The sequence below is a fragment of the Callorhinchus milii genome, unplaced genomic scaffold, assembly GCF_018977255.1.
Source record: "Callorhinchus milii isolate IMCB2004 unplaced genomic scaffold, IMCB_Cmil_1.0 Scaffold3, whole genome shotgun sequence".
Lineage (NCBI taxonomy): Eukaryota > Metazoa > Chordata > Chondrichthyes > Chimaeriformes > Callorhinchidae > Callorhinchus > Callorhinchus milii.
Window position 1 is genome coordinate 52,616,609 of NW_024704744.1, and position 135,744 is coordinate 52,752,352.

The 135,744-nt window shown below is 40.1% G+C and overlaps 3 protein-coding genes across 4 annotated transcripts in view; 1 reads left to right on the forward strand and 2 right to left on the reverse strand.

Moving 5' to 3' along the window:
• Window positions 1-17,772: 17,772 nt before the first annotated feature.
• mfsd4b (major facilitator superfamily domain containing 4B) lies at window positions 17,773-31,584 on the forward strand. The gene is made up of 4 exons (XM_007893964.2): window positions 17,773-18,080; window positions 23,096-23,264; window positions 24,595-24,711; window positions 26,865-31,584. Exons 1-4 carry the CDS (start codon window positions 17,847-17,849, stop codon window positions 28,091-28,093), a joined length of 1,749 nt encoding a protein of 582 aa, XP_007892155.1. The 5' UTR covers window positions 17,773-17,846; the 3' UTR covers window positions 28,094-31,584.
• Window positions 31,585-33,001: 1,417 nt separating this feature from the next.
• On the reverse strand, window positions 33,002-102,570 carry rev3l (REV3 like, DNA directed polymerase zeta catalytic subunit). The gene is given in 33 exon segments (XM_042332846.1): window positions 33,002-33,946; window positions 35,109-35,318; window positions 36,384-36,630; window positions 39,807-39,997; window positions 41,579-41,716; window positions 42,099-42,213; window positions 43,505-43,614; window positions 44,070-44,276; window positions 45,060-45,168; window positions 45,869-46,113; window positions 46,695-46,836; window positions 47,924-48,039; window positions 52,629-52,747; window positions 53,042-53,157; window positions 54,276-54,387; window positions 55,066-55,270; window positions 55,584-55,709; window positions 57,688-57,770; window positions 60,563-61,512; window positions 64,020-66,660; window positions 66,663-68,642; window positions 69,096-69,238; window positions 69,693-69,939; window positions 70,969-71,094; window positions 72,159-72,301; window positions 72,414-72,498; window positions 74,250-74,354; window positions 74,660-74,754; window positions 75,603-75,765; window positions 77,651-77,811; window positions 79,865-79,939; window positions 81,772-81,961; window positions 102,432-102,570. Coding segments are annotated over 33 exon segments (9,975 nt in total). The 3' UTR covers window positions 33,002-33,805.
• Window positions 102,571-122,699: 20,129 nt separating this feature from the next.
• traf3ip2a (TRAF3 interacting protein 2a) overlaps window positions 122,700-135,744 on the reverse strand; it is a 21,452-nt gene continuing 8,407 nt past the window's right edge. For both annotated transcript variants that reach the window (XM_007893962.2, XM_007893961.2), the window contains exons 5-11: window positions 134,469-134,703; window positions 131,298-131,440; window positions 128,600-128,688; window positions 127,794-127,862; window positions 126,719-126,835; window positions 125,190-125,264; window positions 122,700-124,205 (exon numbers count right to left, since the gene is read on the reverse strand). In XM_007893962.2, coding sequence (XP_007892153.1) covers window positions 124,032-124,205; window positions 125,190-125,264; window positions 126,719-126,835; window positions 127,794-127,862; window positions 128,600-128,688; window positions 131,298-131,440; window positions 134,469-134,703 — 902 coding nt within the window. In that variant the 3' untranslated portion in view covers window positions 122,700-124,031. The remainder of the gene's footprint in view (window positions 124,206-125,189; window positions 125,265-126,718; window positions 126,836-127,793; window positions 127,863-128,599; window positions 128,689-131,297; window positions 131,441-134,468; window positions 134,704-135,744) is intronic.

Sequence of the window (135,744 nt, forward strand, 5' to 3'; positions counted from 1 at the left end):
CAAAAGAACCTCTGGTTTAACTGCTAATTTTTCTGAATCCAACAATCTTCAAAGAAGCCAAATCATCTGAAATTTCCCAGTTTACTCAGGTTTCCAGTTGTGGCCTGACCAGAGCATATGAAAAGTTGAGCAGGACCTCTGGAGCATGCAACCCAACATCCTTTTTGTTTTGTTACATTCGTCACGCTATTTGGGTATTGTGAACTAACCAGGTGTGTATACACTCCAAGTTAGCTGAGAAACCATTCAAGTTTGGTAACTAAATGGATTTGGGGCCTTTACACGTAAATTCCATTCTCCAGTTCAGTGTTTCCTTCTTTTTATAAAAAAAATTCTTCAGGTAGAAATTAAACAGGAGCCGAAAAGGTATCTTGGGGTGGGGCTTGGAAACATTACCCAGAGGTGCAATTCAGCGATGGGATGGTAAACTTCGACAGCGAAGGGAGGTGTCTATGTTTGTGCCATACTGTTATAAACTCTTTGAAACACAAACATGGGTTAAACAAGGCTGCATTCAGAACTAACATTTAATTCAGATGTAAATTCTGCAGCATGAAACATTTTTTTCTGAAGCCCACTCCATTTTTTTGACATTAAATGCAGCTTAAGACTTGGCCGATTCAATTCTATCATCGAGTATCTCTTTAATAAGTAGAAATCTGCAATCCTGCAATCTGAAACCATCCAATAAATGATGTAATAAGAATGTCACATAATGTGATGAAGCTACAGTATAAGATATTCTGCAAAGATCATCAATTAAACCCGCATGCTGTGAGGACATGTGAGCATGTGGGGTATGCATGCAGTAATGTACTTTCTACTCAGAGAGTTGCGTATAGGAGACACTGTGCTCCGAGGAGTAATTCAGTTGTTGTACCAGCAAGACTTTGAGCTGGAGAGGAGGGATTGGCAGTGACTGCTGACTTCCATCTTTTATTGTCCTTTATTGCTAAAGTCACTTCTACAGTGAATTTTTGGAAATGCGCAAAATAATTTTGCTCAATCTACGTTTTCTAAAGTTTTGTCTTTTGTAATCTCAAAACGGGAGCCACTTTATATGTTGATTTTGTTCCCGGTTGCTGCTATAATGAGGTGGTAGTCACAATGATGTAGAGCTTATCCAGTGAGTAGCTGAACCATACAGACCAGGAAGGTTCCACATTTGATCTTGGATCTGCACAGTGTTAGCTAATCTCAGCTGGAGAAAAGATGTAACAGTAGAAAATGTGCTACTACTGTCCTCAGTTCCCTGGGTTAGAATGAGATGACAGCATTTTAAATTCCTGATCCCTTAAAAGTATCTAGTAATTCCTCTTGAAGCTGTGCATATAGAAGTCACATTCATTGCAAACAAGTGTGGTTGGTAGTAGTTTTCTTCTACTTGCCTTAGACTGTTGAATTCAGTTGATCTGTATCCATTTTTGAAGGGGTTGAAAAGTGTATGGGGAAAAAGTAGTTTTATCACTTCCACAAAACCAGCATAAAATAATGGGGAACTGGCCGACTGCAAAGGCTAAAATAAGAGTTTGTTTTCTAATCTGGATATTGATAATCCTTACATTTGATATACCTCCTTGTTTTGGCATCAAAAGATTTCCCGAGTGCTTCACAGGATTTATTGTAAACATGTAGTAAATGTATTTATAACTGAACGTAGTTGCCAGTTTGCCCACAGCAATATTGAGGAAGCAATGCTATTAAGTGACTCAGTTTCCTAAATGGAAAAAACTGACCACAGTTTTATAGGAAGGTGGTTTGATTGTTTTGAGTTTGATGCTGTGAGGGTGTCAAGTGTTGTGCCAAAGCAACTTATGAAGCAGTTACATCGCAGTCTAACTGGCACAGTTCTAGGGGGACGAAAGCAGTGAGACTTCTCACTTGCCATCATTACCCCTGCTCGCGCTTACTCTCATGCAAACATGGAGCACAGCTCAGTGCTTAAACGCTTACTGCTCTTTTTAATCCTAATAAATAGGAGCATAGCAAACTATCAGTATAAAAATACTCACTTCAAAAAGTGGCCTTCAAAACTGGTACGTAGCAAAACATTGAACAGTTTTTAGAGATTATATCCCTTGCACAATACCATCCCACTGTAACCTTTTGGTACCACCGATGATGCCAAAATTGCAACATTGGAGGCAGTTGCCATAAAGTGACCTATTCTGTGATGTTGATGTTCTGGACTCTGATGTTTGATTCTAAAAGCACAAGTGCCTTTGTACTTTGAGTGCCCGGTTGTGGGTTTTATTTCTATTAGCAGTTGCCCTAAATTGAGACATTTTGCTAAGGAGAGGCTGTTTTATATTGCGCAGATCAATAGGAAGCACTGTGATTACAGTAAGCTAGAAATGGTATAGAACTATCTGTGTTTGCAATTAAGCTCGCTATATATTAGTGAAATAATATGATAGTCTTAACCTGCCAAAGAATATCAGATCCAATTCTAATTTCCAAAGCAATGCCAGACCCAGGAAGCTATGTACCACAAATCAATTAATTAATGTTTTACTGCAAAATATTCTCATTTACATCAGAATAATGTTCGATCTGATAATACGGGGTCTCCATTTTAATTCCGTCCTTCATTCACTAGCTTTGAGGCTAAGCAATTGCTGCGAAACCTTAATTAATGCAAGCAATCTGCATTCTCCCCATCTCCCTCCGATTGATTTAAATTGGCGTAAAATGAAGCTCGCACTTCATCTGCTACCAAAATGCTACCTGTGGACTTGTATTGAATGAATCCGAAATGCCATGGTTAAACAAAGGAGTTATTTACATTAAGAACTTGTCCATAAATAAACTGCACATGACAGTACCACCAATTTTGTGTGTGTGTGTGAGATTGGGGGGGGTGGGGGTGGGGCTGGGAAATGTAGTGGATCCTAAGTTGTGGAGGTGAGTGGTAGGCACATTGTAGAGTAGAAACACTGAGTTGGGGAGGGGAGTGGATGCTGAGTTGGGGAAGAGTAAGCTTTGAGAGGAGGAAGTGGGAACTGAGTGTTGGGTTGGGGAGTATAGTCACCAGTGAGAAATAGAAAATACTTATATTTGTGTATGATGTCCCGGTAAAATTTTAAGAAAGATAATTGGGGCATGGATAATTGAGGTTGTGCTCACTTTCGTATGAGCACTTCAGCAAACCATTACATTTAGTTGTTGGAAGAAGTGTAATTCACTTTATTTTTAAAAAAAAAGCTTTAATGTATAATTTTGACTTAAAAATACATTGCTATGCATTTGCTGCTATTATTTCATTGGTTCATTATCTTTTACGATACATAGGTTTACATAGGTTTACAATTTGTGGCATATATTAAGCCTGTTTTGAGGGCTTCCATATCAGGCATTTTAAATTTGCTTGCTATTGCATCACTTTCTATTTTGCTAAAGTAATAGTTGCTCTTATGGTAATATATCTACAAAGCTATCTATTGCTTTGTTTATACTACATTCCAGACATGATTAACCTTGTGCTGTTAGTTATCTACATACTTTGTTGGAATCCTTTGTAACTGTGAATGCCATTTTGTAAAAAAAAGTTGCTCTATACTTTGAAAATCAAATTATTGATGTGTTTTTTTTATTGACAGCATATTTATTTTTATTTGCTGTTGAAACACACCCGTCTTTGTGTTTAAAATGTGTATAGTTTTTGATCATCCATAAACCTAAAATGCCTAGATTGTGTCCCAAAGCCATGAGCACAGAGTTTGCTCGGCTGTATGAATGATTTTATTTGGAAATCAATGTTGGCTATAAGTTACCGAGAATGATGAACCAAAGTGTCAAAGATCTTTTGCGTGTTAATTATTTTGTCATTGTACAATGCTGCCTATTTTCTGCAAGTATATAAATCTACCATGCCAGTATGTATTGTGATATAGTAAAAGGAATTTTACACGTAAAAGTCTATGAATGGAATTTTCTGTATGTTGGCATAATTGTATTTCAGATTGATGTTTTGGGATATATTGGAGTTTGCAAATGTGTACAATAATCAATCATGTGTGTTTGTAACATGGCAAGTGCATTGTAGTTCACACTTCTTGTTTACATCTCTGTATCTGTATTGTTTAAGACTTCATTCATCCAAATTTGTGAGAAAATATCTTCTCTGAAGTGGAATTCTTCAAATTATTTACACAAAGAGAAACAAAATCTTTCCAGTGTGTTTTAAAATACTGGCTTTTATCCAAATTTCAGAAATGTAAAACTTATGCAATAAAAATATTATTCCAGGTTTAGAAGTTTGTTTGTGTGAAACTTCCTTGCCATGAACAGCGATGTGGTGGAACCTACCTACTCACACACCCACACACGCACTGATCCACTTGTTTTAAAAACATCTTTCCTTGAAGCAGACTTGTGTGGAGTATCAACACTGGCACAGACTAGGTGAGCTGCTTGTTTTTGTGCATTACAAATCTATGGCAGAATCAAGGCATATATTTTATCACGTTAAATGCATTCGTGGCTTATCAGAAACCAACTGTCTGTCAAAATATTAAGGAATATGAAGAAAAGCCAGGAAAATGGAACTGAAGCCTCACTATAAAATTGAAGGGTTGAATTGCCTATCCAATTTATTATATTCCCAGATGTGTGCAGGGCAATACTGTAACCAGGGGGCAGCCAATCTGGATGGCAGCAAATATGATCACAGGTTTCGTAGTCAGGACCAGTACTATAAATCTGTTCACCTTGTTTATATTTACATACAGAGTGACCAGACCAGGCCACCTTAGGGGCAGCACTCAGCACCATAAGGCACCAGCAGCATTGTGCCTACAGTGAGTACTGTTTGAGAGAGATCCAAGGCAGGAGATGTCACTACTATGCCCACGGGGACTGTGGAGTTATCTAGCAGGACGGTACTCCAGAGATGCCTGTCACCCTGCTGTTTCATAGGAGTTTTTTGATACACGAATCATCCTTTGGCGGTCATTAAATTGACCATTAGTTGTCTCCATAATGAGATTGTGCAAAATGCCACTACCATGCTACCACTCGCCCACTGGAACACAAGATAAAGTCCTCCCCCACCCCCTGAGGAACTTTGGCAATACTTGAAACCTCTCAGAAAAATAAAACACCTAAGCACTCATATTCCTGCGGTGCACCTTGCAGTTGGTTTAGTTTTGTAAATAATTCTCTCGCAGCTTGTATTTCTCGTTGGAAGATAGTTGACCAAATGCTGCATTTATGTATATAGGACACATGGCAATGGGAATTGCCTCTTATGGTTCAGGGATAGTTGCTGGAAATGGTTTTGAGTACTTTCTGCCATAATTATCTTGCAAACAAGGGGTTTATCTTTCTCCCCGAGGACTTCCCCACATCATTATTCCTCTCTTGTTATTGCTATCTAGAGAGAAAGCATTGAGATATGGTGGAGGATTTCCATTACTTTGGGTAGAGCCTGTACTTGAGTGATTGACCAGATAAATCTAGTCACCAGAGACGCTGATGTAGAAAACCAGGGAGAATTGCACATTAAATTCTGTAAAAGGAAATCTTTAATGATGCAGATTAATTTCCGTAACTTCCTGAGACAAAAAATCAAAAAATGTCTTTCAGATAAAACATTTTATTGTTATAGTATCAGCATTACATCCCATAAATGACATTAATTAAAGCGAGTGTAGTGGTTCTTTGAATAAAAATTAAGAAGTCCCAAACAAGAACAGTTTTAACAAAATGTCTCTCCCTGTGCAAGGAACATGTGGAATTGATTTATATTCATTCTGTGTTGATTATCTGGTGTACAGATTTCATCACAGTAACTGCACAAAAGGAATGGTATCTGTGCTAAATGTGCACTACAAAAGCCTTTTCTCTACTTTTAGCCTTGACACTCAGCTAAAAGTATCTGTAATTCCCTCCTACGTGGCTCACTTAGGTGCCCCAGTATCAATATATTGCTGCTCCACCCCCTGTCTGACCAATAACCAGTCACTTTATAGCTGCTATTTACAGCAATGCAAGTATAAGATTACCAAAGAGCATGTCTATTAGCTGTTATTGAAGAGGAAATGATAGACTGGCAGGTATATTGCCCAAACAAGGATCTGACTTGCCCTAGTTGTCCTGTAGATTGCCAGAGGGGAAGGGGTGTATATAAAAGTGAGGATTGCTGCCCCTGAAGATTCCATAATTAATTTAGGCTCCGAGCTGACGTGCTTGGCAATGGATTGTCAGAACCAAGTTACCACCTTAATGGCATCTCAGTAATAATAAAGCAATAATCCTTGCATTTGCTATCGTGCTTTATCATGTTGTCAAGGCAGCAATGTATTACAAACAGCCAATGACCAATTTCTATCTAGAAAATTAATTACCCTCTATCTAGAAAATTAATGGGCAAAACCCATTCTCTTGTCAAATAGTGATGTGGGTCTTTAACATCTGCCTGACTAGGTGGGTGTGACCTGGTTTAATGTCTCAAACAGTGTGGGGCAAAAAAGCAAACAAAATGTGGGGACATAAAATAAAAAGACAATATACTGCAGATGCTGGAAATCTGAAACAAAAAAACAGAAGTCAATGGGAACACTCAGCAGGTCAGGCAGCATCTATGGAGAGAGGAAAGTGTTTTAATGTTTCAGGTTCATGACCTATCATCAAACTGAAATGGTAACTCACTTTCATCTCTCCATAGATTCTGCCTGACTTGTTGGGTGTTCCCAGCATGTGGGAATATTCAGACTCCCAGAGTCATCCTCAAGTTATAAAGTGCTCAGATAACACCCAAGAATCCTCCACAGTTCTCCTTTCTCCCTCTTAACATGTGCTCAAGTTTCTCTCTGGAACAGAGCTAACCAATTTATGCCTGAATGGTCTTTCCTACATTGGATGTTCCTGTTAAACAGTGTTGCAGCCAACATTCCTGTGTTTCATTGTCTTAATAATATGTAGACATAAGCAAACAGAAACCAAATTTCAAACTTGTTAAGGCCTTGTTAAAAGCTATTTAGGAGGTGCTTTTCCAACATTCCTTGTTGATAAGACACTTTAAAAAGTGAGTATTTAACTCCAGATCAGCCCTGGAGTTGGTGGAGATAATCGAGATGATAGTGACTGTTATCCTGTTTTTGTGGTGGAGCTCAGGGTTGTTTTGATCCATCCTGGGTATGTTGAAAAGTGAACGGATTTTCTTGGTGTCCTGGCCCCCAATCTCCAAGTAAAACTGCTCGTTCACTTCATGGATTTTGTGGAACATTGCTGTGTGTAAATACTGCCGATCCCATGCACCTGAAAGCCACTCTATATAAGTTACATTTATATAGCACTTTTCACATGGGGAGGATGCCCCAAGGTGCTGGATGGTCAAGGATTTGCACCCGAGCTGGGGTTGGGAACAGGAAGGGTGGAGGGTAGGGAGGGTGAGGGTAAGTGGGTAACCAAAGGTACGGTCGAAGAGGAATGTCTTGAGATGGCAAGGGAAGGGGGAGGTGAAGGGACTGTAGGATGGAGTTCCAGATGTTTGGAGCAGAAAGGCTGAAGGCCCAACCATCACATTTGAGGTGGACAGGCAAGGGACGAGGGTATAAAAAGTAAGGATTGTTATTTTTTATTATTATCTGAGTAAAGGAACAGAGGGAGATCTGGGGTAAAGATGGTATCAAGGCTCAAAAAGCACATTAGGTACTAGTACATTAGGTACTATTTCCAGTACTGTAGGAGACAACTACAAATATTGTGTGAATGCAGTGAACAAAGGTACATTAGTTCTCTGTCAGTTATTTTGGTGATACAGCTCCAAGAAGCGGTATTCCCTGAAACACTATATGTTTAATCACTCCTTATATGAAAAAAAACAGTGGGTTGAGGAGCCGTAGATGCACCATGGAGGCTGTGACCTAATTAAACCCACATTCAATGATTCAATGGTCTCACAGCTGGATATCACATTGCTTGTGTCTGAGCATGAATATTACAGACCCACTCATGGTTGTCTACATTGGCCTGAGACTGGAGTGTGAAACTTGATAAAGGTTTGTTGTAACCAATCCGATTGTACAATTTAATCAGAGATGTGCATTGTACAGTGTGCTGCTGGATCACAGCAGGCAACAATTTGTTGTACCTTGTGCTGCTGAGGATCAGCGGAGTCCTGTAGCTCAGTGGTTAGAGCACTCGCCCTGCAAGCGAGACACCTGAGTTCAATTCCAGGCAGGGCGAAACCTTGGGCAAGTTTCCTTACTCCACACGCCTAATAATAATCCCTCCAAAACAAAACAATAATAAATTGGTCATTTTCAATCCACGACTGTTTGTGGGACACTGCTGTGCGCAATTGGCTGCTGCGTTTCTCCCACAAATGTACAGTCAATTCACTTTACAGCATATTCTATGAAGCGCTTTGAGACATCTAGAAGAAGTGAAAAGCGCTATATCAAATGCAACGATTATTATTATTATCAGAGAGAGAAGGAACTTAATGCATTATATCTAGAATACATGATTAGCCCAATGTGGCTGTCCTGTCCTCTCCACTATATCACCTAACTTATTCTACTTGTACTTTCTTCAAAACCCTCAGTATTTTCTAATTCCCTCATATCGCCTTAACTTTGATAGGCATTTGTGTTAAGGCATTAACAAAAAAAATTTTTTGTGCAAAAAACAATTCTAACTGATCCCTTTTTCCTTAGGGTGATAAGCCTTCCTCTCTATTTACTGACCCACCCACAGATCAGGGGAATTAGTCTCTCTTTACCCTATCAAAACCATTCAAACATTTTCAAAACCCTAAATTACAATCATACAATCATAGTCTTACAGCACAGATGGATGCCAAACAGCCTATCTTGCCTGTCCCAGCTTTTTGAGCTACTAACTAGTCCCACTCCCCTGCAATTTTTCCTTTTCAAATACATATCAAATTCTCTTTTGAAAGCTATTATATTAAAATTCCCTTCCTCTAACCTTCTCTGCTCCAACAAAACCAGTATCAACTTTTCAAATCTCTTCACATAATTATAATTCTTAATCTCTGGTATCATTCTAATAAATCTGTGCCATCTCTGTGACTGATGGCCTTTCTATAATGAGATGCCCACAACTGAAAGTTAACATTAGTGGAAAAGCTGCCTGATTTATTTCTGCTCCCTGCCCAGCTCAGAGGAGTGAGGTGATTGAATCTGTGCCCTGTTTGCAAATTATTGACAATATGATCCATTGATATGTGTTGTGTGGAGACAAAGCTTTGTCTGTTTGGTTCTGGATGTTTCAGACTAATCCCTTACTACTGCATTTAACCAAAACATCAATGTTTGGATCACAGCTATATCTGGGATACTTTCCTTTAGTCGCAGAAGGTGTCTGTCTACCAAGGCCTTATTTCTGAAAAACATTGTGTTACTTATAAATAGAAGCATTTAGATGTCCTTATCTAGCAGTCTGTTTTGATATCTGATACAAAGTGAAATCCTGGTTCAAGCATTATTAGTTTACAGTCGCCATTTAAACTCTTGAATAATATCTGATAAGATCTTGACAACATAATGGTCTGGATCAAAACTGACGGAGAGCTGGAAACGTTTAAAGATCAAGCTTGAGAGGTTTGGATGATGTCAGAAGTTGTGAGATCTGAACTTGAGGTGTTTACACAGCCATCGGCTCACAGCATTGGACGCACTCCCACACTTTCGTTTGCCAATTTTTCAACTTGATTGTCTGCCCCTCTCCACCCCTCCAGAATGCTTTTCGACTTGCTTTTCCTTTTGTAATAATACTAATATTTTAATTTGATATAGTGCCTTATTATGTCATCAAGACACCTCAAAGGGCTTCACAATATTTACAGTAAAATGTAGTGACTGTATTTATTGGCAGTTAATATCTGGCCTCAGCAATCGCCCACAAATGCCCATTAAATGAGTGACCAATTTTATTCGGAGGACTGTTGGCCAGGAGACATGGCGACACTCTTCTCTTGTTGAATAGTGCCATGGCATCTTTAACATCCACATGAATGTGCAGAAAGAACCTCAGCTTAATGTCTTACCCAAATGAGCCACCTTTGGCGGTACAGTGCTCTCTCAGCACTGCACTAAAGCATGAAATGAATACAAAGTGAGCAATTGGCTACCACGTTTCACTCACAAAATGTACAGTCAATTCACTTTGTATATTCTGTGAAGCGATTTGAGACATCAAGAAGACATGATAAGGTGCTATATCAAATGCAAGGATTATTATTAAATTATTATGTAGGACCAGGCAGACTATCATTTGCACAGTGTAGAACTGGACAACATAATAATAATAATAATTATAGTAGTCCTTGCATTTGTCTTCTAGACGTCTCAAAGCGCTTCACAGAATAGACTGTTAAGTGAATTGACTGTATATTTTCGGGGGCGAAACACGGCAGCCAATTGTGCACAGCAGTGTCCCACAAACAGTGGTGGATTGAAAATGACCAATTTATTATTATTTTTTGGGGGAAGGATTATTATTAGGTGTGTGGAGTAAGGAAACTTGCCCAAGGTTTTGCCCTGCCTGGAATTGAACCCAGGGTGTCTTGCTGTAACTTTTTCTTAAAAATTTGGTGACCTTTGTGGTGAATGAAAGCAACAAGTACATGTATTTATTCAATGTGCACTTTGATCTTAGCTACACTTAAGGAGGTCGTCAAAATAATTTACATGCTCAATAAAACAAACAACATTTCAGAACTAGTCTGTATTTACTGTATTTAAGTGCAATCCAATCTCTTATTTGGAAACGTTGCCAGAGGAACAACAGTCCAAAAAAACACAAAAATTTTCAGCACAGGAGGAGACATTTCAACCATTTTGTCTGTGCCAGCTTTCCAAAAGAGCTATCTATTTAATCCATTTTGCTTTCAGGATAAATTACAGTAAAATGAATTAAAATCAGGTGTATGGCTAATTATTTCAATTAGTCCATGTAGTTTGAAAAGGTGGTACATTAATGTAAAGTTCAGAACATAGCCAGTGGGGATCGTCTCGGTGATTTGTCCAAATAGGAACAGAGAACAACATCTAGGTCACTGCTCCTTTAGATTTCACGGATCTTTATTTCTTTGAAAGTTCACGTGTTATGACTTTGCAAGACTGTACTTTGTTGATGTCTCCCAGTACTTTAACTAACATTTGAAATGGACAGTAAATTAATTCTGAAAAATCCTTACACTGCCATCATTGCAATATAGAATCAGTCCTCTGTGGCAATCTTGGTAGTCTGGTTCCTGAGCCAAGCAGATCTGCAGTACCTCAGATCACTGCTAATGACAGACTAGCAAGGCTGGGAGGATTTGAGGACGCATAACAGTAAGGGAGGAAGCTGTCTCATTCGCTTCTTGTTAACCTTGAAAACAAAACCCTAATGGGAAAGGTGGTTCTAACCGGACAAGCATCAGGAAGCTTCACAGACAATGCTCTCAATGTTCCTAGCTTGACAAGCAGCAGGAAAGCTTGCTAGACAGACAGCACTCATAACCTCATTAATGACAAAGTACATGAGTCTATTAAATGCTTAATTTACATGTTTCCACGTACATTCTTTTCAGGATTTAAAGGACTTGGATCATGTTGCAATTCAATCTATTTTTCTTGTGTAAAACAGTTCACCTTTAAAGAGCTTCTCATAACCCAGAAGAAAAAAATCCTTGTGACATTTCTCTAAATATCACCCAAATTCTTTATAAGATGTACTTTTTAAGATGGTGTACCCAAAATTTCACGCAATATTTCAAATATGAAACACTAATGTCACACAAATTTGTTGGAACCCTGCTCCGAAAATAAATCATATCATAGGGAGTTCCCAAAAGTAGGCACCATGTTCTGTACTTCTGGGATCCTGAATGCCAGTTAACAGTCCCACATTTTAGATCCCGGTGTTTAGTCTTTAATATGAATATGTAACATTGCTAACATTGCTGCAAAATATCTTTAGCTTCTCTTGAAGCTAATTGCAAAATGCCTTACTCTTTCTTTCTCAAATCTCCTTTCAGTTATCCTCAGGTGACTCTCAGTCTGCATTTATTTTTATTTCCCAATCTCTCAAAATATTCCTGCTTGGTTTTAGGTTGGTTTTGACCTCAGACATTCATCTCTTGGTAACATTCCTAATATTGAACTTGTTATTTCTACTTCTTTATTCCAAGCGACATGAGCGAAACTCTGAGCAGCTTTCAAGGCTTGCCCACTGACCAAAAACTCAAGAGTTGATAGCTCTAGCTCGGAAACCACCAGCCCCAGAGACCTCCCCCCGCAACACCACAAACCTTCACCCTACCCTATATGATGCCCTAACACTAGTCCAGACTACCTACACAATAGAAAAATAGAAAAAGAGGAGGATGTGTGTAATTCACACATTGATCCTGCAACACGATGCCACCTTGTGGTAAAGTGAATTCCAGCATGGCTTTAAAAAGGACACAAAAGCAGCATTTTCTTGTGTGCAAATAGTTCCAGTGCATAATGCAGAATAGTGGTGGCAGACCTCTGCTGTTTGGGTTAGGTGCAGCAGTATTCTCTTGTGCAACCTTTTTTCATGTTCATTAAATAAAGTTAAAGTGGATTGAAATATTGTAGACTTGTCACTCTACGTAAGGTACACGTCCCTTGTGAGGTCTGCACTCTCTGGGGGGGCGAAGGGGGGATTGGGGGAGAGGAGTAGTAAATGGTGTCTCTTTGGAGGTGAGGAGGTAGCTCCAAGATGATGTACTTGGCAGTGAAATGTCAGAATCAAAATCAGTTGAGTTCAGATCCCCAGATGTCATACTAAAGCTACTCTGGTCAGGCTGCATCTACAGCATATAGTTCACTGCAACATAAGGGGGCTGCTAAGAAGCTGTGCAGAAGATTGCAAGCACTTTGGGATGTCCTCCAGATATGAAAGATGCTATATAAGTGTAAATTGTATTATGTGATCCTCAGTGTTAGATGAATGAGCTTTGAGCAACAATGAGACAAGCTAGGGCTCTTCAATCTTGAGAGACGACATCTCAGATACAGAGGATCTCATAGAGGTGTATAACATTTTAAATGTGTTTGAAAACCCAGAATATTCATTTAGGATGCATCAAGGCAGTAGAACACGAGGACACAGTTTAAAGTTACACGATCAACAACAAATTGTATTTACTTAGTGCTTTTCACATTAAAATGCTGTCCCAAATGTGCTGAAATGCACAATGCACAGATACCATGAAGTGTATATTTACATAGAGGCTAATTAACAACTGGATTAGGTTGCCAGGAAGAGTGGCTGAGGCCAGGACACTGGACTATTGTGATGGGGGGCTGGTAGAGTGAGTTAATGTGAAAGAATCAAACCAAACCAATTGGGTGCAGATTCTTCCCACTCAGCTCCTGTTGACCCTGCAAGCCAAAACCCTAACAAGTAAGTGGTCATAGCTGGACAAGCAACAAGTGCCAGACAGTGCTCTTTATATCAAACTATGCAATTTTAACTGGTTAAATTCCAAAAATGCTATGTATTTGAATTCCTCGAAGTCATTCGATAAGATGCTATTCCAGACACAGTGACATTTCTACGTGTAGGTGGCACATATACGTGGAATGCTTAGTCTGGTTTAAATACTTTTACACATGGTCCTGAGTTTCCGCATGTGTCAGACACCTGGCTGACGGGGAAAAAAATTGCAAAGTCTGTGTGCATCGTGGCTTTGGGATTCTCTGTCTCTCACATTCCAACATGTATTACTTGCCTATGGATCCATAACATGAGCAACAATTTGCATTGAATTCTTACATTTCTTAGGGCTGTCAGTCAATTAGCTGATGTATTTTCACCTTTTTGCCTTCTGTCTTCTTTTATTTTGGCATAAACGAGAGAGGCTCTGAGGCATCAACATTTCTGGCAAACACTTCTGAGAAAGATCCTGGAATTGCAGGCCAGATGGGATCTAAGCAGATTCAAGTCCTTCTGTTATGATTTATAGATCTAAAATTGGATGGATTTTACTTTAGAGTAGGTGGCTCTAAATGTAAGCCAAGAGGATGGAATAACAATGTTCTGGGTACTTTGAAACTATGGAGTGAAAAATGCAACATTTCGTAACAGATAATTGGCACATTTGTTTAATTTAATTGAGAACTTAATTTAATTTAATTGAGCAAGACTCATAGATAGATTTGTTGCCCCACTCTCTGGAACTCCAAACCATTCCTCCAACTCGGCCCATCCCTCACCTCATTCAAGATCCATCTCAAGACTTATCTCTTTGATCGCTCTTTCAGTCATCTTTCCCTTCCCCATTCCATTTGCTCCCACCCCCAGCTCGAGGGCCAAGCCAAGATTGTTAAACGCTTGGTACATCCTCCTGATGTAAAAGACTCTATATAAATCTAAATGTGCATTGTATATTAATGTACAAGTTGAAAAGGTTCCACTTAAGTTCCAGTAAAAGATTATAACGGATGCTCCAGCCATTTTAGATGGTGCTGGTTCTGATTTCTCTTTTATAATGAGGTTTCTTAGTTTATCCTCCTCTTCTGTTTAGTTGTAATTGACAAGACAAGAGTCTTAATTTCATCCTTTATTTGCACTGTTAATGAGTTAATTGTGGAAAACTGACTTGATAGGAAGCAGCAGCAGCTTTTGAATCAGGAAGCACACTGTGGTTACAGACTTGAAATTCCATCCAGATGTATCAGAATCAGGGAGCAAAGGAATAGTCTGTAACCCAGGGTAAAGTATATGCTTGGCCTAGAAAGTTACCCAAACTTAAGGGGTCTTTGTTAATAGACTCTACTCCCTTAAGATCACAGGGGTTAATAAGTACTCCAATCTCAAGATTTCTCTCTGTATCTTTCTTTATCTTCCTGCCCACTGTCTGTCTACCTCTTTGCTGCATTGTCTCTAACAATAGTCATAAATGCAGGTAAACTGTCAGTATCTCCCACAATCCGAAGAATGAATATAAAAAAAACGATGGGATGACTCACAAGCTTTGCCCATACTTGGCAGCTTTGGATTAAGAAATCCTGATCATAGCAGAGTTTGAGAGTTACACTTCAATATTATTGCTCTAAGACTTTTCCCCCCAGTTCTGCTAGCGTTTAGGTACTATCATTCAGGGGAAAAAAACATCTCAAGTCTCCAGCAGATGCACATTTGTCATCATTATCATCCCTGCTGAGCATTTAGCTGCCAGGAACAATGACAGTAGCATAAGACGGATCTGGCAGGGGAGAGGATTCAGTTGCAGGTGTCTCATGATGAATTCATACTTTTTCAATATTGTCACAATGGAAGGAGCTCAGTCACCAGTGAGCATCTTGTGTAAAGGTGGTTAGTACAAATCTCTGTTGTCCATGGATAGTGCTTTAGTATGAAGTACATTTTGTTTCACGTTTCTACTTTCAACATTGATTATTTTTCAATTGTTTTTTGTGTGAGGCTACAAATGACTCAATTTTCTCCCTTGACCTGCTCCCTGCTCTCTAGCCAATGAACATTCTGAGGTGGAGAAGCTGCTCTTCTATTGTCTGTGACTGAGTTTCATGTCCTTGGTACACAATGACATTCCCAAAGCAGAATTAAAGCCTTTGGCAGAAGAGCACCTCCTCTCTCCTCAAAACAGTACCCATTGCCTTTGTTCCTCCGGGTCTGGCCTCCTCCTTGTCCCCCGAGTCCTTCACTACACGCTCAGCGGCCGTGCCTTCAGCCACTATGCCCCGAGGCTTTGGAATTCCCTCCCTCCTCGCCTCACACCCTTTCTTCCTATTTTCAGGTCCCTGCTGAAGACCTTTCTTTTCGACCGCGCCTTTGGTCACCTTCCTCCCCCTGGCTCGGCCCCGGGATCCGTTACTGTGAAGCGCTCTGAGATGCTGTCTGTGTGGAGGGCGCTATATAAATCCAACTTGTTGTTGTATTGAGATACTATAAAACAGAGAATGCTGAGTACAGAAATTCTTGAATAATTTCTCTTTAGAACAAGACATCAATCCTTCTGAGTGTTTGCTGTTACTCATCATTCACCCACAGCTTCAATAACATTGAAAGAATTTATATGCAAAGGGAACTCAAATACCTAACTCCTCTTCAACCTGTACATGCTCCCTCTTGGTGACATTTGCAGAATCCACTTGTACATCGGAGAGGTAGGAGAGGGCAAGGACGAGGATTTTGAACTCAATCCTCTGAGGGATGGGGAGCTAGTGGAGCTGGGCAAGGGTGGGTGTGATGGTTCATGGAGCCTGGTGCAGAAGAGGATATGAGCGAATGACACCCAACTCTATCTCTCCGCCTCCACCCTCGACTCCAGGACCACTGCTGTCCTGACAGACTGTCTGTCAGACATCAAGTCCTGGATGAGAGACAATTTTTAACAGTTGAATGCCAGCAAGACCGAGTATCTCCTGATTGGCTTGTGCCAGCGCCTCCGCACCTCAGGCACTGGCGAGATCAACATCCATAGATGCACACTCCACCTCACTAATTCAGTCCAGAACCTAGGTGTCTTTTTTGACCCTCAACTGTCCTTTCTCCCCAGATCCATGCCTTGACCTGCTCTGCTTTTGCCCGCCTCCGCAACATTGCCCGATTCCACCACTGCCTCACCCCTCAGGCAACCAAAACCCTCATACATGCCTTCATTATATCCAGGCTCGTCTACGCCAATATCATGCTTGTTGGTCTTCCCAACTCTTCCCTCCACAAGCTGCAGATCATTCCGAACTCTTTGATGTTTATGTTCACTATTTATGATTTGCTCTGAATCTTGAGATTAGGACGTCCTCCCGACGTGAAAGGCGCTCTATAAATGGAATCTTGTTGTTGTTGTTGTTGTAGATTCTTGCCTTGCTTTGGCATGTGCTGCATTGAGGATTGCAGTGTGTGATGCACTGTTGGTTGCTGGTTGTGTGGTAAATTGGTGGTGGTGTAGATATTGGCAATCCAGCACATGGAACTGAAGAACAGTAAAAAAAGGGGCAGATGACTCTGTCAATCCACTGTAATATGGAATAATAATTATTATTATTATCATCGATTGGTTGGTTGGCTGAGGTCCCAGGCGTTGATTAGTTTAGATCTCAGGCTGTGTGAGCCTATCACCCCTACCCTCACTTGGCCCTATTGCCCCCCATCCCCAGGCAATCGAATTCAAGATCCTCAATTCCCACCTTTAATTTCTTCTGGGGTCTCGCCCTGTGGGTTGGGGAGCTGGCCGTTGATTGGCGGGTTGGGGAGCTGGCCGTTGATTGGCGGGTTGGGGAGCTGGCTGTTGATTGGCGGGTTGGGGAGCGAGCTGGCCGTTGATTGGCGGGTTGGGGAGCGAGCTGGCCGTTGATTGGCGGGTCGGGGAGCTGGCCGTTGATTGGCGGGTTGGGGAACTGGCCGTTGATTGGCGGGTTGGGGAGCTGGCCGTTGATTGGCGGGTTGGGGAGCTGGCCGTTGATTGGCGGGTTGGGGAGCTGGCCGTTGATTGGCGGGTTGGGGAGCGAGCTGGCTGTTGATTGGCGGGTTGTGGAGCTGGCCGTTGATTGGCGGGTTGGGGAGCTGGCCGTTGATTGGCGGGTTGGGGAGCGAGCAGGCCGTTGATTGGCGGGTTGGGGAGCTGGCTGTTGATTGGCGGGTTGGGGGGCTGGCTGTTGATTGGCGGGTTGGGGAGCGAGCTGGCCGTTGATTGGCGGGTTGGGGAGCTGGCCGTTGATTGGCGGGTTGGGGAGCGAGCTGGCCGTTGATTGGTCGCCGGGCTGCTTGTGACAACGTGGGGCCCCTTTCGTCACTTCCGGGCAGGGCAGCGGCCGGGATGCGGGCGGCGGAGGTGCTGCGGTGTGTCCGGGGGTCAGGGCGCTGAGCAGCCGCGGCGCCGCGGGTTGGCCGCCATGCCGGGCCGCCCGTCCTCACAGAGGAAGCAGGTGCGGTTCGCGCGGGCCCCGCAGGAGGAGGACGAGGAGACGCTGTTTGAGAAGCGCGGCCTCAGCAACGGCGCGAGCGCCGAGAGGGGAGACCGGCCCCGGGGCGAGGAGCTGCCCCACAGCGAGGTGCGGGGGCTCGGCGGCAGGAGGCGAGGCCGCGGGTCCAGCACTCTCCTCGTGTGCTCCTCCTTCCTCGGATTGGTGAGTGTGGCCCCGATTGTGATCACTCACTCACACTCACACACTCACTCACTCACACTGACACACTCACTCACTCACACTCACACACTCACTCACTCACACTGACACACTCACTCACTCACACTGACACACTCACTCACTCACACTCACACACTCACTCACACTGACACACTCACTCACTCACACTGACACACTCACTCACTCACACTGACACACTCACTCACACACTCACTCACTCACACTGACACACACACTCACACTGACACACACTCACACTGACACACTCACTCTGACACTCACACTCACACACTCACTCTGACACTCACACACTCACTCTCACACACACTCACTCACACTGACACACACTCACACTGACATACTCTGACACTCAGACTCACTCACACTGACACACACACTCACACTGACACTCACTCACACACTCACACTGACACTCACACTCACTCTCACACACTCACACTGACACTCACACTGACACACTCACACTGACACACTCACTCTGACACTCACTCACACACTCACTCTCACACACACTCACTCACACTGACACACACTCACACTGACATACTCACTCTGACCCTCACTCTGACACTCAGACTCACACACACACACTCACACTGACACACACTCACACTCACACTGACACTCACACACACTCACACTGACACTCACACTCACACACACACTCACACTGACACACACACACACTGACACACACTCACACTGACACACACACACACTCACACTGACACACACTCACACACACTCACACTGACACTCACACACACTCACACTGACACTCACACTCACACTCACACACACACTCACACTGACACACACACACACTGACACACACTCACACTGACACTCACACTGACACACACCCACTCACACACACACACACTGACACACACACACTGACACTCACACACACACTCACACTGACACTCACACTGACACACACACACTGACACTGACACACACACTGACGCACACACACTCACACTGACACTGACACACTCACACTGACACACTCACACTGACACACACATACTCACACTGACACTCACATTCACACTGACACACACATACTCACACTGACACTCACACTGACACTCACATTCACACTGACACACACATACTCACACTGACACTCACATTCACACTGACACACACATACTCACACTCACACTGACACACTCACACTGACACATTCACACACTCACACTGACTGACAAACTCACGCTGACTGCCTGACACACTCACACTGACTGCCTGACACACTCACACTGACTGATTGACACACTCACACTGACTGACACACTCACACTGACTGACACACTCACACTGACTGACTGACATACTCACACTGACTGACTGCCACGATCACACCGACTGACCGACCACCTGCTCCGACGACCCCATCCTTACCTCCAGCCCCAGCTCCTTGCTCCTCTACTCACAGACATCACAAACCTCTCCCTGTCCACTGGTACTGTTCCCACCCCATTAAAAATGGCCGTCATCACTCCTATCCTTAAAAAACCCTCCCACGACCCATTTCTACTCTCTTTACTACTTCCCCATCTCCACCCTCCCTCTCCAAGGCCCTGGAACGAGTTGTTGCTTCCCAACTTCGCTCCTTCCTCTCCCGTCACTCCCTTCTCGGACTCCTCCAGTCGGGTTTCGGTGCCGCCCACAGCACAGAAACAGCCCCGGTCAAAGTGACAAATGACATTCTGTCATTCTACAACCAGGGCTCCCTCTGCCTCCTCGTCCTCCTTGACCTCTGCTGCCTTCGACAGCATTGATCACTCTGTCCTCATCCACCGCCTATCCTCTCACCTCAACCTCCATGACTCTGTCCTTGACTGGTTCAGATCGTACCTCTCACCTATGAGAGTGTGAGTCAATGCTCCATCTCCTCCAGCTCCCGCACCGTCTCGTGCGACGTTCCTTGGGGCTCTGTTCTTGGTCTCCTTCTACTCAGTATCTATATGCTCCCTCTTAATGACATAATCCGTAGAGCTGTCAGGACATCGGTGGTCGTGGAGTTGAGGGTTGAGGGTTCCCATAGTCCAGCCTTGAGGTGATCAAGGCGTGGATCAGTATTTCATCAGCGTGAGGGGTGAGGTAGTGCCGTAGTCTGGCGATGTTTCACGACCACCGATGTCCTGACAGCCTGCCTGTCTGACATCGAGTCCTGGACGAGAGACAAAACCTACTTTCAACTATTAAGTTTACTTTGCAACAAAATTAGTTTGCAGGTCGGGGGAAGGGGGACAAAATAGCACATTAGTGGAGATTTTTCTTTTGTTTTGATGCCAAGTTATGAACATCTTCTCCCAAACCTAGAACTAATTCAGTTAAGGATCTGTATGGTAGGCGATGGGGTTTGTGCTGCATTAGACTTGCGTCAACTTTATTTTATTCTCGTCACGATGCCAGCTTTTATTTTGGCAAAGTACTATTTAGTTAGATAAGCCATAGCTATATTGCAATGTGGAGAGCAGCACATATTGCTGACAAACATTTGGGTTGTTTTAAATGCATAATGGGCCTGACTTTTCCATCAATCTGCCACGTGCTGTTTCCTGACAAATCTGCGGGAATGATATTGAAGTACCTCGCTGAAGTACGACGATCACACCAACGTGCAGAAGTTGTATGGATTCTGCGAGGAGACTAAATAACTAGAATCTGGGCAGAAACAAAAAAAAACAACCCATTAAGATAGCAGGCACCCTTTACTGTTTAGATATTGTCACCTGACCTCTACTTTCAGTTGACACTTGATCAGTGATCAGATTAGTGCTTTGTGATCACTTCCAGACAACAACATTAGTGATTTAGTTATATATAAGCCCCTTTTCACATTGGGATGATTGGGAGGTGAGGGAGGGTGGTCACAAAGCTGACTGGGAGCCTGAGCTCAGAGTGGGGAGGGAGTTGAGGACGGGTGGGAAGCTGCTGAGTGGAGAGAAAAGCTGCATTTACGTGGTGATCATTTTTAAGAATATCTTGAAGCGCTTTATACCAAGCATTATCTCGCAAAAAACCTTTTCTGGCTTTGAGATGTGCACAAATCAATATTCAAAAATTGTCCTTTTAATTTCCAACCCTTCTGATTGTTGCTTACAATTAAGATTGGCCATAAAATGCTGAGTAAACCAATTGTAAACAGTGTCGGTGTGATGGGAACAGCCCCTTTCGTGGATTGCCTTGTGGGATGGTGCAATCGGTGATGGCGAATGATGCATTTTCTGGGCTGGCCGGATGAATTGATTATTCTGTGGTTTAGAAATAAGCTCAGAAATGAGTTTCTTTTAAAATCTCTTTGCTTTCTCTCCTGTCAACTTCAACCAGAGAGTTGAAATGAAAATATTACAAGGCAGCTGCAGCTTTTAAAATGGTTGATAAAATGTGCCTCTTTCAATGGCGCATATGATTCGTGTTTTTATTAATGTGCGAAGATGGGATTGTGGACGCTAACCGTTGTGATGTGTGTGTGATTAAGAATTCAGTATTCCTGGTTTGAGGCTCTGAGATTGCACCACTTCTGGTCTGTCACCTACAGCTTTCAGATCGACTTTTCTCCATTTTTAGTTTTTTTTGTAACAAGCTGGTTTGTTTTCTCCTTCACTCTCCAAGCAACAATGCACCATTCAGCTCAGCTACCGTGCTGTGTGGTGTATCAAACCCATAACAGTGCTTTGGAGAATAGCTGTGCTGCAGGTCTGATCATTTTCCATGTTAAATATTAATCTAAAATACTGTGTAGCTCCCATATAACACGCCTCTTTGTAGTGCGTGTTTGGTTATAATGCTGGCTGTTGTGTTAAACAGCCAAATTACGTTTCATTAGATTTTCCCACTAGCCTACTGCACACCTATGCAGTGAAACCAATTATCATCCATGCTTTGCTACAGCCTGGGTTTTGATTATACGGATTCCAAGCACCGTATAACATCTCCCTGTACTGAATAAAATAGTTTCTTCCAACTACAACACTCTGTGTTACCAGGTTCAGGCCTGTCGAGCTTTCTTTGGCAGTTCTTTTTTATTCCTTCTCTTTCCTCTCCCGAGGATACTGACTCACGCTGGGGTATGCTTTATTGTGTGGTATTGAAACATGACAGTAGGGAATGTTCTGTGAGTCTAACATTGTACTTTGGTTTTAATGGGCTTCACTGATAATTGCTCGTGCCCTTATTGAAAAATAACATTTAACAGAGAGATGGACTGCTCTCATCCAGAGCATGTGTGTTTAAGGGATTTAAACTCAGAGGGCACCTTAATTAGTTTCATGGGATTGAGAAAGTAAACCCAGAACAATACCTTTAAATGTACCAGATAATAGGAGATAAAAAAGCAGAGGTCAGGGTTAGAAAGAAAGCATTTCTTTACTCGAGCTAATGTGCTGCTAGTATGGGTTACCAGAAAGGGTGGACGCAGCCAGGACATAAATATTTCATACCACAGTTTTTTTTAACCTTGAGGGAACCTCCTGTTTGAATCTCCCTTGTGTCTCGACACAGTAAAAACTGAGGATAGCAGCTCAGAAATTAGTTGCAGAATATTGATCCCATTATGTCTCTCGGCACTAACTGACCTGACTATCTGCCCCTAGGGCTTCACTAGTTCAGAGCAAGTCAGACTGGCTTGTTTGCACTATGTTAAAAATGGAAATTACATTTTGTTGAAGCAGAAGATTCAGTATGGGTGAATTGATTCCTGGGAGGTTGTTGAGGCAGACACTAAGGTTTTTAATTTCTTTTTTGTTTCTTAGTTTCCTGCTTTGGTAACTTCTCTGCCTGAAATTAAGCTCAGTCGGATGATAATAGACCATTACTTCAAAGGACTTCACAGAGTATGAGCTGATGGCACCGAGCACAACTGATTCTGACCTGTGGGGTTTTTAAACCCCTCTGCTTGTGTCATTTCCAGAGATGAGGTGGAGAGTGACTCATTCTTATCTACTATTTTGTCTTCTCAGGGGATGAGCATTGCTATCTTGGGACCTACGTTTAACGAGCTGGCAGTTAACGTGAACAAGAACATCAGTGAGATTTCCTATATCTTCGTGGGCCGCTCTCTAGGCTATGTAGGTGGCTCACTGATTGGTGGGGTGCTTTTTGACTGCACAAATCACTATTTATTACTTGGTAAGTTAGTCCTTTACTGGTAGAAATGTCTGGATGAGTATTATTTTCTGAAGGGGGTGCAAGAAGGAAAAGGGGAGGGGATGTGACCAATTAGAAACTTTCTCTTATTGTTATGAGGATTTTCTACTTAAAAAAAAAACTAAATTCATTCAATAGGCCCCATGCCAGGTTCATCAGGATTCACTTATCAACACTTTGATGTCAGTGAACTTGAGGTATTTGAGACCGAAGAGCATTGTGCTCCTGCAGATAGTCAGTTGTATGGGGAGAATTGTTTTCTGTTGTAGTATAATATATCTCTGATATGGTCAGTGCCCCTGTCCTGTACACTGATTAGATTGACCATATACTTTATAATTAAAATAATTCTTGGAAATGTTTCAAGGGAATTGTGTGAATGTGTAATAGATTTCCCATTTACAGGTTGGGGTTGTGTTTGGGGTGGGGGGTGATTGCTGAGCAGTCACAACCTGGTGAATTGAAAGCTGACTACCCATATAAAACCACAGTGAGTGATGTAGAGTTATACTGGAGTACCCTCTGCCCTCTCTGGAGTTTAGAAGTCATTTCCCTCGTTATCAGTTGGACCTGCTGTGCTCAATTCTCATTCTATTCAATGAGATAATGGAGACTAATACAGATATTTATGAGATTTCTTAATAAGGAAACTGGATATATGTTTGTGTGAATTCAGTTACTAATACGGTTTATTATTTCAGTGCCTGTACACCCAGATGAAGTGTGACCCATGTCCGGCTATTCTTATCGGAAGGCTTCCCATTAGAAATCAAGGCATATTGGGCCCTAATATGTTCACATAATAACATGAGCATTCTACACCCTAACCCCACCCAGCAGTCATGCTAGTATTCATCCTTCTTTAACATTCCTTTAGCAGCAATGATTTATGGTGGCTTGGTGTAAAGTAAAAGTCTATTCTCGACTGAATTGTGTTATGAGGTCTCAATATTCTCTCAGAGTGGACTAATATTCTTAGATTTTTTTCAGATGGTGAGAGGATTGTGTGAGGTATTTAAGCTTGATAGAACAGCATCTCTCTCTCTTTCCTCCCCCCGATTAAAATGTATCTACATTTCTCCTACTGACCACTAAACTACACCTTTGCTCTGATATTTGACTGCAATGTTCTCTGATTTAAACTAAGAGGTCTCAGAGCATGAAATATGGATGGTATATGGTATTACATATGTGGTTGTGTGATGGTATCTAGTTTCTAACCCGTATTGTAGATTATTGTCGATGGTTATTCTCAGTTCTGCTGATGGGTTTTGTAAAATGTTTAACTTGTGCTGTATAAACTCTTGTTTAGGATCTTCCATGTTGATCACTTCACTTGGATTATTCGCGATTCCGTGGTGTACAAAAGCTTTGCTGTTGACTGGTTTGTTTTCCCTCATTGGAGTTTCCATGGGTTTCTTGGATACAGGTTAGTAACGATTTGAGAAACTGTATCTATAATTGTGGTTTCTAAATCTGGTTCAGTTAGTATCACACTCGTCTTGCAATCAGAAGGTTGTAGGTTTATTTCCACAATGGGACTTTAAGCTCCCAGTGTAGGCTGACCTACACCTCACTGCTTTGTTGCTGGATGTGGCACTTGGATGAGGTGCAACGGAATGTCGGAATTGAGCTCTCTGTGGTGGTCTCTGTGGACTGGTTCCTGAGCCAGGGAGGTCCGCGGTATTCCAGGGCACTGCCGATGTCAACACAGCCAGCCTGGCTCATCGGCAGAACCCGAAAGGGGAGACCAGTCACTGGGGCAGAGAGTCATCCCATTCAGCTCTTCTTAATCCTGCAAGCTAAAACCCTAACAGGTAGGGTGGTCCTGGCTGGACAAGCAGTGGGAAAGCTTGCCAGACAGCAATATCAATGGCAAACTGTGCGGTATTAGCTGGTAAGACTCCAGCAGTACCGCAAAGCAGACTCTGGGGTTCCCAAGCCTTGGCTCTTGCCATCCTGCGCCTAATACTTTCCAGAATTAGGTGAGCAGGATGTGTCCCTCCAGGGAGAGAGTGAGTATTCCATTCCAACAATCTATCTATGAGATTTCCATGAGTAGGTGGGATGCATGGAAATCTCACCTTGGTTTGGATACTTAATCTGATCCCCAAACATTTTTACACTGAGAATTAAATGTTACACTGAAATGTTAATCTGCCTGTTCAGGTAGACTGAAGATAACTTGATCATTCACTTCTGAGACCCTGACCCACACGTTCAACACATCCAGGCTTGACTGTGCAAACTACCTGCTTGTTGGCCTCCCCAACTCCTCCCTCCACAGGCTGCAGATCATCCAGAACTCGGCAGCCTGTGTCCTCTCCGGCACCAGGCTCCGTGACCCTATCATCCCCATCCTCGGCCGACTCCACTGACTTCCCATCACACATAGGATACAGTTCAAGATCCTGGTCCTCACCCTCAAAGCCCCTCCATGGCCTTGCTCCTCACCTCTGACCTCCTAACCCCCTACCAAAGTGTCCGCTCTCTCCGACCAGTGGGCTCCAGCCTGCTTCACGTCCCCGCCTTGCCTGCCCCACCATTGGCGGGTGGGGTTTTAGCCTTTCTGTTCCCACCCTCTGGAACTCCATCTCGCAGTCTCTCCGCCTCGCTCCCTCCCTTGCCTCCTTCATGACTCATATCAAGACCCTTCTCTTCGACCATGCGCTTCGATCACCCTCCTACTCTTATCCTCTCCATTTCCCCCCCTCCTGATCCCAACTGCCAGCTTAGGTGTGGATCCCTGACTATCCAGCGCCTTGGGATGTCCTCCTGATGTGAAAGTCGCTTTACAAATGCAATTTGTTGTTGTTGTTCATGGCCGTTGTCTTGGATCTGGCTGGGATTGGTGGCACATCTATCTATAAATCTCAAGGCACCAAACCTAAACTCTTGAAATTTATGACCAAAACAGCAATCGGACCAGAATGGACGTCACACAGAGTGAAATATGTTTGTTGTGTGCTTCAATTCTGGTGGATGCCTGGTGGGAGGGTTAGGGTTAGAATCCGCACCTGCTGCCTTCTGATCTGTGTGGCCTGGCATTGCCTGGTGGTTTGAGAGGATCTTACTATGATTGTTGTAAATTATTATAAACTGCTGTGCGCAATTAGCTGCTGCGTTTTGCCCACAAAATATACAAGCAATTCAATTTAGTTTTGTAGGAATCCTGTAGCTCAGGGGTTAGAGCACTCACCTTGCAAGCGAGAGACCTGGGTTCGATTTCCGGCAGGGCAAAAGGTTGGGCAAGTTTCCACACGCCTGATAATAATCCCTCAAGAAAGTAGAATAATAAAATTGGTCACTTCAATCCACGACTGTTTGTGGAACACTGCTTTGTGCAATGGCTGCCGCGTTTTGCTCACAAATATACAGTCAATTCACTTCACAATATGTTCTGTGAAGCACTTTGAGATGTCTGGAAAACATGATAAGGCGCTATATCAAATGCAAAGATTATTTTATATTCTGTGATGTGCTTTGAAACATTGAGAAGATATGGTGAGGTGCTATATAGCAAATGTAAGGGTTATTATTCTTATGGTTGTTAATAACTCATTATTTTTGGGTTTTTTGCAGGTGGAAATCTTGTCATCTTGACAGTTTGGGGAAATCAAGCCGACCCCTTCATGCAGGCCGCGCACTTCAGTTTTGCTTTAGGTGCGTTTGTGGCTCCAATCCTTGCAAAGCCCCTGCTCGGCATCTTACAGCAGGATTTCAATCAAACCAAGCATGATGTGCTTCTCAAAGAAACCTCTCGAATGCATGTAGACAGTTTCATCAGTTCCTTGGGAAAGACACTTTCCGACTTCAGCCCCTTCGTCTGGACGTATGTAATTATTGGAACCTTTAATTTGTTGATTGCCTTAATGTTCTTCATAATTTATTCAAAGAACCACCAGAATCGTGGGCAAATGGAGAATGGAGAGAAAGAAACTCCGTTTTCAAAATATCACAACGCTCTAATTTTCCTGCTGTTCTTCTTCTTTTTATGGTATGTGGGAGCGGAGGTGGCATACGGGTCCTACATCTATACATATGCAAAGAATTTTGTCCACATGGAGGACAATCAAGCTGCTGGCCTGAACGCCTTGTTCTGGGGAACGTTTGCAGCAACAAGAGGGTTAGCCATACCTTTTGCGGCCTGCATCCACCCGGGAACGATGATCCTGTTGAGTTTAATAGGCTGCACCATTTCCTCCCTGTTCCTAACACTTTATAAGACCAGCGTGATCTCTCTCTGGGTATGGACTGGTGTTTATGGAGCCTCCATGGCCACCACCTTTCCAAGTGGCATTTCCTGGCTTAAGCAGTACACTAGCATCACGGGGAAATCGGCTGCGCTGTTTGTAGTTGGAGCAGCCTTGGGAGAGATGGTGGTTCCAGCAGTGGTTGGATATCTCCAAGGCCTCCCTGTTGTTAACAGTTACCCAGTGCTGATGCTGACAGCTTTGGGCACTGCCACAATGACGGCCATTTTGTTCCCTGTGATGTACAAGTTGGCCTCCTCCACCCCTCACAGTAGTTTCAAAGCAAGCGAGAGTGAAGACAGGAAAGCGTTGCTGGGAGAGGGGCAGAATGAGTATGAAGATGACGAGCCGGAAGATTGGAATGATGCAGATTTTGAAGTCATTGAAATGAGCGATGTAAAGAATGGCACAGACAGAACTCCTGTGGGAGAGGCCTCAACAAAATCCTCGGAGCAAGCCTCCCCCAGTCACAGTGCTCTGCCTCACTCCTCTCCTGTTTTTCTCGGAGGCTCGCCAAAAAAGGCTCTTTTCAACCCTGAGAGGGAGAAAAATGACTGAATACTGAAGAGGAAGTGGAACTCGTGATTTAAAGCATATTTTACTCACAAGAATATACAATGGCCTGTCCCCTGGAGGAATACAGTTTAAGGTCACAGTAGATCTGGTTTCATGAAAATCCTCCAATTACCCATTTATAAAGGTGAAATTGTGAATACCTAAACAAGTAGGTTGTTTGTCTGCTCTCATTATGATGGAGGTTAAATCAACATTGGTTTCAAATAAATGGGGCTCTAAGAAAGGGTAAATGTTGATGTTCAAAGTTGTGGTTAAATTGTTACATGATTCCATGATAAATTTGAGTCCTTGCAGTTTTGTAACCTCTCTAGCAGGAGTGTAATGTAGGCTTGGAGTAATAATGTTCCAAACTAGTTCTGATTATGTTCAATTATGCGTTTCTCAACCTAAATGGAATTGTGATGTGAGCTAACACTGTGAAGGTATTGTGTGGATAAACGGTTTTGCAGCAAGATCATGATATGGCAGAGACTGAAGCTAGAATTCCCCTGTAATTGTCTCCCAGCTCCACTCTTTCCTCTCTGACTATCCCTGTATAGGTTCCTCCTCTGCTTCAACCCCATTCAAAGTATCAAGACAGCCCTGGTCAAAGTTACAAATGACATTATGTTCTGAGACCAGCTCTCCTTGTCCTCAATCTCTCTAAACTTTTTGACACTGTTGACTGCGCCATCCTTTTCCACTGTCTCCTATCTGATTCACGTCAGAGCTCAGCACTTTACTGGTTGCCCTTCTACACGTCAGCGTGTCTACTTTTTCATCCAATGGCTTCTCTTTGTGCCTCCAAAGCACAGCGTCCCAGCAAAGAGTCCCACATGGGGACCATTACATTTGTGCTGGCTTGCTTGGCTCCCACCCATCCCCACCCCCCCCACCCCCAGCTGCCCTTCGAAACCTATGACTCTGGGCTATGACTTGCATGTCTTTCCCTCATCTCAGCAACAGCACCTATCACTGTCACCATCTCTTCTCCAAGGCTACTGAGACCCTTATTCACACCTTCACTATACCTACCTACACAAGCTGCAGACCACCCACTCCTCTGCTCAACAAATGGCAGCTTGTTTGAAGTCTCCCCGCTGCCTGATTTCAGCCATTGTGCCCTCAATGTCCCTGTCTTCAAAACACGTCTTAAGACCTATCTTTTCAAATGCACTTTTGGCTACCTCCCTCCCCCCCATCCCAGCTCCACTGCAGCTCTCAGGGCAGGTGTGAGAACTGCTTTGAGATGTCCTCCCAATGCGAAGGGCGCTACATAAATGTGAATTGTTGCAATGACTGATGTGATTTTGACTCTGTGCAGAAGAGTTTATTTTATTTTCTCAGCAATCCTGGGTGACATAGCTTTATACGTTGCCATTCTGTGAACAGTTAAAGCTAATTAGTTGACTTGGCAGTTCAGAATTCTGCATCTCTTTGTTCAGTATAGCATTCTGGCTGAACTTTGCATACTTTAAAATGCTGTGATTTGCTTGTACACCACCAGAGAGCTGGTGGAGCTGTGCCACATAACAGTGTTCCTGCATTGAAAGCTCAGATACTTTTACGGTTTCATGTCAGAGTGAATAACAAGAACTGGACACTTGAATAGTGGCAGTGGTGGACTGACTCTGCCTCACAGTTGATCAATTTACCAATCCAGAATTCCTCAGTACTATATATAATTTAGTTACTGTATTACTTCACTGTTGTTTGGAAAGAGGGGGCAGCATAGAATGACACGCTAGGAATTGAAGGCAATCATTCTATTCTCTCTATTAATTTTCAGTTGCAATATTATCCCTTCTCTTCTAATCACTTGCTTTATATGAGTATATAGTTTGTAGAGAAACTTGATTTTTAGGTAGAAATGTTTTAAGGATTATTTTTAAGCCTCCTTCAACCTAGCACCAAAGTTGGTGTACATCCACAAAGGTTTCTGTTAAGAAACATTAAATTAGTACAAGCTTGTAGTGATTTGATGAACTTGTGGATTGGTGATTGAAACCTTAATGGATGTTTATATTGAAACTGAAAATTGAGTTGCTGCTCAATAAAGATATAGATGTGTACAATTATAAATCTGGTGATGTCATTGGATATTTGCACCAAAGAAAGACACTTTGAAATAACACTACAAGAGTACTGTGACTAACAAATCATGGAGACTGATTTGCCGACTAGTAAAATCATTTATTTCAGACTAGGAGAAAAAAAATATAACTGAGCACTGCAGTGATCAGGTAAAGCATATATTTATTCTTTTAAAATCTCTTCATTTCGCAGGTTAGTGATTAAGTTACCTTTCATGATGTAATTGGGAGCAGATGCTCTGTGGAAGCTTAAGTGTACATAAAAATGGACATGAATTGACCTGAGCAGATGTAAACATTTAGTGTCTTTTCAGTATTTTTAAGATGTTAATGAGCTGTATATTAATGTTGGGATCTTTATTAGTGACATTGATATCTATTTGTGAAAATTTAAGTACCAATGAAATGCATTTCTTGTCACTGTGCACCTCTACTGTGTGTGCTTTTCTTAGTACTATATTGTAATCACAATGCTGTGTGTTTGGCCTTTTATCATTTGTAATGGAGAAAGCTGCTGGGGGTGGTTAGGATTTTAGTGTCTGTCACTTCTATGTATAGATGATTACAATTGCTTCAAATGTTGGTCTTGATTTAATTGTAACGTTTTAAATATTTTGAATGCCTGAAAGCAGAAAGGGTCCTTTCTTCAAAAGGTAAATCAGATTTGAGTAGCTGTTATTGATCCAAGGATATTGTGTGTGCTCTCTTTCTTGCCTTGCTGTGCACAAGTCAAATAACCTGCAATTTCTGCACTTTTTGGTGTTTACCCCATGGATTCAGTCAGTTAATTTAGAAATGTACATGTTTCCTGTAGAACTCTGCTCTCCATTAGATACTTCTGAAAGACTAGTTTTGTCAGGGTTGCTGCATGTAAAAGATTTGGATACAAACAATTTACTGTGTTTTGGATGTGAGTTTCAGTACTTGTTGCTGGTTACATTTCATAACTGGCTGGGCAGATCCACTCAAACAGGATTCAATCTTATAGGGCTACTTAAATGTGAATTTCATGTTTCACTGTGGGTGGGGGGGAATCTTGTATTTGCTGTTAGTGTTATAGAACGCCCTGTGTAGACTTATGCAACAAATGGACTAGGGATTTATCTAGTAATTGCAGAAGGAAATCAAATGGCTCAGAACTGTGTACAGGTTCTGGTAAATTCAGTAAAGGAGTAAGGCATCACTTTCATTTGATAGAAAGTAACATTTTGGGGGTTAAATATTTTAAATATTTTGGGGGTTAAATTGGGAGGGCAATATTTACTATTAATATTTAAATGGGTTGAAGAATTCTGTAGGAAAGATGGATTTCAAATAGTTTTGCACTTTTAATTCTGGAGTATCTGTGCTGTATGTACCAATCATTGTGATTCTGAAAATAAAGATTTTGTTCTAATCTGACATCAGTTTGAATTAATAAATAGCAAGTAGTTGAAAGAATCCTTAAATTATTGTTTCTGAGCTTGGACAGACATTAGGAAAGCACAGCTCAGCAGTTCACTGCTGCTACTTAGTATATTCATACAATTTTTCATGTCACTCAGAGGTTTATCCAACCATCGAGACTTGGTTTGAGCATGTAACTGTAAACTGACCTTTTCAGAAACATCTCATTAGAGGCTGGAACAAGGTTTTTAAAAACAAGCTCATTAAACCTGCTAAACACTATAAATCCTCAGTTGGGATGGGGACATGACTGAGATGGTATGATTCAACATTATCACTTTGCTTCATTCTCCAACCCTGTTGTCATGCTGGATAAATATAAAATTAACTATAAATTTAATTTTCTAACTAGTAACATACAAATCTCACCTTTCCATTTGTCATTGCCACATTGCAATTTAGAACAAAATTGACAGGCACAGATGCTTTGAAGAGCTGATGTCAGAATAATAATCATGACACTGCTCTGCGTGTGTGGGAGGGCAATATTTACTAATAGCACATGAAAGAGCAAACTCATTTTGCATATAATGCTGTGCAACCTTGCTCAACCTCTACTCCCATCTCTGCAGTGCATATTTGCTCTTAAAGGCTAAACATTTCATCTGCTGAGGAGGAATTCTGAAATTCTGAACCACAATCTCAGCAAAAAGTGATCTTCAGATGATATGCATCTGATATCTACCAATCCCTAGTGTTTGGTTTTATACATACTGCATATGGTTCTGGTCACTGACCCAAGAGAGCTACCCAAGGCCTAAAGGCAGAGCAGATAAACCCTAATGGCAGAGGAATGAGCTGAGTAGCAAAATAGCAAGCCTTCAGACTTCGAGATGTCTCATAGAGGCGAATACCACATTTTAAATGGGATTAAGAAAGTAAATCCGGAATACAAGACACAGGTTCAGAGAGCATTTTAAATACTGACAAGCAAATATTTTTGTATCCAGAAAAGTGGTGGAGACAGGACTCAAAAAAAATTGTTGATAGGTGGATAGTAGGGTGGGTGTTCTGGAAGATCAAATGGGCTTCTTCATCCAAATCTCTTATGAAGTATTTTAAAATTAGGTAAGTAGGATTAATACCTGCTGCTATGCCCCACTCTCGAACTCTCCCTACACCCCTTCGTTCAACCCTCTCTCTCGCTGCCTTCAAAACCATCTTTTTGACCATGACTTTGATCAACACCCTTAAATTCCTTCCTCCCCACTGACAAATCACCTCAATTTTTGTGAAACAGTTTGAGATGTTCACCCTATGGTAACATAAATTTCACTGACCTTTGCTGATACAACATGACAACCTCTTTTTTCCCCCTCCATTAAAATTCCACAAAGCTTACTTAAGTAACAAATCAGGTACCACCAAAAACTGGATCGTATAATTCCTTTATATTTCAATACAGCTTTACAAACATTGGAAAAGACGTGCCTTATTTGTACAAATTTTGGCAAATCAAACTTGACATAATGAAAACCGTAAGTTTTTTTTGAAACAATATAAATTTTGTAGAAAAAAAATATGAAGTGGCATAATATATATTCAGAATAAATAATCAAGATATTGCAACAACCCCACACAGCACTGCTTCCAAAATCTTGCCTACCCATGATTGTTTTGCGTAGCAAAGCGCCCATAAACATCAACATAACAGTGCTTTTAACAAACTGCTACACCTTATACTGCAAATTTTCTACAGCACACACTAGCAACTATTAAAAAAAGTATTGAGAAAACTTCTCAAACCTTACAACACATATGCCTTCATTATACATTGTAGAAAATCATTTGTAAACATATGTAGCTTGAAATTTGTACCACAATTGTTAATTACACATATTTCAGTGCCCATAGATTAACCATAATTGCATACGAAATATTTTTGTACATTTATTTACAGAGCTGTTTCAGTCATCCATCACCATGGCATTGACAAATTCACATTTTCCTAATGATCAAATCTTTCCCAACACAAGTGAACTAATTACTTTCTACTGCAGTCAAATATTTTGTAATGTTCACATTTAAAATGGCAGCAATGTAATGGTATATTCCCAAGTGGCCAAGTGACTCGGCTATAGAGTAATTACTTCCTGATCCTGACCAAGGCATCTGCAATCAATGCAAATGCAAATGAAGAAAAATTGAGAACAAGATCTAGTTTGGATCTGAAGTGTTAAAACTGGTCCAGCAACTGCCGAAGGTATGGAGCTTTAGTAAGTTCACGGCTTACGCTGAATAGCTTGTATAGCACCGGGCAATCCAGAGACACACATTGAACTTGTCTGTCCACACAACCAGTGCAATTCTTGCAAATCTGAAAGAAATGAGTTAAAGCGGTGAATAATTCAGGATTTAGAAAACCATATCTAATGACAGATTATAGCAGGCTAGGCATCAGGTTTGTGGAAAATAAACCAGAAAACAACCTGATACTGGTTACTGGTAGGAATCGTGCATTATAATTACTAAGTCACAAGCAGCAAACTGTGGGCAACACATCACTATTCTAAATGTAGTTTGATGTATACCCAATAGGATGTTTTCCTTTAAATGAATGTCTCAGATAGCACTTAGTGTCAAATCAATAGTTTTCACATTGATTCAATCCCAAAAGCATTGTACAACTGGATTCTGACAGAAAACTGATGCCGATTCCATTTTTAGCACATCCCATGACAAATCTCTAGAGGGTGGTTTTAGATTGAAAATTACATGCACAGCCAAGAAGTATAAATGTGTGACACTGTTTCTAGATCCTCACTCCACAACACTCAACATGTCTGAGTTCTGTAATATTGCGTATAAACAGAATCAAGCTCTGATTTGTGGCTAGTAATTTAGTAATAATTTAGTAATCATTACCAAATTATTACTAAAGTAATATCACATCAAGGCCAAGTTCTACACGTGCATGAGATTCTCTGGAACCGATTCCACACATTTCTAACTTAAATGGGCATTTGAACTTCATACTGCTCCACTACAGGAATTCCTGAGGTAAAACCGTAGTTGTGACATTGCGTAGCTGTCTCAGTCCATTCCACTCGAGGACCCAATGATCAGAATACCATAGGACAGTTGGGTTAGAAAGTGAAAAACGGAGGGCCTGGAAGATAGGTGGTTAGTACCCAAGTAGTGAAACTGAAAAAAACATTTTAACCTGCAAAGCTGCTGGTGATATGAGCAGTGAATGCAGGTCAGTAGAAGTGTAAATGTCAGGTGAACTATGAGCTCAATGTACTGACTGGAACCCACAAACTTCTGACTCAGAGGTGAGAGTACCAGTTTAATGAGCTGAGGCGGTGATGGGTTTCCGCATGTGTCAGTCACCCGACTGACCAAACAGATACTATTTACATACTTTTGCTTCTCTGGATGAAAATGGTCAAGGATAATTTAAACATGTAGCCAAGGGTGGGCTTTAAAGATCCCTAAATCATTCCTTTCCACCAAAATAGCATTGTTTAATTGCACACCTTTAGCAGCTGATCATGTTTCGATTCCCATTCTCGAATCTCCTGATTAAGGATTACAGTAACTTGTTGAGGATGGTTACGACATTTGCTGCAGATTCCCAGCTGAGTTAGCTCATCACAGACGGGACAGTGCAGGGTAGTGAAGTACTGGGAAATCGTTCCTTTTCTGCCATCCTGATCCATCCGAGCTGTTGAAAATGCCTTTTGGACCTAATTTAAAAAAAAAGAGATTGTGATCAATTTTAAACTAATGGAACATTTCATGCAGAGAAAGGGAGAAGGGTTTTCTTTTAACACATACAGATAAATTGAAATGAGGTCATGGGCACACACTACTCGAAGGACAAATATTAAATATTTTCTGGCACAGTTAGCACAAAGGTCAGAAGGGGCTGGAAATAGGCAAAATAGTCACTTAGGCAAGGTTACAATTCTGCAAGCAAATTCAGAACTTCCAAACCTCATGCCAAGAGTCACCTCACTGTACAAGAACATTGAGGTTTGGTTCTGAATCTGGTTTAAAGGGGGCGGAGGGGGGGTGCAGGAGTACTTTTTAAACAGGTAATGCATTTCAGACAAAGGTAATTGAGCATCTCAAAGCCACAAAAAAGCACATGTAAATATTTGTCGTTGAGACATCTCAAAGCGCTTCACAGAACATACTGTAAAGTGAATGGACCATATATTTTGTGGACAAAATCTGGGGCCAATTGCACACAGCAGTGTCCCACAAACAGTTGTGGATTGAGTGATCACATTATTATTATTTATGTATGTAGCAAGAGTAGAACAGGAGTCTAGAGAAGTGCTGGAAACATTTCTGTGAGTGAGATCACGGAGCAGGAGAGGTGAGTAATGTTTTCATTACTGTGCCACTGAAACCTTTGCTTGTTTATAAAGGTTCCAGCAACAGATTTTTTTCTTCCATGGATTTGGGATTGTGGTTTGAATACATGTTTCATCCACAAAACAGTCACTACACTTTACAGTATATTCTGTGAAGCGTTTTGAGGCATCTCAACAACATAAGGCTCTATATCAAATTAAGGATTATCATGTTTAGCAACTAGAAATTTACATGACCAGAACAGACTCGCTGTCTTTGGGAGACGATAGAAAAAAGTGAAATAAAGGAATTTTGTATTGTTTCTCTTCCCTCTAACTTATCGGAACTACATGTTCTCTTTGAACATGTTTCAGCAACAGAAGACCAGAGAACACAAGAAGAAAACAAGGTTTCGTTAGAAATTGTGTGAGATTTTAAACACATCTTACTCTTGGTAGCTCCTGGTACCAGCTGAACACGTCCACACCAATCAAAGAGAAAATCCTGTTGAGGGGTGGGAGGATCTGTTTGGTGATGTAATAGGTGGCATTCAATCTCAAGCTGGGATCCTGCAGGACCTCTACTGGGCGCCTGACCAGCTGAATGAGAGGCAGACCTGGGCTTCCGTACACAATGACATATGGGACTCTCTCGGTCACTCTCGGTTCAGAGCGACGGTCGTAAGACAGCATCCTCCTAGTTTAAAAAAAATCTTAACAGTCATTTATGAAGTACAAAATACAAATAAAAGCCTGAAAGCCTGACCGCCGATAGTGGGGCGAGCCGGGCGTGGGACGTGCAGCAACCCGGAGCCTGCTAAACGGAGAGAGTGGACAGGTAATAGCTGAATTGAAAATGTTTTCCCAAGGAATTGTGCAATGTGGGTGAAATTCTTTATTGCTTACTCACTGATCATTTCTGTAGCTGGGTTTCCTTACAAATTTGCCTCCCCCAAAATACACTTTACAGTATACCCTATGACGTACGTGCTTTGAGACTTCTTGATGTGAAAGAAGTTATATCAAATGTAAGGAGTATTATTGTTAAATTTGTGTAGCAAATTGCCAAAGATAATGTTGGGGGGAATAAAAAAAAGGCTTTTTAATAAATAAACAGCAACAACAAATTTGATTTATATGGTGCCTTTCGAGTCGGAAGGATGTCTCAAGGCGCTGGACAGAGAAGGATTTGCACTCGAGCTGGTGGGTGGAGTCAAGAGAGGTGAAGGGCAAGGGGGTGGAGATGGGAAGATGAAAGGTGAATTTGAAGAGGAAGATCTTGAGATGGGTGACGGAAGGCAAACAGATGGGCTTCAGTCTTGTCGACATTCAACGGGAAAAAAATGGCTCTCAACCAGGACTTAGTCTGACAGGGTAGCAGTGGTCTTGCAGTCGAGGTGGAAGCGAAGAGATAAGAGTTGGGTATCATCTTCATGCATGTGGAAGTAACCCCATGCCTGCAGATGATATTCCTGAGTGGGAGCGGGTAAATATTAAAAAAAGAGAGGGACAAGTACAGAGCCCTGGGGAACACTGCATGCAATGATACAAGCCCTGGAGGAGAAGACTTGAGTAGAAACAAATTGCAGACATTGGGAAAGATAAGAATGAAACCAGGCAAGGACAGATCAATGAAGGTGAAGCTGAGAGAAGAAATGGTGGAGAAGAATAGAGTGGTCAACAGTGGCGGTGGTGAGATCGAGTAGAATTTGGAGAGAGCCAGCCCTGGTCACAAATGGACAGGATGTCATTTGTAAATTTGAGTAAGGCTGCTGCAATACAGACAGATTGGAGACGTTCATACAGGGAGTGGTATTTTTTATTAAAATAAATTTTAATTTAGAATTTTATTAAAATAAAATGGTGGGGAGTGGTGGAAGAGAAAAGAGCGAAGCTTGAAGGGACTTATACCAGGACCTTGGAAAGAAAGAGGAGCTTGTAGCAAGTCTTGCAGTAGCTGTTGTTGATCAAGAACACATTTTAAAATGTGTTTAATATAAATAATGCACCACTTTGATTTCAGTGCCATCATCTGAGCCATCAAGAAAAATACTTGGAGGTTTGTTTTTTGACACATGCAGAAATCCATCGCTCTTCTTAAGAGTATCTGAATCAGACACAGCTCCACATAAGCATGTCCCCTTAAAATTAGACATTTTCCCCTGTCTTGAATGGAATGCACAATCTCTCCCTAGAAGGACACACCCTACTTACCTACAATAAGTATTATACAGTATTAGGCACAGGATGGCAAGAGCCAAAGCTTGGGAACCCAAAGTATGCGTTTGGATACTGCTGGAGATTAACCAGCTAAAACCGTATCACAGTGCTCTAATGCACTGCCTGGAAAACTTCTCGCTGTTTGTCCAGCTATGACTACCCTGCCCATCAGGGTTTTTACGTGCAGGGGTAATTCTTTTTTTGAACAATGGTTCCACCAGTTGGAGGTGCGGAGTTTTAGCAGCAACTGCTTACCTCTCTGCAAACCAATCAAGGTGGATACCCAGACCCAAATGTTGAACATGTGCTCACAAACCCAGCCTCCAAGTAATGCCTTCAAGCAGCTGTCATCCCAAGCCTCAGTTTCATCATCAGCTATTTGACAGACATTTGCTTTCAATGTGGTGGGAGGATCTTTATAGCTTGGGACATGCCAGCCACCTTGATGTTCTAGAGGTCCAAGTCCAAATCAGTGGGTAGTCACTGTGTACACAGCAAAACCTTTGGAGTTTGTACCAGTGTAGTCAGCAGGTGGCGCCTGGAATGAGAATTTGGCTGCACATGAAACTCTTTCAATTTGCTTAAGAGAACACACAGATTTTTGAGATGGCAGAGCAATTAACGTTATCAGAAAACCCTGATCCCTGCCAGTCTAAAAACAGATTTCAAACCATAAAACAGGAAAAGAAATGAGATGGCAAAGGACAGGCCACCCTCCTCCTTCTCAGCCAGCTCCCACAGAAGGACATTAAACCTACATCCATAACAAAGTAGACTTGCACAACAAGAATGAGAACTTCAACCCTGAGTGTAGTGTAACTATGCAGATTGCGGGCACATTCATCTGTACAAACAAGGTAACTTAAAAACTTTTTTAAAAAAATGGTATTTCACATTTCATCAAGTCAAGCACCATTTGATTGCAGGTTCCTTTCAAGCTTCACTAACTACACATACCTAGGTTTTTTTTAAGCACCTGCAGTAAATGGGATTTATTACACATGCTCCAATTGATAATACCCAGATTCAACTTGCAAAATGCTGGAAACTTGCCAATTTGGGATTCCAACTTAAACCACTAAAGATCATAAGTTAGTTCAGATGACAAAGGCCTTGATTGTCAGAGAGGCAGATTAATCCTTTAATCGGATATTTGTGAATATTTTTGTAAAATTTCACAAAGAATAAGCAATTACTTCCAAATTTTAGGATATGGTTTTACAATTTACAAGCAACTTTCCTGTTGCTTTGGCTAATAAAAACGGAGTCCTTTAAGTCACTCGCTTCAGCTCATTTTGACTAGAGGTTCTTTCTCCCTTCAATATCACATTATGTTTAGCAAAGAAAAAATCATTAAGGTTCTTGTGCAATATTTGAACATTCCTTTGGTTTCATTTGTGATCTAATTGAACTTTTGATGATGTTTTTATTAAAATAAATTAATTTAAAATGTATTAAAATAAAATCCATACTTTTCTGGAGTATGGGAGGGAGAGAGAAGTGCAAATTAGTTTGCTAAAGTAAATTGAACTAATTTTCTTCAAAGTTGCATAGGCTTCTTGTTAACTGTGAACTGAATCCTACTTTCATTGAGTGAAGTTGAATCAAGTCAACCAATGCATTTAACTGCTCGATTTAATCAGGTTTACCCACCTGGTCAGTTCTAGAGCAGGGACACAAGCTCCAGGTCGGTAAGCACCACTTCCTCGGTATTCTTTGGCAAAGGTCAGATCCTGCATGCTGGCCTTTCCCTCTAACACCTTCATACATTGTCTCTGAAGGTACTGTTTGATTTGGCTGATGTCTCTCGTCTCAAACAACAGCTTTATTGACCGTTCTAGAATCTGAAGACATGAAGATGCACAGGTTAGGTTCCGAGTCTGCTACACACACACAGTCTGTTAAATGCTTTATAACCATTATTTATTCAAATGACTAAGTAGCATAAGAATATTTAAACCTATAAACTCAAATTAAAACTTTTTAAAAGGCTAAAACTGTCCCCTGAATAACTCTGGGAGTAATTTACAACCTTTATCCCTCGCATGGCAAGTTAATATAATACTTGCATTTGATATGGCGACTTATCATGTCTTCGAGGTGTCTCAAAGCACTTCACAGAATATACTGCAAAGTGAATTGACAGTATATTTTGTGGGTGAAACGCAGCAGCCAATTGCACACAGTAGTGTCCCATAAAGACTGGATGTGGATTTAGTGACCAATTTATTATTTAAGGAATTATTAGCCCCAGAAGAGCAATCCACCAATTGACTAACAACTGGATTCCTACTTACTGCTTGGTATACAGAGGCATGTAGAGTGAAGAAACTTGCCCAACATTTCGCCCTGCCGGGAATCAAACCCAGGTTTCTCGCTTGCTCGACGAGTGCTCTAACCACTGAGCTACAGGATTCCAAATATGCTTCACGTCGACAATTATTGATGTGAATATTGTCATTTATGGTTAAGGAGACTTGGGGAGTACAAGCAGGATGGAAATTTCAGGTGAAGCAATTTCAGACATAAAAATAGACAACTGACATAAGAAATGCTAGACGAAAAAAGACCAAGGTCCATCTCGTTCGCCTTCCATCTTCCTGGCAGTCACATGCACGTATGTCCCAAACAACCTATGTAATATATCCCATAATGTTATTTCCTAAAAGAAAACTATTTAACTTGTGGTTGAAAGAATCAACACTGCCTGCTTCAACTGTCTCCCTAGGGAGCCTATTCCACAGGTTCACTATTCGCTCACTCAGATAGTGTTTGGGTAGATTCGTTCTGAATTTATCCCCCTTCAATCGCAGGCTGTGTCCTCTGGTTTTACTATAGGCTGTCCAGCTAAAATTAGCATCACTTACCTGGTATATAATAGCAGGGGGCTGTCATTACTAAAGTAATCTCATGTGTAATTTTGCACTCATACCAGATGGATGTTTAAGGACCATTAATTTATTTAACTGACTTTCACCAATAAATACCCATTTTTAAAGCTAAAACCACTTTAAAACATTTTTTCTCAAATTTTACTTAAAAATACTACTTTTTTTTTGAATATCAGAGATGTCCATGCCCATCAGTTTCTGGGAATGTGCCCACACTGCATTGCCCACTTGCGTGCATGTGTGAAGTTATGTGTGAAATTACCAAGCACCATAGTAACCACACTGATACACACAACTGGATCTTGTTCCTCCTCTCCCACCTCCATTGATTAAATTGTACTCAGTTAACTGGGAGAGGTTGGTTTGGGTTCATTTACTACTATACTGTATTTTAAAATAGTTTACACACATCTGAAAATGTTTAAATCCAGTTCACATCTTGAAGATAAAATAAATAGTTCTGAACCTATTTTCAACACATTTCCTCTCTAATCACTGGTAAAATCAATGGGAAATAATTTAAAGTGCGATTACCTTTGATACAGCAGGGCAGGAATCTCGTCTCACAGTTTCAATTCCTTTTGCATCAAAAACAGGGTCCTTCTGGTCTAAACTTTCATACATGTAACCAACATACCTCTTCTTGGTTTGCAAGACACATGGTAAATAGACCTATTGAAACAAACAAAATGTACACACAATAGTTGCTTGAATATCCATGTTTTGTGTGAGATTAGGATGTAGATAGGGAATGTGGGTAAGGTGAAGAAAAGTGGTCTTGGGCAGGAACTAAATGTTAGGAAAAGTGAAATGAGGATAAAATGCAAATATAATGAAATAAAGTGCAAGTAACATGATTTGCTACAATATCATTACAATATATTGTTCATCTGTATGTTAGTTTTTATATACACGTAAATAATTTTAGTGCCTGTGCTCAAGTATTGTACATTTACTCAAAGTATGAAACATAAACTTGCAAAATTTATATTCATGACCGTGACAGTTTGGGCACATTGTTCTTTGTTTGTGCATTGTCTTTGATCACAGTTACCTTCTCAAACTTCAGCTTCACAGGCTTTGGGTTAGTAGCAGTCACGGCGTCAGCAATCTCCTGACCAATCTTAAAGGCCTGCTCTTTGGTGGCACCTTTCAACAGCACAAACATGCTGCAGATTAAAAAAAGAAACAACTGTTTTAGTGACCAGAGCTCCCCCACCCTCCAGACCGTTGTGTATGTATGCAAGCTAGGGGAAATGTGAATAGCCCTAACCATTGCTTGAACTATCCTACTCACCCCTAAAACGAACACTAGAATTACAATGTTTTTGAAATTTCCATTTAAGCTTTAAAGAGCTTTTATCTGCATAAGTATTCAACTGCTCTTTGGGATTCTAAAGATTTTGGGAGGAGTAAACAAGGAAAAGAGCTGAACAGAAAGTCAAAAGCTTCTTCACTTAGGATTCATTTTACAATGCCCATAAATCACATCAGCAAATACTTTCAATAGACCAAAACAGTTCAGTCAAGGTTTCCTGCATGGATGATATTCCAACTTTGACCCAATAGGCATATATCCAGTTACATTCACTCTGACTGCTTGCAGCATTTTTGTTATTTCAAATACTTCAGCAAGAGTTGAATCTGGGGACAACTGTAAGAGTGGAGTCCTGTAGCCTAGTAGTTGGAGCGCCCATCTCGCAAGCAAGAGGACCTGGGTTCGATTCCCAGGCAGGGTGAAACGTTCTGCCCACAAAATATAGTCAATTCACTTTACAGTATATTCTGTGAAGCGGTTTGAAATGTCTAGAAAACTTGATAAGGCGCTATATCTATTGCAAGGATATTATTATTATAAAAGTACAACACTGACTCTCGTGATTCCTGACAGCACAGAAATACTTGGTAAATTTTTACTGGTGTACAAATGGGCAAGTCGCAAACTGCGCATAATTATCCTAATACACTAATCCTAATACACATGCCCTCAAGAGTTTCCGTTGTTTAACTTTAATAGATTTCAAAATAAAAAATTTAGCAAAACTTGGAGTGATCATTAAACCCCTATGCACATAAAATTGAACAACTTGTGACCTTGAAAAGTCACAACCACTTTGTGAAGCAAATGTTTTCGTGCTGTAGCAACATGACAACCACACGTATATCTTCCAGTTCTTGCGTCCGGATTCCAATATGCAATGAATTCTAACAGAATAGCTTAATTAAGAAACCAAAAGTAAGAAAAGAAGTAATACATTACACAAATTGTAGGAAATCTATTCTGACAGAGCAGAGTTCCCGCAAGTTGGCATGACATTTCCAGTCACTGAATGGACTCCCCATTTGATTTTGTAATAAAGGAATCTCCTGTTAAACAGTTCTTCAAAATTGTACCAGGCAAAAGTTAGCCAACTGTAATTTGACCACTTGCTGGTGCAGTCATCTGAACTCTAAAATTACCTATCAGTGTCTCCATATACAACGCGAGCTCCCCATTTCTTTGTCTCATTAACCAACTTAATCGCACGTTCAAGGGTCTCTCTGGCTTTGTGAACAATGCTGTCACCGATCTAAAAAAAAATTACATAAAACATTTTGAAAACAAATATTGTGTGTTAGTTGCAACAAGCTGTTCTGAGGAATTGTCATTATTTGTCAAGAGACCATGCTCTCTTGTATTCTTGTGAATAAAAGGAAACAAGTATCAGAGTTGGTCACACTGGCTTTAACATTTTGAATAAAAGGTTACATTTAATACAATTCTACATTTTATGGATTATTGCAGGTCTGATGATGGGGGCCAATCCTAAATTACATTTGCACTTGAAGCATTTACAAGCAGAAATTCTTTCTCTGCTCTTTAAAACTTGGAACAAACATGAATAAAATTGCTGTGGCTTGCAGAGGGTTGTGCTCAGATGAAATTCTACCCATGTCAAATTATTTTTAAACAGCAGGTGTACAAGTGAAGTTTCCTCCCACATTCAAAACGTGCATCTTAGGCAGTCCTCATTTTATGGCTTACCTCCACGCATGGCATTCTTCCAGAAAAGTTAGCAGCTGTATAACCAAAAGTCACGTTGGCAATTAGTTTTAGACCCAACTGGCGAGCATCAAGCAACCGGGTGAGGGCTTTGTCCTTTTTGTAGGCTTTCATAGCTTGTTTCACCATTATCCTGGTCTTCAGAATCTCTTCCAACATGCTTGGCAACACACCTTTTCGTACCGATGGCTAGTAACAGACAGATTCATTTAAACAAAAATTAAAAAACTTTTCCTTCCATAACACCAGAACAAGTTGCTCAATTGGAAAGCTTTAAATAAATAGTTGCTGTAAAACTAAGTGTGTGAGTTTTAAAAAAAACACCTATCTATACGCCCCAGAGATGAGGGTAAAATGGTTGCTTCACATCCAGTGCAGCAGATACACTGATATATCAAAGTACAGTATTTGGTGAGCGTTCCATGCAACATTTTATTTTGATCTGAATCAACATGAAATAATTGAACCAAGTGACAGAAATGGAGCAGAAAATGCAGACGATGTCAGCAAAATTTCTGGTTCATTTCTGACATATTTCTGGAGATTGCATTTAATTAATACAAGGCAGGCCGTGCCTCAGTTCCGTATCCAGAGTTCTTGATGTTGTCTGTCCCATGGGAAAAACTAACAAAAGAGAAGAACGAAGAATCAAAATAAAATTTGCTTTTTAATAAAGTATCAAAGTTATGCAACTGGTATTGTGCCAACATGTGATATTTGTTTTTCTTTTCTTGATGTTGGGCCATAAGTGAAGCCTTTTGTTCAAAGCTTAGATCCAGTTCAGTGTCAACTACCCAAACAATTTTAGGTTGTTTCTTGTAGGTTCAGACTAATTACTTCATTGCCTGTCTAAAACCAGGATTTCCATCACATATATTTGAATAAAAAGTAAGCATGGAAAAAAATTGAGAAGGCATGGGATCCCAGACTAGCCGTTTTAGTTAAAATACAATACAATATTTCAGTTCATACCTTTACAAATGCCACACCATTAGGTGATACAGTGATGTTGTTCCAGAGCTGGTGAAGTAATTCTGGAGGGACTCTTAGTGAGGTGGAGCCAAACTTAAACTCTTCATGTCTGGAAAAAGATAAGGACATATGTATATTGCTAGTAATATACTTTTCATCATCATCACCTAAAGCAGCATTCATCTGCAGATGGAGGGGAAGGGAAAAGCCTAATCTTTCTCCAGCTAAAATGTACAGTCAAAATCCAATCAGTACTGTGCCTCCAACTGTGGTAGGAGTTGCACTTGACAGCCAGGAGGAGGAGGAAGGGAGCTGCTGCCAGCAGATGTTTGAAGATATTGTTTGAATATCTAATTAAAGCAGGAAGTTCAACCAGGCGAGTTGCACTGAATTCACTTAAAACATCCATAGATCAAAAGACCGCCCATGTTGGGTATATTGATTTATTTTGTGGGGATGAGGGAGAGACAATATTAAAATTTATACACACAATCCTTGACAAACAGTACACTGGGAGAAACACTTTTCGCCTTTCAAGTAGTCCCATGGGATCTTTAACATCCACCGGAACAGGCAGACAGAGGCTTGGTTTAATGTCTCATCTGAGGGATGGCTTCTAATTTGAACTAGATATCTGAATTCATAAACACATTTGGCATTAACCCAGCAATCTGATGTCGCGCTGCTTCTGAATCAGTTCAATACAAAAATTGGTCTTTATTTTTCATGATTAGATGCTTTGTTTTCTATTAAAAATTGACATCACAATTTCTAATATAACAAAAGCAGCAATGAGGATACGCTCTTACTTTCCAAGATAGTCAATATTGCCCAGGCACGTTGAGTAGCAGTAGTTGTAAGCTATGACGATAGAGGGGTACAGCGATTGGAAATCTAGAACGAGGACAGAGTTGCTGTAGAAGCGGGATTCTGGTTCCATCACAAGGGGGACACACTGAGGCGCTCTCATCTGCGCTCGTTGTTGAACACTTGGAGATATGGCAATATAGTTCATCGGTTTGGCAATGCGCAGCATCATAGATTCCACACGAAACTGCAAAAATAAAAAAAATTGCAAAAAATGTTGATGAATACAGTCAGCACGAGGACACTTTTGTTTTGGAATTTTAGTCTGACATTTTGCTCATTGTTCTTCAGATATTCTTCAAGTGTGGATGGGATGGATTAATCCACAAGATGGAAAGCTTTTAAATATTGTCAGAAAGACAATAATAAAGGACAATAAAGGACAATATTAAAATTCCCTTTTCAAAAAAAAGTCTGCACGTTGTGCATTCCTAACCAGGAATCCATTCACTGTGAGAAAGAAAAGCAGAAAGTGAAATTTGCCAATATCTAAAATCAAAAATTGTAGGGACTATGAGAAACAGAAACAGCTGCTAAATACACTCATATAGAAGTGGCTTGAGCAGGTTCTCTCTGCATTATCTAGCAATTTAAACTATTTTACGAAAAGCTTTGAAGATTTTTTTTAACAACTTTTCTCTTTGATTCGACAATTATTCCACATATAAAGTGAAATAAAAACACTGCAGCATTGAACTGTAACACTGCACCAAGGAGCAAAAGCAGCATCTTGACCACCACAGGAACTGAAAAGAAACAGCCACTCACCTGTGAGCCCCTTGTCAGCACATGATAAAACAAGATCCCAAACAGCCGGGCTAGTTCACTGGTTCTGCCAATAATATCCTGCTGTTCCAGCAATAGTAGGTTTCCACGCACACGACAAATGTAATGATCAACCATCTTCCATCTGTCAGATAAAGCATTAAAGCATCCTCACACTCGTGTTCAAATCCCTTCACTCCCTGACACCTCCCTACCTCTCTGACCTCCTCACACCCCAATCCACCAGCCAGCCTCCTGCTTTGTCCCTCGTGCCCTCCAACCCATTGCGCCCCGAGGCTCTGAAACACACTCCCTCAATCCCTCAGCCTTGCCCTCTCTCTTCCCATTTTCAAACCCCGCCTGAAAATTGCGGTTATGGTCACTCCCCCATAACCCCGGCTCGGAGTCAGACTCCGCCCCTGCTAAGCGTCCATAGACGTGGATGGCGCTATATAATTGCAAGTTGTTGTTAATTAAAATAAATCTTATCAATTAGAAATCCGAAATTTGAACTGGAGAAGGGTCCAGACGTCCAAAGGTGCAGATGCACCAAATGCAACTAAAGTTGGGCAAATTCACAAAGCGGTGTGGGACTGTAATTGGAATTCATTTTTGCTTCCCTTGACCAGAGGCAGGCCAGCATCTAATGGACTTCACACTATATATTAGTGAGAGCGTTTTTACAGAGAAAAATAGAAGGCAGGAAAGCAGTCGGAAATGTATAACAACTTAGATATGAAACTAATCAGAAAAATAGTAAAACAGAGAAACTGGAAGTAGACACGACAGAAACCAGAAAGTCAGAATCATGGCAGGCGTCAGATACCCAGCAGACCAAATAAAAACACTCCAAATGTGAGAAAACAAATTAATAATAATAATCCTTGCATTTCATATAGCGCTTTTCATGTCGGGAGGACGTCCCAAAGCGCTTCACAGAACACACTGTAAAGTGAATTGACTGTATATTTGTGGGCGAACGCGGCAGCCAATTGCGCACAGCAATGTCCCACAAACAGTCGTAGATTGAAAATGGCCAATTTATTTTTATTATTGTTTTTGGAGGTATTATTATTAGGCGCGTGGAGTAAGGAAACTTGCCCAAGGTTTTGCCCTGCCTGGAATTGAACTCGGGTCTCTCGCTTGCAAAGCGAGTGCTCTAACCACTGAGCTACAGGACTCCACAAATTACTTTACAATATCAATAAAATACAATTATACTGAAACCTTACCTGTACAGATTGGTCTTGTCAAACCAGTCAGATAAGGTGCGAAATGCAAAGAGTGGAAAACGCTGATGAAGCATGTGAAAGGCTACGTTCTGAAAAGAGTAATTGTTGAGCGCAATCTGGAACAAGAAAAAGTAATAATATAGCTTGCAGCACAGTCACTGCCTTTGGAGATTTCTTCACAAACCTTTTGCAGTCAGCCTTTCGTACAATCAACTACACTTGACATGAAATACATTTTCATTAAAAATATTGTCCGACCTTCTATTAAACCTAAAAAAATCCATGGAAGCTTTAAATACAGGACCAAATATATTATTGCATTCACTGGAGCAAATGTGTTTCACGGTAAACTTTACTAAGCAGATTATGCAACATTTAGGTATTTTTGCACCATCTTTTGTAGCTTAATAAAATTCTTATGGCTTCAACCAGAACACTGAACAGTCTTTCTGTTTTCAGTAAAACCACTGATGCTGCATTTCACAGGCTTCGATCAGAATACATTTACAGAAACGCATCTTAAAAGACAACTTGGAAAAAAAACATCAGAACCAAGAATTTGCTATAGAGTTTTTAAAAAGGGGAAGTATCATCAAAGTAAAATATCTTTCAAAACTTGATGAGGATACATCTTAAATGTTCCCATTAGATAGAATCTTACATCACGGAACGACACCATTTAGCTCATCATGCCAGCTCTTTGAAAGAACTAACCATACAGAGTAGAGTAACACTAAAATCTATGCTATTTCTCTTACTAAAATTACCGCTCCTGATGTGAGGATTTTCGCGTAGTAAGGACGGAAATTGCCTCTCCAAATTTGATTCAAGTCTCTAGATTTTGCATTCTCAAAAGATTTATTATACTGGCAAATGTTTGGCTCTCAAGCAAACCAGTATCATTATTAAAATTGTTTCCAACCAATGACACTGAAGTATTAGCTGGAATCATCCTAGTGACATGTCTGCTAGCAATGCAATATTTGCCTCTATTGCTGTTGATGGGTCTTAAGGCACAGAGCTACCTTTGACTTCCACTGTCCAATCTTTCTGGGACTGAATGATACAAATCAAATTGCTAGCAGAGACAACTTGCCTGCTGCTGGACCTACAGAGAAATAAAAAAAATCCAAATGCGACTGAAGCTGCTAAGAAAGCAACAGTTAAGACTGGCATGACAACAAAATTACATGTGAAAGCAAGAAGGAAGGAAACACACCATAGCGCATTGATATCACAAACACACAATAAATGACAAAATATATTTTATTGCACACAAAATATTGTTTTCCTTTTCATGTAAGCAAATATATGCAAAATAATGTAACTGCTTTGGTTTATAGGAAACAAATGAAAACCTTGCTAAGATCAGCTTTTAGTTCAGATACATGTACAATCTCAAATGAATACAATAGTTAGACTCAGCAATGAAAAAAATGGACTGACATTGAATCTCATCCTCTGGCTAATGGTCACCTATTTCACCCCAGAGCAACTAAAGGTTGCCACTGCTTTTCTTTGATAGCCATTTTGATGCCTCTACTTTTGGCAAAGCTATGCAACATGCAGCATTTAACAAATGAACTGAATTTGATAGCATACAACAGCAATAACTTGCAATTATATAGTGCCCTCCACTCAGGGTAGAGTCTCAGAGTGCTTAACAGTGGCAGAGCCTGACTCAGAATTGGTGGGGGGGGGGGGGCGGGGGAGTGGCCATAAGTACAGTCGAAGAGGAAACTTTTCAGGTGGGACTTGAAAGAGGGGAGGGGGCAAGGCGGAAGGATTGAGGGAGAGTGTTCCAGAGCATAGCATTGGCATACAAGTAATAGAATATTTGTTTCAATACTCTAAAGGTATTTTTTTTGAGAAGACTGGTGTGCATTGCTGTAGCCACAAATAATGGCTTCATTGCATGGATAATAGCATCATTAATCAAAGCAGTAATCAATAATCCACCCTTGGAAGTTTTCTGAGCCTTCAGATGCATTTATAATAAATGAATCATTGTAAAAGTTATTCATTATGTGTGGGATCAGAAGGCAATGGACGTAAAACATTCCCCTGGCATCACAAATTAGTTGAACATTCAAGAGGAACACATTTATAAAAAACGTTTTCTATTTACTTGTGCTATTGGATCTCAAGTTGATGTATTATTTACAACACAAGTGTAGGTGTTGACTCATTGTAATTATGGAAATGTAAAAAATGTTTGATGATCTTAAACTTAATGGTGAATTCTTTTACTAAACTGAGTGTACTGGGACAACAACAACTTGCATTTAATGCAGTGCCTTTCACATCGGAAGATTAATCCAAGGTGTTTGACTGTTGAGGGTTCACATCCGAGCTGGGGGATTGGATTCAGGGTGGGGGGTGGAGGGACTGGGGCAAGCGGATTAGGTGAAAAACACAGTCTTGAGCGGATCTTGAAGGAAGCGAGTGAAGGGGTGAGGCAGAGGGATTCTAGGATGGAGTTTCAGAGCCTGGGGGCAGAAAAGCTGAATGCCAATGGTGGGACAGGCAGGATGGGGAAAGGGAGCAGCTGGGTTGGTTGGGTTTTAGAAGGTCGCAGAGGTAGGGTGGGTCAAGACCGTGGAGGGATTTAAAAGCGAGTACGATGGTCTTGAACTCAATCCTCTAGGGAATGATAGGTTTGCCGAGCCTAGTAGAGTATGTTCGGAGTACAGAGAATTGGTGACTGGACCAATTGCTGTGTACAATTCTATGAGCAGGAACTTGTGAAATGCACTAGACACAAAAGTTCTGTACAACACTGATTTCACCTCGACAGGAATTTGAGTTGAGTTGTTGATGGATAAGGTTACAAAGCTCTGTTAATGGCTTTCTTTGACAGGATCAAACATTGCTCATTTGTCAAATCAAAAAAAATAAGATTTCTGACAAAACAGCCATCTCAGGGAAATCTGATCACTTCAGTCAATCTTCCGTGCAGCCTAGCTTCCTTGCTGCTGTAGCGCACATGATTTTCTTAAAATGCTCACCTGGCATAATAAAAACATTACAGGGACAAACGTAGTGTGGTAACAGATAAACACAAGCTATTACTTTAAAAGTTGACACTTAAGATAAATGAATCACACAAAATGAAATCGGGAGCTTCCTCTAATGGTGTAGTAGGTAAAAGCAACAACAACAATATTACATTTGTATAGCGCCTTTCACTGCAGGAGGACGTCCCAAGGCGCTGGACAGACAGAGTTATGGACCCGAGCTGGGGGTTGGGGAGGGTGGAGGGCAGCGGGGGAAGCAGAGAGATCGAAAGCACGGTCGAAGAGGAGGGCCTTGAAGGTGGTGAGGGAGGGGGCGAGGCAGAATAACTGCGGGATGGAGTTTCAGAGGGTGGCGGCAGAGTGGCGGAAGGCCCGCCCGCCAATAGTGGGGCAAGCAAGGCGGGGGACTCGAAGCAGGCCGGAGCCCGCTGAGCAGAGACAGCGAGCAGGATGGTAGGGGGTTAGGAGGTCACAGAGATAGGGGGGAGCAAGACCGTGGAGGGCTTTGAAGGTGAGGACCAGGATCTTGGACTATGTGATGGGAAGCCAGTGGAATTGGGCAAGGATGGGAGTGATAGGGTCGCAGGGCTATGCCAGTAAAGGTTGTTAGTCGATTGGCGGATTGATTTTCCGGGGTTACTAATTCCTTGAAAAAAAATTGGTCACTCAATCCACAACGGTTTGTGGAACACTGCTGTGTGCAATTGACTGCCGCGTTTCACCCACAAAATACAGTCAATTGACTTTACAGTATATTTTGCGAAGCGCTTTGAAACATTTCAAAGATGTGATAAGGTGCTATTTCAAATACAAGGATTATTATTATGCATGTATGGCAGCATCTAAGATCATGTGAACTGCCAAGATTGACAAATCACTGGCAAGATGACATAAAAAATGGCCACTTTGTGCAGAATATTGAAGTGGAATCAGTGCCTGTGTATCACAATAAGAGACCAGACAGGAGCAATTGGAGAGATGTACATCGCAATGGGGGAAAACTGGGCACTCATTTTTTGTACAAAAGTTCACACATTAATAATAGTTATTTGGTGAGGTACCAGAGGGCGACTTGCACTCATGGAGCTATTCCCCAGTAGTAGGAAAAAAAACTGGAGAGGGTGGAAGGAAGTAAATTGGATCAAATTAATGAAATAAAGTTGCAACTTACCATGAATGTTGCTTTTCAAACGTAATATGGATCTTTGTAGTTCTGTGTCCTGATTCTTCTTTTAATGACTGGGCAATTTGAGTGAAATCAACTCACCTGGAATAAGCTTAGTGACTACATTTTAATCAAAAAAACAAAGAAATTTTCCAGGCAATTCCAAATGCGATATTAAACGGTTCCATAACTTCACTGTAATATTAAACATTTCCTTGAAATATCTTGGTGGAATACTAATTTTAAGTTAAGGCTATTTTTAGTGCCAAATTAAAAATGATGCACTTCTTTTGTACCTTATAACATTTGGAAAAAATGGAGTGGTTTGGATGACAGCTAAGGAGATTTAGGAAGTGGAGTTTAGAGTTAACTAACCAGCTACTTTTATATATCCTAAAGACATTAATACCATGGATACTGATGAACTGTTGCAGTTTCATTCTTATGATCTGAGACAATCTGAATTTCCTCCCAGTGTGGGACTGCATTCCTATCCCATACTTTCAGAAAAGTGATCCATTACCTCACTCCGCATCATTCTCCAGATATTCAGAACAATCCGACCCACAATGTTTATCTCAGTCATGGTATCTGCGCCGTATTCATCTTTTTCTGGAGAAAAACGATTTTCTGTGACATCATCTAATGAAGAAATGGGAGGCTTTAAAATTTAACACAAATTATTTCAGCCTTTTGCAAACTTCTTGAAGAAAAACAGGACTATCCTCCAACAGAAACACGGACTAGAGTTCAAGACTAATCTAATCTCCGGATTCAAATCATTTTATAATCGTTATAATTTTAAGGTTTACTTTTCTAGATTAGGATATTATCTACCACACTCACCTCCAGTGGACACATAATTCTAGATATAAAGCTCTGAACTGAAGTCTGGGAAGATTATTTTAAAGAGTAATTAATTGAAAATAGTTTTACCTGGAATACGGGAAATCATCTGGCAGAGATGAACTTCCAGTACTGCAGCTCGCTGAAGGAGATAGCCCCAAGAATGCATCTGAACCTCATATCCCAACAAAATATCAGGATCATATCTAACAGTTCAAAAACAGAATTTTTGTATTAGTCTTCTCTTGGATTTATTAACTGGAGAAAACTATTAAAAAAATACTGAGGCAGGCAGGTAGGTAATGTTGGATGAACACTCAACACAAAAAGGGCAAGCCTTTTCCTATTCTTCAATGTTCTTATGACTAATAACAAGCATTTATCAGGAATGATGAGGAACAAAGGCACTTTGAATTGCGGTTAAACATAATAAACACTATCTCTTCCTGGTAGTGATAGCAGCTGGTCTCCAGTCAGATCTCTGGTTTGTACTGGCTGGAAGTTCAGCTGGAGACCTGCTGCTCACACTTCCTGAAAGAGATAATTAAGGAGCAGCGCAAAAAAAATCAACATCAAATGAGCTCACTAATGTGTGGTACGTTGACAATTCCCAGGTATTTCATTGAACCACCCACAAATAAAAAAAACATTAAATGTTGGTGTTCTGCACATACTCAGAATTCTGGAATAGGGCATTTTACTTTACAACAACCTTGACTGTGATGTGGAACCGGAATTACTAATTTATCATTCCACTCATCATAATACTGATGACAGCAAAGCAGCTTAATTGCCAATACTATAAACAGTATATTTAATGAGCAAGGGACAATAAAGTTTACAGCTAGTTTAAAGAAGGGTTGCACTGAGGGTTGTAGTACTCTTGTTCTTTTAGGCAAAATAATTTTAACAAAAGCACAAACAAATTGTTGTATAGAATTACTTGACAAGAATCTTTAAATGTGCATTACACTCAGGGCAGGTCTTCACAGCTCATTTGCAACTTCCCCATTCACAAAATAAAGCAGCCATCTTCTCATGGATTACGATAAGATTATATCATGATTAAATGTAGCCACCAATCTATGCCACAATTAGTATTGCTGGGAAGCACAAAGCAAAACTATTGGCAGAAATGCAGATTTGCTTTCAGAACAGGCTAAAACATTTGTGTGTAGAAATGTGTCCCAGATTAAATATATTAAATTCATAATCAGGAGGGGCATCTTCACAATATACTCTTTACAGAAGATCCTGCAATATTAATTTTAGCATGTGCAGGAAACTATAATATTCAGTCTTCGTAAGAACCATAAATAAATACCTTCTAATGAGGTTAAGAAGTTCTTGAAACAGCTCTTTTTCATCATTCACATAAGTAACCTCCAGACCTGTGACACCAGATCTAACAAGCAGTGGGGCCTGACTCCGGACTCCTGGAATGAACAGTACATAAATGAAATTTGCTTTAATGCCAAAATATGAAGGAATCCAGTTTTTTTTTTTACATTTTATATTAGCTATATCATTTCCCTGAAACTTTCTGCAAAACAGACAGACAATGCTAATGTTTGAATTGTATGGTATGGTTGAGAGAGTCTTAGATTTCCTACAATCTGTTGTGGATTGAGTGACCAAATATGTATAATATGTTTTTAAGTGATTATTATCCCTGGAAAGTGATCCACCAATCGACTAACAAGCAGTTCCTACTTACTGCTAGGTAAACAGGACTAGGCAAACTTGCCAACATTTCACCCTGCCCGGAATCGAACCTAGGTCTTCTCACTTGCGAGGTGAGTGCTCTAAACACTAAGCTACAGGACTCCATTCTTACAGTTGTCCCAAGATTCAACTATTTTGCTGAAGTATTTTCCCCCATTATACACCCACATCTAGAAAGTCGCTACACTTGGTAGCAAGAGAAATTTCATCTTCTAAGTTACTAACAACTTTACAGATGTTCAAGTTAAATTTTGTTTAAAGTTAATTTGAGTAGCTTCTGGACTTTGTACTCGTATTATGGGCATATTAAATTTGCCATCATAATTCATCTTTTTCATTAATAGATGATGACTCATATCTTTCACTGATAGGTAGCCTGTGTTTCATACCAGAAGATGAGTCTCTATTGCAGTCGATGTGGTCTTTATCAACCAATAGAGCACCGATGACCTCTGTTTTATCAGATCCTGGGAGCAGTGCATCTGATGAAATGCAGTAGAATAAGGCACAAATAGGATCAAATTCAGGGTCTGGTTTCAAATCTCGTCTTGTGCGAGCATGTAATTCCATACTCATGAGAACAAGGTACTGCACCTGCAAAGAAGGGAACACAAACATGTAAGAGCCAATAGCTTAGCATTTTTGGATATTAAATTAATTTAGATCAGAAGTATTTTTTCAAATTAAATCAGTATTCACATCTGAACTCAACCAGAGAGAAAGAAAATAAACGGCATTCACGTTGTTGATTTGGATACCTTTTTTAAAAAGAAATTAACAGTCTAATAAAGCAAGAACAAAAAGCTTAGAGACGATGTGAACATTCTAATTTACTGGTGCAAACTTTGCTCACAGTTTTCACAGGGCTCACGACCTCACAAGACAAATAAAGGTGAAGATAAAATACCTCATGTAAAGCTTTTGCATCCTTGAGATTTTGTTGGCTAATCTTGAAACCATACGAGTTGTTTAGAGTGGCTCCTTCAATCTGGGAGGTGTCTTTCTTAACAGAAGAATGAGCTGCAAATTGATTCTAGAAGAGTGAGGAAAAGGTAAATGCATACAGCTGCATGAAAACAAATGTTCACAGAAACATTTTATGAAGTACATTGTTGTATTTTGTAAAATACTGTTTTCTCTCAATCCCTCTAACTTGCCAACCCGTTTCTGCTTTCAAAATGAGTCTAAATATTTTGTTAGCTCTATCCCTCATTAGCATATCCTTCTGCCTCTGGTCTCCAGCTTCCTAATGCTGATGTGCGGTTCTACAGGTACTGGTTGGCTTCTGGTACCCCACCAAATCGCTGAGATTCATGTATCAATCTTCGCAGGAAACTAGACTGGAATGGTGTCCCACTAAAGCCATGAAGTGAATGACCATGTCTTAAAATGTGGGAATTGGTGTCAGGATATCTGGAAAACTGCCTTCTCGTTTCAACCATTGTCTTGGAATCCTTAATGTCCACCTGAATAGGAGATGAGACCAGTTTAAATGGCACCAATGTCCTCCATCCAATGCATTGAAATATTAGCCTCACAAGATAACACAAGTTCTCAAGATTGGTTTGGATGAAGATTGCCCTTTAGCCCATTTTAAGCCTAGACTGTGATCTTAAAGTCCTGATACGTTGCTTGTATCCATAATATTCTGATTCAGAGGCAAGAGGGCTATCATTGAGTCAGGCTGACACCTTAAATATGACCATATCAAAGAACTAGACAGTACTCAGACAAGATGCTTTTGGTTGACTTATTTTGACAGGTAGATAAATTTCATAAGAGCTGGAAAGAAAAAAAAACACAGTAGCACATTTCATGCGGGAGAATGTCCAAAGTTCTTCACAGAGCTGATTGGGAGCCTCAGCTTCGGGTCGGGGAAAGCTGAGGAATATTGGAGAAAAAGATGGCCAAAAAGGGGTTGAAGATAAACGTCTTATGGTGGACTTTAAAGAAGGGGAAAGTAGTGGACGCAATCTGGGATGGAGTTCCAGAAACCAGGTGAAGAATGGCTGAAAGCTTGCTAACTAATGGTGGGGCAGGTCAGACAAGGAACATGAATCAGGCTATTTTATGCTTAGTGGGAGTGGCTGGGGTGGTAAGATGCAGGAGATAACAGAAGTAGAGTTCTAGCAAGGGATTTAAAAAAAAACATATGAGGACATTTTGAATTTGATCTGCTGGGGCTTTTGGAGCCAGTGGAGCTGAGTGAGGATTGGGGGAATAGGCTTATGGTGGTTGGTGCACGAGTGAGGGTAGAACATGTGTTGCAGAGTTCTGGATGGTCTGTAGTGTGTGAAGGGAGGAGTTGGTGAGTCCAGCAAGCAGGGTGTTTGGTAATCCAGCCTGGACACGATGAATGCATAAACGAGGATTTGGCAGCTCAGAGGGCGAAGTAGAGGCTGAGGTTTAGGAAAGCTGAGCTAGAGAGACTGGATACCTTCATACATTCAAAGAAAATGAATATAACCAACCTATGAACTCTTAATGCTGCATTATGTATAACTCTTATGTGCTATTGTGCTGTGGGGCGATGCGCCGTTGAATCGGTAATCCAGTAAGTAGGAACCCAGTTGTCAGTCAATTGGTGGATCGCTTCCCTAAGGTAATACCTCAAAAAATAAGTTGGTCACTCAATCCACGACTGTTAGTGGGACACTGCTGTGCACAATTGGCTGCAACATTTCGTCCACAAATTACCAGTCACTCCACTTTACAATTTGAGTTCTGATGAAAGGCCATTGATCTGTAACATTAACTCACTTTCCTCAATCCATAGATGCTGTCTGACTTGCTGAGTGTTACCAGCAACTTTTGTTTTTATTCCACTTTACAATATATTCTTTGAAGCACTTTAATGCCCAACTCCTCCCTTCATACACTACAGATCATCCAGAACTCTACAGCTCATGTTCTACCCTCACCTCTGCACCATCTTAATGACATGAAAATATACTATATCAAATGCAAGGTTTATTATTATGATTATTATTATTATTATCATCATGTTTTACCTTAAGTTGTGTTGTGAGAAGCACTCTCCTCAAGGTGTCAGAATTGCTGGCTTTTCTTTGACTCATCTTTTGAAGCCTGGGTTCTAAAGTGGTAAAAGCTACAAGTTTTGCATACTTCACTGAACATAACAAAAATCATTTTTACAACAAACAATCTACTAAAGTGCAAAACATTAAATTATTCATTTTAACTAAACTAGAATTCCTCATCTGGTAAGTGATATGCAGGATATACACTGAAATCTGAACAAGTGACGAACTGTAGTAAACCCTTACAACATACTTCCATTAAGCTATTTAGAATGATCATTAGACCCACTCTCTTCACTATTCAGTTCCATGGTATGATATCATTTTGCCATTCTGTGATGGAAAAGGCTTTGTGCCAAGACCTCTACATACGTTGTTCTTAATCTGACTTAAATTTCCAAGACTCCCCCTTTTTCATCCCTTCCAGTGTGAAAATAGTTTGCTGACAACTGATGTAGCCTTGTTCAGACTGCATACTCATTCATATGGTAAGATCAAGGGCACAACGTGACATTCCACCACTCTGTGACACACACTAATGAATTGAGACAACAAACTACATGGAAGAGCCATCAGTTTTTGAAAACATTGTCCAATTTACTACTCTTCACACATGAACCTATGCTGGCAGAAAATTTATCCGTGCAGCATTTCTTTCTCACACACACACACTTCCAGCAGGGATCAATGGATAGCTATCTGGAATGGTCCCTAATTTTTTTCTATACGTACACAAACTGGCACTTAAAATTCAAGTTACCCATATATGTTAGTACTATTGATATTACTCAATATATTACAATTCTAGACTTTTACTGCTGTGATAAGACTATAGGCACCATATACTATACCACTTGATCATTGTAAGAATACAGTTGGAACTGCTAGGTGGTTTGCATATTGCAGCAAACACTAAGCAGGATGTTCATGTCTACACACAAATGCCACTATTTACAGGTGCTATTTGAGATATGTAAAGCAGACTGCAGACATTGACTTCAATTGATTTAGCCTGTAATAGAGACCGCCCCTACCTTTCATTAAAGTAAGTTATAACCTAGGTTATTTTTTAATAATTTGCTATACTTCCAAAGAGGAAAAGCCTTGCAAGAAAAACTGTGCTTGTTGAAATTTAATGGGGCAAATGCACAGGCATGAAGATCAGCACCTGAAAGAGAAAGGTAGGTTCACTCTCCATTGAATGGCCAAAAGAAAGCCTGCATCAAGGCATTTTAACCTCTTGCTATCAAATGGACCACTGCCTTTGGCGGTGGTAGTGGGGTGGGTTGCCAAGTTTGAATTCTTCAGGTTTGAACATATTCCCTCCCAGTTCCTGTTGCTCTCTGCCTCCAAACTACCAAAATAGTGTATTTGTATTGAAGTCTCACCATGAAAGAGAGAAAACTTTCTTCCTAGTCAATCTTTGCCTAACCCTTTTACATCTATGAATCAACAGGTGCAAGGAGTTTGCTGTAGGTGACTATTAACCAACTGAGTTGGGAGAAACTCATTTAAAATCAATTCTAAATCTAAAATTCTCAGTATTAATATACCAAAAATATAAAAGGCCACAGAGGGAATGAGATTAAAGTGTAGTTGTTTGGTTCAGCGGAGGGACTAGCACCAGACTCATTGGCCTGAATTTGTCCATTTTAAGGACTTCAGTTACAAAAGTCAAGGAAGGGAAGAGTCAGAGATGGACCACTTGAAGGTAAGGGAAGGGTGGAAGTTGGAAATGTAATAAATTTAATGAAATTAATGAAATTTTCCAGCTCAGGGCGAAAGCATGAAGCAGCACCAACACACTCATCAATGCACTGGAAGAATAGGTCAGGGAGGAGACCTGAGTTGGACTGGAACAAAGATTGTTCAATGTATCCTACAAAAAGGCAGACATAGCTAGGACCCATGCGGGTTCCCAAAGTGACACCTTTTATTTGGAGGAAGTGAGTGGAGTAAAAAGAAGAGTTGTTCAATGTGAGAACAAGCTCAGCCTGGTAGAGGAGGGTGGTGGTGGATGGAGACTGGTTGGGCCGCTGTTCCAGGAAGAAGTGGAGGGCCTGCCGGGTGTCTTGGTGAGGGGTGGAGGTGTAGAGGGATTAAATGTCCATCGTAAAAATGAGACGGTTAGGTCCAGGAAACTTGAATTGGTTAAAGTGATAGAGGACGTCAGAAGAGTCGCTGATGTAGGTGGGTAGGGACTAGACAATGGGGAAAAAATAGAATCTAAGTAAGAGGAAATAAGTTCTGTGGGGCAGGAACAGGCAGAAATTATAAGTCTACTATAAGTCCTGTTTGTGGACTTGGGGAGGAGGTAGAGGTGGACCGATTGTTCAAGATTAGAGGGGAAGGTCAGAAGGGATAGTGAATATACGAGGGGTGGATTGGAGGGAGGGATGGGTCATCTTCAGAGGGTGTATCTGAAGCAAGAAGGGTGGAATTTAAGCCGGAATCCACATGGAATGAGTTGGAACCTGAGACAGTTGCTAAGAAAAGAGATGTGGCTGTGAAAGCGAGTTTTAGCGAACACATCAAATACAAGAAGGGAAACAGATAACAAGGAAGGTGAACAGGGTAAAAGGGAAAAAAAGAAAGTGATGTAGAAGAGAAGAATACACATGCGGTATTCCCTTAATGGAATTAAGGTCACACAGGTTATTGGTGGTATTCTATTAAGTGAATGAAATAAAATAACCTGAATGCCCTATGATGGCCTATAATAAAAGATGCTGTGAATTTCAGAACACCATAATATTTGAATTTTTGAATCTGAAATCTAATTTTGATATGCTTAACATATTTTAGTAACTTCAACTCAAGATGACTAATAAAATTCAACACCTACCCATTTGTATAGGAGTACAGTAAAGTGCTTCAGGAATTCCATCACTTTTTCTTTGTGCAATGGGTGTGCTGTGTACGATGGATGCAGAATTCCCAGCACTTCGCAATCTGGATTGAAGTGGTGACTTTAGCAGCTGCTGCTCATCACCTGGCCTGCTACCTTGTGGCTCACTGCTACAAGTTGGCGCCACGCCAACTTGTAGTGTGGACTCAGTGCCTTGGCATTGTTTTGCATCAGTCACCTCCACATTCTCTTCATTTGGTTCACATTGCCTTGGATCAGGAGAACTTGGTTGCTGCCAAGGAGGCAACATTGGTGAATCGGGAGAACTGTATGCATGATAATCCTCCTCCTCCTCTTCATCATCATCATTATCATCATCATCATCATCTGCACCTGCTGCTTTAGGCAATTGTGTTTCTCCAAAGGTACAATCCCCTGGGGTTTGTAGAAGTGGAGTTTCAGAGGAGGCGTCAGATGCACTTGTTTTACCTGGATGTGTTACAACTTGTTCTTGGTTAGGAGCTTTAGAAATTGCCTTGGTCAACTCTTCAGACCTGGGATCCTTACCTGCTTGAGAAAGATGGGTGGGTTGAATTTGTTTGATGTGCTCCGTTAGCTCAACCTGATTTTTTGAGCATTTCTTTGACCGCTCATACTCCCTTTTTGCCTGAAGCCACAAATGCACCCTTTGTACACTGGGTGCACTCCTACATGGCAGGATTATGATCTTTCGGTCTTCAGGAGCTCCTGTACCAATTCTTTCACTTCCCTGAGCAGCATAATGACCATTTCCATTAAAGGCAGGGGAGCCAGGTCTGACGTTTTGGGTCATTGCGGATAAGGCAGTTTTCCAGAATTGCAGGCCTTCCAATGAAAAATCACCATCAAATTCAGGCAGCTCATTGGGTAGTCTGGTTTCAACAGTCAAAAAACGTCCTCCTATCTCCCTATAATGGAATTGAAAAAAAAAATGTTCAGTAAGCTGGAATACTTATTTACCCAGTAGCCATCAAAGTAGGACAATATAACCTGCATGACAAACCCTACATCTACTGTATCTGCTATACAAGAATTTACAATATTACATCATCAACCTCTCACCTTACACTCTTATTACCTTCATTGATGTTCATCTCTCTGAACACTGACTCTCTCATCATGCATCTAACGGCACTTTACATGGTTTTATCCCATGACTTTGGTTGATACCAGTCATGGTGGTTTTCCTTTTTACCAATTTTCATTTAAGTTGGAAAGATTTTTTTGAAAGTTTGATTTGAAGTTAAATGTAGGATTACCTTGATTATAGAATTGTACACATGGGACTTCAACGAGCTTCTCTTTAACTGCCTTCACCATAGATTGTAAAACAAATATTTCTGCATTGCTCATTTTCGTTACCTTTGGAATCTTGAGAATGCAAACTCCCTGCTCTCCAGACTGCTCAACTCTTCCCTTCCCAAGCCACAGATTATTCAGAACTCTGCAGTTTGTGTCCTCTCCTGCTCCACAAGCCTATCACCTTCATCCTTACCCAGCTCCACTGGATCCTCATTCCCCCAAAGGATCGAGTTCAAGATCATTGTCCTCACATTGAAGCCCTGCATGGTGTTGCCCCTCCCTACCTCTGCGACCTGCTAAAACCTTATCAGCCAGCCCATTTCCTCCACTCGACAGGCCTCTCCATGCCCCCCACCTTGCCCGCCCCACTATCGACAGTTGGGCCTTCAGTCTTTCTACCCCCACTTTCTCGAACTCCATTCCAGAATACCTTCACCTCACCCCCTCCCTTGCCTCCTTCAAGGGACCTTTATGGTGAATCCCTATATACCAATATTCAGGTAACATTTCAAGACCTTCCTGACTGTCCTGTTCCTTCGGAGGTCCTCCTGGCATGAAAGGCGCAAGCTACATAAATGCCATTTGTTGTTGTTTAATCAATCTTGTACAACTTTCTTAATGGCAGCTGATCAATCTGTATAGCTTTAATGTCAATTTTTAACTTATAAAAAAAGAAAAGCAATAAAGTATTGTACACATTTTGATTCCAAGTCTAGATGTGACCAGACTTTAAGGAAACAGGACAATGCGGGAAATGCCATCTGTGCTGTTTTGTCTTTTCCATTAAAAAAAATTGCCAAAGTAAACAAGAAATATTTTGCTGTACATTCTTTGTCTTTTGATTGTATTTTTTTCAAAGAGAATGATTGACAGTGAAAGTAATACTCAAAGAACCTAGAATTACCTTTGTTTATGCAGATATATATTTTTTAATGAAAATACTTATGATGTTGCGATAAAAACATTTTGCCAATTTGTGACTATTACTTTTCCTGCAATCCTAGTTTTAAGCACGGGAAATACTGTCAAGCACCTAATCGATGGTCTCAGAATGCTTCCTGCCTTCATCTCCATGGTATTCATACAGTAAGTGAGAAAGCTTGGAAACTAGGCTTTTTTTAAAAAAAAACAAAGCTTAAAATGAGTCTTGAGAAGAAGTGTTTGGAGCATCTTCAATATATTGGATTAAATGTTCAAATATATGGTGAATCCCTATATACTAAAATTCAGATAACACTGTCCCAAAAGGCTATGCTTTCAAAATTACGAATGGAACAATAATAATTGGGAAGAAGAGGGGACAAAGTGAAATTTGTGACCAAAGGGAAAAAGGAGAAAGGCTGGAACTCTCCCCATCCATCCAATACAAAGGTGCCTTGGGACATCCTCCCGCCTTGGCTCAGCGCCTTGGGACGTCCTTCCGACGTGAAAGGTGTTATACAAATGTAATCTTGTTGTCAGAATGTGGAATGCCTCGCCACAATGGCTTTTAAAGATAAATATGAGATATGAGTTCATGAGATAAATACTTAAATAACAATATTAATCAATCATATTAAAGGTATTGAAAAAGAGCCAGGGAATGGGATAAGACCAGATAATTTCAACAGTCACAATGAGCTGCACTGCCTCCAACTGTACTGCAACCTTTCTATTCACTAGCTCATTATGTCTATGCTAGCTAAACATAATGGTGTGAAGCTGCCTTTTAAATGGCTTCAACACCCCTTTCTGGCAAAATCGTGTATGAAAGAAATTTATTTCTCTGAATTCCTCCACCAAGTTAACCATCTTAGAGAATGCAAAACATTGTAAAGTTCATAAAACTTGAATAAAACTGTTGCAGAAAATGTAAAACAATAGGAGACTCAGTGTTGATAGAAGAAAGAAATTGAAGCTTATTGGGAACAGGAAACCACTTGAGTTGATTTCTTAAAAGGATATTGTTTGATGGATCAATCTTATTCTTACATGGGAAGGGAATTAATGATGAATAATTAAGATTACATGGTTTGCAGACTAAAAAATTGAAAAAGTTTTGAGTAAATTTTTCCACAATGGTCTGGAATCGTGGACTGTGCAAGCAGTTATTTTCATATCTTAACAGACTAACCTTGGTTTTTCTGGGGCATCTGAAGGATCACTGCAGAATGGCTCTTGGTAGATAGCCTCAGCCAGATTATGATCAAGTAGGGTTGCCACGATTTCCTCTCGACTTGGTGGTGACATTAAGGGTTTTAAAACGTGAGCACCTGATGTACGGTTGATATAACAATTATTTTTGGTTTGTGATGGAGAATTAACAGAACTTGGAGAACTATTAGATGTAGCTGGGGAGCTATTACCATATTTTAATATACAAAGCTCCTGATCTTCACAGCCAGCTGCTGCACTATCATCGCCAGGAAATGCCACAACTGCTTTTGGACTTGAACCAGCAGAATGGACAGACAAGCAATCTCTTCCATTTCCTTCATCTATCAGTGTTGTTTGGCTAGTTGTTGATTTTGCAGGGCTACAGGATGCATCACTGTCCAAAAAACTATTACACTGATTCTGTGCATGATCCTTCAAATCCATTGTAGACAATGAAGACAAATGAATATTGGAGCACTCGTAAGAACTTGATAAAGCATTTGAAAATGCCAGGTTAGAATTTTTATTTGAAAGCTTCAACTTTTCTCCATTGTTAAAAGGCGACTTTTCAAATAGGTCAGGGCTTATTGAACCAGATCTGACCCATTCTGTATTGTCTAAAGGCTGATGTGTCTGGTCAGGCTGTTGCGTTTCACTGGTTTGACACTTGCGTACATTAGTTTCCGCTAATACTGCTTGGGCTGGAACAGACTCCTGAATATCACTTAAAAACTTCTGAGGCAGGTTTTGCTCAGCAGCTGGCATGAACTGACACCCAGAATATATGGTACAGTATCTGGTTTGCCCAACAGTATTGATATCAAAATTGTACGATTGTGGAAGTTCTGGCGATAAACTATCAAAACTGTAACAACTATCAAAGCCTGGGTCAGAATGAAAAACAGGGCTGTCATCAGAAAAGGGACATTTAGACTGAGCAGTCTGAGATTTCCTTGTCGACTCACATTTTGGTAATTCACATTTCTGGGCTTTGGGTTTTTTCTGCATAATCTTTACAGTTCTTGAATTTTTAGTAGTTTTTCTTTGAACAGTTGTCTGTGGAGATTTGGGATGTGCAGAAGGGAGTAGAACACAAAATTCATTGTCAGCAGAAATTTTCCTTGATTCATTTTGCTCAGTTGGATAAGAGGTACTTCGATTAAATTGAGGTTTCAGTGTGGATGTTTGAACATTTGCCTCCTGTGCTTTTTGTTGCCTTTTATGCAGCAATTCTCTTAAAACAGCAAGACTAGATGGACCATTACTGACTGGTGCTTGACTGTCCGTTCTTACGATTTGTTCAGATTTCTGAGTTTGGGATACGCTGGCACCCAGAAAGGTCTCTGACAGAGATCTCTGTTTTATTCTTTGTGGGGTAAAATCAGATATATCCAAAATGTTTCTAGTTTCTTGCACCTTCCCCCAAACTTTTTTCCCTAATGGTTTACTGTGGCCGCAAGTAGCAGGATCAAGACATCGCCCATCCTTTTCATTCCCCACCTTCGAACTCTCAGTAGTTGAACATGTAACATTATTTATTGGTAAGCACATTGAATGACGACTTTCCTCAGAGGCAAGACGTAAAGAATTAGGATTTGGCTCTTGATCAACTTTGGATTGTTGGATGGTTTGAGAAGAAGAGTTTTTCTTGCTATCAATCTCACCTTCTGACTGAAATAATGACGACTTTTGTACAGATTCACGCAAAGATACATCCTTTACATTTTGCATTCTCTTAATTTCAAAAGGTTGTTGACTATTGACAAGTTGTGCGGGACTCAACACCTCTGACCTCTGTTCTAATGGATTGTTTCTATGCTCGCTGCAGCTACTTTCACTTGACTGACATGCCAGTTGATAAGTTTCTGAATGGGATGGTAATCTGGAGGAGGAGCTCAAGTGATCAAAGCGTTGTTCCCTTTGAGAAATAAAACCTGGCTGTGCAGTAATGTGCGTGTCCATTGGTAACCGGAAATTTGTCACCTCAGTTTTATTACGCAACATATAAATAGTATCAGACTGTACACAGGAAGGGTTTGCTTTATTTAGACTAAAATGTGGAGTTGAATGGGAATATGTTGTTCTCGATTGAGAAAGTGTTTCTGAAACTTGCTCATCTGGTGGAAAAGAAAAGCCAGGTAAGTCTGTATGGTTATCAGTCTCTAACAGAGAACGATAGTAACCCCCAGAATCTCCTTGAAATTCTTCAGAATAAGGTTGGGTTGAAGGAAGGTGCCCTGTTGAGTACACACTGAGAGGAATATCTGGTTGCTCACCAGCCTTGGAAACAGCCTCGGATTCTGCAACAAATGAACCATCAAAATCTGCATGAAATTTACTTTTAGGTGGCTCTTTAGAAAAATGAAATTCATCATTGACATACTGAGAACTTCCATTTTGTCTTTTCATTTCTGAACTTTGAAAGGTTTCCTTTTTTCCATCAAGAACTGGGTTGGTACTTTTCTGTTTTTGACTCTTCCTTTTCCTGGTTTTCTTTGGTGGCTGTTCTTTTGGTTTATTTAGTCCACCATCTGTCACCTGCTTAGTTTTGTGGGATATTTTCTTCTTCTTAGCTGTAGTGCTGGAGTTGCAGGAAGATTTCTTCCGAGATTTTAATTGCCATTTTTTTCAGGTTTCCCATTTCCTTGAATTGAATCTTTCCCTCCAGAATTGTTAAGATCATCTGAATCCCAGTCTCTTACTACCACATCTTCTTCCAATGAAACCATGGGTGCCATTTCTTCATCCTGTATTTCACTTGGTGACCAGCATCGGGGTGGTGAGTGTTTACAGGGGCTTGTTGCTCTTTCAGACATAAAGCCAAGTTTAGACATAACATCTTTATATTCCAATAAACAGTCATCAGCTTCAGCGCTATAGCAAGGGGAAGGAGGGGAAAGAGTTGCAAACTCCATTTTTCTTGTAGAAACTTCACTTCTTTTTACTTGACTTTTATTTGCAATGATACGTTTTTCCTTCTTTTGCGTTTTTTTGAGTTTTCCAGTTCTTTTCTTTAAGGTTGACTGAACCTTTGCTCTTTTTCCTTTCTTTGGAGTAGGTGTTACAAGAGGTTTAATGGCAACAGGAGGGTCAGTGACTTTGGGCCACCAGTCTTTTAATGGTGAAAGCTTTTGATACTTTTCCAGTTTATCATTATCAAGCATAACCTGATCCTCATTTGAATCCAATTTTCCAATTTTAACCAACATATTTTTTCTACCTTTGAAACGGTTAATGATAATATATTTTATAATCACAGGTGGCTCCTTCTTATTAAGCCTTCTTCGTTTACGTGAGCGCTGAGAATTATCCATTTCTTTTTCCTTAGCCTTTGAACATTCAGATTCAGTTGGACTTGCCTTCAAGATTTCTGAGCCTTGACCAGGTTCACAGTCTTCCGTCTCATAGCTTACTTTCCGTTTTGTTCTCAGTGTATATTTACTGCATGCTAGTCTGAATGATTGACCTTCCTGGCCATTCTCTGGAGACTCTTCCATACTAAATATCTCAGTTTCTGAAATAATTCCCTTAACACCAGCATCACTAGTACAAGCTACATCAACTGGAACAGAGTTATGATCAACTGATACATTATTTAGTAATTCTTTGCTACAAGTATTTATTTCAGTAGAAATTACATTCCTCATCTTTGCAGTGCCAGATTTTGCTATAGTTTTTAGAGTGGTATTTGATTTCTTTCTACTCAATTTGAGTTTTAACCTTCGGTCATCTTGTTTCTTAAGTTTACAAGATTTACTAAAGACTTTTTCTGGACATTTGAGGCAGTTGGGAAGTACAACACTGGGAAAAAATGTATACTGTGCTTCATGTTGGTCAATAATAGTTTTTTCCCTTCTGGTTGCGTGAAAGTCTTCATATCTAATTTTAAGTTCATTAAGACTTTTTTCAACGTTGTTTTCAACACACATTTCCTTAACATCTGTTCTTGTGGTTTTGGGCTCTTCCAAAAGTTGAAGCCCATTTTTTATACCTATTAGAGGAATCATAGGCTTAGCACAAATGCAGTTTTCCTTTTTACTGAATGTAGGAAGCATGTTATTAGCTTTCCTCCCATCTAAGGAACTGATAATTGAATTATTATAAAATTCATCACTGGTTAGATCGGTTTGTTGTATAGGTAAATTCTTGTCAATGCTGATGTATTTCTTTACTTTCTGGAGTCTATCAGTGTGCAATGATAACTGCTTTTCACAGCCACTAATTATACAGTTGCGCTCACACACTGTATCTGATGACTTATCTACCACAGTAGCATCCACTAACTTTGCATTGCAAATGTCAAAGTCTTCACTGGGTGTATTACATTTTAAATCACCAGTAGCTTCATTAGAAAACTTAGAAGCTGAGTGTTCGGGAATCATTTCTGTGATGAATGAATTCTGATAAGACAGAGATCCTGTAGAGTCGAAATCATTGACTGTATTATGTATGGTACCTGTGTGGTTGCACTGTAATCCAACCTGAGCAGATGATGATTGTAATATCACAGCTTCTTTGTGAAAAGTAGTCTTTGCCAGTATTTTATCTTGGACTGCTAACGTCGAATGAGTTCTTGAATCTTTTTCATTGACAGCATTATCTAAAATCAGTAACAATGAAAGAAAATATAATGAAGAAAATCTGAAAAAAAGTTTTTGAAGAGAAAACTGAATGGGGGATTTTGGTAGAGGTCTTATGAAGGATTTAGAAAAGTTGGATGAAAACATTTTTTCTATTACATAGTTAATTCAAGAGAAATGGTTCATGGTTTCAAAATAAGGACAACAAAAGTAAAACATTCAAAAAGGGTACTAAATTGTTTCACGTGCCCATCATCTAACACTTCAGTAGTGCAACAATGAACTATAAAGGGCTTCAAAAACAGAGTAGACAGTACTTTTTGGAATTTAAAGGATTCGTAGCTATTAAGAGATAAGATACAAAAATTGTATTTCAGGATTTGCTTACTAAAAGCAATAATAAAATAGAGATCACAATTAAACACTCATGTCTTTCTACATTCTGAAAGATATATGTAAATACTGGGTCATACCACTATTCTCATCTGCTGCTCCATCAAGCTGAGGAATAGAAAGATTAGCCAGCATGTTCCGGTTTCCTCTCCACACCATCTCATCATCAGAAAATACATAATCTTCCTCTGATGAGCAGTCACTTATGTTCTTCTCAGAAAATCTAAGAGTTTAAAAGAACATACATATTTTACTGGCAACCTCATTTCATACTTACAGTAGTCAAGACTTTCGCAAAATATTGCAGTCTTGAATCTAAATAAATAAAGTTTCAACTTAGAAATCTTTCTGTATTCAAGGATATTTGGTAATATGCTTCTCCACTCACTTGGAATTGGGATAGAATAGACACAAAGTGCCTTTTAAATTAATTAAACTCTAAACATCTTTCCACATTGGTTTGTGTAATTTTATTTAAAAACAAACTTTCTTCAGATCAATAATTGATCACAAATTAACAATCAAGTTAAAAAAAATCCTTTAGAAAATTATTCTCACTATAGAAGATGACATGGTACACACTAGTTGGACAAATGACTTGCTTCTGTGCGATATTCTATTAAGGAAGTTGCATTAGCATTTTTAAATGTATGCATTTATATTTGTAAACTTCATACCTCATCTTGCCAACTTTATCTGTAAATTCACCATCCCAGCGCTGAGACATGATTAAACTCAGCTCCAGCTCTTCCTTCTGAATTTCAGGCTCATTTTCTTCGTTATCACTGTTCTGCTGATAGCTGTAGTTTCCTATAGAGTGTTGCTGTAGAGACCCACCAGATGCAAAAGGGGACCTTTCAACTTCATATCCATCCTCCTCCAGCCCTGCTAACAGGTGCACCATTGCTTGATCCTGACTGGTATCTATGTGAACAAAGAGTGGCTTTTTTTTTTTAAGGTCACATACAGCAAATCTCACTCACCACAAGAACTGAATGTCTTCGTCTACCAATTTCAAAACGGTAGATATCAAAAACTATTCACAGCAGCATGGATATTAAGGCTTTTGTGTTCTTGTGGCAGGGAGTTCACAAAACAGTAAACAATAGTTGAGGTGATTCATTACTGCACAAGACTAAGATTAATTTCAAACAAACTATCCAAATAATGCTTTAGCATGGAGATCAGCACATTCATTTTAAATTTAAAAACAAGAATATGATCTCTCCTGATCACCTGGTGAGAAAAGATTTGTGAGAAGCCATATAAACCAGAAAGTCATTAAAATTTTGGCTTCTGCAGTTAGCTGATCTCAGGCAAGGCAGCTTCAGAGCCTCTAGATCAGGAAGAAAAGCGGGGAGAAATCCATACCTAGAGTTCTCATTCCTGATTGCTCTCAATAGACCCCCCTCCCCCTCAGAAAGTGCAAGTAAGTAGACATTGTGCAAGTCAGCAAAAGGCTCAGTTGTGATACTCTTGAATTGCCTGCCAATATCTGCCATTAAGGCTCATATGTAAACAATTGCCATTTGGGCAAGTTACCAGAGAATACTGGCACCTTTGCAGATGACCCCAGAAATCCGAGGGGGGCGGAGGGATGAAATCTAATTATTTCATGGGGAATATTAAAACCGTTTGTTGAAGATAATAAGGGAAAAGAATGGAGATGCGATACCAAGCTCCTCTTAAGTACATTGCTGCTTTTGGCTTGAACTACAGCTTCCGGCAGCGAGTTTCACATTCTCACCACTCTCTTCATGAAGTTCCTCTTAAACTTGACAATTGAATTCCATAAGGGGACAGGACTTTCTCACCACTTGTTCACCACTTTCTGCCGTAAGTCAATCAGAACGCATTAACTTAAAGTCCATTTGGAAAAATAAATGTTTCAATTTTGTTAAAAAATATTATATCTGATTTAAGCAACAGATAAGTGTTGAATCTTATACTCACTGAGAATTGGGGACTGAATTAACCTTTGAGATAAAGGGTGAAAAGTCTGGCTGTTCTCCATTACACTTAGAATTGCTTCCTCATCAACTATCGCATCCTCAAACTTTGCATCTGGTTGGCTCACACCTGTGAAATCAAATGCAAATTAAAAACAAAATGAATACAGCTATTTCAATTTACACCTCCAATGTACATTTCCTTATAAGGAACCATTTCCATCAACTACAAAGATGTGCAAAGACACCAAGATAAAATACAGCAGGATTTTATTACTGAGGTTATCATTACTGCATTTGTAATTAGCAACTAAACCGGTTTTACTAATAGGATCAAAATTCTTTGACCAATTTAGTCTATTAAGTTGTTTGAAATACAATGTAAATTCAACCTCCACTGATCAGTAGTTGAAAAAGCACTGCACAACATTATAATAATATGAACATTTGATATACCACCTTTCACATTAGGACCAAGTCTCAAAGCACACTCTGGGGACCCCAAGCTTTGACTCTTGCGAACCTGCACCAAATACTCTCTGGGATTATAAGCAGGATGTGTCCTTCTGGAGAGAGAGGGCTCATTCCATTCCAAACACGAGAAATTCCATGTGTAAGTGTCATAAAATTCTCAGTTTGTTTTGGATATTCATAAACATGGTCATCAGTTTCCGCGTGTATCAGACACCAAAATGACCAAAAATAATGTATTTTGTAGGCAAACACCACAGCCAATTGGTAGAGAGCAAAATCCAACAAACAGCCATGAAGTAAATGATGAATTATATCTGTGGGGTTGTAGGCCAGGACATTGGGAAAATTCTCTTTCTGTTTTCAATCATGGTGATTTCACTTATAAAGATGGAGTTTCAAAGAATTTACTGCTGTTTGTATGGACTACAGGAGAGGACCTTACATCCACAAAGGGTGTCTGAATCCAAGAAATTTCAAATCCAGATATGTGAAAATTACAATGATAACACCACTGATAAATGAGAGTCATCATTGACATGAACTGCATAATGTATGTGCTGGTGATGTAGAGTTCTAAACAAATAATGTTAGTTCATTCCTCTGTGCATTGAGTTAGCAGATCTGATCCAGATTACTACGCGAGGCACTAAAATTGGGTTTGGCATCTCTTAGCTTTGGAGAGAAGAGGAAAAAAGAGGCAAGGATTGTTGGTTGTCTTACCTTGTTCTTTATCACTGTGTATCTCAACCAGACAAGCAGGTGTACAAGGAATGGCTTCAGGTGACAATTCATCCATATGTAAGGTCAAATTCGAGGACAACACATTGAATTCTTCACTTTCATCCATGGATTGTGATAAAGCCCTGGGTTGAAACAGCACAAACAAGCATTCTAAACTGCAATCCAATGGTGAAATTATGTAAAAGCAATACATATCAGTTTCTTAAGTAAATACAACGTAAATAAATTTCTTACACAGAGTAGTTATTTCGTTGTAGAACCTCCCTTATTCTGCGCTGGAAGATCTTTTCACTCTCTGTTATTTGTACAAAATCACGATCTATAAATGAAAGTACAAATGCTATCAAAAGCTATATGTCGGAATTAAAAAGCCCTTCTTACTGGCAGTTTGTAGACACAGAGGCTTCACAGCAAGCACATGATGGACAGTCATCAGCTCAGCATGCAACGGGACAGGGGAGGTGGAGGGCAGAGAGAGCGGGGTGGAGGGGGGAGAGCGAGACTTTCTCCTCTCTCAGCACCCATCATTCGCCCACAAAATACACAGCAATACAAACTTTCCAGCTGTCAGGAAGTATCTATCAAAATCAGTTAAATGGTGTTGTTGAGTCAAGGGTACAGTGCTTAGAGATCTAACCATTAAAGCTGCAATTCAGATTTAAATTTCCAGACCACTTTCTTGATTCTGGAAATTAATAGATGTCAAGTGGACAGAAGGCAAAATGTGATGGAAGGCCTATAAGCAGAGATGGAAACTCAATAGCTAAACTCAATTATGTCCACACTTCTTCTCCACAGAAGTGCTCCCCAGGAGGGGTTAGAGGCTTAACAATGGCCAATGTTTGCTCTCCCTTATCCACTTGTAGGCCACTGTAGCACCACCCCATCCCTTGTGAGATCATTTGCCATCAAAATCAAATAGTATGTGTGCTTCTTTACCAGACCAAATTGTGTCGTTATTCCACTGAATTATATTTCTTTTCCCAGATGCTTCAGTGGAATAAATCTATACACTAAAAATGAGAAAAATCTTAATACATCAAGGACATTAAACATGCAAAAAAGATAGAACATTCATAATTATTAGGTATCGGGTGACCAAAAAGCCAGGATACAATTACAATCTCTAATAAATTTTAAAGAAATGATAATAATATAACAATCCTTGCATTTGATAGTGCTTTTCACGTCTTCCAGATATCTCAAAGTGCTTCACAGAATATACATGAAGTGAATGGAATGTATATTTTGTGGACGAAACACAGCAGCCAATTGCACACAACGGTGTCCCACAGTCGTGGATTGAGTGACCAAATTATTGTTTTTTTTTCATGAGGGATAATTATCAGTCATGTAACTTATAACTTCAACACATGAAGTGCAAGGCTTCAAAAATTATGTTTTTTTTTAAGAAAATAGTGCAGATATCATGCCTTTTTTGGTCACCCTATAGTAACTCAGACAGTTTCTCGTGAATTAGATACTTTATATCAAAATGAACATTTTGATTAATGAATTTCCTGTCAAATGCATTATACATTACTGATTTTTACAAAACACTAAAGAATATTTGACTCATTGTTATATTCTTTGATACCAGAGTGTTAAATATATGCATTTCTGGAACACCTACATGAGTCAATTTCTATTTAAAGCGATGCCTTCTAGACCTGATCCACCCTTTGATTCTTGCATGTTATTGTCAATCAAAGTATGAAAATGCACCTGCTTGTCATTTTACTTGCAAATTATCTGAAACTTTCTAAAATTTGTGCGTCAGTAAGATCAGAAATTGCTCAGCAACTCAGCAGAGTCATTATGTTCTTCTTAAACTACTGTACAATGATCACTGTTTCCTATCAGAGAGAAATAGTCAAACCCATTCCATTCTACGACATTACTGATTTGCACCAACAGATGTGAAATAACAAGAAGCCACAGAAGCATATATGCTAGTTATCCATATATGAAATTGGATCCCTGCTCTTTTGCCATATTATACTAGAACTGATCAATGATGTAGCACTGGGAATTTCTTATTCTCAAATATATATTATGCCATTGTGTTACCCTGTGAAGGTGGCAATTCAATTTGAGAAGACTTATTATTTTCACGACAGCGCTGTTTTTCATCCTCCCATATGGCCTGCAGACCAGGGTTTTTGCCAATCTGAGCTAGAAAAAAAGGGAGAGAAGAAGACTTTAGTATTCATGCCCTGCAGCTATGAACTGGATTTAGTATGTTTAATCAGAGCATGCACATTTTTGTTCAAATTAACAAATAAATTTTAAAATTTAGAGCATTTATATTCAGGTTTGTATTTTATAAAAGTAATGTTCTTGAGCACACTACTATTTGACTATGTATTAACCATGCAATTAAAATTAATTTGTATTCAACAACCTTCCAGTCATTTTTTTCCCCACCTAGTGAGAGGGTAAGAGTGTACAGATTGAATGTATTATTACAGAAGTAATACCTTCAACTTCTAAGCGATTTAAAATATCAGCTGCAACTGCATCCAGTTCAAGCTCACAAGTGCTCTGTCGATCAACACCCTCTAAAATTAAGGAACTGCAACACAAGCATAATTAAAAAATGATGGTAAATAATATCAAACCCTAAATAAACAAAGAGTTAACTCATAGCATGACGTTACCTCCAAAAAAGGAGTCAGCCAAGTTTAACTTTTTCACAAGAACAGAATGAAAACAAATATAATAAAAACATTTCTCCTGTTGAGAACATACTATGCAGGTCATATAAGAAAATACATTTCTTGGTTATTGAATTTATTTAAAATATTCTAATTACAGATCTGGGAAAATAGGAGCATCCTTAAATTTCTGGGGGGGGGGGTCGACAAGAAAAATTGCAACTGAGCGTAATCTTGTCCTCAACAGACTATCACACACACGCATTTCTAGCAACAATCCCACCAATCCAATGCTTTCCCCGGCTGAGGTCAGCCAACACGGCATGAGAGGATTCAAACAACAATTTGCATTTACTGTATAAATCGTGCCCTTCTCATGAGATAGCATCTCAGAGCGTTGAACAATGGACTATGTTTTTTAAACCTTAATTAATAGGATGGTGATCCTTACTCTTCAAATAATATTTCAGAGTTCCGATGTCTGTGAAACTTATACGGGAGACTATTTTCTGTGTTTTTTTTAAAAAAGCTATTGGAATACGTATACCAATTCATGCACCCACTTTAAGTCTCCTATAAAACTACCTTCCCATTTAACTAGCCAAACCCTTTTGTTCCAATTGAGATAACAGTTTTAAATTAAACCTCAAACTATAACCCCCTCAAGTTTGTAGGGAGGCTAGTGAACAGGTTATGTAAGTGAGAATTCCTCACTACTTTCACTTCTTTTGTAGTAAATAAAATATTAATAAATTATTTAACCAACCTTGGTATATCTTCTTCTTCCCACCATACGAAGGAGCAATTAATGGAATTCTCCGTCTGTGATGCCTTCGACTTGGTAGTAATGGGGCTATTCCTTAACTTTCCATTGTCATTGCTACTGGGATTACTTAATTCTGAACTGACCTTTCCAGCAGGTTGGTCATCTGTAGTTATAAATATTAGTTGCAAATGGATAAATTAAACAGCACATAACAAGAACTCAGCTGTTTGCATCAATCAAGATCAGTTCCCTTGCTACCATGGTACTGTTTATGTTAATTCTAATAGATGGCACCACACCAGAGGGTATTTTTAAACTTAACAAATTTAAAAATGATTGATTTCTGTGCCCATCGTCAAGTTAAATTGTTGCAAACTTCACATTAGTTACCATTTTGTGTGCCACCACATGATGGCCATTAAGCCAAGGATGGAAGTGGAAGGCTGACATGCAGAGAGAAAAATGTCTTGTTTTTATTGAAGAGCATGCTAATAGTAGTTGTCAGAAAGTGTTTTACAAAATATGAAATTTTCTAATTGATAAGAAACATTTGCTCGAAGAGGAGTTAAGAGTTTATCATTGGGAATGTATATTGTATGTGATGATTTCAGAAGTAAAACAAACTCTGAATACTTTCCTGCATATAAACTGATTGAGGTTTATGGAAAATACATAACTTGGGAATGAAAAAATAAACTTCACAATTAATACACAGGCAATGATGTATGCAGGAATTACAGAAGGGAAATGCTCTGTTCCCTACTATCAATATTCAGTGCTCTACTTCTGCAATATTTTAAAGTTGTTTACAATCTTCCATTGCCAGTTGGTCTTGCCCTCAGCTCCAGTGCAACTAGTGCATGTTGTACACCTGCAACAGTGTATGCAGGTGTACAACATGTTCCTAAGACACTGCCAGTATCTGTCTGTTTGTGACCAGTAGAAAGCATAATTGATAAGAATGACTGTGTTGACGTTTCCTTCTTGTGCTTCATACTTCCCTGGGTAATTTGCAGAACCTTGGGGAACATGAGGAGAAGTACAGGCAATTGTCTACATTGCACCATGTTATGATGAGACATTTGTAGTGTCCAAATATACCTCAGTATATTGTCATCTTCTGGTGAGTTTTAAGTTTGTAAAATTAAGAATTTATAAAAGTAATTCTTGCACTGATAGAGGACCTTTCATGTCAAGAGGACATCTCAAAGAGCTTCACTACATACTGTGTATTTTATAGGCAAACCGGTAGCTAATTTGCACACAGGAATATCCCACAGCCATGAAGTGAATAGTGTTGGGAGGTAGATTTTGTGCTGGTAAACAATCAGTGTGGCATTTTATTGACAGAAATTCTAGTTTTTAAATAGAAGCAGTATCAACTTGGTTAGCTTCTAACAAGATTCCTCATTATAAATAAATACATTGTCCACGTTGTTGGGCATAACACTGACAGGAATTCAATTCAATTGAAGCGGCATTTCCTTCTTGGATAAACACATCTTTCTTACTTCATAGTTTTGCAGCCATAGGTTAACAAAGGTCATGGTGGCAGGTGCACTGAGGCTATGCTATTGAGTTTAGCTGCTGATTGAAATGATACCAGTTAACATATCATCTTATTCAACCAGAGACATGATCATGGCATACAATTAAAGTGTAAGAAGTTTTTCTATCCCTTTATTTTGGCATTTCAGGTTGGACTTATTTATACACTTGGCTCAAATACATTTAGTTAACAAATGATTACGAAAAGTTCACAATGAACCCAACTCAAGACTTTTGGAAAACCATAAAAATTAAATTTTTTACATTCCCTTTTCTCGTTTTCTCATCTAAGTAACATATCAGAACATGCAGACAGGCAATACTTTACAAGCCTTAGCTAATTCTGCTTATAAATTGAGAGGCACAGGGTAATGCAACCCAAATGGAAAGCACAGAATCTAGGGTACTCAAATATAACATCATTGGCTAATTCACTAGTTATTTAATATCACTTACCATTTCTCTAAGGTTTTTCTAAATACCATTCTGAACTTCCTCACCTTTTCGTTTAGTTTTTCTGAATTTTACTGCTGCGAGATGAATGAGATTCATTCCATACAGATTATAGTCAATGAAGAGCTGGAGGAGATACGGTAGATGAGCTTCATATGGCTGGTATGATTTGTTCATTACAGCTCCTCCCTGCAGCAGCTCACAGACTCTAAACAGAAATACAAGATGCAATCATAATCTTATTTCTGCTTAGACAAACTTTCTGCTATTTTGACAATTTATTTACCATAGCATATTAACGCATATTTTGTAGCATATTTTCCTTTTTTGAAAATTGCACCTACAATCATGCTGGAAAAATGAGCTTTTGTTCCTATTTATATTGGTGCAAAAAGCACTCTCGACTTTGTTCCTTCCACACTCTGGCTTAACTAGGTTCCCAAAACACACGCCTTAAGCCTCTAAACACCAGCATGTCACTTCACCTTTTCAAGCCTGTGGCACAATTCATCTTTGGTTCTGTCTTAAATGCACATACATTTAAAGAAAATTAACTCAAGACTTCAGCAATTCATTTTTACAATACAATGCTACTCCAAATAGAAAAAAAACCTAAGGTTTAATCGACCCCCATTTATATATTTTTCCCTAATTTCCTATGGGACCAATTCACCACCACCAAGTTCCCATCCAAGTCGCTTATCATTCTGACTTGGACATATATGACCATTCTTTCATTGTCAGAGGGTATAAACCTGGAGCACAACACCTAATGCTATTGTGGGAGCACCATTGCAACAAGGACTACAGCAGTTTAAAAAAAATACACCGCCTTAAGGTAGCCTGGTCAATGTGGATTAACCATTAGTGTAATCAATAGAGTTGAACAAATGAACAAACAATTGAACAAACTAGCCACCAGAACAAACCTCTGACATAAATGATATTTTCTACAAGGAACCACCTGTAAGTCACAAACACCTGCAGAGCTTGGCTCTGTCCAGAAATATCCTCAAAACCAGTTGGAGTGATAGTTTCCTGCTTTCAACATTTGAGTGATTTTTCAACACAAACAACACTCTAGCTGTCTAACAGGATGCATGGTAAGGCAACTTAAACTAGTTTTGCTCTTCCCTCGATGGGCCATCTCACCAAAACCATAAAGTACATTACAGCTTTATTAACATCTCTTAAAATGGACATTCATCATCAGATAGAAAATATTACTTTTTAAAAACTAATTTCAGCTGCACCAAACAGACTTGGGTAACTAAAGTACTCCTAACAATTACTGAATTGGTGTACTGAAATGGAAACTTACTTCAACTTTGCTAAAACCCATTTATATTTGTAAATGGCACTAAAGCTCAAATGTAAACCAAACAATATTTGTGCCCTGAAGGCTATAAAATATGTGGTTTAAATCCATGCTTCTGCAGACAGATTTAATGCCAAACTAGTTCATCAACAGTCTAAAATTGTTACTAAAGCACTTTAGTTCACTTGCATGCAGACCATAAATGAGATGGATTCTAAAACAGCAATATAGGGAACCAGTATTGGAGAACTCTTGTGGAATAAAACAGTGCTTTATTAAAACCTACTAAAAAAACAAAATAAAACCTCATTATGATTAAGGAAGTTAAATGGAACAGATCTGAGGGTCAAATTTCTCCCTTGCCACTTGAATGAGAATTAGGGATTCTATTCACAGTTCTTAAACTGATGGGGAAAATGCATTAAACTTTCTCGGAAACTACACCTTCTTGTGATTTCTTTCAAATTTAGATTTTATTTTCTGTTCCAAGTGGATTTTGAGTGGAGTAAGATTTTGTTAAGCCTCGACCACACGTATCATTCGCATAATATAAAGCGAAAGGGATACCAAGCTTATCACAGGAATAAACTCTGGTCTTGTCCCTTTGTTAAGAGGGATTAAGGCAGAGAAGAATGTTTGAGTGCTTATGCAGGATGGGATAAGCTAAGCAGCCTTGTGTCATAGCTTCTTTTAAAATTAACATAGTTTAGAGGAGGGGAGGTAGGAGTTGTGACCTGATGAATCACACTGCTGTGAGACAACTTTTCTCACCACTGCAACATAGATTTTCTTATCACTACAACATGCGCACACTAATAGAACTGAAAGTATATTTTTACACCAGTAGCATGAATGCTATACTTAACACTGGTTTGTAATAAACTTGTATTTTATAAGTAAACAAGATAACTCATGAACAGTGCACATCGGATATCTACTATACCTTTTCACCATCAAGGGATTATACAGGTAAATCTTCATGAAGTGTCTTTCCTTCTCATGATAGCCATAAAAAGGACTGTAACACAAAGTTTTTAAAAATTAGACAATTCCTATGAAACTAATGTTTACAATTTGAAATTCGTTAAACCGACGTCCTGTCTGCCTGTTCAGGTGGAATGTTAAAAATCCCATTGAAGTATATGAAAAGAGAAGGGAATTTTGCATGGTGTCCTGGCCAACAATCCCCCAGATAAAACTGATCATTCACTTCATGGCTGTTACGTGCAAATTAGCTGCCCACAAAACAGTCACTACACTTTACAGTATATTCTGTGAAGCGCTTTGAGATGTCTTGACAACGTGATAAGGCGCTATACCAAATGCAAGGATTATTATAATAAAAACAAATTACGTTTCTTGTTTTACTAAGACAAAGGATACCTGGATCTAAGAAAACTTTTTTTTTTTTGAAAAAAGAGAAGTTGAATAAATCTTGTTTTTAGACGGAGGGCACAAAGAATGAATTTAAAATAAATAGAAGAAAGTAGTTGAGATTCTGGAAAACAACAATTTATCTAGCACCTTTCATATTTGAAGGACTTCCAAAATGCTTTGCACTAAGGCTTTCCATTGTGAAAGACAAAAGTTACATAGAGTGACAGGACACAGAAAAAGGCCATTTGACTCAAATAGTCTGTGCCGGTAGTTATACTCCATGAAACCCTCACCTCTCCCTCTAACCTATATCCCTCTGTTCCTTTCTCCAATCTTAGCAGCACTTCCTGCACATAGTAAGGATTTGCAAATCACTTATTTTTCTTGCACAATGTTCAGAAAGTGATGTCAGCAGTAATTGGACAATCTGGAAGGCAGACATTTTTAGCACAGTAAGCCAGCTAGAAACCACGTGTACTATAAGCAGATTTTTTATTATCCAAGGCTTTTAAATGGAAAGCAACAAGTTCCTGAGATATGTAATCTTTGTTCACTCATGCTATGATTGAGGGAGCCATGAAATAGTTTTTATATTTACAAAATGTGTACACTTCAAACAAGTTGAAATCTGTGAACTACTACATTTTTAATTTTCTTAGTTCAGTTTTTTTTGCACACTGGATGTTGTCTATTTTATTGCCCTGGTCTGTAAATAAGTACACTTTGAGAAACTGGATAAAGTTCGGATTGGCTCATAATTGTTCAGCATTTCAAGATACTACCTTGCATGAAAGGCACTATATCAATGCAAGTTATTTTTGTTGTTCCAATTCTTCCATAAGGGATTGGGAGCATAGGCAAGTTTATGCTTAGTCTTGTCAAGGGCTAACTGTTAGTCCCGAGAGTCACATTACTAAATGGCAAGTGATAAAGCCACATGCTTACACTGTAGTAGATGCATGTTCAGTTACAGGAACTGTATGCAAGCCCCCTAAATTGTATGCAATTTCAAGTAATGGAAATGTGTGAAAGAACTTTTCAATTGTAACAAGGGGCATGACAGAGGAGTAGATTTTTTTTAAAACTCTGAGACCAGCCGGATAATCTTTTCCGATCCTGTATGTTATGTTCCAAAGTCCTATACGATATCAGCTGCATTGACAGTGAGCTTGCTGCATCATTGTAATACATGCAGTAATACCCCAAGGGATCTTAATCTGTATATTCCCACTCACCATCAGCTTTACACAGTCTACACAAGCAGAGTACCAGCAAAACAGCTGTAAGATTACTGCTCAGTTTCCAATTTGGAAACCGGATAGAAAAAGTTATGTTTGTTTTATCTGACACATTGTTGATTGCACAGTATGTTATTACTAATACCAATTTTAAAGAAACAATAAAAACTAGAAAATTCTATACCAAAAATGATAAATACCAAATATAGCAGAACGTATAATTTTTTTTACTTACATTCCAGACACGAGTGATACTCTGAACACATGCTGGACATTGGAGGATGGGTTGCCCAAAGCCACATTTAGTGCTCGGTCTATACTGAAAGCCATCTGACGAAGATGTTGCTCTGGTTCTTGTCCATAACCATTGTATGGAACATAGAGATATGGAAACATACCATGCAAATGGAGACAAGACCTTTGACCTAGAAACAAAGGAAAAATACAGTAAAATTATACTGAATCGAAAATATCTACACCACAGTGAAAAATGTAATTGTACTGGAAAAAATATGCAAACCACTTTTATGCATTGGCTCGATACAAAATTATTTTCTCTTCAAAATTACTTTTCAGTAACTAAAACTAGCATTTTTCTTAACAAAACAGTTTTCCCATCACTTTATGACCTTGTTTGCTGGTGTTCAATGTATGTGCCACAAAAATGACACATTTTCAATACTTATTGTATAAATTATTCCCATAAGGTTTGTTAATCGAGTTAAATCACACTATTATTCAAGTGTGATTTAACTCATTCCACAAATCTGAATGCAGCAGCCAAACAACTACTTTATAAAAGGTAACTTAATTATTTGTGAAAACATGGATCTGGTAAGGCCAGGTTCTGAATCTTTCTCGCCCTATGCATTGAAACTCCCAAGTCACATAAGTTTAAGAGGCTCAAATGATAGATACTTAAGTCCATATAGTGAGATTAAGATCCCTTGGGGGAATGACAGATGGACTGGAAAAATATTTTGTAGAGCCACCTTTATGATTTAAAGAGTTTTTCAATGCCCAGGACAACACACATACACTAGTTTCTTATGTTCTTATTATCTAAGGATACAGTATATAGTTTGGGACATGACATGTCAAGCGACTGCCAGGATGGTGAAAGCCGAACTAGATGGACTTTGGTCTTCTTTTGCCTAGCAAATTGTTATGTTCCAGGGAATGTGCACAGGATTATTAGGGACATTGTTTAGCTGTAATTTGCAGGGAAATCATGTTCCAAGTAACTTTGCGCTCAGATACAACTAGGTTTTATTCCCTATAATGCTAAGTCTTTACACTAACATTTTTACAGTATATTAGAGTAAGAGACAGAAATTAAAAATTAACCATTCAAGGAACAGAAATGTTAATGAGTATATTGCACACTACATGAAATGGTTAAACCTTTATATATATATTAAAAAAATCAAGGTTTAACCGTTTCATGTAGTGTGCAACATACTCATTAACATTTCTGTTCCTTGAATGTGTTCTAATGTATGTAAGGACCATTACATAAAAAAAGTAATTCCACAGATAGCTTTCTATCCAATTATCTTATTGTTGGTTTAAACCAAGGCTTGCTTATACTTTATGCTTTAAAATTGTTGAAAAAAATGGATAGACTCATACGGTTTGGTGATTAATCAGCAGTGACAAATTTGCTTCTTCCAATATAATGGATATCCCTAGCCTGTTACACAGTTATGAAATACAATTCGGCAACAACCTCATAATCCAGTTATCAATCATAAATCCTTTAAGGCTTTATTTCAATTTTAGGATTTCCTCTCAACCCTGTTGGAAGAATATCTAGAAATCTCATATCTTCCAACATCAACCCTTCTCCCCAAAATGCAAAGAAACATTGACAGCACAACTACAGAACGGCCACAAATGAACCATTCCACCCTTCTTAGCATTCATGTTCAGTATTCAATAATACAAATTGTATCTCAGCACAATCACAAGTNAAAAAAACTACTCAAGTTGCTATCCCAAAGCCGCCTTAACATTACAGCTCCAGGATGATGGTTTAAAACACCTCTCAGACTCTTTTACCTGAGATAATATGGAGGAAACAAAATTCATGTTAAATAACGATTTGTCAGCAAATGTCCTTTATTCAATCCTAGTTTGTGTTGAATTAGCTGATTTCAAAAGGGGCAGATGTAAGGCTGTTATGCTCACCTCAGCACACTGTCATAGGAAGAAGAAAATCACAGACAGGACCCCACTTCTGATCACTATCTAGACACACCAGTTGGGAAATATGTGCGTTGATGACATACAAAGGTACAATTTGGCTAATCTTTGACATGGCTGTAGTTGAATTGCTTGCCAACTCATTGTTAAACCTTGCATAATAATAGCCACTTTGAGAGCGAACAGCACCCATACAACTGTACATTAAGTAGAAGAGAAATATAAACAACATGTATAAATCTTTAAAGTTGGGAAGGCAGGTGGACAAATCTGTGAAGAAAGCTAAATGGAGAGAGATTAGGAGGGTTTGTTTTTGATATAGAGAATGTTATTAGAAAGTGGAATATCCTGCCCGTCAGTGGTTGAGGGAAGGAATTAGTTACAGTGGAAGCCCCTGTAGCCAGACGCCAGTTACCCCGTACGCAGGGTGAATCAGACAAAACAACCGGCCCTGTTTTAAATATGGTGTTAATTCGTACAAAAATCCAGATAATCTGGACAAAATGCCTCGCTGGTCTGAGACTACTCACTCACAGCTTCTGTGTCTCGAGTGGCTCCATTCAGCCATGAGCAGCTCTGGGATTGAGATGGGAGGAGTCAAACTGTGATTGATTGACAGCGGACTCCAACCATTCACAAGCAAGTATGGGCTGTCAATCAGTGAGGGAGCAGAGGAACGAGGAGGAAACAAGAGAGGGAGTGGGAGGAGTCAAATCACAATTGATTGACAGCTGGAGCTGCTTGTGAATGAATGGGCATTTACAAGCAGCTCCAGCTATCAATCCCCTCGGAGACGCTCCTCTGCTGTAGAGGAAGGGAATTTCTTTTGGACTCAAACGCCGCTTAAGCCGGACAAAACCGACATGTCCATCTTAAGTGGCTTCCATGGTATAAAAGGAGGAATTTGCAGAGGTATGGGGGAAAAGCCTGGTAAACGGGATTTCTGGTTCGTCCGATTACCCCTGATGTAACTTTCTTGGTGCTATGTACGCTATGCCCAGAAAGCACCGCTAATGCCATTAACTATAATGGCCCTGACTATACATAGCCTGCAAGGACAGAAAGTGATGTAAACACTAACCGGCAACTTGGAAGTCAGAGAGGTCTGCATTATAACGGGGTTTCCCTGTACTATCTCTTTAATGGATTTTGTTCGCCCAGAAAAACGCAGTCTGTCCTGTGAAGTGCTTTGAGACGTGATAAGGTACGATATTAAATGCAAGGAATATTATTATTATGCAGAAGGTAAAGTGGCCAATATTTATATTCTGAGTGAGGTAAAGAATTAATGGTATGGGGAGGGGGGGAGAGAGAGGTTGAAAGCTCAAAGGACAGGACTACTGGACTTTTTTTAAAAACTAAGCCGTTGATCAACTACTACAGGTTGCTGATGATTCAAGACGAGTAGTTTAAATGCCACTTTTAAATCCATTTGAGGCTTAATAAGCAGGAAGCTGTAACGGCTTTTGGTCAGTGTATACCAGAAACACTCGGTTTTCTTTAAACCACAAGGCAAGGTGTTAAACACTTGATAAATTTTCCAGTACAACTTCAAGTCAGTTAAGATTTAAGTGTAAAAGTAAAAAACTTAAATGACCCCTGGATTTTTACAGATACTATTCTGAATGCAATATCTATATTTTGTATGCATTAAATACATCCACCATTTACATGATCTCCAAATAAAAATAATTGATCATGGGTAATAATACTCTACCCTTACTGTTATTTCATAAACAATAAAATAGCTATAGGTGAAATGCCCAATTTACAAGGCTAATGTAATATCTATTTCAGTACCCCAGCAGTAGCTAAATCATTGGTTAGATTAAAAAAAGTGTTGAATATGTGCTGAGCATTACTGTTTTATTAATGATGAATTTAGGCAGCATTATTCTCCCAAGACAATTTGTAGTAAAGCTATTAAAAATGTATCAATTGGATTAAAGCAAACTAAAGTAGCACAGCAGCAATGCTTTATTTAAAAAACAGAAAGCATAGTTACTGACTAAAAATAGATATCCACCCCATTAATATTGTCTGCCTTCCTTCTTACTGCAACCTAAGGTAGCTGAAAATCAACACGTTTGCCACCTCCAGCCTAGATTTCTCCAACACCCTGCTGACCAGCCTTCCTAGCTCAAGCCACAAAAAGCTCCAAGACTTCCAGGATGCCACTGCTGCATTTTATCCACACTCCATGAGCTTATCAACACCATTGACTCCCTATTCCCCAATGCACTGGGTTCAGGACTGTAGTTCTTACTTTCAATTTTTTCCACCTTTCAACTTTCAAATGACTCCATCCTAGTTTCATACTTGGCAGTTCTACCCATCCGCTCACTCCCTTCACCCTGTTAACTCAGCCTATAAAATGTTCCTGCCTCACCATTGACACGCAAGTTTTCAACCAATTTAGCTCAACTCACTTCTCCCCCTCCCCCCTCACCTCCAACCTCCATAATTCCCTCCACCTCACACCTTTCCAAGAGTGAAGAGAATAGCAGGTTGATTTTCTGCAAATGTTATATTTATCTCAATATCGAACAGGTGGAACTACCGCAAAACAACAATGGTTACCTCTTGAACCATCACATAATTAATGTGTTTTGGGTAGACAAATTCATGCTTCCTCTTACTGAAACAGATCTATTATTTCAACTAATTATGTTGCTATACTGAGCAGCCTTCCTATTATATAATCTCTACAGACCCCACCTGTGCCCCTCTGCTCTATAGGGATCCCAGTTGTCTGGTCTGAAAATTATCAGCAGACTCTCAAGGGTTCATACTATAGACTAGGTTGTGTGTGCAAATAGTGAAACTAGGTCACTAGACGCCCAACAATTCTGAGGTGCTGGGAAATGAGGGATTCCTTTTTAATAAAAAAAACGAGCAATTTGACTCATGTGTTTGAGATATTCCTGATTAAGCAATACATAAGCAGCTGAACAAAACATTCAACACCCCAATTTTGTTGTCAGTACTCTAATCTAAAATGGTATGAAAGCTAATAAACCTTTATCAAACTAAAATCTATTTTACAACAGAACTATCTGTTCTATTATGGATTCACTCAAAAAAATCTGTCTGCACAGAAAGGTGTACAAGACAAAGAGTAACTAACTTTGTCATATGCCACAATCTCGTGGGGAGCAAATGGTGTAAAAAGCAGGGCAGCTCCACTCAATTCACATCTGTGAATTTCTACTGTACTCTTTTGGATGATGGCTCTATAAATTAGAAATGGAAAGTGAGGATCCTACATGGTCCTAAATAATATGATTTAGTGCTAACCAGCAGACAATTAGAAAGTCCAAAAGTACAATCACAAATATTGTGCATTTCAAACCTCAAACATTAACACACACGATGTTAATCTTTGGAAACAAACAAGGAAATCACGGTTTAAAATATGTATTTAGCTACCAAATGTTTAAAAACTCATATTCTATTGCACTAAAAATAACAGCCTCTTGAAATGCAGACAATAAATCCAGTCCCCAGTTTTTCAGACCACAAATAAAATTACCCTTGTCAGATCTCTACAAAAGGATTTAATTCAACACTGCACAAATGTCAAATCATTTGCCACAATATTATATGCAGCTATGAGAAACTACTGTGCTCTCTCTCCATACATCAGCAAACTTTACAGAGCTGATTGTATTCAAATATGTTAATTACTATATGAAGTGAGCAACATACACTAATGCAGTATAATCCTCAGACACCACCACTTGCCAGGCTTAACCTCCCTCATCTTCTTCCCCCCTTCTGCCCATATTAATAAATACAATATTTAGTACAACAAAAATCCAAAACAAACACAACATCTTCGGTTACAATTTTTCCCTTCCTTCCGAAACAAAAAGCTTTCCGTTTGTTTATGGTACATTCCTTCACCGCACATAGGCTGCGCACATGTTTTTTGGGACGCTCCCTTTAAAACAGTCGGGAGTCGTCCCTGTGTACACCACATCCATGTGCGCTCCTGCACACACCCTGATAAGGTGCACTTGCCGCTTTCGGAAGGCGCCCTGATGTCCACAGTACTCACATACATTTACCATACATACATTTTCGGGACACTAATTGGTTATATTTCGCGCACCTTCTGTACCCTTGCGTTTATTTCAGTCAGTTTTGGTGCACTCATGGGCTACCCGGTGGGTGTGCCCTGAGCGGTTTGTGTCGGTGCAGCTCCTGCAAGGGTCAGGATCCATTTGGCCTTTGACGCGGTTGAGCTGAACTTCAGTTTGTCCCTCAGTATATTCGCCCTTATTAATCCCGAAATGAGACATACATAAAAACAAGATGTTAAAAATGAGGGTCCAGAAACTGGAAGATTTTATTTCCCCACACCTCACCTACTGTGATACAGTGACACATGCAAACGCCATTGGACACTCAAAAGATCCACATTAAGAAACATAGTTTAAGGGAAGGTTCAATATCTGCCACACTTTATAAATGACATAAAATAGCCTCAAGGGAATTTAAAGCGGATAAACTGGTGTTCAAATGATTTGCTGCTGCCTTATAATTAAATTAAACCTATCCACTATACTTCCGATAATTAATTGAGAGATCCAGAAACCCTCACAAACCCCACTAGTGAAATTTGAGCACTTTATAGATGAAATTAAATGAAAGATTGAATTATAACCTTTAACTCACACATAGTTTTTAAATGTACACTTTAGGAGGAAAGATGCTATCCTAATGAGATGCTATTTATCCAGCTCTTTTTCCAAAGAAAACTGACTGGTACACACAGCATTAATGGTTCTTCTCATGTTCATCAGACTGTAGGGAAAATTAGTTTTTTTTGTACAATAATAATCCTTGCATTTGATATAGCGCCTTTCACTTCTTCTAGACGTCTGAAAGCGCTTCAGAATATACTGTAAAGTGAATCGACTGTCTTTGTGTCGCATCTTAACTAAAATGTGTTAATTTTCATACTGATGAAAATTACTAGCTCTGTGCTCCATGTTTACATTAAATACAGATTTACAATTATGTAGCACCTTTCATGACAGGAGGAGGTGCCAAGCAAGATGCTTAATCCTGGCTTGGCAGCTGAAATGGGTGGAGTAAAATATGACTGAAAGCAGTCAAAGAGATAGGTCTTGAGAGATCTTGAATGAAACGAAAGAGGATTCAGGTCGGAGTTACAGAGAGTGGGGCAAAAAGTCTGAAAATCTGCTTGCCGATGGTGAGGCTGGTAGGGTGGAGGTCTGCTGAATGAAGTGAGCATCCGGGTCGATAGGGTTTGAGGAGATCATTGAGGTAGGGAGGGGGGCACCATGAAGGGATTTAAAGGCGAGATTGAGGATCTTGAACTTGATCTACTAGGGGCAATGAAGCCAGGGGCAAAGGTGGGGATTATAGGCTCTCAGAACCCGGTGTGGGAAAGAACACAGATACAGCTGCAAAGTTATGTGGCATGTGTATGGAAGAGCTGGAATTTCTAGTGCACACAGGGTTGACATTGCCAAGCCTGGACTTGACAAATGCATGGATGAGGGTTTCAGCAGCCAAAGGAGAGAGGTGGTGGTGGCCAATATAAAATGTGATCCTTGTAAATTGTGAAGGTGGCCAATATAAAATGTCCTCCTGATGTGAAAGCTGCTATACAAATGTAATTTTGTTGTTGTATTTTGTTGTTGTGATTGATCTATCATATATATATGTGTATATACATACACTGGTCATCTGGGAATGCAAGCTTCAGGTTAGAAACAAATTTTATCACAAGTACAGTAATCTCATCTACATCATCACTAAATATTGTCATTACCCCTCAAAACAGATTGTTTTTCTCCTGATTTATCAACAGATTTCTATCAATTCTTTCAATCCCAGTAGATAACTTGGAGACTACTATAATTCTATGAATTTTACTCTTCTTAGTAAGAGCCATATATGGTAAGCAGCTTCTAAATATCTTATATCTAGTGTTTACCCTCACTAATCAAGTAGATTTACCATCAAAGCCTGTAGATTTGCGAGACATGGTTGCTTTGCTGCCATTCTGACCCTACCTTTCTGAACTCCATTCCGCAGTCCCTCCACCTCGCCCCCTGCCTTGCCTCCTTCAAGACCCATCTTAAGATCTTCATCTTCAACATGCTTTTGATTATCCTGCTTCCCGTCCTCTACACTCCCCAATCCCGACCCCCAGCTCGGGTCCGAAACACTGACTGTCCAGTGCCTTGGGACGTCCTTCCGACGTGAAAGGCGCTATACAAATGTAATTTTGTTGTTGTTGTATTGGGCTTCCTACACTTTGTCAGCTGAACTGTGATTCTTTTTTAACTTCACTACAATGAGCTAGTACAGTGTAATGGGTAAATGATCTTGGCAGAAGTGTCTGCTCCCAGGCTTCTTGTGAAGGCCTGAATTGATAATTAATTGCTGCACAAGTGGCCCAGATTGATTATTCATTTATTCTACCTCACAATAAAGAAAAAACAAATTGTGGTTGGATAGCACATTTGTGAGCTATGCAATACGAGGGGGAGCGCTGGTGGTTACAGATCAGTCACTACTAGTAGCGGTGGAAACAATAAGGTGATAAATGAACAACACAGTGGAGGCAGCATATTTGGTTCAAATACTGTAATTATTCCTATAGCATATTGGTACAAATAAATCGAGTTGAAAACTGAAAAGAATCAGGGAGTAGCAGGAACACCGGCTTTCCCTCCCACCCCAAATCTCCATATAGACCTAATGGTGGGGAAACATCAAGCACAGTGCCAAGAGAGACCAGGGAAGGAGGGAGCGCTGTTGGGAATTTCACATTGAAAAATACAGTATTATGCAAGGTGCAGTTTCCCCTTAGATACTTCTATACAGCATTTCAAGACCAATTGAGTATTATAAATTGCTAATAAAATCAACCATAGACCCCTTTTAATCCTGATTTTAGAAAGTTTTGTTTCCATTACTGTAAATCAGTCTACTCATGTCCCCCCCATAGACCACTGGGAGTTTTACTGTGAATAAACAAAACTGAGCTGAAATTTACCGCTTCAGAATTTGCAAGTCAACATACAGCCGCTTCAAACACTATTCATGGAGATGCCAGCATTTTCTTTTATAAATACCACCAAGAACATTTGCACAATAAACTGCAACATTTTCAAATATAAAAATTGATGCTTCAGACAAAGAGTATATGATTACAACCCCAAAATAATATCAGTCCTCAAATAATAAAAAATAACATTCTTCAACAACAAAAATTAAAATGCTAATCTGAAAAAAATTCTTACAACTCTTTAAACGTTGTCTTAGCTTTCTGTATGTGTGTGCGTGTGTATGTGGGGGGGGGGAGAAGAGTATTTAAGCGATTCTATCCCATGCCAAGATTCCTTTAGTCTCAAAATGAATCATTTTGTTTTACTGCAGTAGATAATTTAATGGGGAAAATAATAACGATCTCAGTATACCACCAATACTGATAGGTGTGCAGAAGCAACCAAGAACTTGCCCTCTGCCAAAAAAATCTGCTGCAGGCTGGCAGATTCCTTGGTGTAACAAATACTAAATAACGTTTTGCAGCTGAAATTTCAAATTTAGTATAATTTTTCTTGCGTCATAAATGGAACTTTAGCAGCACCATTTTGTGAATTTTTTTAAAAAATGGTTCTGCAACATTGTAGGTTTTAAACTACTGCAATATTCACTTCACAGCAAACATACATCAATTAGGAAATCATTAAGGTATTATACTCAAGTGTTATTGAGAACAGGGAACCTCTGGAGGCAAATCAACAAGAGATTGAAAACGGGCAAAACTGCTAGTAGCGAAGGACTGAATATTTGAAGATGGTGTGGAGAAAAAGGAAAGCAGGAGATGAGAACACTCAGAAGGCTTACTAATGGACTGGTTTACTATATTTGTTTAAAATAAAAATAGCATTTTAAACAAACTGTTTGTTTGTGTGTGTGTGTGTATGAGGAAACAATAGTTTCAGGTCTGATAAGAAAAATCCTGAATCACTATGGCTGTGGCTGATGACCTTCATGTTTTATCTGCATCAGCCCTCACCACAATCCTAATTTTCCACGGAATCTGCAACGAACGCCCTCCTCTGCTACAAACACCCCCTCCACTACAAACCTGTACACACAGTGTGCTAGGCCTGGGCCTTTGCTCGCTGTTTGCTCGACCCTGCTACTGTGGGCGGAAGGTCTCCGGTTGTACATTCGCAGCGCGGGAGTGTTGGGATCGCGGAAGCGGAGTAAGCGGGAAATCGTCTGCATCTGGCGCCCGCAGCCTAAACTGAGCTCCTGCAACCAATTATTGGTAAGTGCTGTACTATTCAAATTAACATTTTTAGTACTTTAAGCATAATTACACGTTCAGGAAATATACGCCTATAGTTTTAACCCAGGTTGTTTCATCAAATTGATCTCTCAATAGCACCAAGCAACCCTACGCGTTTTTCCTCAAAACATTCCAAATTTTTCTGCACTTCGCCAAACCGGTGCACAACCTTGTCGTCAGGCTTGACCCCAGCTATCCTTTCTACCCCACATCAGGACCGTTTTCCTATACCCCCATCACATTGCCCGCCTTTGACCATACCCCAAAAGCAAACCCTCATTCTTGTGTTTGTCACCTCAAGCCTTGACTACTCCAATGCCTTCCTCTCTGGTCTGCCCAGCTCCAATATCCAAAAGATTGTTAATCCAGAACCCTGCTGCATACATACTCATCCAACTCTGTACCCCCATCACTCCAGTTCTTGCTAGGACCCACTAGCTACTCATCACCAAACAGATAGACTTCTAGATCCTCACACCAGTCTTCATGCCCTGGCACTTCTCTACCTCTCCGACCTGCTTATTTCCCATTAGCCGTTGCCTTCGCTCGCCTACTCTGGCCGTCTGCATGTCCCTCATGCTCTCCACTCCATCATCAGCAGCCAAGCTTTCAGTCACCACTCCCCGAAACTCTGGAACACTCTTGCTCTATTCCTCCGCCTTGCCCCCTCCTTCCCCATCTTCTGGTTGCACCTGAAGACCTTCTTATTGGGCCATGTCTACGGTCACCTCCCGTCAGCTCGGTGTCGTGCTCCGTCACTGTCAAGAGCGCTAGGTGCTACCCTGCATGAGGAGCGCTATATAAATGCAAGTTGTTGTTGGTGGTGGTCAGTGTTTGGCCTTGTGACGTCTGTATCGGTCTGGGCACCTCAACTATTTTCCCTCACTCAGAGTAGATCTCCAATTGTAGCTTCATGCTACACAGACTATCGACTCAGCCAGCAGAAAATCATCCATACTCAGTCAGTTAAGCTGTTCATATTTCTGTGCTGGGGTGTGCCCACAAATGTGCTTAACTGAGCACACAGACAATTCATAGAGCACTCTCTCTGTGTAAAACCAAGTCTGCTAAGGAATGGTCATAAAAGCCAAGATTTTATTAAGGTACTCTTTATATCTCAGGTTCCCTTTGGACTTCAAGCTTTATAATAAAAATAATAATCCTTGAGGCATTATTATCAGGCAGGGTGGAGTAAGGAAACTTACCCAAGGTTTTGCCCTGCTGGGAATCGAACCCAGGTTTCTCGCTTGCGAGGCAAGTGCTCCAACCACTGAGCTACAGGACTCCACAAGTCTTTAGAATTTCACAAGCAATGTACCTTCAGATTCACACTGTGCTCCAACTCAATGTGTTCTATAACCTAGTGATACTAACCTGTCAATTTATCAATTCTCATTTTATTGCTTTCATGTAATATATAAAAAATCCTTAAAAGCTGGCTTAACATACAAATAAATAATTTGTTCCCCCATAATATCATTGCTTTGCTTTCTGTATAACTATTGAACTGTAATAAAGAAAACAATTGTTTAACACCCAACTTGCGTGCTATATTTCACCATTAATTAAATAGTTTTCTTATACCTCATGAAGGGTGCTATATAAACAGAAGTTGTTGAAATTTCATCCCTGTTAAAAAAGATATGGGAAGACAAGACATGAAGAATTTTTTTTGTAATTCCTTTAGATTTCACATTCATATATTCATTATATTCATTTTTCTCCTGAACATTTTCTGCTATTTTAAGAATTACTGCATCTTCATTCAATGTTAGTACTGAAATTTAGGAAGTATTGAGCTGCACATCGAGAGAGAGTTATCAGCTACATGTGTACAGCTGTGCTCTTAAAAGGTTTAATTTGTGTGTCAGCCTGGCACAACAGTAGCACTCTTGCCTCAGAGTCAAAAGGTTGTGGGTTCAAGCCCCTTGTCAGAATCACACAGTCTAAGCTGACTCTCCAATGCTCTACTGGGGTGTGTTTCATTGTCAGAGATGCCTTCCTTCAGTTGAGATATTAAACCAAGGTCCCATAATAATAATAATCCTTGCATTTGATATAGCGCTTTTCATGTCTTCTGGACGTCTCAAAGCGCTTCACAGAATATATTGTAAAGTGAATTGACTGTATATTTGTGGGCGAAACTCAGCAACCAATTGCATACAGCAGTGTCTCACAAACAGTTGTGGATTGAAGTGACCGATTTATTATTGTTTTTTTTCTTGAGGGATTCTTATCAGGCATGTGGAGTAAGGAAATTTACCCAAGGTTTCACCCTGCCAGGAATCAAACCCAGTTCTCTCGCTTGCAAGGCAAGTGCTCTAACCACTGAGCTACGGGACTCCCATCTGCCTGTTTGGATAGATGTTAAAGATCCCATGTCACTATTCGAAAAGAGAATGGAGTTTCTCTTGGTGACCTGGCAAATAAACCTCCAAATAAAATTGGTCACTCACTCCATGGCTGTTTGTGGGACATTGCTATGTGCAACTGGCTGCCGCATTTCACCCACAAAGTACAGTCAATCCACTTTACAGTATATCCTGTGAAACGCTTTGAAGCATCTCAACAACATAATAAGGTGCTATATCAAATGCAAGGATTATTATTTTATTATCATTCGCCATGAATCTTCTTAAAAAAAATCCTTCAGGGCCTATGCAACTAAAGATTAAAGCTCTCATCACTGATCAGTTTCAGTGGCTTTGGTGTGTAAATGACTAGAATGATAAGCACATTTGCAGCTGCAGTACAAGGGTTCTGGCTTCCTCACACAAAATAGTACCATAAATCCACCGTCACCTTGGAGATTGTATATAAAGCCATCTTTGTACTCCTTTCAAATAGTAGCCAGCCAGTTATAAAGCAAGAGGATTGGACTACTAATAAACAAGTTCTGAATCCTGATCTTATCTAAGATGAAGACTAGCTACTATTCATACCTTCCTGGAAGATGGTACTGTAGACACAAAGGATAAGTGTGTGAAGAGAGAAGCAATTCTTCATTTCCAGCACACCCTGATCCAAGAACCAGCACCAGCCACATTTGAAGTCACCTGCCCATCCCAATTACGTTTTTCCTTCACAGGTGGGAAAGGAACAGTTGAAGATGGGGAGGCTATTTGGGATCTTCTTCATAGACCAACACAAAATGGTTGGATAATTTGTCCAAATTATATTGGTTTCTATACTTAAGGTTCTTAATACATTAGTTAATAGCTAACCAAAGTCTAACACACTTCTCAGCAATTGGGGTTAGTTGTAGAAATCAGTCAAACAGAATCTTTGTTTAGAACACAACTCTTGGCAAACAAACACCCAATTTGGTTCACTAGATCCAATTACGTGGAATTTCTGATCACAATGCAAAAATAACCAAACCCAAGCTGCTGTTAGGGTGGGTATGATATTAAGTTAATATCTCTATTTTAAAGGAAAAATTGTATTTTACCGCTTTTCTGACATAAAACTCTGAAATTCTAATACGATTCCTTAACAAGGAATCCAAGTTAGGATGCCTCCCAATAAAGGAAGCACATCACACTAACCAAGGAAACATCTCCCAAATAGAGGATTTTATCAGTGAACATTTCCACAGGTTGGCTTGACTCATTCGTGCTTCCACCAATACCCTTTACAAAACAACAACAACAACTTGCATTTATATAGTGCCCTTCATGTGGGACAGAGTCTGAGTGCTTTATTGACGTCCTCGTGAAAATATAAACCCACTAATCCACAATGCCCAATCTTTATCAATCTCTCCAGAGCAAATTGCATATACAGATATTTCTCCACAGGAAGGAATAATAAATTAATAAAATATTAGCAAATAATTTGAGAACAACTGCAACAGGCTTTGGAAGTAGACCTGACATGCAAGGAGTCTAAAACGGAGAAACCAACTAAACTTATAAACCTGACCCAAAAATGAAATGTTTATTGAAAAGCAAGGTGAAGGGGCAGATCTAATAAGAGTTTTACACCATTAATTTTGAAAAAGTGGGAAAGCAAATGAGACAAATAATTATGTGACAGCAACAACAACTTGAATTTATTTTGCGCCCTTCACGCAAGGTAGCATCTCAGACTGACACTATGATTGGAATTTAAAACACTTAATTTGAAAATGCAATACATTATTTTACCAGGGCTTACTATCTAATTTATTGAAGTTTTTACAAGCTCCCCCTAAACAGCTACTTCCACATCTTGGTAGTTGCATGACTAAGAGCAGTCTGCAACTTCAATTCTTAAGATGCTCTAGAGATGTACAATTCTGTCACAGTGAACATAACAGCTCTTTCCTTGCCTCCCTTGTGGTGTAATGCCTTGGATCCCAGCTGTGAACCGATGAACCTACTGGGTCTTTCACACACCTCACACAAACAGGTTAATGAGCCAGTGAACCAAGGTTGTTAAGAGCAAGGATTTGGCTGCAGGAAGACTCATTTCTATTCTCTCAGCAACCTTGAAGGTCAATTTTGTGAGACATCTGTGTTTTTTTTAATTGTTATTAGGCTGCACAACAGGGTGCAACTTTAATGAGGACAATCACAACAATTTAAGGTTTTTAAATACATATTCATAATCATCTTACATCCCATGAGATAACTACAGCAACACAGGCACTCATCCTGCTTGTAGGCATGATATAAAACCATGATATAAAATCAGTGTGAAGTTAAAACTAGCACACTTTGATATATTCAGGCTTTATATTATTCCTAATTTAAATGCCATCTGAAGGGGATATTAAACAAAAAAGTCCATGACATCCAAGAAGAATAAGTAGTTTATTATATCCTGGGAGTAAACCATTCTGTATTCATTCCCATAGCTACGTCTTCTGACTCTCCTCATTACCCATCCCAGAAAGGTGCTTTCCAAAATGTTTTATCAAAGCGAAAACTTTCCCCATCCGCTACTTTCTCTTAAACAACTCAACATCCTCAACCTCACTTATCCCTGATGACTCCTTCCCAATTACTGCAGCTACGTTACCAAGGTACACATCCCTCCATCCTTCACTATCCCAATCATCTTGTGCGCAATTGGCTGCTGCGTTTCGCCCACAAAATATACAGTCAATTCACTTTACAGTGTATTCTGTGAAGCACTTTGATACTTCTCGAAGACATAATGAAACACTACATCAAATGCAAGGATCCCCTTAACACAATTTCCCTGCTCCTAATTTAAGTTGTGTCAAACATTCTTGCCTTATAAAATCGCTTTAGACTGTGGCGTGTGCATGGTACAGTATTGTGTTTAAACAATGAGCCCTACAAAGCTGCTACGGAGCTGATTTGTATTTCATGGGAGTCTCTGGGGTGCAGATTCCACAGTGATCACGTTAACAGCCTACTGAACTACTAGGTGTACTGAACTACAGTACACTGGCTACTGATAACGATAATAATCCTTGCATTTGATATAGCACCTTATCCGTCTTCGAGATGTCTCAAAGTGCTTCATAGAATGTGTTCCACAAACCATCGTGGATTTAAGTGACCAATTTACTATTTTTTTGAAGGAATGATTACCCCTAGAAAAGCAATCCACTAATCAACTAACAACCGGGTTCCTAGTTACTGCTAGGTAAACAGAGGCATGTGGATGGAGTAAGGAAACTTGCCTAACATTGCGCCCTGCCGGGAATCGACCCAGGTCTCTCACTTACGAGGCGAGTGCTCTAACCACTGAGCTACAGGACTGATCACTGAACTACTGGGTGTAATACATAACAAGACCAGTTCAAGGCCCTTCATTTCAGCCCATTTGTTCTCATCCTCTGTCTTTCCATCACAGCATCAAGCAGTTTTGCAAATGATTCCTGTGTCCTGGCTTCAACCACCCTTCAAGTGGCAATCTGTTCTAGTTGTTAATTATCCTTTGAGTAAACAAATACTTCATAGGGTCAGTGCTGAAATTGTCCTTTGCAATCTTAAGCCTGTGGCCTTTTGTTCTGCTCAGGACATCCAAAAGTAATTTTTACTTTTTCAAACTCATTTAAAAACTTGTTTATTTTATAAGATCCACTCTGAGATGTCTTCTTTCAAAATTGCAGAGACCAAGTACTCATAGCTGGCACAGTCTCACCTCAGTGCCAAGATTCATGGAGCAAACTTCTATCATTGTAACATCAGAATACATCTGCTATTTCAACACCACCCATTTGCTAGTAACAAGTCCCTATTCCTTCGCATATACAGATGATACTCGATGGACATGACAAACAAACTGATCATATGGCAAGTGAAGGTACCTATTGGATAAATACTAATCCAAATATGTCTTGACAATTGTCACTTACTCCATGGATTTAAACAGAAATATAAAACCTATTTTGGCTAATATCAAAGCAAAGGAATTACAATGGATTCAAGCGATACAGAATGTAATTGCATAAATATTTATCATCTCAAAGAAATGGAAAAAAATTAGTTTGTTTCTTATAATAATAATAATCCTTGCATTTGATATAGCGCTTTTCACGTCGGGAGGACGTCCCAAAGCGCTTCACAGAACACACTGTAAAGTGAATTGACTGTATATTTGTGGGCGAACGCGGCAGCCAATTGCGCACAGCAATGTCCCACAAACTGTCATAGATTGAAAATGACCAATTTATTATTGTTTTTGGTTTTGGAGGGATTATTATTAGGTGTGTGGAGTAAGGAAACTTGCCCAAGGTTTCGCCCTACCTGGAATTGAACTCAGGTCTCTCACTTGCAAAGCGAGTGCTCTAACCACTGAGCTACAGCACTGTAGGGTATGTTTTAATTGGATAGTCCAAGGCTCCTGATCATTAGTAGAAATCCAATTTCTAAGTAAACATTTGGTTAGGATGAAATTTTCTGTTACTCATGGATAATAGGAACCATTAAAGTCAGTTAATCAAAAAATAAAAATCCAGGTATTTTCAGAGGTTTTTCAGGGTCTATTTTGGGGTCAATAAAACAGGAGGAAACAGAGAGAAACACAAGGAAAAGCTTTGGGTAAATTGAGTGAAAATTGGTACAAATTCTAACACTGATTTACTGAGGATAATATCTGACTGAGCTATCCACTTCACAATTAAACCAACAGTTTCATGGCTCGCAGAACAACAATCACTGGGTCAATGTGCCAAACATTACAATCCAAGAAATTTGGTATGATGGATAACTGGCTCTCTAATGGCTCAAGAGGCAAGGAGAAAAAACATTTAGTTGGCGGAAAATAGGGAGGTGTTAGATATGGACTGAGCAAGATTAACTTGAGACATAAAATCCATATTGTAGATCAAAATTTACATTGTCTCAATTCTCAAAGACTAGTTTTCAGCTTCAGGATACCAAAGTAAAAGAGGCTTAGAACTCAAACCACCAATTAGTACCTCAACTAACCTTGAAGCAGAATGCTGCACATGAGTTTCTACAGAAGCTTATCAAGCTCTGTCCTGCTTGTATTTTGTCAGTTCTGAGATTGGTAACCAGACAAAATACTGTGCAGAGAAAGGCAACATTTTTTATTTTGGGCTGGAATGAACAAAACCTAGCTTGATTTTTATCTCTTGCTTTATTGACCACAACTAAACCATCAGCAATGAGAAAAAGTTCACAGGCAAATAGTTCTCTCCCAGGTGCACATAAAGTATGTGCAGCTCACTAGCAGCATAATCTGAGCTGGCAAAATTACATTTTATTTACTTGTACACCCAAATTAAGAAATAGACATTTTCATTTAAGTTTTTTTTTGAAAAATCAGTCTTTAAGTCTATAAAGATGACTTCTTGGACACAAACTCATAACGGATTAATAATTTCAATAATTGGTTTTATCATTTAACTGGAAATTTAGAATGGCATGTGAAAATAGTATACACAAATCTACATTATGTATAAAAAAAATTGTAGTTTGGACTGCACCATCTCCAAAATGTGTTTAAAAATTATGATACTCTTATTAACAGGATATTTTTATGATGTCTCAGTAACAGAAACATTTATAGCAGAACCCAAACATTTATACCTGTGAAAAACCCCACAATACCCCAAAACATCAAATTCTAAAGAATTTTACAATTGTGGACAAACAATTTGTCCCCCCCAAACTTCTGCTGTTGTCGATAATGTGGCAATTAAATTAAATTTGGGAGGTTGGGGAGAGTGGAAAGATGGAAAAGAGAAAAGGTTGATATAATTTTACTGCCTGTATTTTACTTTAAGCAAATAAATCTCTGCAGGAAAAAAGTAATTTAATCCTGAAAAGGATTCAAACTTCACCAACAAAATGTAATGGTTGAGCTTGATTCTCTTTTTATTTGGTTAACTACACTATATGATACTAAACTTTTGATGAGTGAGGAGTTTGTCTCCACAAATAGCTTCTCCTCCAGCTCCCGCACCATCTTGTGCGGCGTTTCTCTGGGCTCGATCCCCCCCTCTTCAACTTGTACATACTTCCTCTTGGTGACACCATCCACAGACATGTGGCCAACTTCTAAATGTAACATGGTCAACACCCAACTCTCTCTCTGCCTCACCCTCGACCCCAGGACCACTGATGTCCTGACAGACAGCCTGTCAGACATCAAGAACTGGATGAGAGCTAACTTTCTACAGTTGAACGTCAGCAAAACTTCGCCTCTGCACCTCAGGCACTGACAGCATCAGCATCCACGGATGCACACTCCACCTTACCAAGCCAGTCAGGAACCTCGACCCTCCTCTTCGACCGTGCCTTCGGCCACCCTTGCATATAGTGTGAAAGTAATGTAATTTAGTATTGCATTTTTGCTTCAAGCTTCTTTTAAAAAAAAGTTGAATTGGGTGATGTGAAGGGAATGAAACTCCAAATAAAGCAAGAGAGTGGTACAGATTTTTTTTTAAAAAGATTTTTTAGGCAAAATGTTGTGCCGTAATTCTTAGAGCAAAACTGACTTGCCACTTTGTCTGGACATTACAATCCTTTTGGGGGAGATGGCGAAGTTCATGTGCTCAAGCCTCCCCACTTGCCAGTTCACAAGCCAAAACGTGTCAAATATTAACCAGATTGTATTTTCAGTCCTATCAATCATCAGTCTAAGCTTGTCAGAAAAGATTTTTTTTTCTCCAATGAAAAAATAAGGTACACCAATTTACAAAACGATTTGTAGAAACGAAGGAAGAAGTGTTTTATTTTGTTAGTTAAAAAAGTAGAAATAAAAGTAGAATCAAATTAAACTTTAAAAATAGAGAAAGTGAAAGAAAAATACTGTTGAAGGAACTATTCTGCCTCCTGAGACTGGACTTTCTACAAATCTGCCAGATACCTAAAGCTAAATGTTGAATTTTTAATGGCAAAAGCATCATAGAGTGTTTGTTGCATTCGGTTCCTCAGAAATCAAGTTACAACTGAACAAAGTGACGGAATTTTTTTTTCCCTCCTGAGAGAATAAAAGACTCAATTAAACAATTTTTAAAATTCTCTTTCGTATACCCCAATGATGCCTGAACACTTACTATAGTCTACAATGAATTTGGTGGCAGAAGTTAATATCATCACGGTAGTGCATCAAACAGTACGCATATAAATATTGCAATCAATTTCAATAATATGCATAAAAGGAGGGAATAAGTATTATGTCAACACAACCACACCTCAATTTGCTTCTTTGGCGCAACACAACATGCTAGTGCTGCCCTTGATAGTTTACTACCAAGTGGCATTGTACCAGTGGCATTGTATATATGTACATCGTTTCACATTGCTTTGTAACATTGAAATTAAATAGAAAACCCCAACAATAAACTGCCTCATAAATCCGAACACGGTGACACAAACAATGTATTATTATCGTTATTAATAAAAGATCCATTTCGGTTTTACTCCACCATTTTCTTTCTCTCCCCCCCACCCCCATCCCCACCCCCACCCCCACCACCTTCCTCTCAGTACACACAACTCATTTCAGACTGTTTGCCCCACTCTTTTCCCCCTGGAATGTGAAACAGTTTTGACACAGAAACTGAACCGGTATCAGACAGTGCGGCTCTGACAGCGGCGACCTCAACACACAGCAGCACACACTCGCATCCACAGGCACTCACTGAGACACACACTCACTCACTCACTCACATGTACACACACCGGGGAGGGGAGGGGAGGGGAGGAGGGGGATTACTGAGGAAAGCAATACCACAATCTGCAATGCATATTCAGAAATATGCGACCGTATAAATATTGCACAACCTCCATGGCTGCTCGGTCCAAGGCTTTACAAAATGGCAAGCCCTCAAACCGAAAGCACATGCCGTTTGCACACATTTACAAGCTTGACATGATATACGTTATCAAATGCAATCGGTGTGTGAACCTTACCTGCAGGTGTTGACCCAAAGATGCGAACCACAGGCACTCTCTTCACCTCATTCTCTCTAAATTCAGAAAAACAAACATCCAGACCCTTGACAGGGCTGGACATGTAATAATCTGCACTGACGATCCTGACAGCGAACATACTGTCTCGCCCTGGGTGTGATATATATACACATATATATATATATATATATATATATATCTATATAGGGATAGACTGGAAATTAATTGTGAAACAAATTGCTGCGTAATTTTTTTTAAAAAAAAAGAAAAAGAAAGGGGGGAAAAAAAACTCTGTACACGACGAACTGCTTCCACGGTGAGCGGAGGCGTGTTAGTGAGCGTGGGTCAAGGCGAGCTGACTGTTATTTAAGCAGTGGGAGGAGGAGGAGGAGGAGGCGGTGACGGGCCTGGCTGAGGAGGGCTGTCTCCATGGTGCTCGCTCCCTCTGGCCCGGCCTCTCATCCTCTGCAGCACTCACACCCCATCCCAGTCCCACCCTCGCCTCCCCCGACAACTCCTCCTCCTCCGCCGGCCCCACCCGCACCCGCACACACACACACAGGCACAGAGGGAGGTGTGCAATGGCCGCCCCTCGGTGCTGTGTGGGAGCTGAGCGTGTTTACGGGTCGGCCCTCTCCCGCTCTCTGACTGCACAGCTGCACTGCAGTACCCAAGTGTCACATACACCACCCGGGGGGGGGCGGGCTGGGGGGGGAGAGGAGGGAAGTCCCGCCTCCTCGCTACTACTATTGGCAGGTGTGGCACGCGCCTTCAGCTACCTGATTGGTCGGCCCGCGGCTTGATGGCCGGTTGCTGACGGGCGGCCCCGCCCACTCCGGCCGATCGTTAACGACTGCTCACGCGACGGCGCGCTCTTCGATCGCATCCTGAGGCCAGGGGGAGGGGGGCAGGGGAGGGCAGGGGGCAGGGCAAGGTGGGGGGCAGGGGGAGGGCAAGGTGGGGGGCAGGGGGGCAGGGGGGGCAAGGTGGGGGGCAGGGGGAGGGCAAGGTGGGGGGGAGGGCAAGGTGGGGGGGAGGGCAAGGTGGGGGGCAGGGGAGGGCAGGGGGGGGCAAGGTGGGGGGCAGGGGGAGGGCAAGGTGGGGGGCAGGGGAAGGCAAGGTGGGGGCAGGGGGAGGGCAAGGTGGGGGGCAGGGGGGCAAGGTGGAGGGCAAGGGGGGGGAGGGCAAGGTGGGGGGCAGGGGGGGGCAAGGTGGGGTGGGGGAGGGCAAGGTGGGGGGCGGGGGGGGCAAGGTGGGGGCGGGGGGGAGGGCAAGGTGGGGGGCGGGGGGGGGCAAGGTGGGGGCGGGGGGGAGGGCAAGGTGGGGGGCGGGGGGGGGGGCAAGGTGGGGGCGGGGGGGGAGGGCAAGGCGGGGGGGCAGGGAGAGAGGACCTCGGAGGGAGAGTTTTGCTTTGTTTTTATGGGGACCAGGTTGTAAGTAAATGAATAGGAATATGAACAGAAGTATGTCACACAAATATGGAATAATTGTTAGTTTATATGTGCAAGCGCCGTGGAGTCCTGTAACGTATTGGTTAGAGCACTTGCCTCATGAGCGAGAACCCTGAGTTTGTTTCCTGGCAAGGCAAAACATTAGGCAAATTTCCTTAATTTGGGACGTCCTCCTGACGTGAAAGGCGCTCTATAAATGGAATCTTGTTGTTGTTGTTGTTAATCCACACACCTCTTTATCCGGCAGTGGGTAGGAACCCGTTTGTTAGTTGATTGGAGGATCGCTTTCTGGAAGTAATGATCACTTCCAAATATAAAATGAAAGTAATAATTTGGTCACTTAATCCATGACTCTTTGTGGGACATTGCTGTAAGCAATTGACTGTCGTGTTTCTTCCACAAAATTTACAGTGAATTTACTCAGTATATTCGGTGAAGCACCTTGAGACATCTCAACGACATGATAAAGCACTGTATCAAATGCAAGGATTATTATGAAATGAGTAGAGTGAAAAGACGAAGAGCACAAGTACTGAAGCAATACAATTATAGAAACAGTTAAAACTGCCTAATCCTTCTTGTCTATATTGAAGACCATGATGATTGCTTGGAATTATCTCAGATAAAAGTTCAAATCCAGTTTCCTTAACTTTCCTGTTTTTTTGTCTGAAAGTTTTTGTCAATGTTTGTCTTGCTCCCACAAACTATTACTTTGGGACATTTTCCTGATGTGAAAGGAGTTATGCAAATTAAATTTGTTGTATTGTAGCATTGGAACAACAACAACAAATTGCATTTATATAGTGTCTTTCATGTCGAGATGACATCTCAAGGCACTGGAAGATCAAGATGCCAACACATTAATGGTCGAAAAGATAGTCAAAACTGTAAGCCTGATATTGTTTCCAACTCAACAGTGGGAGTAACTGTATACTTCCTGTTTTGTGCATATTCAGACAAAGGCCTTTCTCCAAGTACTCTAAATATCACCCCAAACATGAAAATTTGTCAGTCTGATGATAGCTCCCCAATTGTTTCTCTTCCTTCTGGCAAACATCTCTAGTCCTACAGTTTGTAATTCCACACAGTGATGCAGCTGAGATTGTTTAGTCAAAACCGTTGGGCAATCACAAGCACAAACTACCGCATACCTCTCTCTGACAGTGCATTAAGATTCCAAAGAACAACATCCCTTTGAAGCCCTTTATGTGAGCAAAATGCTATCTTACAAAGCTATGAATCTGTCAGCCAAGCTTAATGTTCAAACAATAGGTTTCCTAAATGTGTTTTTCAATTCAGCAGGAAGAATAGTTTTACAGTAATCATTTTGTTTGTATTGGCACAGTTGCTATATGGTAAATCATATAAGATTCAGAATGAAAAGTGGTTTTCTGATTAAATAAGCTATACATGAAAATAAGTGGCCAACCTAATTCACAAAGCTGAAGGCACATTTTTAGATGTTGCTTCACAATTTGCTTTACGAATTATAGGAAACCTAGTTGTGAAATAATCTCAGTCGGTTAAGCACTGGACTTGGGACCGACAGTTTTAGATCTGAAATCCATTGGTCCACTCAACCCTTCATAGTTTGGAGCATCATGCCTAAAAATACTCCAGGTGGGGTAGTGGAAAGCAAGATCAATCATTAAATGTTGAACAGGGAATCGCAGTTTAGAGATGCATCAACAGTGTACATTTGAAATGGGATTGCTTGTTATGCTGAACACATACCAGGAAATCTAATCAAGACATTGTACTTTTAACAAAATGTTTTCCTGTGTAATTTTTGCATGAGATATTGAAAGCTATGCAACTTCCTGGTAGATGTATTTTTGCGTTTAATTCTTGCTGGCATATACTATTGAGTATCAGATTATTTACAATACAACGCAAGATGACATTTGTATGTCTTACATAAGGTAACAGTGTTGGCTGAGCAAAATGATTGTATTATACTGGTCAGTTTTTAAGTCGAATAAGTCAGCCCTGGAAGTAATTTGGCTCAGCTGAAATTTATATGGGTTCCATAACTAAACAGAGGGTTGTTCAATTGGCTTCAAGTCCTTAAAATATATGGAAATTCCATTAAAATGGAATTAAAGAATTTTCCTCAATTTTGCATAGACTAATACTATATGGAATTTAAACAAATGATTAGGCCACAAGGTGACTGCCTATTTATAGTAGTGTTGTGATGAGGAAGTATAAGGTGAAGTGTCACCCCACCCCATCCATGACAGAACATTGGGAAGGTCATCCCCAGCAAGTCTCACCCTCACCTCACCTTCACCCTCACCTATAAATTCCTTCACTTCCGAGCATTTGACAATCCCCCTGCGTATTCCCTGCCCACTCTGCACCACCATTAATCGCCGAGCCTTCAGTCACTTCACCTCTGACTGCTAGAACTCCCTGCGTCTATCTCTCCACCTCCCACCTCTCAATCTTTAAATCCCACCTTGAAATCTACTTCTATTTTCCTATTGTCATCTCCCTCTCCCCTTCTCCTTTATCTTGATGTCTGACCAGGCCACTGTGAAGCACTGAGACGTTATCCTACACAAAGGGAGCTACATAAAAGCAAATTGTGGTTGTTGATGACAGTGACATGGCAGAAGCTTGAAATGGAGTCACCCGTTTCCCATTATAGTAGCACTCAACAAAAAGCAAGGGAAGAAAACAAATATTTTTGTGTAATAGTGATACCTTTTTTTTCTACACTCCAATTCTCTCCTTTTGCACTTCTGGTATATATTTCCGTGGCTTCTGGCAGTCCTTCCAATAGGTTCTGCCAGTTTTCATAATCAAAGCTAAATAATGACTATTGTCAGGCAATTGGATCATGAGGTGAAAGTGTGAGTGTACAGGGGACATCTTAACAGCCAAGCGCTCAGACTTTCCAGGAGGGATAACATGTAAAATATAATAATAATCCTTGCATTTGATATAGCGCTTTTCACGTCTTCTCGACGTCCCAAAGCGTTTCACAGAATATATTGTAAAGTGAATTGACTGTATATTTGTGGGCGAACGCGGCAGCCAATTGCGCACAGCAGTGTCCCACAAACAGTCATGGATTGAAAATGACCAATTTATTATTGTTTTGTTTTTTGGAGGGATTATTATTAGGCTCTGTGTGGAGTAAGGAAACTTGCCCAAGGGTTCGCCCTGCCTGGAATTGAACTCAGGTCTCTCACTTGCAAAGCAAGTGCTCTAACCACTGAGCTACAGGACTCAGCAATTCAACAAAAATGTAAGGTTTCTAATAGAAATGTAAAATTCCTTGAACAATATTCCAAAATTGTTCTACACGTGGGCCTGAAGACCTTCCTCTTCCTCTGTCTACAGTCACCTCCCCCCTTCCCCTGGCTCGGTGTCATGCTCTGGCACTTCTTGTGCTCTGGGACTCTACTCTGCATGAGGGACGCTATATAAATGCAAGTTGTTGTCCTTGTAAATTATGATGCCTTTACAAATTGATCACAGATGATATGTTAACATTTATAAATTCAGAATTTCTACATTTGTTTCTTCACAGATATTTCATCTACAGCCCAAGGCATAGACCATCACCTGAAGGCAAAGACTCAGACAATTCTATGTATCCATATAATTTTAATGATCAGCATAATTCAGTTAATAGCACTCTCGTCTTTAAAATGTTGTGGGTTCCAGACTCACATCAGGACTTTGAGTTCATAATCTCGACTGGCATTCTAATGCAGTGCTGGGGAAATGTTACAATTTGGAAGGTGCCATTAGAAGTTAAGACCAGAGTCGCATCTATTTGTTCAAGTGGACGTTAAATATACCATTGAATTGTTCAAAAAGAGAATACACTTCCTCCTGGTGTCTTGGCCTCCAATTCCTTGGCTAAAATTGGTCATTTGTTTCATGGCTTTGTGGAACCCCATGACATGCAGATGACTCTGCATTCACCTATAAAATACAGTCATATTTTACAATAATTCCTGTGAAATGTTTTGAGACATTGGCTTATGTGATTTGGAACTGATTCATATACAAGGATTATTGCCTAATTATTATTTATCCCATTATAAAGCTTGTCCCTGTTAGCTGAGCAGGCTAGTTCCATCCTCAATCTGTTGACTGCACTACCCTCCTTTGTGCAATACAAGGGTGTTGTCAGTTATAGCTTCATGAAGACACCTGATAGCCCATCACTGTCAAAACAGCCTGGAGTGCCACGATGACTAGTCGAGCTTATTCAAATTATATCTACCTCTTAATAATTTTCTTAATTAGTGTTCTAGTTAACTGCTGCTACTCAATTAATGTTGTGTTTAATTTTACACGGACAAAGCAGAGTAATGCTGATTACCATAAGTGTGGAATTAGCTATAGCAGTAATTTCAGTCAGTGATAAATGAGCAGTAATATAATACCACACAAAATGAACCAGCAGACTGTGTTCACATATGAACTCTAGTCTCCTTGTACAAGTAATTGTGCTTTGTACCAAAGGACAATTGTTATATCGTGTTGTGTCCAGAATTGTCAAAAAAATAAAATTGATCTAGTAATAGTGGTTTGGAACAAAGTGGTAAAAAACACTGTCTGTGAAAATTATCATTGTTGATTATCACATCACCTACTGCATTTTCACCCCATTATGTTCTATTGCTTTGAATACGCGCTCTGGGATGCTATCCTGGGTAAGGAGCACTATATAACTACAAGTTATTGTTGTTGAATAGCTTCAAAAGAATGTTAGTAGAAGTTTGTAAGAACAGCATTAAGAATAATACAACTTGGGCTCAGAACAGAATTCGACTTAATATCATTTGAATTTAACTGGGCATGGTCCATATCTTTGAAAGGCTGAAAGATACAAACTGTAAAATTAAGCACTCTACTTAACTTAAACTGTTTTGAATGCTCCCTCTGCCAATTTGCCTAACCCCAATTTTTATTGTACTAATGGAGCATTTGCATTTCTACGATGTTGCACAGCAAAACTGGATTCTCTGGAGGCATGAAAGTCATATTCTAGGAGAAAAATAGATCAGAGCTACAAAATATAAAACCACACAAAATGCAGCTCCATGAGTTCAGGTCATATTATAAGATTATAGGGATAAAGTTTGCATCATTCCTTTATCTATTCCTTGTCTTAATTAGCACACGAAATGTATTATTTCCGTAAATTTTGCCCCATGATTGGATTGAACCCATTTTCCAACAATAAATTCACACTGTATAGACCAGTTATGACCATCTCTATCTGCAGTTATGTGTTGATGGCACCCTCTCACTACTTTGCATTGAGATGGATGGAATTGACAGTTGCCTTTGCTGAATTTTGACTTGAATCCTTTGCAGCCTCTTTTGTCCTCTTGGAGGCAAAACATTTAAAGAGTTAAAAACAAGTTATGTAGTATTATTAATTCTTTTGTTTCCAATTAGAAAATGGGTGGTATGTAAAAAATGTTCTGCAGGTATGAGATCAGGTCATATTATAAGAATATATGGGTAAAGTTGTGTTATTTCTTTACCTGTTCCTTGTCTTAATTAGCACAAGAAACATATTAAGGATTTAAGGAATATTATCATGTGGGAAGGAAAGTATTGTTCGCCTCTAAGCATTGACTATTGTGACTGGAGTGCTTTGGGACGTCCTCCCGACATGAAAGGCGCATTATAAATGTAATTTTGTTGTTGTTTTGTTGGAGGAAATGTCACTGGCAGCCAATATGCGGTTGCTGATGCTCTATGAAGCAATCATTCCAGTGAGAATAGCATATGCTCTCAGCTCTCAACAGGACCAGTCTCAAAGCATGTGGGAGCTTGTGTGTTGTCTCCACTTAAATTCACCTCCAGGCAGAGAATGCATTTGGTCCACTGCAATAAATTCTCTGGCTGACTTGACATCCGATTTAGTCTTTCACATTGGAATCAATAGCAATTAAGCTCATTTCTGTGTAAGGCAATTACCTATATTTATGCCGAAGATAATGATCTCATAATGTCAGTGAAATAGAAATAATTATTTTGACTGGCTTGATGTCATGTAAATTCCTAATAGTGCTATCATTTGCAATATTATCTGAAATCTGAGGTAAGATTGCAAGAACTGGAGAAGTATTGCAGAGAAGGAGACAAGAAATTGCAAAGCGGTTCTTGAAAAAAAATTAAATCCATCTAGTTGCTTCAATTGTAATCTGTGGGAAATCTTCAAGGTTTCAAACAAAGTCACTGAGGAGGTGAACTGCCATGGAAATAATGGCACTGATTCATATAAAGAATTCTGGAGTCAGTCTCTTGAAGAGATTTCTATAAGGCAGACATTATTCTACTCTCATGATAACAAAGTTGTTCATAAAACTTTTTTTCTCTTATTTTTTTATTCCCACTCCCTCTCCTGAAGACACTGAGTCATACTGGAGTGCAGTTGGATTAGTGCCAGGAGCCCTCAGTGCTTTGACCAAATGGCCATGTATGATCCTGAACAGTGAGTTTGGAAGCTTATTGGTCTATGGGAACATTGTATCCTACCAACCTGACTGCTCCCTCTGCTCAGCACGTCCTCTGATTTGTTTTGACTTCGCCTTTGGTCATCTTTCCACGACCACCCCCCTCGGCCAACACCCATCTCAAATCAAACCTCCAGCTTGGGTACAAACCCTCGACTGTCCAGCCCCTTGGGATGTTCTCCCTACGGGAAAGTCATTATATAAATATAAATTTGTTGTTATTGTTATGTCTGAGCTTTTTGAAAACTTTTCTTACCATTAATAAGGTTACAAAATTAATTAATTTTTTAAATGTTTGTTTGATTTTGTTCCTTTTTTACTTGAGTTGTTTCCTTTTGGCTTTCTTTTAAACACAAAAGCGAAAAGTTACACCCAGAAAAACACCGCTACGGAACAAAATTTAGGCTTGTTTAAAAGTCAACTTGCTATTTCAAGATTTTAAACTATTTCAAGAAGGAAAATATGCATTTAGATATGCAGCTGTTTTTCATAATATTTACTGTTGAATTGGTGAAAAAGTGTTTTCTCTTCTTTTCCTTGCCAGTGGTAGATGTCTCAGCAAAGATTAATGGTCAGGATGGTGCATGCCATTGATGCGTGAGATGTTCACAATGATTGTGACAAAATGACTGATCACCAGAATATAACACAGTTCACATTACATATATTTTAAACCTTCCTGCAGCATAAATTGAGTATCCATGTGGCTTGGCATCATACTAAATCCTAATTGAAATCCTTGCATATTATATAGCACGTACAATGTCAAAAAGGCTCACGCTAAAATTGGGGTAAATTCTAGTGATTGTATTTGTATGCAAACAGAGCAGTCAATTTGTGCACAGGCAATATCCCACAACCAACCATGAAGTAAATGACAAATTTTATCCAGAGAATTGTTGGCCAGGATAAAGGGAGGAAGGACCTCAGTTCTTAATGTCTCATCTGAAGGAAGGTATCTCCAATGTAGGAAACATTTCATTCAAATAATGGTTATTGAAAGCACAAATCATAGTGTATGGAAGGGGTTAATTTTGTTCATGATAGCAAAAGGTACTTGTGGGTAGCCAAGCTAAAGAACCTTTGTGCTGTCAGCTTGTGGGTTGTGCAGTGAGGTCAGTGTGACACTAACCAGACAGGAGGGAAGAAGAAATAAGTGAAGTGCATAGAGCAATTAAACAAATTGTGAAGCTGAAACTAGGACAAGGGTGTCACCTGTAACAGCATAGAAAGCAGCAATGAGTGCTCTTTTGGTGTCAGCAGTCTTTGGAAGTGGTCATGTCAAAAATGGTTAAAAGGGAATGAGTAAGATTTGGTCCTTTATAAATCAAAGATCCATGTCAAAGGTGTCACCCATCCCAAAGAAGGATTGCTCACCAATTCCAAGGGAAAAAAGTGGCACCTGATTAGAGTTTCACTCCGACCATCTCAGCTCATTGTCGTCCACAAAGGGAGGACCCAAATACCCAATGTCTTGGCAATGTACAACAGCACAATAGTTAGGCATTCGCTTCAGACATTGGTACAGATTGATACAGATCAGATTAACCCTGATTTTACACAGATTGACTCAGACTGAAACAGATTTGAAAGGCATTTCATTTAGGTTTGAAAGAAGAAAAGGAGAAATATGGAGAAACATAAGTATAGCAGTCTTGATACGAGAGGAAAGAATGTTTGGAGCCTTTCAAAACTTTTTGTTAAACAGAAATAGAAGTCTAAGAAATCTGTTATCAAATCACCATCTAAAAGAACAGTGACAGGGTAGGAAGTCCCGAAATACGAAGACATTTCAAGGGAAAATATCAGTCAAAGTGATTGATGACTCAAAGGCCACACTGATCAAAGTCCAAGAAAGCATTAACTATTTATAATTTAAAAAGTTGTATTGTTTGCAAGCCTTTTAACTCCTAATGTAAAACAATTTAATTTTCAACTCAATTGCTTTTGACTTCTCTAAAATAGGTTTGAGTTCACCTTTTTGGTGTGTTAACAATTAGTTAACACAACTTTTATTTATCTCGAAGTAAATAAAATAACACAAAGGCATTCTGTGGTGCATCAGTGAATTATTTGATTTCATCTAAGTCAGCCAAGAGTTAAACCCTGTTAGAGCTGTGAACAGCTTTGTCACCTTCCAAAAGATCTTTTGGTCTGATGAGATAGGTCTCTCAACAGAAGATGGCTTAAAAAGGGTTTATAATTGCCAACAGAAGTAACTGACAGGACTGTTGTGCAAATTGCATAATTGATTAATAAACTATGTCTGAACCAGGAATATGATGTAAAATAGTTCAGAGTCATTTAAATTAATATCAATTCTTATATATTTGAAGGATCTCCCTGAGCCATTTAAACATTTTTACAAAAAAGGTATTAGATATCATTACACTCTACAGTAAATTCTATGAAGCTCTTTGAGATATTTTGATGATATAATAAGACCACTGAATCAAATGCAAGGATAGTTTTTTATGTATCCACAACCTAGATTATATATTCTGACCATTGTTGGGATACAATTAACAAATATTCTTACCCTGACACTGCAGCACTGGATTGTGAGCTCAAATGCCTGATGGAGGGGTTGAAGGTACAACCTTCCAACCCAGAGGTGAAAATGCTACCAACTGAGCCAGACTGACACCTATGATAAAAGCTGCTTATGTTGCTTTTCTATTACCACTTTGCCTGCAGAGTTAAGCCTGCAGACGTAAAGTGTAATATGAAAATGAGAAGTTCAAGATTCACAATAACCTTGGCCCTGAATCAGCTGTTGACTGTGGAGTGAAATGCTGAGTATAAAAGCTTGCTCTGGAACTGACAGCTGATGACCCACACACCTAATTAATTGATAGGTGACCCCGGTTAGTATGTTGGTTCTTTTGGGGTTTGTTTATTTATTTATTTGTTCATTCATTCATTCATCATTTTAATATTCAGTGTCAGAAATAAAGCAGAATTCCAAAATGTAGCACTTACCCTACATTATGGGATGCAGGATCCTGTCATATAAAATCAGTATTACACAATTCCGAACATTTTGCACCTGTCCTCTGGAACTCTCTTCTGAAATTCTTCCACCTTGCTCAATTCCTCTTTGCTTTCGAAACCCATCTAAAAATCTATCTTTTCAACTTCAACTACACTCCCCCATCTCACTTCCAGCACTGGTTTGTAAAGTGGAGTCATGTGGCGTATTGGTTAGATCACTTGCCTCGCAAATGAGAGGACCCAGGTTTGATTCCCGGGCAGGGCAAAACCTTAGACAAGTTTCTTTACTTCACTTGCTTCTGTTTACTTAGCAGTAAGGAGGAAACCGTTTTTTAGTCGATTGGCAGATCGCTTTTCTGGGGCTAATAATCCCTTCAAAAAATAAAAATATAATAATAATTTGGTCACTCAATCCACGGCTGTTTGTGGGACACTGCTGTGTGCAATTGGCTGCCGCGTTTCTCCTACAAAACATATAGTCAATTCACTTTACAGTATATTCTGTGAAGCGCTTTGAGACGTCTCGAAGATGTGATAAGGCGATATATCAAATGCAAGGATTATTATTATTAATGTGCTGTGAGACATTCTCCTGTGTGAAAGATGCTGCACATGTGGAATTCGTTGTTGTTGGACATTGCCACAATACCACAGCAATTTAAAGTTATATTACTACACTACAACAACAACAAGATTCCATTTATAAAGCGCCTTTCACGTCAGGAGGACGTCCCACTAATTCAGAATGTTCACATAGATTATTAGGATGCATGCCAATACAAATTAACAATTTAGATAATAAAGTACAAACGAATGCAGAACTGGAGTAAACTCTGTGAACTTTCAAAGTGATTTTCTTCACAGGGTCACTGTGCTGGTAAAACAGAAACACAACATGTATAATAATATAATAATCTTTGCATTTGATATAGCGCCTTATCACGTTGTTGAGACAACTCAAAGCGCTTCACAGAATATATATCGACACTTGCCAATGATTAACTTTCATGTACATACAATAGGCAGGATTCATTCTATGGTCGTGATACCAACTTAATTGATAAAATAAAGAGTAAAAGATTGCGCCTAAAAGACTGAGAACATTTTTTAAAATCTAAGATTAAAAGGTGCTTTGAGGGTTTGCTACATTTGTATTCTTCAGGAAGTTGCAACTTTATGGCAAAGCTGCCTGAGTCAGGTTTGAACACTTCTACCTGAATCAGTATAGAAATCACCACATTGCTGTAACAAACAACAGCAACTTGCATTTATATAGTGCCCTTCATGTGGGGGCAACGTCCTGGAGTGTTTGACAATGGCGGAGTCTGACACCGAGTCAGGGGGAGAGCGATGGGAGAGGTGTCTGTAAGCACAATCAAAAAGGAAGGACTTTATGCAGGATTTTGAAGGTGGGGAGGGAGGGGGCAAGGTGGAGGGATTGAGGGAGAGAGTTCCAGAGTTTTGGGGCGTAATGGCTGAAGGCACGGCCACCGATTGTGAAGCGGAGGGGATGAGGGACAAACAGGAGGCCGGAGCCAGCAGAGCGGAAGCAGCGGGTAGTAGAGAGGAGGTTTAGCAGATCAGATACATAGAGAGGTGTGAGCACATGAAGCGATTTGAAAATGGGCAAGAGGATCTTGAAATCGATCCGTTTGGTAATTGGGAGCCAGTGGAGCCTGGCAAGGACTGGTGTGACGGGGGTATGGAGTTTTGTGCAGTTGAACATCCGGGCTGTGGAGTTTTGAGTTAGTTGAATTTTGTGCATGATGGAGCTGGGGAGACCAGCGAGGAGGGCAAAGGAATAGTCCAGCTGGGAAGTGACAATGGCGTGGCCGAGAGTTTTGGCTGCATTGATTGTGAGTTATGGACGGAGGCGGGCAATGTGATGGAGGAGGAAAATGTGGTCCTGGTCAGGGACCGGAAAGAAGATCAGGGTAGGGCAATAAATGTATAATTCTATGATTCTATGAAATGCTTTTCAGGGTCTTTTATCCTGACAACCAAGCACAACTGTCTGTACATCTACTAGCTCAAGGTGAGCTACTTCAAAATGGAACAAGCTCAAACTCAGGAGGAGGAGCAGGAGGGAAGAAAGTAGCTGGAGGCTTAAATAATGCAATTGTTTTTCAAATTGTGCTTAAATTCAGAATTAGGAAACAGCAACATACAGAGGCACATATACAGGTACTGAAGAGAAAGCAAATGGACAAATAGGATGTGAAATCAGACCGCTGGAGGTGGGGAAGGAAAGCACACAAACAAAAGGATATATTTATTAAAAAGGTGAATAGAATTATTAAAGAATGATGATTTAAATTATTTAGAGTACGCTTAAGGTCAGTGTTTTCCAGATAAATGAAATTTCAGTAAAATAATGTGCTTCATCATTCAAAAAAATATTTTTGTCTATGAATTTATCTTGAAGAGCATCAATTCTGCTCACATTTGCATTGCTGCAGTACAGCATGCATTCCTGTCAGTGTTTGGTGGGGATTCTAGGCCTTTTTAACATTGTGAATTAGAATCAGTATGTGCACACATACCTTCAAAAGACTGCATTTATTCACTATGGTTAAATGCAGTAGTACTGAGCAAACTGGTACATCTGAGTGCCCCCTGCCATATTTTTACATCAAATGATTTGTTTTCAATCACTTAGGACACTGCACCATTTTAACAAGAAAATCCTCCCTATTTCTCACAGTGTATTTTACAAAAAGCCTATGATTTTAATTCTCATCTCCCTCTCTTTATTTTATAGACATAATGATACATGATTTGTCTATATGGGTGAATACTGCATGTTCACTTGGAGAGCAAATAAATATTTACCCCCATTTGTACTGTTTAGTTTTTTGATTTTGCCATCTTTATCCTCAAAGCAGTGATCCAGGACAGTTTTTGGAACATCAGTGTCTCATTCAAGTGGCCAGCCTTTATTTGTAACCCCAAACAAAGTGTCAGCAAGCTCTTCAACTGTGGGATGGCACACTCTAAATCTAAGTCTTATCCTGTACCTCATTTTCCACTACAGGTAAAATAAAGATGAGGAACTCTGACAGGTTCCCCTTCCCACCTGCGACTGTCCTGGTCCTTGTATACATTAATGATCTGGATTTGCAGATCTGAAATGTCTCAAAGCAGTTCACAAAGTTTCTGTAAAGCACAGTGACTTTGTACTTTGGTAAATTGGCTGTTGCAATAGACAGTGCAATAGACCAAGTGTGATTTGCCCTTGCAATTTATTTAATCTCCCAAGGAAGGTGACTGACCCTAGATTAAATATCCTAAAAGATAAAGTGAAACCTCTTTGACTAAGATATTACATTCTATATTTTTCCTGGCTGGTTGCACTCCACAGATAACGGTTCCAAGATGTTAGCAATACAGCAACGTATGCAGCTACATAAAGAATTTACTTATGTTTTTTGTTAGACTTGGTAGATGGATCAGACGAACACCCTATATTTTTTCTACATGTGTTTATTATAATATGTTCTCATCTTGAATAGTGCCATGGGATTTTTAACACCATTTGGAAAGCAGATGTAAGATGCTCAATGGTTCAAAATACTTTTTTCTTTAATTCCGTCGCTTTGAGGCTTCTCTGCAGCATATTTTAAAGTTTAGATTAGACAATGTTTGGACAACCAGCTTTGAGTCCCCTGCCAACATGCTCAAAAGTGAATGAGAGACTTGATTTGGGATGTTCCTTCACTGTGGGTATGAATCCAGAGTTCAATATCCCGTGCTTTGCTATATCATTATAAACATCAGCCTGCAAGATACTTGGCCAACTGAGACCATTAGGATTTTAACTTAAAGCACTGGCACATCTATACCCCATGTCTGCCTTCAATTTCCCAACCATGTTACCCTTCTACTTTGGTGCATTCAGATACAACCAATGCATGTTTTGTCACACCCAATTCTGATCGCAAGAATAATTTTTCTTCAAACAATTCTCAAACCTGAATACTTTATTAACAATAATAATCCTTACATTTGGAATAGCACCTTTCATGTTGTGGGGAGGGGGTGGGTGGGGTGAATTCCAAAATGCTTCACAACATATATCGTATTTCTAGCTAGCTGGGAGGGAAGACAAAGTTGCTTTATGATCAGTCAGCCTTAGTGGTGATAATTCAAACCTGTCACAATGTTATAGCATACATACACACATATATGCTACTGCTACAAAAGAAAAAGGCGCAGCATGGCAATAACTTAGTGAGGCCCACTCTAGGGTACATAAACTGGTGATTAACATGGAATACCTTGTAATTTTTGTATTAACTAGGGTTTGGTGAAATGTGTTTTGTATTAAATCCACCATCTGTGTATTATCATATTTACAGGCCAGCTCAAATTACAATTATTTTCTGTAACCTTCCTAGCACCATAGCTTCAGTCCCAGGGGTTGCTGCTAATTTTGCTTTTGTGCCCATGAAAGTGACGGTTGTCAGTGCTGCGAAGGGAATACATGTACTAGTGTTTTGCCACCCAGTGCAATCTTGTTACTCTAGGTTAAGTACAGCATAGCCTGTGCAGAGCAAGGCTCTCTCTACCTCCTGACTTCAAGAGCACCCCTTAAAGTACTGTATCTTAAGCTCTCTCCGACGAGTAATAAAACCAACGTTGTGCCACTTTGTACCAGTATTTCACTGTGACACAATGCTTGCCAGGAACTGTATTGAGATTGACCAAAACTCATGCCCCCTCCTCCAAATTTCGCAGCTCCCCCCCTCCTCCACTGAAGGCATTTGACTCCTTTTTTACTCTACCGGGGTACAATTCCAAACCAAGGAGCCATTATTCTGTGTGAGGCCTGAGGCAGGTTATTGGCAAGCTATTTAACTGTGGGCACCACAGCTGCTCCAATCATAACATCCCTCAAATTATTCCTCATAACATCCTTATAGCCAGCCGAGAGAGGAGAGCTTTATCCTATCAGTCGATATGAATTCAAACTACATCCCAGAGATACAAGGAGAAACTCCATGGGGTAAACTCAGGAGTAACCAAGTTCCCTGACTGAGAGACTGTGCAGATACCAAAAGTAATGCCCCCACACAGTAAAGTACAGAAGAACAGTTTGGGCTGAATTACTTCCCTTTCACTACAGAAACAATGAGCTGATCAATTACTTTAACTAATGGCAGGGACTGTGCATGTGGAGGAATAGTGGAAACAAGCTCACATGACCCATTGCTGTATTACACACCGTCCCAGTTGTGTCAGGGTAAAGCCTTGGTCAATATAATTGAGATAGTAATTTTGCAACAGGCACAACCTCATCTACTGTGGCAGATAGGGAGGCTGAACTTTCAGGTTCCAGAAGAGGAGTAGTTAAAGGTCAATATTCCTTCATGGATGACAAAGCTCAGAGGCCATGTGGAGACTGGTAAACATGCCAGGCAAAGCGAAATCTTAGGCAAGCTACCTTACTCCACACACCACCACCACCAACAACAACAACAACAAGATTCCATTTATTGAGCGCCTTTCACATCGGGAGGACGTCCCAAGGCGCTGTGCAGTTGGGTCAGGACCCGAGCAAGGGGGAAATGGTCAGGGTGAGGGGAGGGAAGGGAGGGAGCGAGGAGGGGGTAGAGAGTCGAGAGGGGAGCTGAAGGCACGGTCAAAGAGAAAGGTCTTGAGACCGGCCTTGAAGGAGGAAAGGGAGGAGGCGGCGAAGGCACTGGGGGATAGAGTTCCAGAGCCTAGGGGCTGAGAGGCTGAAGGCCCGGGCACCGATGGTAGGGCGGTTGGGGCGGGGGATGTGGAGCAGACCGGAACCAGAGGAACGGAGGGTACGGGCGGGTAGGTAGGGGGATAGTAGGTCGGAGAGGTAGGAGGGAGCAAGGCCGTGAATGGCCTTGTAAGTGAGGATGAGGATCTTGAATTCGATCCTCTGGGGGATGGGGAGCCAGTGGAGGCGAGCGAGGGTGGGAGTGATGTGGTTGCGAAGCCTGGTGCGGGACAGTACACGAGCTGCAGAGTTCTGAATGACCTGCAGCTTGTGGAGGGAGGTGCCGGGAAGGCCGGCGAGGAGAGAGTTCCCATAGTCCAGCCTTGAGGTGATAAAGGCGTGGACCAGAGTTTACCTAGCAGTAAGTGGAACCCGTTGTTAGATTGCTTTTATGGGGATAATAATCTGTTCAAACAAATTAAACAAATAAAATAATGATTTGGTTACCCAATCCATGACTGTCTGTAGGACACTGCTGTGCGCAATTGTCTGCCACTTTTTTCGCCCACAAAATATACAGTCAATTCTCTTTACAGTGTATTCTGTGAAGCACCTTGAGACGTCTTGAAGACGTCATAAGGCGATATATCAAATGCAAGGATTATTATTATTATAATTCAAAATAGTTCAAGGTCCTCACATTCGCCTACAAATCCATTCACTCCCTGACAGCTCTGATCTTCTCCAACCGTACTCCTCTGCTGGCCTCTCCACTCAGCTACTATCTCCGGGACACCCTATACTCTTAGCCTCTGGAACTAACTGCCCTTATCCCTCCATCTCACCTCCGAGACGTAATTCTGCATGAAGGGCAGCATATAAATGCACATTTTTGTCGAACACTATATTATACATACGAGTTGTTGTTGATTAGTCCTGCAGCACTGGGGTCACTGTTGCATTAAATAACGTCATGCTGTGTGACTTTTTGAGAGTAGTTGCAAAACTCCTTCACAGGTTTAGCAATGTGGGCTGCCAATAATATTCTAATTTCTAACAGATTTGTAATTGTTGCCTTTTAATAATAAGGGGATTCCCCTCTCCTCAGTCCAGGGAATAAAATATGTAAAAACCTGAGCCAACTGCTGTCAGGCAGGTTCAAAAACACCAGAAATCATTTTTAACTTACAGCTGCTGAGACTGGGGCCAACCAATGCAACAGAATGTAGTTATTTAGTTAAGACTATTAACAGCCTGGACGCTGCTCTGAGTGGCTGCACCATACATCACCCACCATTTCACCTGACACACAGCGGTGCCATATTCATTGCTGTGTCATCCTCTCCTATTTGTGCGAGTGAACGCAATATGTACCAGAAGGTAACTGGAGCCTGGGGAACCAGTAAAAAGAAAAAAAAGTCAAATGGCTTTTGGGAGAGGAAATGAGAGAAATGTAAGGAGGAAAAGAGCATGACAACCACTTTCTAACCTAATTAACATGTGTGCAGTTGTTACTTAGTTTCAATCTCTTAAAACTACTTGAGTGATGGGATTTAGAAACAAGAATCCTGTCTACTTTTCACCTCCCTAATCCAGGAGCGCTGAGATCATGTGTATCATGCCTTGACTAGTGCCCTGGTTGAGATTGGCCAACATCAGCACAAGCCTGTCACTTGCTTGTCTGCATTGTGGTGCTTTTATCCCCAGCCATCAGAGGAAGCAGCTTTGTCAAGACTTTGGATCGGGAGAGTGAGAAAGATATTCTGAGGTTAGCTGTTTGGAGTCATGTTGCTGTGAGCATATCAGATGTTTCTGAGGTTAAACTGAAATCTGGAGTGCCATTTTTTGGTTGGGAGGCATGTAATTCCATGCAGCTTCTTTCTGAAAGGTGTTTGGAGCACACACTATCTTTGCAGCTTATAGTGTTGGGATGACGGATATCACAGTCATGAAAGAAAAACAATGGTGGGAAAATGCAGAACACCATACATAAATGTGCAGTCAAGCCACTTGGCTAACCAAGCTGAAAGCAATTTAACCCAACATTTACCCCTTTGATGTGAAGGAAATCTGTTGTGGAATTAATAACGAACAAATCATCAATCTTAAAACAAATTGATGCCTGAAACCACATGGTAAAAATTATAAAATGGGGAGGGGAAAGAATGTAGAATTGGAGAATGAGAAAAATCAAACACGAAGACAATGAAGAGTTAATTTTAAGAAAATAAAGTAGTTATTTGCTGAAAACTGCAATTGTTTCTTATCAAAATCAAGATTTCAACTTTCCCAGCAGAAATCTCTTGTGTGCGTCACAAAAAGGGAAGAGTTTTTAATTATTGCTTCCATTTCAAGATGTACCGTTTTAACTGCGCTTTAGGTCATCTTTTCTCTCCCCACCCTCTTCAGCTCTCAACCCCTAGTTCAGGTGCCCAAACAGCAGTGTGAACAGCTTTGAGATGTCATCACAATGTGAAAGGTGCTATATAAATGTAAATTGTATTCCTTTGGTTTCACAAGTTTTACAAATAACATGGTAGTAGATTGTGTAGCAAGTAAAGTTTCACCAATAATTAGAGGTATAAACAGGGCAAGCCACCAGTCCCCACTCCATTGTAACAGGAAACTTACAACAATAAAAACTTGCATTAATTAAAGCACCTTCACAAAGGATATTGTCTTGCAGTGCTTTGACCGCATCTCCAGCTTGGGTTTTTCCGTTGACACTATCTTTCCTTAAAGGGAAAGGCCTTTATACAAATCATTTTGTTTCACATTTCCCCCACTTATTTGGGAAGAGAAGACGTGGGACATTCTTGCAACTGGGATATGTCAACAACTTTCTTTAAACATCAGGAGGACGAGTTTGCAGGGCTATTGGGAGAGAGCGGGGGAGTGAGATTGAATTGGATAGCTCTTTTCAAAGAGCTGGCGCAGACAGAATCGTCCAAATGGTCTCCTTCTGTGCTGCACGATTCTATGATCTGCTTAATGATTATCGATAATGGTTGTCCATACAGCCATTCCCTTTTTTAATCGCTGAAGCAGCCAACTAAATAATTATTCTTGCATTTGATATAGTGCTTTATCATATCTCTGAGTCGTCTCAAAACGCTTCACAGAATACACTGTAAAGTGAATTGACTGTAGTATATTTGGGGACAAAACAAAATATAAATATAAACAGTATATTTAAAGCTGTTTACACACAGCAATGGTTCTTTAAGACCGCAAGCAAAGCGCTCTGTCTAATGAAAAAATTCTTAGACAAGCTAAGTGGATATTTCATAATAAAGTAGACAATTGTTGCAATTTGTTAATACATTGTTTGACAAATTGTCTTTGTTCCCTTTGAAGTTTTATTTCACTTCTTGTTAAAAGCTAAAAGCCTGATTACTCAGAGGTCCAACATTCCACCTTGTCTCAGGTGGTAAGACCATTTTCTCTTAAAAGTTAAGATTGCACAGAATTGTGGAAAATTCTTAAATTCAGTCTTAACTTTAAGAAATGTGGAAAATTGTAGATAGGGTATCATACAGAGGCTCAGTTGCAGTGAGTGTCAGATAAACATCAATGATTGAGTGCAGAAAATCTTTATAGGGTTGATTTCAAATAATTAACTAAATGGGAGGAGTATGGAAATTGTGTTTCATTTATTTTAAATACAAGTCAATGGTTACACTTCTGAAAATGGAGCAATCTATTTTGTACAGTGATAGATTAAAAGTTGAATTTCAATTATATTTTCAGGAACTTAACGGCCAAATGCAGTGTAAGGATTGATATCATCTGTTTTCCATGTGCACCGCAACAAGGAATGGGGGAAGTCAAGGTCATCAGCTAGCACATTCTCACTCTTAGAGTATGTCTACTGTTACTCAAATTTTATACAGCAGAATTAAACAAATGCACAGAATGCACTGTAAACTGGGGTTACTTTTTGCAATAAGCACAAAATATGGCATTGTTAGTCTTTGCAGCTTTTGGTATATTTATAGAAGTTTTTTTTAAATGTAAAACATAGACAACTTGAATTTTCAGTTCTTGAGATCCTAATTCGTCTGCACATGGGCTGATGATTTGCAAATCAACCAATTTATGTAAGTCCAAGGCATGACTTTTGGGAGGTGAGAATATGAAGCACGTGTTCTCCATGAACTTGCCAAAGAAAAGATGAAAGAGATTTAGGGGTGTTAGTTGAATCATCGATACCCATATCAAAACAGTGTGCATCAGCATTAAAAAGGCAAAAAGGATGCTGGAAAATCAGTTGCAGACCCCCGGACATCACACTTAAGTGATATTAGGTCAGACTGCATCCAGAGTGTGCTGCTTACAGTGCTGGTTGGATAAGGGGCTGCTCAGACCTGAGAGATCAATGAGGATGATCTCAGGTTAAAGGAATGTGCTATGAGTACTCAGCCTCTTCAATTTTGAAAGAAGACATCTCAGGAGGGACCTTATAAAGTAATACACGTTTCTAAATGGGATCGAAACAGTAAAAATTACTTTTGGATATCCTGAGCAGAACAAAAGAACACAGGTTTAGGATTACAAAGGACATTTTCAGGACTGACCCCAGAAAGTATTTGTTTATTCAAAGGGTAATTAACAACTGGAACAGGTTGCCACTTGAAGGGTGGGCCAGGACACAGGAATCATTTACAAAACAGCTCGATGGGAAGACAGAAATGAGAACAAATGGGCTGAAGGCGCTCAAACTAATCTTGTGATGTATTACACCTAGTAGTTCAGTAATAGGTAGCCAGTGTGCTGTAGTTTGGTACATTTACTAGTCAACAGGCTGTTAACGTGATCAATGTGGAACCTGCACTGCCAGAGACTCCCAAGAAATCAGCTCCATAGCAGCTTTGTAGGGCTCATTGTTTAAACACAATACTGTACCATGCACACTCCACAGTCTAAAGTAATTTTACTAAGGCAAGAATGTTTGACACAACTTAAATTAGGAGCCGGGAAATTGTGGTAAGGGGATAACTGGGACAGTCTTGATGGTAGGCAGTGGTCCGACAGGTGGAGCAACATATTCCTCTTCACGCAGCAAACGGAGAAGTATTCGCTTTTGGTCCTTTGGCCATTGGTAAATGAGCGTGTTGTTCAGCCAGTGAGGCACGTGATCCTGCAACAAAAGGGGGATTTGAAGTTTACAATGTAAAATGGGCCGAGGGAAAACACTGAAGAGTATCATCCATTTGTTTACACAAACCACATCTTGGGTAGCATTGTGCTTGTTTATTGCTGTGAGAGGTTTTAGTTATACTCTTAATCCCTTTGAAGCCTTACTGATCAATCCTATAATCTGGGTTTAGCTGTTTTATTCTGGATCATGTAGAGGGAAGAGCTTTATTTGATTAGGTCTGGACATTAGACCAGTTTCCCGCATGGACACTTTAGATCTCAGCATTAGCATTTACCAAGCTATAAAACTGCAATAATAATACTTACATTTTTAAAAAATATTAATATTACAGTATGTACCAGTTAAAAAAAAGTTTAATGTCAAGGTTGCTCTGTATGTTGTCAACTTTCCTCCAAATGGGTTGTGATCCAGTGAGACAGCAATCAGCAGGTACAAGTCTTGGTCTCTTCAAATTAGTACTGCATCTACTTATAGGACAATGCCATCTTGTGGCTATTTAATTGTTGTCTGCTTTTGATACATTAGCATTGTAATCTCTGAAACCAGCACAGGCAAACCTATTCAGCAACTAGTCACTTGAATTCTAACTAGTTACTGTAAGTTGAGGTATAGTTAAAAAAAATTGACAGGAGTAGCAAAAAACATATGCCTGATTTGGTGAATTCAGAGAAATTAAGCCAGATGTCACCAACCGAAAGCTTAAAATAACAACTGCCACCGTTTCCAGGAATTCTCCCTTCAATTTTCTAACCTTTGCTGCAGCTCTATGATTCATGTTGGGAAATTTTCAATCTGGACATAAGTATTGGATATCTTGTGCTGAAATTATTATTGAATCCATCAGTTGATTCCTATAAATGTCAGGTTCAAATTCCATTTTTGTCTACTGCGTTCATGTACAGAGTTGTATTTTGCATTTTTGCATTATTTTTGCAGAGCAATGGAAGGTTTTTTTTTACTTGCCTTGGTGGCATTGGCAAACAGTACAGGAATAAACCTGAAGTTCATACTTGCTTGCTGTATAAACTCAATCTGCATCTGAAAGGAAAAACACAAACAACAGTTAAGGCTCAACTGTGATCAGCCAAGGTCACACACTATCTTAGTTGAGGTGTAACATAGACTGAGACAGAAAAGCTTCCACACCAGCGTCTTTGGACATTTGCACCAGAATGATCCCAGATGATAACAGATCCAATCACTGGAGGAAGGGAATGAAAACTGGCAGGGCTTTATTTGTTAGGGTTTATTCCTGATTTCCCCCTCCCCAGGATTCGTCCCAACTCTCTTGGAAATCAGTAAACTGAGTATCAGCTGAGTGGCTCATATTTTCTGGTTTCTCATCTGTACATTGGATATTTGGGTTAAGCACTAAAGCATTGCCATTGTCATCTAGACAGTTGGGAAGAAACTGGGGGTGGGAGGCAAATTCAGCAATGGGAAAATCATGAATATATTTCAAAATCTCATTCGCTTGAGCTTCAGAACTTGGTTACTATTTGACGTTTTCACACCTCTGGGGACTGGAATATTAAATGGCTCCACTTCAACTTTTAAACTGGAGCATTGGCACTGTGCCCTTTCCTTTTACCTGGAGACTTGGATTAAAAAAGGGATAAAATATATCTTCTAAACAATCCTTGTACTGTTATCAAATTGGTAGGTTTCCAAGACAATTACAACTTCACATCAGTTAAAACAAATAATTATTCCTAATTCCTTAAACATTAAGGATTGGATGATGCTAAAACTGTGCCACTTGTCCTGAGAGAATGAATCTCTGATCATGTCAATATGCATAATTTATTTTGAGAATTTGATGGAGTGTGGTGAATAAGACTATCTTTGAAAGCCATGCCACTTTTTACACTGACACTGTATGTGATCAGACACTTGCCTGGAGATAAAAGAAGACTGGATGAACTCAACTCTGAAATTGCTCACTCTGCTGGCACTCACTTTCTGCTTTCTTGTCTAAAAATTGGACGCTATATCAAATGCAAGGATTATTATTATTATATTATTGGTTCTAAGTAACAGAGCTTTGCTGTTGCTGAGACACTGGGCGGGTGGGGGGAAAGAGAGAGTCAGGTACAATTAGGAATCCTTTTCAATTATTATTAAGTAAATTAGTTCCTTCCTATAAGTGCGCCAGCAAGTTGGAAATTCTACTTTTGTCTAGTACCTTCTATAGAGATGATTTGTGATTTAATGGTTTATTTTTGCAGTGTATGCCAAAGCTGGTTATATCTATCTATGTGTGGGCTTGGGCCTTCATTGGATGGTTAGGGTGGTCTCAATTCTGAGAATATATCTGACTTATTCTAAAGCTTTATGTAAAATGTTCTGTTACCAGAACTTATTTTTTTTTAAAAAAAGGATTTAAATAAACAATGAAAATTCCAGTGTTAATATACTTATTCCATAACCTGATTACAAATGCTGAATTGAAAATCGGCTTATATCAAGATTCACAAATTCTGTTTCCTCACCATTTTATGGATGTATTTTGTGTGCAAACTGTGTCCATCTTTTAACTGCTCCAACTCAGTTCCTTCAATGTCCCGTTTGTACTTTGGACTAATTGCTACTACAATCATCACTGCCCTCTGCAAAAGAAGAACAAAGCAATGACTATTCTGCAATTATAGTCCACCTCATGTATGATTGCCATTATTATTAGTGTGATAATGTTGTGTTATTGCTGACAATAATATGAATGTATTTTATTGTATTGTATTTCAGAACTCATTGTTCTGACGAAAGGTCATCGACGTGAAACGTTAACTCACTTTCCTTTCTCCATAGCTGCTGCCTGATCTGCTGAGTATTCCCAGTCACTTCTGTTTTTATTTCAGATTTCCAACATATGCAGTATTTTGTCTTTTGTAATAAAACTTGCCCTTAATTGAGACATTTGGTGAGCAAAGTTTTTGTGGTTCATACACTTCATCTGAACTCTTCAATCAGACTTCAGTTTCATTACTCATTCCTTATAATCGTTTTCATAAATGTATTACCACGGTCTCCTTTAAGATACAAATGTAGCTGATTACAGCTAAAGATAGTGCTGAAAGTAATGTGGCCAAGTTCAAATACCAAACGAGGGGCAGGATAGGGTTGCAGACTAGATACTCACTTGAGTTGCGAGTATAAAGGTTAATTCAATATCAAGTCTAGTTTCTGTATAATCTTTATCGTCCACCTGAACAAACGGATGAGACCTTGACTTAACGTCGCAACAACAACAAAATTATATTTGTATAGCGTGCTTCACGTCGGGAGGATGTCCCAAGGCGCTGGCTCATCTGAAGGATGGCACATCTAACAATGCAGCACTCCCAACTCCTCACGCCCCCAGGACTGCATTGAAGTGCCAGCCTAGACTGTGAGCTCAAATCCTGTTTGCTTCTAAATGCAGATTGACCATTCTTTGTCATGTTCATACTGTTAGGATGAGCAATGGCAGCATCCTGTATAATGGTCTCAAGCATTTCCCCAATATATATGTGTGATAACGTTTTATTTCACGTTTGTGTGACATTCAGCATCCAACTCTCTACTTACATTAGTCAGGTAACCTTCCATCCACTTGATAATGTCTATACCACGAACAGAGTCTTCAAAAATATCAATCTGCAGTAAAGCAGCAACTCAGGTTAGTTTCCATTGTAACATTCACATTGAATGATGTGGTCTGAGAATTCATCAGAGAACACATTTTTGCCATGGCGGAGTAGAGGGGATGAGGGATGTGGAGAAGGCAGAGCTGGCTGAATGAGCGCAAGTGTGGACAGCGGGAGAGGAAAGGATCAGGCTCAATTAAGGAAACCCCTGTGGTTTGAATAGGCTATCAACACTCACTGCCCACCTGACATAAATCATGGTCACTTGGGTGAACTAAAAATGTCCTAAGGAGAACTGATAAGAAATGACAAGAAAACAAAATGATAGTGAGTGAAGTCTGGAAACAGGGTAACCATCCTCATAAATGGGCAATGTGACATGTTCAGAAGGAATCCATATATAATGGGGTTTAAAATGCAATGATTTTGAATGCGATTCCTGGATAAGGAAACTAGAAATACATTACAATGACTCCTAGGAAGCTTCAAATGCAAGCTGGCTGGAACACATCTGGCTCCTGGCAGGATCAATACTTATGAATCCTGTGAGAATCCCGATTGTGATTTTTATAGTCTGTACTATCAAAGCACGAACCACCACCACTGGGCGAGGTATAGGAGGGAGTTTGTGGAACTAAACCTCAATAGAAGGGAAAACAAAGAATTTGACATTCTCAGGAGAGGGGAAGGAAGAATGTTGGAGAAGAAAAGAGAGAAAAAAAATGGAGACAGAGATGTAGGACTTACCGCTGCCTGAAAGCCATTTGTTCGCAGAAAGTTGACAAATATTAGAATTTCATCTGCTACGTCCACGGAGTAAGTTACAAATACTTTTCCTATAAGGGAAAAAGAGCGCAGTGAGCTGCTGAAAACCTGCAGACTTAATCTACTCCATCTGAGTTGTTTCCAGTGAGTAAACACTGATTATAATGGGTCAGGATTGAGGCAGTAATGTGCTGGTTTGTGGTGTACGGTACTCAGGGCTTGTGTATGTGGAGAGGATTACTAGCTTTTTTTCATGCAAAGGATTTGCTGTCAAAAAGCTCCAAAGTTATTTGCCTGATCATTGTTCTCACAGTAAACAGACAAACCATAGCATGGCCCGACTAACTGGTCAGCCCATCTCTTCTGGTTACCATTTCAATTAAACGTCCAATGGCAGCCAAGTGACTCATAAAGAAAAATGAAAATAGTAATTGTGCAGTGAAATTGTCTACAATTCAGGTGGGAGGAGGCTAGGGGCTCTATTCTGCTCCTCCTCAGGGCTCAGGGCATTCCCAGCTCCCCTTAAAGAGGTAGGTAGATTGGAGGGGGGAGTTGGTAGCGGTAGGGCTGAATCCTCTCTAGCTCTAGCCTGTGCTTATTAGAATTGACAATTATAGTATAAACCCGAATTGGACACTCACAGGTCAGTGTGAATGAATTTAAGAAACTGAGCAGGGCACTTCCTGAGATTGTTTCACTAAGATTTAGAGCTTCCTCTCTTAATTTATAAACGTATCTCAAAGCCCAAAGTTCCCCTCAGATGCGTTTTGCATACTTTGTGTTTGAAACGATTGTGACAGAACCTCGGTTTTCTTGGTTCCTTTGTGCTCCAAAAAAGTTACGATTTATCCTTCAGACAAACCACAACGAGCAGCTCACTTTATTGCAAGAGCAAAGCTTGAATCAGAAGTGGACTTGCTCTAACATGAATTAAGAGAGGAGTGGGCAAAATATGGCCCGGGCCATTTCGGGCCCGCCACATGATTCTATCCAGCCCGTCATTGTGCCTAGCAATAGAAAAAATTATAGTTTGTTCAGTCCCAGAAAGTCACACAAATTTTAGATTTGAATCTGACCGGGAACATCAGGCAATCACACTTCTAAATTGTGCGCACGCTCCCTTAAGTGTTGAATCAGGCTGACGTCAGAAATGTATGGATCAGCAAATTTTCAAACACGCGTGGCAACTGCGGCAATACTTTTCACTGAAGAGGACGTTAACTTGAAATGAGTTTATCAAAGAAGCAGAAAGTGGACCCTGAAGGCCGAATATTCAACAAAGAATGGACTTCTAAATATTTTTTTTAACCAGTGTGGGTGGAAAAGCTGTGTGCTTAATTTGCAAAGAAAGTGTGGCAGTGCTCAAAGACTACAACTTGAATCGCCATTTTGAGAGCAAACATGCTTGCAAATGTAAGAACGTTTCTGCCGAAGAAAAAGAGGAATAAAGCTGATGAGATTGTTGTTCGATTGCAAAAAGAGCAAAGCATTTTTACTAAACAATTTGGGTCCCAGGATGAGATTACAAGAGTGAGTTACGTGATTGCAAACAAAATTGCCAAAAACAGCAAACCATTCTCTGAAGGAGAATTTATAAAGGAATGTATGGTTGACTGCCTCGATTTTATGCCCAGACAAAAAAAAACAGTTCGAGAACATTAGCTTGTCAGGCGAACTATTGTTAGACGTGTTGAGGATATCTCTGAGAACCTATATTTGCAGTTACAAAATAAAGTAAGTGATTTTGCATGTTTTTCACTGGCACTCGACGGGAGTTGTGTTGTCAAAGACACAGCCCAGTTGATAATTTTTATTTGAGGTATCACCAAACATTTTGAGCTCACAGAAGAATTGGCATCAATGCAGTCAATGAAAGATACGACAACTCGAGAAGACTTTTTGGAGGCAGTAAATATGTGTATCTTAAAATTAGGAATGGAAACCATGGTGACTGTGACCACCGATGGAAGCCCAAATCTGACAAGCAAAAATGATGGGTTACTGAAAAGAATTCAAGATCAAGTCAAAGAAACAAATCCAGAACAGAATATTGTTTTTCTACACTGCATTATCCACCAAGAGGTCCTCTGTAAGAGTGTTCTAAAACTAAGCAATGTCATGGACACAGTTACGAAAGTGGTCAACTACATTCGAGCAAGAAGATTAAACCACAGGCAATTTGTAACTCTGCTTGAGGAATTGGAATCCAAGCCCACAGATTTTCTGTATCACACAAATGTAAGATGGCTTAGTTTAGGAAAGGTCTTGAAAAGAGTGTGGGAACTGAGAACAGAGATTGATTGATTTTTGGACATGAAACAAAAGATTTGGATTTCCCACAGCTGAATGATACGAATTGGCTCTCTGATTTTGCATTTGCCATTGATATCATGGACCACATGAATGAACTGAATTCAAAACTGCAACGGAAGGGGGAATTATACAGACTTTATTTTATGCATGTACAAATGTAAGACTTGATTTTGAACTATTATTAAGCATTTGCATCTATATTATTTGTTTGGCCCGCGAAGCTTACCAAAAATCGAAGTGGCCTGCCAGCCCAAATAATTGCCCATCCCTAATTTAAGAGCAGTTGTGTCCAAGTCCTTTGTTAGCTCCTACTAACTGTATCATGATGAGCAGCTAAATGACTGAACAGGGGACAGAAGGCACTTACGTAATGCGTCTGGAAGACTAGTTGTTTTGGGGACACGGCTCGCAGGCAGGTCTTGTGGAGCTGATAAAGGTTGGTGGACGTGTGAAATTCGATCAGAGGTCTGTTGGGAACGTATTTTCCGCTGGGCTAGAACTGCTTCCTTTCTGTTTCAAAAAGAGTTATGAGTTATTCTTTAGGCAAACCACAGCAAGTGGCTTACTGGTTTGCAAGGTTGAACATTAACTGTTTCTTTTGGCCATCTGGTAGGCTTTCACCCAATAGGGGTGAAGAACAAATCACAAACCACAACAAAATGAACGTTCTCACACAGGGTAAAAATACAAGCATTTTGAAGCAACACAAACATGTTATTGATACAAAATTACAACTGTTTTGAATACAAGTATGTATTATTTATGTCGAACCGCAGATTCATCACTAAACCATCAGTATTTAGTGAATAATTTTGATTAGTGAATAATAAACTACCATTGCATTGGAGCGTTGAAGAAAAAAATTGGAAAAGATCAATAATGTTGAGATGTATAATACAATCAAAAATTGTCACATACTGTACTTTGGTCCTGTGATGGGAGCTTACGTGGGATAATACTGGGTGAAAGTACTACCTACCATCTATGGGTGGCCCAATGGCTTCAACATTAAAGTGTTGGATCCATGACTCCAGACCTCTCCAGTTTGTAGCAACAACAACTTGCACTTATGTAGTGCCCTCCACGCAAGGTAGAGTCTCAGAACACTTAACAGTGGCGGAGCCCGACTCCGAGTCAGGGGTGGGCAGGGGGAGGTGACTGTAAGCATGGTCGGACGGGACTTGAAAAAGGGGAGATAGGGGGCAAGGTGGAGGAATTGAGTGTTCCAGAATTTTGGAGCGTAGTGGCTGAAAGTGCGACTTCCGATGGTAGAGTGGAGAATGTGAGGGACGAGCAGGAGGCCAGTGCCAGTCAAGCGGAGGCGCCGGGTGGTGAATTGGAGAGTGAGGAGGTTGGAAAAGTAGGGAGGTGCCAGGGAGTGAAGGGATTTGAACACGAGTGTGAGGATCTTGACGTTGATCCGTTTGGTGATGGGGAGCCAGTGGAGCCTGGGCAGAACTGGTGAGATGTGGGTATGGAGTTTGGTTCGGGTCAGTATGTGGGCAGCAGAGTTCTGAATGAGTTGGATATTTTGAATGGTGGAGCTGGGGAGACCGGTGAGGAGTGCGTTTGAGTAATCCAGGCGGGAGGTGATGCATGAACGAGGGTTTCGGCTGCATTTGGCGTAAGGTACGGTCAGAGGTGGGCAATGTGGAGGTAGATTGGACGCCTAGATTGTGCACTGGTTTGGTGAGTGTAAGGGGGAGCTCAGGGAGGTTGAGGGTTTAGATCTACAGGATAGCGTAGCACCAGAAAAACCTAATGTGGCACCTATCACCTTGCAACTTAACACCCTGTGAGGTTTGTTGAACAGAATGAGGGAAGGAGTCCCTCAGGAATTCATCTCTTACCGACCAGAAATGAAACTCGATGGCCAAAGGGCTGCTTGTGCAAAGATGTCCTGGGTGATCCTATCCCAGAGTTTAAAGCAACAATTTGGAAATGTTTTAAAATTCAATTGAAGTATTTAATTAACATTTAATTAATTAAATGCATAATTAATTAAATGATTAAGTGTTATATAATATATAATAATATATATAATATTTGATAGAGTAGATAGGGAGAAACTGTTTCCACTGGCAGGTGAGTCGGTACCCAGGGGACATAGATTTATGATAATTGGCAGAAGAACCAGAGAGGAGATGAGGAGACATTTTGTTTTAATACAGAGAGTTGATACGGTCTGGAATACACTACTCCAAAGGGTGCTGGAAACAGATTCAATAACAACTTTCAAAAGGGAATTGGCTAGGTACTTGAAAAGGAAAATTTTGCAGGTTTATGGGGAAAGAATGGGATAGTGGAACTTCCAAAGAAACTACTTGGCCCAGAAACGATGGGCCAAGTAGTTTCCTTTTTTGCTGTAATATTCTAGGATTCTATGATTATAATATTATAAAATAAAAGTACTCCTCCCAGCTGGACGTCGTGCTCCACCCGTCAAGCACTCTGGGATGCTACCCTGCGTGATGAGTGCTATATAAATGCAAGTTGTTATTTAAAGACCCTTAGCTTCGAAAAGCAATTACCCAGAAGTTTCCTGGGGTGTACAGGCGTCATATGATATCATATGATGCTTTCAGCCATCTTTCTCCCACTCACCACTGTTGCCCCCCACCCCTTCGCCCCCCATCCCGAGCTCGGGTGCAAATCTGGGACTGTCCAGCACCTTGCGACGTCTTCCACATATGAAAGGCCTTATATAAATGCAAATTTGCATTGAATTGTATCAGTCTGTTTCTCATTTCACGTTTTGATGTTGCTTCATTCTTATTTTATTCTCACATTGTTTTCCTTGGTTCATTCATTTTTAAATTTTACTAAAACACAATCATCTTTTTGAGTTACAAATGGGATCCAATATGAATGAACAAAAACTTGCATTTATATAGCGCACTGCACGCAGGGGCATGTCCCGGAGCGCTTTACAGTGGCGGAGTCTGACTCTGAGCCAGGGAGAGAGGGACGGGGAGGTGACCATAAGCAAAATCAAAAAAGGTCTTTAGGTGGGATTTGAAGGTGGGGAGGGAAGGGGCAAGGTGGAGGGATTGAGGGAGAGAGCTCCAGAGTTTTGGGGCATAGTGGCTGAAGGCACGGCCAACGATGGTGGAATGGAGGGCATGAGGGACAAACAGGAGACTGGAGGCAGCCAAGTGGAGGCAGTGAGTGGTGGGTCAGCAGGTTGGATAGATAGAGAGGTGCGAGGGCCTAAAGGGATTTGAAATCGAGTATCATGAAATTGATCCATTCAGTAATTGGGAGCCAGTGGAGCTTGGCAAGGACTGGTGTGATGGGGGTACAGAGTTTTGTGTGGGTGAGTATCCGGGCGGTGGAGTTTTGAATTAATTGGATTTTGTGTATGGTGGAGCTGGGGAGACCAGCGAGGAGGGCATTAGAATAGTCCAGACAGGAAGTGACAAAGGTGTGGACAAGGGTTTCAGACAGGGTTGACAGATGTTTAAACAACAATGCTCCAGAAAACACCAAAATATAAAATACTGAAGATGCTGGCATAGGTGCTTAGTGACGTACTCACCCAAAATCCTGCTGTGCTTGAACAAGTTGCCTGAAGCTGCTCTGGGCACCTCCACCGTATTGATAGCTCGAAAAGAATGGAGGAAGGAAGTCAGCCATCATACCTGGATGCAACTGAGCAGGAGCCACAGGCATCTCCTGTCTTGATTTTATGGGTGGAGTGAAGGGGAAGTGTGGATGTGCATTGGCATGGCACTGGCTGCACTCACAGACGGCAGGATTATAATTTGCACCATCTGAAAGGAAAAAAGTGTAAAAAATTAACTGGAGCTATACTTCAAAACTTCTCACCAAGAATAAATCTACTTCTGTATTTGCAGCTCAGAGAATTTGTACAAGAAAACTTCTAATCACAACCTGTAAGAGACTGACCATTTGCCAGCAGTTACACGGGCTCTGTACTTTTAATGGTCAGTTTCTATTTTTTCTCTGACTGGTACCTCTACTTTCCTGGTGCCATTCATTCAATGTGATGGGTGGCCAAGTCTATATGACATCTATGATCTCGAAGGATCAACAAGTCAGGAAACTAGAAACTAAGCATAATAAAGAAATGGGCTGGACAGTGACTTAGTGCGCTATGCTTTCACTTCTAGGATTTAGATTTGAAATTAGTTTGATAGGATAGGTGAGGCTTCCTCTATTGGCTGCAGATATCCTGAATAAAATAGGTTTTGAAAGTAATCTCGTCTTCAGTCCAAATGGCAAAAACTGCCCAGATTTGGTTAGTAATGTCCCTCAGAAAGGTTACTGATTTTCTGATACGGGAAATGGCAACACACCAGTGCAATAGGGTCAAGAGTGTCCTTCAGGTGTCAAATATTCCATCTGGCCCATAGCCTGTAAGTTTCTCTGAAAAGTTAAGAGGATGCTTTATTGTACGAGGAAGTTCTTAATTTGAAAAGCAGCTTTCCTCCGTTTTTAAAAAAGACTGGCTTCTAAAATGTTCACAAATCTGTGTGATTCAAATTTTGAAGATAAAATGGTCTAACAGACTAAGTTGTAGTAAGTATCAAATGTACAACAACTTACATTTATTTATATAGCGCTTTTTCACATTGGGACATTAGGAGGATATCTCAAAGAACTTTACACGGCTGATTGGGAATTTGAGCTGGGAGGGGAGTGTTGAGTTGGGTAGAGGGTGTTTTGCAGGTGAATTGTTGGTCTTAAGATCGGCTGCCAAAAGTACGATTAAATTGACCCCATCGTGGCTCTTGTACAAACCACATTCTGGGGCAGCTCTTAACCTGTCAGGGACCTGACATGTTCATACC

What these genes read in the sequence shown, in the direction of transcription:
- mfsd4b (XM_007893964.2), top strand. Translation starts at nt 17,847, where the DNA reads ATGCCGGGCCGCCCGTCCTCACAGAGGAAGCAGGTGCGGTTCGCGCGG. An exon ending in GCTCCTCCTTCCTCGGATTG is followed by an intron (nt 18,081 to 23,095) that starts GTGAGTGTGGCC and finishes TTGTCTTCTCAG; the next exon opens with GGGATGAGCATTGCTATCTT. An exon ending in AAATCACTATTTATTACTTG is followed by an intron (nt 23,265 to 24,594) that starts GTAAGTTAGTCC and finishes ACTCTTGTTTAG; the next exon opens with GATCTTCCATGTTGATCACT.